The following is a 144,179-nucleotide window of genomic DNA, read 5'->3' on the forward strand; positions in this document are numbered from 1 at the left end:
CAAGGAGCTGAGGGGAGGGGCAGGGGAAACATTAAGAAATAAGGGAGGGAGGAAGGTGGCTAGTTTTAAATATGAACAGGAAAAACTGCCTTAAAAGGGGGACAGTTGGGGGAAGGGGACATTCAGGGTACATTTAATTAACTCCTAGTCATTTTTCTTGGCACTTCTAAGTGCTTTTCACAAGTGGCTCACAGCGTGAAGGTTTTAATACTCACCAAATCCTCTGAAGCACGAGCTTGGGCTCTTCGGAAAAGGTCCAAATCATACTCGCTTGTCAGGTTTTCCAAGAGAGGTTCCCGAGTGTTCCCGTAGGTCTGCCTGTGTTCCTAGGAAAATATCCAGAGGGTGATAACTCTCCACTTCTAAGACTTCACCTAGTTCACACCAGTCCATGCCAACTAGAGGTCTGAGCACAATCCTAAACAATTTAGGGCTTGCTAACAGGCTTTACAGATTGAGTAAAAGACACAGTTTTTATCAGGTAAGTGTCAGAGACACTCACTATCTAGTTCCACTGAACCTAAAGCAGAAATGCTCCCATAACTTCTCAAAGAACTTCTGTTTCTCTATCCCTAAACGGGTATCCCAAGATCAGTGCTGTAAGACTCAACTTCCCTTCCTGGAAACGTGTGAAAGTACAACACATCCAGAGGCCCAAGGAATTCTTTGAATTCTGAGCTCTGGAAAAAATGTTGGAAGATACTCTTTTAAAAATACAGAATTTCTACGCCTTAGAGGCAGGTTACAGATTGAAAACCTCCCTTAGAGGCAGGTTACAGATTGAAAACCTCCAGGTAGGTAGGGACAGGTGGCACAGGCAATTTTTGATGAACTTGCATTAAAACTGCTTTGGCCACCATCACACTGCTGGCCTGTTACAACCTCACTTTAAGTTCAAGTGCACAAGAAAAACAAGCTAGCTTTTAAAAAAACATTTTCACTAAATATTAAGAGGAGGAAAAGTTTACATAAAACTAGAAATTTAAAAACAGTATCATTTTTAAACACGTTTCAAATCTTACCATGACCAGCAGTCACTCCAAGAACCTTATTCCAGAAGGGGAAAAACATCCCTTTTAAGCCTTAGAGTCTAGCCCTTCCCACTTAGTTCCAGACTACACCTTCCAATCAGAGAATGTGAGATAAATGGCTGTTAAGTGCAGTGGATGGCTCATCCCAGGAAGAACATTACAGATTTCACACATATATTAGCATGTGAAGAAACCATCACCAGCACCATTCACATGCGCCATTAGGGATTGAATTATTTTTAAATTAGGGCTCCCAGCAAGATCTGGGCTCTTGGTATGGGTTCTTTGTATCTTATTCTTTCTAGTTTCTGAAAACTTTAAAAGGTGTGATGCAGCATTATTCTTTTTACAGGAAGTTAAAAGTTACATTTAGTAGGTTACTATATAATCTGCCCCATATAACTGGAAAGTAGCTGTAAATTAAAAATATCAGGGGCTTTCACTCAGACACTTGTTTATGTCTCTAAGACTCAGATTTCCCATCTATAAGGCAGGTATAAATAAATATACCATTTATCATATGGAGTTTTTTTCTAAAAGGTGACAGTATATTTTGCACACTCAAAACCATCAGTACACAAGATTTCAATCAACAGTTATGACCAAATTATTGTATTATTACATTCTACCCAACTTAGAGATAAAAACATTAAATCAAATAGGGCAAACTACACAACTTTTCCCAGTACTTGTATTTACATTTATATCGTAATAATCAAACTCAACAAAATCTGGTGCGGGTTTTAGCTACACATTTACCTTACCCGTCCCAACATCCTTATCTCTTTTACACACACAGTTATATCATGAAGACTATCATATCAAAGATAATGGCAACTGACAAGAGTTAGCACAGTTTGGCATACTTTTATTTCAGTGAAACTAAGCTTTAAGTACCACAGACCATACATTTCATACCTAATGTCTAATGAGCAAACACTGCAATTCTACAGGACGTAGTGAGGAAATCACATCAAAAAAGACTGGCAAAACACAATACAAAATGTTACTAGTGATTTATACGTACAGGACAATTTTGCTAACTCCAATGGTAAGTTATTCATTAATATATTTAAGAAAACTAATCTCTAGCCAAGAAATGTCATTTCATGCAAAAAAATATTAACAACCCACGATACGGAAATAAAGCTACTTTACAAAAAAGAAAAGACTTTAGGCAAAAGGAGAGAATTTTAAGATATTTAAGATCCAAATCATATAAATAAAGTATTTATGTACATGTTATTGTTGTTATGTGCCATCGAGTTGCACAGCGACCCTTTGTACAGGAGCCCTAAATGGCGCTCTATTCTGTGCCAACCTCGCCATCTCAAACACTCATTCCCACCACTCCACTCACAGAATCAATCTATCTCAACAAGGGTCTTTCTCATATAAAAAGCTAAAAGAATTAATGCCAAAACTGTGGCATAAATTATTCCTGCTACCTCTGGTTATCTTTAGGTGGTAGAATTATTTTTACTGTATACTTTTTAACAACTGTTCTAGATTTTCAATTAGAAACATACAGTACTTTTATGATCAGAAAGAAATACTTTAAAAAAATCTAATAATCTAGGATATCACCTAATTCATGCTTTTATCATGCAGGAATTTTCTTTCCCCATTATAATACAAACCTACTGCTTGATGTGAATGTTTCTTTCCTTATGCAGAAGTCTCTTTTGTCATGGAATTTGTTCGACTGGGCAAATTTAACCATTTAAATTTATACTAAGGTTTACAAACAAGGGTTGTCTCCCCTCTCCCCAATTGAAATGAATTGCAATTTCTTTTTCAAAGACATCTGTTTTCTCACTTAACATCCTAGTTTAGGTGGGGATTACTGTTAAACTACTATTTAAACATTTCAACTTTAACCGCCAGAAAATTCTTGCATTTTGCAAGAGAGAGCATTGATATGACATGCAACAACATATGCAGATACATAAGTACATGTCATGAAAACTGAAGAATAAAAATACACTTCCATAATTACTTCCTGAGTTATTCTCTTTAGCGTGCTACACTGCTAACAGAAAAACCTCAGGTCTCTCCATCAGCTGTTCCATGGGAGAAAGATGGGTAGTTGCTTCCCTTTAAGACTAACAGGCTTGGAAATCCAGTGGAAGTTGATATGAGTCAGAAACAGATTGATGACTCTGTGTGTGTGTGTACAAAAAAAAATTAGCAAAGACTAAGCGTTAAAACCCTTCTCTCTCTTAAAAAAAAACAAAACAAAACTTCTCTCCTTCTCTGCTTTAGACTATATCATGACATTGGTATAACTATTAAAGTTATTGATTTTTTGTAAAAAAAAAAGAGCATTGGTAAATTCAAGTTAATTACCTATTTTTACTTTGACTCACCATGTATTTCTCTTTCTGTTCCTTGCTTAGCCCAGAATTTCTTTTCTTCCTGAGTTCAGCCACTTTTTCTTTGTATCGTAGTTGTCTCTCTGTTGGTGCCTTTTTTTTAAAAAAAAAACAAAAAACAAAAACACAACAAAGTAGAAAACTAACTGTAAAGTCAAGATTCAAGATACACACACACAGAACAATAAAGGAAAATAAAAATCAGGAGAAAAATGTCAGTCCATACCAGATTTGTTAAGAACCACCCTCTGAGTATTATGACAATTTAAAAATTTCAAATTTAATTCAAATTCATTATCCAGAATATTCACCTTACTGAAAGTTAATATGGGTTTGGGAACAAACTTATTTTGAAACTAACCTAAACAGACATAAATTATTAAGGATGGAAGTCTCCACTAAAGCAACAATAAAATTAAGCCTAACTACAAAAATAGCCACATAAGTGCATATGTGACAAGGATTAAACTAAGATTTTTAGCAAATTACAATGGGAATACAAGGGGGAAAAATACATCAATGATGGGAAAAGATTTGGGAAAGCATTCTTAAAAGAGTTGAGAGGCGCACAATGCCTTGATAAGGATAAATAGAATTGCTTCTTTTTGAAGTGAGAGAGTTCTAAGCAGAAAAGATTAAAGACAACAGGCACAGAAGGAAAAATAAGGAATTAAGTGCAATCAATGCAGCAGAGAATGTCCAAAGAGGTAGAGGGAGGATAAAGACCAAGGGTCATCCTGGAAACCAAGTGAAGATGAAAGCAGAAGAGAAGTGGCAGAGTCCACAAGTGACAAATGCTCAAGTCACAGGTAAGCCTGGGAATATGCCAAAAGAGTGAAGCATCTGAGGTCAAACTATAATAAGTTAAAAAAGACAAATGCAAAACGAGGAAACAGAGCACAAGTAGAATCTTTCGTATAATCGAGAATATTTTAGTATTATTAATGGCAGCATTAATTCCTTCATTTATTAAGTAGAGACACGTGTTTGTCTCGTGAAAATTTACTATCTGAAAAGTAAGAATGATTCAGAGTTTATGACTGCAAGGTCAGCTATTGAGCCAGACCACAGGAAACAATAGGCATGGATATGCCTAAAGACAGTGAGGAAGCAAAGAAGAGTCAAGTCTGGGGTCTCAAGCTGAATGGCCAGCACTTTAACAAGGCCCATACCTGGTGCCTGGTTGCATGCCTGTTGTTGTCATCTTGCCTGTGGGACAGCATCCTTTCTTCTATCTGCTTATCCCGGCTCTGTGCTCTCACCTGCAACCATCAACAACGTCAATAAATCCACCTTCTTCTAAGACTACATTTATTTAAAGCATAGGAACACAACAAGCCTCTGAATGTTTGTACTTTCACTTTCAAAGGGTTTTCAAGATTATCAAAATCTCTGTATTAAAAAGAAAGATATGCCAAGTTTTATAGTCTGTTTTCTCTGAGAACCAGAGACATGAAACGATTACAAATGACGCTAAAGCTAAAATTTTAAGTAAATCTGATAACTAAACCTAGACGCTGTCCCCAGGATTAAGAACGGGAGAAAGTGCAGAAAGAGAATTGAAGAAGTGCAAAGAAAAGGTTAGAAAACCAGAATTCATATCTATATGGACACTAATTCCGTGAATCTTAGACAAATCATATTCGCTCTCCAAAGTTTCAATTTGGTCATCTATGAAGGACTGATAAATCCAATGGCTTATCCAACTTCTCCAGTAAGACTAGGTGATCATTTCTCCACAAATCTACTTTGTCACAGACCTTGCCTGTACCCATAGCAGCAATACTACCTATAGTGAGTCAAGTAAAAAAAACCACCACAATCTCATCCCTCATTCTCTTTTCTTCCTATACCTCTGCTCAAATCCAACAGTGAATTTAGTAGGCTACATCTCCTACAAAACACAGCCTGAATTCTTAAATCCACTGATAAACTCCGAATCCATGCCACCCTCTCTGAGGAACTTTCCATCTAGTCTACCCTAGGTCAACTCCTGCAGCGAATTAAGAAAAAGCCAACCCTGTAAGGTCCTTCATGGACACTCAGGGCCTTTATCTACTTAGCTCTCTCTTCCCTTAGATCTTGACACAACTGCTGTCCATCATCATCATCATCCATATCCCATATCAAATCCTCAGGAAAGTCTTCTATCAGCAGAAAGCACGGCTGCACTCCCCTCTAGGAACACTCTTTAGGCCTCTACTTTTTCAGCTCCTGCTCCTCATACCATTTATCACTAAATGAAGTTTTTACTTATTCACTCCTATTTTTCTAAGTTTTTCACCCCTACAAGAAAGTATGCTCCTTGAAGGCAGTCTTTATATCTTAATCACTTTATGTTCACATAGCTGTTTGCCGTGTTCCACACGGACATACACAGGAATCAAATGGATCACCTATTAAATATCACCAATCTCAAAGTTTTACTGAGCAGCTCAGAGTAAGCAGGTATATGCAAGCACTTTTTTTAGCATGAAGGACTTTGTCTAATATTTGATTTGAGGTTCTCAATTTAATAAAAATAAATCTTTTTTCATAAATTTTTCAGTTCCTACAAGTGTAAATTCCAGTATTAAAGATAGCTTATATTGAGGCTGGTTCCCCTTGCAAAGAAGAGGGAAGAAAAAAAGAGGAGGGGAAAAAAATATCTAGGATCCAAATGTTCTTCCTTCAGAATTTCCTTCTAAACAAATAAAAAAACCAAAACAACCCTAGGTAACATATTCATATTGCCATAAGCTATGATTTTTAAGTTAAATACCTTAGGAAGATGTTTCTGTAAAACCATCTACAGCATGAGATATTTCTATCTGAAGACAAATGGCAGAAGAGAGCTTGGGGGAAAAAAAGGATGTTGGGATATACAGAGGAAGGGGCATCTAAAGCCTCACACGCCTGTGACACAGCTACTCCTGTTCTGACTTGGTTCCAAAATAGACAGATAATGGGAAGAGTCACTACTTATGGGAAGAGCCACTACTTATTCTTACACAGTACAAGGCATTGCTTTGCTTATATAAAAAGACTTGAAATAAAGAAAAATAGCAGTTCTTGACCTTAAAATCTATACCAGATAGACAGTATACTACTTTCCTCGAAGACTGAACACAATAAAGAAGTTTTCTTCCTGGTGTTCCAGTTGTAAATAAGACAACAAATTGCTGAATCAGAGAGATTAATGTTAGCTATTGTGTGCCATCTAGCCAATTCCAATTCACACCCTTTAGGATAAACCAGAATGGCACCACAGCGTTTCTTGGACTGTAATCTTTATAGGAAGCAATCTTTTCTACACCACAGTGCCACTGGTGGGATCAAATGCTGACCTTTCAGTCAGCAAGCAGCCTGGCATTTAAAATAACTGCACCACACATTCTCCCTCATTGCTGTTGAGCTGAAAGTGACTCCCAGTTGACCCCTGTTGGGTTTCTGAGACTGTAAATCACAGAAGGAGTCTGCCCAACTTTCTCCCTTGGAGCCACTTGTGGATTCCAATTGCCACAGTGTCACAGTCTTTGAGTTAGTATTGCAACTCCCAGTAGACAACAGCCCTAGTGGTTTAGGACTACAGAGAAATCGAATTTTCTCAGAATGGAACTGGCTCAGACAGATATAATCCCATGATTCTGAAGTCATTACCAAAACAACACGAAAGCAGCTTGGATAACCTGCCCATATCCAAGCAATCTATTGAATCCCTTTTCCTGTTTCTTCATAATTTGTTCTTTGCTCTGATCCTTGACAGGCACAGCAATCCAAACACCATGTTAAATAAAGGGTCTTAAACTCTACTCCTAAGTATTTTATCCCAAAACCCCAAACACAATTTTAGGAGCAGCATTTTCAAGAATTCCAAAGAAGAATTAGTCAAGAGTAGGTATGACTGAAAATAACAAGGGAAAAAGGGCTCAGGAGATATAGGCAGAAAAGAAGAAAAATTAGTAAGCAGCAATAGGACTTCAGAGATGGAGAAGAAGAGAACTCTGCACACAAATACTGAGATCACATATTTATGTGTATTACTCAGTAGATGAAGCGCCAACAATTTTTGAAGTCAATGAAAAATCATAATGCACCAGAGGTTAAAGTTCTGCATGTTCTACAATTAATCTTGTCAATTTTTTGAAAGCATTCATTACTTAAGTCTTTAACTTGTTTAATGTTTTATGTTTTAAAAAAATTTCTTCCACTAAAATGTAAGTGTAAAGATCTTGCCCATTTTGTCTCTCCAGTGTCTGGCACAGTTAGCACAGTGTCTGGTATATGGTAAGCACTCAGAAAGTGTTTGTTGAGTAAATGAGAAGAACCAGAATTACCTTGCACTCATCAGCTGAGAGATTATGATACAGTGGACATCCTGAGATGGAGAAATGTCTCTCATGTTTCCCTGTAAGGTGTCCTGTTAAAAAATGAAAACAGAATGAATCTCAAACTATCTGACAGTATAACAATCAACTCATAGCTGACCCTGTTGATTTTCTGAGGCTGTAATCTCTTGAAAATAGAATGACCATCTTTTTCCCAAGGAGCAACTAGTGGATTTGAACCAATGTCCTTTTGGTTAGCAGAACAACATGCAACATACCATGAGATCAAAACAGGGGCATTCTGTTTTATTGGAATTACATTCTGTTTTGCTAAATTATTTAATGAGCCATATATACACCAACATGTGTATTATCTACCAAGCAATGCTATCCATTCCAAAAATTTCTTTCAAGGATCAACAGAAACTTCTGAAAGAAGAAAATTATCTTTTTACTGTAAAAGTAAATTATTTTGAACTAGATTAAACATAAATGTTTTTGGAAGGAAAACTTGATTTAGGTTTCCTTTACTACAGAATTTTTAACCAAGTTATTAGCACAATTTTCCCTGAAAATATAAAAATATTAAGAATGACAATACTGTTAAATGTAGTAGAGTTGATAACCAACTTCATGGTGAATCCAAGTGTGTCAGTGTAAACTGTGTTACAGAAGGTTTTCAAGGCCTTTTAGAAAGACATCACCAGGTGTGTCTTTTGAGGCACCTCTCAGGTAAATTCAATCTGCCAATCCAACTGTCAGCTAGGAGTTAAAAACCAATTTGACAGGATTGAGTTTGACATCCAATTATGTTTCTTTTGTACTAATGATAGTTTTCAAGTTAAAAAATGTCATAAAACTGTACATTTATAATTAAGTTACAAAATTAAAAACCAAAAACAAAACCCACTGCCACAGAGCCAATTATAGCAACCCAATGTCAGGTTTCTGAAGCTGTGCTAGTTTCCTTCTAGCAGTGAGGCTCTTAACCATTTGCACCACCTTGGGGGTCCAAGGAATTGCGTAACACTTTCCTATGTGCTGTGGAATTTTTTTGAAAGAACACAGAGAAAAAAGAATGTTTACATATTTACAAACAAGGAGTTTACAAAATTTCCAAACTGAGAGAGATGGTGGACAATGTGTCTGTCTATAAGATAAAAGAGAGCTCAGCGTAATGCAAATCTACAAAAGTTGCTCTTTACCTTCTTTCACAGAAAGATGACAGAAAGGAAATACTGGGATTTAAAAATTTAAACAACATGGTTTCAGTGAAAGCTTCAAAGAGCAAAACCCAAGTATTAGGAAAACGTTAATAAGAACACACAGATAACTTTTTTATATAAGACAGCATTATCCAAAATGCCATTTTTAGCAGTTCATGTAATTTATCTTCGATATAAAAAACTATCACCAAAACACTAGTTTCATCATGTATAAAATATAAAGTGTCATTGAGACAGTGAGTCTTACTTTTAAAGCTACTATTTACTATTTGTATCCGCAACTTTGGAATAAATGATTCATTTTTTTTTAAAAATGACATTGTTTTGTCTAAGGTAAGAAATGGAACAGGATCAAGAACAAATGTGAAAATTCCTGTTTTCTAAACTTTGCCAAGACATTAAAACCAAAAGTCAAAAGAAAATTTTTCTTTGATGCAACAGATATCTATTTTCCTTATGGTCTACTCAGTCAAGGAGCTAAATTCTGGGCATAAATAACACATAAACAGGCACCTATTCTGATCTAATCTCTTTCTATTCACCATAAGTCACTGCTCGAAGCACGCTGGCCCCCCTACTGCTTTCCACACTTGTCATTTGCCCGCTCCAGTTTTGTACTTGCCCTTCCTTCTACCATAATGCTGGCCCGCCTACCTTCTCAAATCACTGTTTCAGGTCTTACTCAAATGACACAATAGAGTGGCTTTCCCTAAAATTAAGAAATTTCCTAACGTCTCAGCATCTCTGCTTCATTTCCTTTTACAGTATTTATCTCCGGTTGATCTTGATATTCACTTGTGTGTATGTGTGTGTGTATATATATACATATATACACACACAAATATATATACACACACAGATACAGAGGTGTAGGGAGGTATGGAGGGGTGTGTGTGTGTGTGTGTGTGTGTGTGTGTGTATTTTAGTTGTTGGTGTTATATACTGTTGAGGCACCAGCAGATTTTAAGAGGCAATAAATCTCAAGGGAAGAAATCGCCTATATTTCTCCCACAGAGTAGCTGATGAATTTGAACCACCTGCCTTTGGGATGGCAGTGCAACTCCTTACTACTAAACTACCAGAGCTCCCTCACACTCATTCACACACTCTCTCTCTCTCACACCCCCCCATTACACACACATACACACACCTCACACACATGTTTAAAAGAAATATTAGGTATTATCTCCATGACAACAGTCCATAATAAGAGGTGCACAGCAAAGTGGACTGGGGGAAGGGGAACTGCAAAAATGAAATAATTTTTTTAAAAAGAAAAACAAACTGGAGGAGGGGGTAGGGTGGAAAACGTGCAACAGTAAACAAATAGAAATAAAAAAAGCTTACTAGCTACCTCTTTACTATCGTATATGATTATTATCTAGTCTTGGTTTTTAACTTTTACACCTCTGTAGGTTAATTTAGGCCCAAAATAATTGTTTTCTAAGAGTTATGATCACTGGATGTCAGGAGAACTTCTTTGCCATAAGATGTGCTTTTTTTTAAACGACAAGGATAACCAGTTTATTCCACTTACCGTCACACGTTGCGACACTCTGAAAGGCACTGCTCTAAATGCTTCCATCCTCACACCACCTTCTGACAGACCACTGTTATTATCTCCCCCCACCCCGCTACAACAGTGGAAACTGAGGCACAGAGAGGTTGCCCAATACTGAAGTTCTGACAACTTCTGCCACCAGAACGCCTTCTGCTTGTTTAGAGTCAACTTTTTTTTTTACCATCTTTTTCTTGTTATGTACCGTTGAAGAATCAGATCTGACTGGCACAGGAGGAGATTGTCCCTCATTCTCCAGCAGAGCACCTGGTGGATTAGAACCGTGCCTTCGGGACTGCAGCACAGCTTCTTTGCCACTAGAGCTCCCTAAGCTGCACTTTGATAGAATGAAAATACCTGAGAAAGTGCTGCCAGGAAAGTATTCAAATCAATACAACACTAGGGAAAACACAGTGCTGACCTGCCAACAAACAATTTCGTCTAGCTATTTCTGAACTTGATGGCCACACTCAAAGGTTGAATCTGAAAGGTAAACTCAGCAATATGAAATGATCATCTTCCAATCCTAGACACAGTGTTAAGGCCAAGATTTGCCATTTCAGCCCACCAAATCATTGCAAGTAAGTTTCGCTCCATTACAAGAGTTCCTATTCATTAACTGTCAAATATCTGAAAACTACTTATTTTATTTATACTACGCACACAAAGCCACAAGAACAAAAACTACTTAAGTTAGGGAAGGCAAAGATCTCACCTTTACCCAATAATTTCAGTCTTTTAACAAATTATTTTAAAAAAACACCCAAACCCAAAGCACCAAAAACTTGTTTTTATTGTTCAGAATATACACTGCCAAGACCAACAATTTCTCCAGATAAAATTCAGTGACAGTGCAGTTTCACAGTCTCTTAATAAGCAATCTGGTTTTCTCACTTGTCTCAACAGCTATGACCATGCAAACCCCAATGTGAGCTAGCTTGTGTCCTCCTCTCACTCACTACTGATGTTGAGTCAGTTTATAATTCTATGCCTTAGTTAGAAATATACAGTTTTATGACATTTTGGAGTTTGAAAAATGCATCATCAGTACAAAAAAACAAAACTGGAAGTCATACTCAAACTCACTGCTTTCCAGGTGGCACCAGCTCATAACTGCCCCTCCTTCTTTTGATTTGAACCACAAGACAGGTACCACTTCTGGGTCACTAGAGCAACTCCCATCAGACTACATCACCAGAGCACCTCTATTAGCTTACGCTGCTTGCCATATAATGGGGTGTAGAGTGATAACCAATCTTCTGTTGTTCCTACTGAGAAAAGGACTTTTTTACAAATAATATCTGTCAGTAAATCAAATAATTCATTGTTAGTATATTCCTTATAGCTTGATCACCAATGGGCTATTATTATAACAAGTTAAGAAGCAGATCTGCATTTATTCAAATAGGCAACCTCTTGTGACTCTAAGCATGTAACCATTTAAGAATCTAAGAAGCCAGAGAACTTTTCTGGGAGATTCCAGTTTAAAGGGAAAGTAAGCCACAGAATTCAAGGAGTCAGGAAGCTGGGGCACACTTACCTAGAGAGTTACAGCCCGGTGTAGGACACTTCATATTGAAATTATAGCTTTCATGGAAGCGTCGGCGTTTAGGGCGATGGGAGAGGTCACTGCCTGAGTCCTTCAGAGACATGTCCTTGGCAATGCTCTCATCATGAGACACGTTGGGGCTGGAGATGTCAATGTCAGACTCTGAAGAAGGAGCATTTCCAGTTGGAGTTCGAGGTGGAGATTCATCATGATCAGCTGTATTTTTAGTTTCTAAAGCAAAAACAATTGGTAAAACTCATAAATGAGACTCATTTAAGTTTATTTTTCAGAAGAGTTTCTGCTTATTTAAATTTTTCAGTAGAGTTTCTAGGCTTTCCAGAGCCTGTTTCTGATTTAACAGTAAGTCTCAGCTACTTATCTGCAATAAATTCTAACTGAAATGAGATTTTATGTTTACCTAATACAGCAAATGCTTGAATCTGGATAAAGAGGCAATCTGTCAGATATGGAAAACTCAAATATTTTCCGTTAAAATAAGTGAAAAACGGGGGGAGGGCTGGGCAGGGAGAGAAGTGCAGCAATGAATGAATGGAAATCCAAAATCTCTGTAAATGTTCATTAAAATTATTAAAATAAATAAAATTTTAAAAAAGTGAAAAAGTGTTAAGACTCTACTATCAAAGGCTGGAAACGTTCCAGATCCAAGACCCCAGAGCTCTAGCTCTTGTAGGTGTACATTGCATTTATTCTCTCTAGTCCTCCAATCATAGGAAAAGAAAGTAGTCTGGAAATATTTTTATTCATTAGTACTATACCTTCCTTCCAGGAAATGCACAAAATAGAAAATAAATTAAGATAATGCACAACCAACCATCTAATATCGAAAGAGCAGAATTTTCCCAGAAGGAATGGCGGGGTAGGAGGATTAATGGAAATGAAAATTGTAAGTAAAAAGTGATATTACATCATAAGTATTACACTCAATGTTATAAAAGAAAACATACATGAATGGTTGAATTAAAAACAAATTTGTTTTGTACCCTTACACTCAAATCACATGCAAAAAAGGTGTCTGTCAGCTGTATGACACTCAAGAGGTTTGGTGGCAGTGAGTGAATAGGACTTTGATTCTGAATTAGCACACTATTAATCTAACAATTCAATGCTAAAACTGCAGATCCTAAGTCAGGGTTTGAAAGACCAAATGTCCGTGGGAGGTAGGTGAGTAACACAACCTATAGGAATTAGGCAGACCAGGTTGTGGCTGTGGTCAGGAGGAGAGCTCATTCTCCATCTAATGGGGACATGGTTAATTCTTCTAGTTAATTCTGCTGTGAAAGAAAAACCAAACAATGTTCTCTATTGTCATTTTGGGTTCTTCCATCATTTCTTTAAAATACAAACACAAGTTTTTATGCAAAATGTCTTTCTTTTCACAAACTGGCAAAAAAATTGGCAAGAAAAATGAACAGTGTACAAGCAAACATAATCCAGCAAATCAATTGTCTCTGTTAGCATGCCAGAACCAGCTTAAAAGTCTGCAGTCTCTGGTCTAAGGCCTCTGATTTGGGCTGAATTGGGATCTCAATACCTAAACCACCCCCAAGAGGCAAGGGCACTACTAATCAGAAATTCAGAAAGACAGGAACTGATAAGCATAACTAAAAAAAAAAAGAAAAAAAAAAAACCAAGCAGCCAGTTCAAGTCTTCTTCATCTTGAATGAAAGAGCCCTAGTCACTTCCTAGTATAAGTCCAAGCTAATGTAATATCCCAACCCCAACCTCTTTGGACCTCCAGAGAGAACAAGCCAGAGCTAAACTGTCCTCAGCAAGATATAAGAACAGAAGCAGAGAAACCTATTTGAAGTCAAACCTTCTTAGGATTAGGCATCTGTATATGTAGTTATGCATGTCCTCTGTAATAAGAGTCTATCAACCAGGTCTTTTATAATGGGTCCAAATCAAACCACACTCACCTCGATCAGAAAAATCAACCACTTGCTCAGTTTCTGAGCCAGACGAACGAGTCTGCCGAAGGGGATATTTTTTTGGAGTCACTGGAGTGGGCTGTTGCTGACTACGGGTCACTCTCCTGGTAGAATACGCAGGTTCCTCAGTGCCAAAAGACTGCAAATTTCGAACAGGGCTGGAATCTGATTATAATTTTAAAAGATAATATGAAAATAATTAAAAGAAAATCAAAGAATGCTTGTTTTACTACATCTGATTTATGAACATGCAGATTTTCATATACATTATTTCACAAAATGCAACAAAGTCTTGAATCTAAGTTTATGAAACAAAATATAGGCAAAGCGCCTAGTTTAAGTGTTGATGTTGTTATGTGCTGTCAAGTCAGAACTAAGTCATAGCTGAGGCTTCAGGAGCTTTTCAGAGTCAGCAAATCACACAGAAGTAATACGCTCATCTTTCTCCCGTGGAACCTAGTGGATTCAAACTGGTTGCCTTTGGGCTGTTAGTACAACTCTGTATGGTGTAGGACACCAGAGCTCTTAGGTGTAGAGACACCATGTAAAGTAACATTAACAGTTTACATTCTAGAATCAAGAATAAATTTAATTCAACTCCGCCCCACTATATATTTAACTGTGGTATCATGGACTAGTTAATCTCACTAAACCTGCTCCCCAATCTGTAAAATTGGTAAAATCAGTTAACACATTCCTCATAAGGTTTCTGTGATAAGTGAAGAGAATATACATAACAGATTACTCAACATGATCACTGGTACTGAGAGTGGATTCTGTCACTATTAGCCATGTCCTTTCTTTCACTACTCTAACCCAGTAATAGATGTTCTATTACTAATGGTTTACCAATAAACAGACATTTCCATAAAGTAGAACTTTTATTTCTTCTTGATTATCCTATTTGATATGCTTATAGACAGTAATGCAAAAAGAAAGTTTTTTTAAAAAAAACAGTTTTAAAAACTCATAGACGGAGAGTAATGTTACAGAGCGGAGAGAGTGAGGAGGCTGCGTCTGGCTCCCGCTCTCACAGCCATGGCAGTACATTGAGCTCCATAGAGACAGCGCCGGGCAGAGCCGGACGATACTGGGCGACTCTGTGCCTCGCGGACGAGAAATAACTAACCATGGGCAAAGGAGATCCTAAGAGGCCGAGAGGCAAAATGTCATCGTATGCATTTTTCGTGCAAACCTGCTGAGAGGAGCACAAGAAGAAGCACCCAGATGCTTCTGTCAACTTCTCAGAATTTTCTAAGAAGTGTTCAGAGAGGTGGAAGACCATGTCTGCTAAAGAGAAAGGTAAATTTGAAGACATGGCAAAGGCAGACAAGGCCCGTTATGAGAGAGAGATGAAAACCTATATCCCTCCTAAGGGCGAAACAAAAAAGAAGTTCAAAGATCCCAACGAGCCCAAGAGGCCTCCTTTGGCTTTTTTCTTATTTTGTTCTGAGTATCGCCCCAAAATCAAAGGCGAGCACCCTGGCCTTTCCATTGGTGATGTTGCGAAGAAGCTGGGAGAGATGTGGAATAATACTGCTGCCGATGACAAGCAGCCCTATGAGAAGAAGGCTGCTAAGCTGAAGGAGAAATACGAGAAGGATATTGCTGCATACAGGGCTAAAGGCAAGCCTGATGCCGCCAAAAAGGGAGTTGTCAAGGCCGAGAAGAGCAAGAAGAAGGAAGAGGAGGAAGATGAAGAAGATGAGGAGGACGAAGAAGAGGAGGAAGATGAAGAAGATGAGGATGAAGAGGATGATGATGATAAGTTGGTTGGAGCACAGTTTTTTTTCTTGTCTATAAAGCATTTAACCCCCCTGTACACAACTCACTCCTTTTAAAGAAAAAAAACTGACCTACCTGTAAGGCTGTGTAAGATTTGTTTTTAAAGTGTACAGTGTCTTTTTTTGTATAGTTAACACACTACCGAATGTGTCTTTAGATAGCCCTGTCCTGGTGTTTTCAATAGCCACTAACCTTGCCTGGTACAGTATGGGGGTTGTAAATTGACATGGAAATTTAAAGCAGATTCTTGTTGGTGCACAGCACCAATTAGTTATATATGGGGATGGTAGGTTTTGTTTTGTTTTGTTTTTCCATCTTCAGTTGTCTGATGTAGCTTATACAAAATAATTGTTGTTAACTGAATACCACTCTGTAATTGTAAAAAAAGAAAGAAAAAAAAGTTGCAGCCGTTTTGTTGACATTCTGAATGCTTCTAAGTAAATACAATTTTTTTATTAGTAAAAAAAAAACAAACTCGTAGATGGCAAAATCTATTCTGAAGTACTCAGCAGTCTTTACATCTTCAACATAATGATGCTTTTTAAGAAAGAAGTTCAAAATGGAAATTAAAACAAATTTTAAATACAATTTTTAAAAACGTTAAGATTATAGAAACCTGCTGGAAGGTCAGCAATGAGCCAATTCCGACTCAATGGTACTTAGGGACAACTCTCATGAAATATAGTCGCTAGAAAGACACCAGGAAAACAAAGTAACTAGAAAGACATCTAGAAAACAAAAATCAAACCAGTTACCATTGAGTTGACTCTGAATTATAGCAACATGACAGAAGCAGAAATGCCTGCAGGCTTTCTAAGGCTATAATCTTTACAGCAGCAGACAGCCACCTCTTTCTCTCAGGGAACAGTTGGTAGATTTAAACACTGATCTTTCAGTTAACAGCCAAATGCTTCCTAATTGTCCTATGAGGGCTCCCTAAGACACCCAGAGCTCAGGCATTTTCAAGCTATTTCAGATGTCCTGAGCATGGTCAATGATCATTTCTAATACTATGCCCCATTTTTTTGCATATGATCTGGCATTTCCTCAGTTACTCATGCTGCATTTCACCAGATCCACATTAACAGAACAAAAATGTGCTGACCAATCAACTGTGAATAATCAAGAAGAATGAAGCCTTTTTACCTTGAGAACTCTGGCTCAGCCTGGCTGAGGAGCGGGTGACTCTGGCAGACCGTCGCGAAGTGCCATCGCTCTCCGAACTGTCAGTGTGCTCGAGATCTGTAGAAAAATCGGAATCTTCGGTTCCATCTGAACTACTGCCTGCATTCCTCTGTAACACCATAGATCCAGACATTAGTACACAAGTAGTTATGGGTTGGTACTAATAGTGGAAATAAAATGTACTATGATGCTAAAAATACCAAGTTCAAACCTCAGAAAGAATTCCACAGATAAGCCCCTCCTGTTTGAGTCAATTTGCCCCGATTTAGGACATTTATATGGAACAACCTATAAGTAACATGATATTGTTAAATAAATGGAGGAAGAAAAATAACACTGTAATACAATTCTGAAGCATGACCCTTCGGAGATCAGAAGTTAAAATGTCCAAATAAAAATGGTATGACTGACACCCCATGATGCACTTACAAAAAGTCCAAAGAAGTGAGAAAAAGGTTGGTGCTGAGCCCCATTTGACTTAAGGGAGCTTCTGTTCAAAGTCTCCATGAATAACTATCATCTTTTTAAAAATCCGTATTAATTCAAAACAGCATGGTCCAAAGCTCTGATCTCAAAGGAATGGATGAAGATATAAACTCTTCCTATGTCTATCCTTGACATTTCTCCTCATTAAGATCTAAAAAAGCTTGCAAAAGACTAGAAGGTATTGAAACACTGAAATGATCTGGCACCTTTTCATAAATAATCATTTATCAACTACTGGTCTCCTAAAACTGATCAGTTATAGAGATAATTTTACCAGTAAGTATTACCATTATGGTGGTATTGTGTACTTCTGAGTCGGAACCAACCCATTGCTGATGCCCCAGTGGATTTTCAGAGGCAGTAAATTTTATAGGAGGAAACTGTCCGTCCACATTCTACAAAACCAGAGAGGAAAAAAGCATATGCTAAACACAAGTGCTGGATCCCTTCTCAAAATCCTTGAGGGCAGCTGTGTTTAGAATTCATAACTGTTTGGATTATCGGAAAGGAAATATGTTTTTGCACGTATTTTTAGAAAGAATTCTTTTTTGCAAAAACTCCACAAATGTTCTACAAGTAACAGGTTAATATTTCTGTAGCAAAATATATACATAAGCACACATAAAAACAGCCTCATGAGAGTTTAGAACAGACTGGGCCCCCAAACAAATGATAAAAAAAAGTACTCTCTGTACTTGAGGACTGTGGAAACGGAACTGTGGACCTATTGCACGGCATTGACATTATTTACTGCATTTGATATACTTAGGTGGTTTTTCACCATGAAAAAATACAGAGGCATTCAAATGTTTATAATGATTGTCTTTCTAAAGCATTTACTCCTAAGGAGTCTGAGCTGACTTGAAATGCAACAAATGGGTTTAGGGAGAGAATGGGACACTCTAGAGGTGTCGCGGTTAAGGCATATGGACACTAACAAAAAAAGGTAATTTGCTTGAAGCCACCAGTCACTCTGGGAGAGCATGAGGCACTCAGCCCTTAAGATTTACAGTCTGGCAACTATACGGGTTTACTAGGAATTGGAATCTGCTCAGTGAAAGTGGGCTGCGTTTGGGGTTTTTTATGAGAAGAAAAATTTCTGCAGAAACAAGCAACTTCAAGGTGAATCAGTCCAGAAATGAACTGAGGCCACCGGAAACACAGAAAACCAGGGGAATGGCTCTGGCATCTCAATCAAGTCCAATTACTCAGGTACTTTAGGCTCTGGTCACCACTGGTTTCTATGACCGTTACCCATGAGACTCTGTCCTTCTCCTCCAAAGCAGTCTTTTTTTTTTTCTATATTTTATTAATTTTCATAAACATTTACAGAGATTTTGGGTTTCCATTCATTCATTGTTGCACTATTCTCTCTACCCTCTTCCCAGTTTGTTCTTGTCCAAATGCCACAGTGCTTGTCAAAGCCAATTCTGATTAATCTTCTTTGTCAGTGTGTCCTTTGCCATTCCCTATCACTCCTCCCTGAGAGAGACTTCACCCTGAGTCATAAGGAAAAGGGGATGGCGTATTCTCTTAGCTACTTCCTGCTGAAAAGGGACGCTGTGGGTTTCAGGGTGAAGATCTTCTCTCACTACTCTAAAGGGCCCCTTTGGCAGTAGGAAACACAAAGACAATTATGGAGATTGATTTTGGGATTTAGGTGCACTCTTATTGATTGTGCTTGGCCGTACATGTTCATATCCTTGAAGATGTATCATGGGGGTGTTGCAACCTAGAAGACACAAATTTGACTAACAAGTTATAAGTACATGAGTCCAAAAATTATGGAAAAGTAAAAGAAAAGATTCTTTCATTGTTTTACAAACCCTCCCCCAGGTCCCCTCCACCATGTAGCCCTCGCTCTAGTCTCCTGTGATGACAGAAATACCTAGTTATATATCTCTTTTAAACAGTTTTCTCCCTCCTCTGTTTCAGTGCAGTATACATTATTGAACCCATCTTACTCAGTCTCTCCCCAACCCCAAGGACAGTCCCATTCTACAACAGTGGCATCATGTAATATTTGTCCTTTTGTGACTGGGATATTTCACTCAGCATAATGTTCTCCAGAGTCAAAAAAAAAAAAAAAAAAAAAAATGTTCTCCAGAGTCAACCATTTTGAATAATATTGCATGAGTTCCTTGTTTTTTAATGCAGCATAGTATTCCATTGTGCGAATATACCACAGCTTCTCTAGCCATTCGTTTGTTGATGGGCACTTAGGTTGTTTCCAACTCCTTGCTATTGTGAACAAAGCTGCAATAAACATGGGTGTGCATATATCTGCTTGGATGTCAGCTATGGTCTCTTCAGGGTATATTCCCAGTAGTGGAATTGCTGGGTCAAATGGTATCTCTATTTGCAACTTTTTGAGAAAGCGCCATACTGCTTTCCACAGGGGTTGCACCATTTTACACTCCCACCAACACTGAATCAGGGTTCCAGTTTCTCCACAACCTCGCCAGCATTTGTTGCTTGCTGTTCTGTTAAATTTTGCTATTTTGACTGGGGTGAAATGGTATCTCATAGTTGTTTTAATTTGCATCTCTCTTAGGGCTAGGGATTTTGAGCATTTCTTCATGTGTTTGTTAGCCATCTGAATGTCGTCTTCGGTGAAATGCCTGTTCATATCCTGTGCCCATTTTTCTATTGGATTATTTACCTTTATCTTGTTGTGGTGCTCAAGTATTTCATAAATTCTGGATATAAGTCCCTTATCTGATATGATATTACCGAATACTTTTTCCCAGTCAGTGGCTTCCCTTTTTACCCTATTGGAGAAGTTTTTGGATGTGCATAGGGATTTGAGTCTTAGAAGGTCCCATTCATCTATGTTATCTGCTCCTGGTTGTAGGTTTTCCAGGATACTGGGAAGACTGTTTATGTTGTGGATTAGGACTTCTAGTGTTGTTCCTAGCTTTTCTGTAATGAATTTTATAGTCCTTGGTTTTAGTCCTAGGTCCATGATCCACCTTGAGTTGGTTTTTGTGTATGGAGTGAGGTGTGGGTCTTGCTTGAGTTCCAAAGCAGTCTTAACTGCTCCCACTTCCTTCCCACATCACACTGTATGTACCTTTAAGTAGAAGATACGTTAAATCCTTTTACAGCGATTTGTAGGTCTGGTTTCCCTATCAGCCTGTAATTTCATTAAGCCAAGAATCATGTCTAATTGGGTTTTTAATACCCTGCAACAAGCACACAGCAAGCTGTCAATAAACATTTGTTGAATTAGACTCGATGACGTGTGTTTCTGATTCTGCTACTGCAAAGCTTGGCAACACCACCAGACTTTCGTTTGCTTAGAGGTAAAAAAAGTGAGGGTAGGCGGCATCCCTAGTTAGTCTTTTAACTCTCTTCTAGTTCTAGAAAGTTCTCTATGTTTGAAATCCCACCAACTGCATTCTCTAGGTGCTACCGAGCAGAGCGACCATGGAGAAATTACAACTTGGACTGCACAGAGGTTCCCAAGAGAACCTGGGAGAGGCCCTGTTCCCTCTGACCCAGTCCTCCCTCAGCTTTGTTGTGTCCACCAGAAAAAAAGGAAACCACCAGCGAAAACCCCGCCTCTACGCCGATTAGCATCACCACCCGGAAAGGAGGAGATTCATGCTACCCAATAGAAGTGCTGTTAAACCGCACCCCCAAAGGACCCATTGCCAAGCCCAGCCAATGAAGAAAAGGGGGATCGTTCTCTACAACCAGAGCGAGCGCGGTAGGGCCCAGAACAGGCTCCGCCCCCGCTCGCGGGGAGGTGACCGTTGAGCCCAAACAGGCGGTGTCACCAACCAATCAATATGTTTCTTGACGTCTCAGTGACCAATTAACGGTAAGAACGCCTCCGCTCTAGCCAAGCAGAGGGCGGGAATAATTGCAAGCATAGGCCGAGGCCAGGGTCGGGCCCGCATTTTTCTGTTGGGTTTGGACAGAAAACAGGGCTGCTGCGCTAAGTTCGAGGCGGCAGGAAGTTGAAATACAGCCGCTGTGAGGCGTGGCCAACTGCGTCACGTTCTTCAATTAAATGGCCTTAGAAACGGGCCGCCCCTCCACTCCCCATTTCTCTCACCTTCCTTCGTGGCATTGCCGGCGGCTGCGGCCCGATAGTTCCGACTCGGGCAGCGGCAGCAGCAGCAGTAGGAACGGTGGCTCCGGCGGGCTCCGTGGCGGCCTCTGTAGCAGTCTCAATACTGCGGACGATCCCAAGTGCCTCCTGCTTCACAGCGTCTAAAACCCTCTGCGCAGGCGCCGCGGGCTGAGGCGCTTTTTCCTTCACTTCCGGCTGAGGCTCGCGTCACCTGACGTTATGGATTATAGAGAATACTGGGAGGTGGGCGTGGTGTTCACCGCTTCTGGTGAGGCTAGTGTGCGCCATTTTGGAGTTGGGCAGAAAGTGGCCGAGCTGGACGGAAAGGGGGGGCGGGGAGGGTCGGTCCTTTTGGTTAGCTTAATGGCGGCCTTTGTGGGTGTGGGTAGCCATTCTTGTATCAGAAGAAGCCTAACAGTAGGGTTTAACAGTATTCATCTTTATCCTGGGCAAAGATTTCTTTGAGTCGTTTTAATTTAATGGAGACAAGGAAGGAAACCCCCAGAATCCATCAGGTTGCTGAAATGTAACCCCTTCGATGCCTAATCGGCTTAACGACGTCTCCGTTTATCATATAAACCAAGTTGAGAAGGGATCTTTTGCATGGGAAACTTTGTGTTTTAAGTCATTCCATATGTCAAAGAGATAGAAATGGGGGCTTTTAAAAGGAAAGAAGTGTGGTCTCCGTCATCAGGAAGTTTCCTGTCTGTTAGAGGAGATATTGATTGTCCTTGCCCTTGGCGAGCAGCAAGTAAGTCAGTCGTTCATGTCGCGGGAGGAGATAAAACACTTGATCAGTTCTTTGTAACTCCCGAGAAACCCCCATTTTGCCTCTTCATTGAGCGCCCATCTCTCTTCTCCACTCAATGGCTGGGAGAATTAGGCGACTAGGGGTGAAAAATAAGGCACGCCATACCAGATCATCAAACCTCTGGAAATTCTGCCTGGACTGGAGGTTGGGGGAAGGGTGAGAAGGGGAAGAATGTTGGTTTTGGAAGCTGGAGCTCAAAAAAGCCATGGGTAGGTAGTTAAATGCTTTGGAGAGGGCCTCGGAAGGAGTTAGTCAAGGATATAAAGCTGGAAGAAGAACCAAGTGAAAATAACTGGGAAGTGGAGAAAGGAGAGCTTGGAAAGAACCAAGGCTTGGTTGGCTTAAGGGCGGCTGGGTGGAGTCCAGGCAGGCAAGCTCAGTCATTAAGTTAGAATCCTGCATCCCAGTTTCAACCCTAAGAGGTCGAGGAAGATGGAGAGTCCCCCGCCCCCGTAGGAGCAGAGCTGAAGAACAAAGCTAGGAAAGGTAAACATCGCATTGATGTGCTAAACGGAAGGCTCTAAAGAGTTAAAATTCCAGCCCCTTACTAGCCAGCATTTTCTTTAAACATATCCTGGGCTGTTGTTGACACTGGCAGCTTTTAGTATTTAGAATTTTAGTTTTTAGTGTTTAGTATAAATACTCCTGAATAACCAACTTAGGTGGAACTTGTTTGAAAATAGCTCGTATTTCTTCTTCCTTTGTATCCCCTCAACTTGCATTCAATTTCACGCCATTACTCTTATTTTTCACTTAACCGGTGTGTTCCTGAGGTCACGTTTTATGTCTGGCTCAATCAACTAGTGGTAAGGAACTCTTGTGTCAAGAACATGTCTCATTTATTTACCAACCCCTCTAATAGTGACTAAACTGTGCATACCCCCATTAAATGCTTTCTAGTCACAGTATTAGGATTTTACAGTCTCAGAATGCAATGTTCAAAGATGGTGAGGTATGCTCTTCTTAGAAATTTGTATTTAAAATGAGATCTTACCCGACATAGCCATTCATAATACAAGTACCAGTATTACAAATGTTGAACGTTAGTGAAGCTCTTACAGTAGATTTTCTAACCTTGAAGCTGACACTCAAGAATTTATCGTTTCATTTAGACATAGTTCTTATCCTTGGAAAATGTATACTCCAGCAGAAAAATGGGAGGAAAACCAACACCAATTATTGTTAAGGGCTGTCAAATCAAAATTGCCTCATACATAGCTGACCTTCCAGTAGTCATAAAAAGATCTTCCTAAGGAAAAGAAAAATGCATGCTTAAGACAAGAACTGTTGTTAGGTGCAAGCGAGTAACCTCTAACTCCTGGTGACCTTACAACCGAAAGTTTCCTTTGCCTGCGCCATCCTCATTGTCTCCACCATGCTCAAGCCCATTGCTGCAGTCCCTATGTCAGTCCAACTGAATGAGGGTCTTCCTCATGTTCGCCAACCTTCCTAGTATAATCTCTTTTTCTCCAAGGACTGACCCCTCTTGACGACATATCCAAGTATGTAAGATGAAGTTTCACCATCTTTGCCTCCAGGGAGCACCCTGATTGCATTTCCTCCAAAAGAGATCTTGTTTGGGTTTTTTTAACAGTCCATAGCATGGTCTTTGCAATTACTTGCTGTGTATCAGAGAGCTGGGCTAAGGATGATAGAAGAAGAACTGATGATTTTGAGCTGTGGTGCTGGAGAAGAGTATTGAATATACCATGGACTGCTAGGAGAACAAACAGGTTCGTTCTGGTGAGGGTGAAACCAGGCTGCTCCTTGGAGGCAAGGATTCTGAAGCTTCGTCTGACATACTTTGGACATTTTGCAAGGAGGGACCAGACCTTGGAGAGGGACAGCCCAAGAGAGGAGGACCTTGGATGAGATGGATTGACTCAGTGACAGAGGTAATGAGGGGAGGTGTGTCAGAGACAAAAAGGTTGGCTCAAGATAGAGCAGGATTCAGAACTGTTGTGCATATAAGGTCACTGTGAGTCACAAGCAACTCAATAGCACATAACAACATAGTGTACTCTTAACACCACTACTTAGAGGTATTGATTCTTCTTCAGTCTTCCTTATTCATCATCTAACTCCCCAATACATGTGAAGCAATTGAAAATACTATGGCTTAGATTAGATACACCTTAGTCATTAAACTGACATCCTTGCTTTTTACCATTTTGGACCTGTCCTTGACAGAATTTTCCCTGTACAAGAGTTATTGTTGTTATGTACCAGTGAGTCAAAATCAGCTCATTGCTGGCCTTTCAGTGAGTTTTCACAGGAAGTAAATCACACAGGAGGAGACTACCCATCTTTCTCCTGTCGAGCAGCTGGTGGATTTGAACCACATGTCTTTGAACTGGCAGTGCAATGTAAACCAGCTATATTAAGAATGGAGAACCAAACTCACTGCTATTGAGTTGATTCCTACCTACTTCTAGCAACTCTGTAAGACAAAGTGGAACTACCTTTAGCATTTCTAAGGCTGTAAATCTTTATAAAAGCAAACTGCTACAAATTTCTCTTGATGGGTTCAAACTATTGACCTTTCAGTTAGTGGTCCAGTCTCTTAACCAGTGCACCATTCTTTCTCAAAATGGAAGGGAGAGGATATTAGAAACTTTATTTTTCAGCCAGATATCATCTTTACTTCCAGGTGTCACTTTTCTTTATGGTGCAGTTAGCACTCAAAGCAGGAATTGATGTTGGTTTCAAAGGTTTAAACCCCTTGCCTCCTGCCCATCCTCATCCACAGACTTCACAGATCCATTGTTCTTCCTGCCTTTGTAGCTTCACAGTCTTTCTTCTGCCAGGATACCCAAACCTCTTTAAAGTGTACTTTCTTCAGAAATTTTTTTCCCTGATTTGTTCTTTCAAAAAGAGCCCTGGTGGCTTAGAATGTCAGTGGCTCAGTGGTTCAAGGGTCAGTGGTTCATATCTACCACCTTCTCAGAAAAATGAGTCAGTCTGTTTCTGTTGAGATTTATAGCTGCAGAAACCCTGTGGAGGGTGGCCATGAGGCCAAATCTATATGAGGGCAGCAGCTTCTGGGTATGGATTCTTTCTAAGGCGGATGTTGTTGTTAAGTACTATCGAGTAGACTACATCTCTGAGTGACCTTATGAACAATAGAACTGAATTTTGCTCTGTCATGCACCATTCTCACAATCTCTGATGTGCTCAAACCCTTTGTTACAGTCACTATATCAATCTATCTTGTTGGGGATTGTTGTTGTTATGTGTTTTGAGTCACCTGCGACTCATAATACAATAGCCCTAAACCCTGCTCTATCCTATGCTGTATCCACACACTTACCTCCATTACCCCAGTCACTGAACCAATCCATCTCATTAAGGGTCTTCCTCTCCTGCGCTGTCCCTCCACCCTCCCAAGCAGACGTCCCTCTCCAAGGACTGGCCCCTCCTTGCAGCATGTCCAAAGTATGTCAGATGAAGCTTCAGAATCCTTGCCTCTAAGGAGCAGCCTGATCTCATCCTCTCTAGGACGAATCTATTTGTTCTGTTGGGGGTAGGGTATAGTAATACATATTTTTTTACTTCCTATTATATTTATAATATTTCTTGTACAGTTTGGTAGATATTCCCCATCCCCCTGCTTAAACAGACACAAAACTGTGCTGCAGTCCCGAAGGCACACAGTTTGAGGCCCCCACCTGCTCCATAGGAGAAAGATGGGCAATCTCCTCCTGTGCAGTTAACTGCCTCTGAAAACCTGGCAGGAGGCCAGCTATCAGTTGGTTCTGACTGTACAGTACACAACAACAGCATTACTGTTTAGTAACAGGGACCAGTCTTTGGAGGAGGACATTATGCTTAGAAGGAAAGAGGAACAGCACAGAAGAGGAAGACCCTGGATAAGATATATTGACACAGAAACGGGTAATGGAGGTACATGTATTGGAGACAGTGTGATTGACTCAGGGTAGAGCAAGGTTCAGAGCTGTTGTACATAGGACCTCTATGAGTCCCAATTGACTTGAGGGCACATAACAACAACATTACTATCCAGGACTTTAATGTCAGATTTGGATTTGAACTTTGGCACTGCTCCTTCCTATTTGCATTGCTTATGGACAAGTGTTTAAATTGATCTATGCCTCAATTTTCCCACCTATGACAAATGGCCTCCGTGATTTCACAGAGCTATTGTGAAGATTAAAGGAGATAATTGTAAAGCACATTTCCTGACAGAGTAAAATACTCAATAAGTGGCTGTTATATTGATATTTGTGATTTCAAGTCACCCTAGTCATATCATCTGAACATTTGTGACTGTATAATTATAGGATCTCAATGACTAGGGTTTTGGGGGTTTTTTGGTCTGTTCAACCTTGATTCAATCCAGCAAACACAGAGTAATTACTGTGACATTACAAAGCATTGAGTCATAACAGGATGGAAATAGCATTCTTTCCCTCGAAGTCTTTGAGTCCAGTAGGGAAGACTGACCAGTAAGTGCATAGTTTGAAAATACTATATTTTGTTTTATACTGTCAAGTCAGAACCTATCCATAGCTGACCCTCCAGTGGGTTTTCAGAGGCAGTAAATTGCATGGGAAGAGTTTGCGCATCTTTTACCTGTGAAGCAGCTGGTAGATTTGAACCATGTACCTATGTGTTTGCAGCACAATATCTTACCACTAAGCCACCAGGGCTCCCTTCGGATATTACATAGGATAACAGAAGGCTGATTCAGAAGGGAAGAAAATGGAAGTTTCATCTGGAAGGTTTAGGAAAGGATTCGTGGAACAGGTGAAACAAGTAGAATTTCATAGAACAAATACATTTTTGAGTGGACAAGGGATATAAGGTTTTCCCTGGAAAAGAACAACATGTATAAAAGTGCAGACAGGGAGCAGGTGTGTGTGTGTGTGTGTGTGTGTGTGTGTGTGTGTGTGTGTGTGTGAGAGAGAGAGAGAGAGAGAGAGAGAGAGAGAGAGAGAATGGCAAGAGGGGGTTGTTACCAAAGAAGAGGTGGGAATGGCTTTGGAAATTCGCTCATGAGGAAACTCAGATGCCTTGCTAAGGAACCTGGACTGTGCTGGAGGTGATGGAAACCTCTAAGGAACTTTTAAGCAGAGGAGTCACATGATCAGTCTTGCATTTTAAAGATCTTTTCTGGCAGCTGTGACGAAGAATAATCAGAATGTCAGGGAGACTGGTTAGAGCAGTGCCAGAGATGAGGAGATAGGCTGTTTTTTATGTCTGTCTGCCTTGTGTATTTTCTTACTCATCTTATCACCTCAGTTACATTCATAAGTTCTCTTAACCTTGCCACCCCCAAAGAGGAAAAACATAAGTCCAGTTGCTGCAGAGTGGGTTCTAGTTCATAGTGTTTCCATGTGTCAAGGCAAAGCTGTGCTCTGTAGGGTTTTTAAGGGCTGTGTTTTCAGGAATAGATCATCAGGGTTATTTATCTTCTGAGTTGCCTGTCTGTGAGCAGACTCAAGTCAACAGTTTTAGTTAGCAACTGAGCACTTACACTTTGGCACCACTCAGGGACTCTTAAGTTCCCAAAAGATCCTTCAGTGTCCCTTAGAACGTTACCTTTGTAAAAAGACAAGTAAAAATTATTTGCCATCAACTCGATTCCAACCCATGTGTTTCAGAGTAAAACTCCATTGGGTTTTCATGGCTACAACCTTTCGGAAGCAGATCTTCAAGGGCATCTCTGAGCATATCTTTCAGTTAGTGGCCCAGCATGCAGTCATTTTCCACCCAGGGATAACTAAAAAGACAGGTAACATTCCTATTACAAAGTGTAGTTGTGTGGGGTTTGCCTCAAAGGCTTGAAAGCTTCTCAGGAGCCATGGCTGGCTGGCCACTACCATCTCCAGCTTCTCCCTTGCTGCCCTGGCACCGAAAAGGGCTCAGTGAGTGAAGTGGCACTGACTGAAATGTCCTGACCACACTGGGATTGGCTCAGCTTGCAAAGACTTGTACACAAACAGCCATCTTATTCCCTTAGCCTCTTTTGACCAATGATGAGAGATTAGGGGGCTACAGTTTCTTCTGTGTGAAGACAACTGGCCTATCATGTGAGGAAAGCATGCCTTAACCTTTTTAGAACAAGCCCAGTGTCACCCCGATCCTCTGAGTAAAAGTATTGGCCTCGTCTGTCCCTTTGTGGGAATCTCGTCAATTGCTGGTCTGACAGTAATTCATAGGATAATCATGTACAAAGTGCCTTAAAAGTAGAGTCATCCCAGCTACTGATGAACCTTCCCTTTCTTACTCGTGCCGGACGTGGCCACTTGTTCGTTTGGTTCTCATGTCACCCTGTACCCGTCGCCCCCAATCCCACCCCGGGGAGGGTATTGGACATATCTCAGCAGGCTCAGGCACAGCTCCTGCCTCTGCAGCTGGGGTTATAAATAACCACCAAAGCTAAACAGTCAAATAACTGCATTTTGAAAATTGCTCGGAAAATCACTCTGATCCTGACTCAATAGCTGTGCTTCTCCCACCTCTGCCCTCCCTTCCCCTTCTCCCTACTTATCTGCTTCCTTTCCTGATCCAGGCTCCCCAGGGAGGTTGAGCTGAGCACAAAGCCATCTTATGATGAAGACCTCCTTTTTTATACTTGACGGGGCCAGAACCCTCCAGGGCTGTAGTTATAGTTACACGATGTTGTTATGGCAGCCGAGGCCTCAGGGCAACATATGTTCCTCTGTGGTAATTGGGTTTGCTTTAACAGACTGTCTCGCCCTGGGTTCTCTTTGCCCAAATTCACTTACCAAAAAGGCCAGGGAATTGCCATTATGGATGAGCCTTCATTTTTTTTTTTAAAGTTTTATTCCAGTAAAACCCAATTCCTCTTTATTCCCCAAGACTGAATATATCCAGTGACCATGAGCTGAGACTTTTTAGCCTGCAGGCATTTTCATTCATTCATTCATTCAACAGGTATTTACTGGGTATCTGATTTGGGCTAGGAATTGGGCTGGAAGCTGAGTAGACACTGGAATAAAAAGATGAGGTCTTTCTCCTGGAACTGATAATAGAGGCAGCTCAGTTCTGTCACATGGGGTCACTATGATTAAAAAAGTCAGTGGCATGAAGTAGGAGAGTGAATGTCACTTTCTGCTGTCCCTTTACCATGTTAAGAACTATCAACCTCTTGTAGTTAGGGCGCTCTGGTGGGGTAGTCTGAAGGCTGGAAGGGGGCACCTCTCTGGTGGTTGGAATCCTCCAGCAGTTCCACAGGAGAAGGATGGCAATCTCCTTCATTGAGATTTGTTGTTCTTGTTTGTTGTTAGGTGCTGTCAGGTTGAGTATGACTCATAGCGACTCTGTGGGAAACAGACCTGAATCCTGTCCTATCCTGTGCCATCTTCACTGTCTCTTACACACAGGAACCCATCACAGCAGTCACTGCTGCCATGGAGTACAACTCAGAGCAGCCCTCTGAACAAGACTTGAACCCTGTCTTATCCTGTGCCATCCTCATCGTCTCTGACACTCTTGAACCCATTGCTACAGTTACTGTGTCAATCCATCTTGTTGAGAGTCTTCTTCTTTCACTAAACTTCCACCTTTCCAAGCATGATGTCCCTTTCCAAGAAATAGCCCTTTCCTAACAACATGCTCAAAGTATGAGAGACAAAGATTCACTGTCCTTGCCTCCAAGGAGCATTCTGGCTGCACTTATCCCAAAACATATCTGTTTATTCTTTTGTCAACCTATCGAAAAATTCAGTAGTATTTTCCAACAGCACAATTCAAAGGCATCAGTTCTTCTTCAGTCATACTTATTCATTCTCCTGCTCTCAGATGCAGATGCATAGCAAGTGATTGAAAAGACCATAGCCTGAATTAGGCTCACATTAATCTTTAAACTGGCATCATGCTTTTTAACTATTCTGGAGAGGTCCCTGACAGTAGACTTGTTCAATGCAATACATCTCCTGGTCTCCTGACTTCTAGTACCAAAGGTGTTGATTATTGATTCAAGTAAATTGAAATCATTGACAGCTTCAAACCTTTCTCCATCTCTCATGATGCTCTCTGTTGGCCCAATGGTGAGGACCTTTGTTTTCTTGATGTTGAGATATAATCCGTACTGGAAACTGTAGTCCTTAATCTTCTATGGCAAACATATCAAGTCCTCCTCACTTTCAGCAAGGAGAACCTCTGAAAACCCACTGGAGGGTCAGCTGTCAGTCACTTTCAACTCAGTGGTAATGAGTTGAGTTGTTGAATAATACTAAGTAGGTTTTTGAAATAAGTTTTCCTACTGTCACCAAATTATTATTTTTTATATTACCTTCCAAGTTTTCTCCACATGTATACATTTTATAATGTGCATACATTTTTATATAGGTGAACTCATTGTTTACATCCAGTTTTATATTTGTACATATTCTCAGTATCTTCCATGTTTCTCTTTGTTGTGTTGTTTGCTGTTGAGTCAAGCATGACTCGTAGCGGCCCTATGAACAAAAGACCTGAAACCTTTCTATAACTATTGTTATTTCTCAAAGTCCAGAGTTTCCAGAAGCACATTGTTTAGGAAGTGGATGCCACTCCTGCTTTCAGATATTTCTCTTTGTTCTTCATAATTGTGATTCTAATTGCCATATGATGTTACATTACAAGTACTATGACATATGCATTTCCCTATTAAGCTGTGGTTGAGGATCTTTTATGCCATGTAAGGCTATATGTTTACATGTATCTATAGCTTGTTCCTACTGAATTCTATTTCTATTATTTTTGTCACATTTTCTTTCTCCCAAAGTTGGCACAATATACAGTGTTACTAGTCTTATGTAAGGGCGTCAGTTTTAACATATTCTACCTAGAACTGAGTATTAACCACTTTCAAAAAATCTTACAGTTCTAGTAAAAATTTAAAACTGCACTTCAAATATGTTTTTTATTTTCTTTCCAGTAAGGATGCACTTTAATCTACCATGTGTTGATTCATTAACTCTATTTCCTCTTGTATGAAATACTACCATTACTCATTTCTCTCCTGGAATCCTGATGGTTTTCTTTTATTTGAATAGATAGATGCTCTGTCAGAGCTTCTTCCAGTTACTAAGTTAGTGTTATTAAGTAGGAAGAAAATTTGGCTTACTGCTAGCATTTTCTTTCTCTTCTTCCTCTTTCACTCCTGCCTCCCAAAAAAACCTACTGGCACATATTACTTGCCACTAGGGAGTGTGAAATTGTGAGCAGAAAGTGTTAACGCTGTGAACAAAAGCAGTGAGGACACAGCTTGTGCCTTACCTCAGCAAATGTGGGGAGGCCATTTCAAAAGCCATAGTTATCCTGGCCTACTATAGGAACCATGAAGATAATTCTTTTTGCTGTATTATTTGGTTCTGTCCAGTCACTTCTATACACAACAGAACAAATCACTCCCCAGTCCTGTGTCATACTCAAAATTGTTCTTCTGAGTCTATCATGTCTGTCTATTGGGTAGCCAGTCACTGTGTCTGTCTGTCTCATTGAGGGGCTCTTCCTCTTTTTCACTGTTTGCTTGCCCAAACTTGACATTTTTCTAGGAGCTGTTCCTTCCTCATAACAGATGCAAAATACATGAGACTAAGCCTCAACATCCTTAATTCTAAGGAGCATTGTGGCTGTACTTCTACCAAGACAGATTGCTTTGCTCTTCTAGAAGTCCATAGCATAGTCAGTATTCTTTCCCAATACCATAATTCAAAGCCATTAATAGTTCTTTGGTCTTCCTTATTCATTGTCCAACTTTCACATGCTCATGAGATGATTGGAAATAGCCATGGTTTAGATCAGGCATACCTTAGTCCTCAAAGGGACATAGCTTTGCTTTTGAATACTTGATATATGTATTTTGCAGCAGATCTGCCCAATAAAATTTGCTGTTTGAGTTCTTAAATTTGGTGTGTTGATTGTGGATCTAAATAAAATGAAATCCTTGAACTACAATCTCTTACCTGTTTATTAGGATGTTGCTTATTGGTCCAGTTTGAGAAATTTTGTTTTCTTTATGTTGAGATGTAATTCATACTGAAGATTGTAGTCTTTAATCTTCGTCAGTAAGTGTTTCAAGTCCTCTTTGTTTTCAGTTAGCAAGGGTATATGTTCTGCAAATTACAAATCGTTAATGAGCCTTCCTTCCTGGTACTGGGTTTTTCTTCCTGAAGTCCAGGTTCTCCAGTTATTTGCTCAGCACACAGGGTGAATAAATGTGAAAGGATACAATCCTGACACTTACCTGTTCTTTATTTTAAATCATACACTCTCTCTTTGTTCTCTTCAGTGATTTCCTATTGTTCTACATACGTATTCTTCATGAGCACGAGTAAATATTCTGGACTTATCTAGAATTTGTTAGGATTCACACAACACACTCAAATGCCTTATATAGTCAATAAAACACAGATATAATTTTCAGTATTCTATACTTTTATTTTTATACCATCTGGCATCAGCAGTGGTAGTCTTCATTCCACATCCTCTTCTGAATACTTCTTGATTTTGTGACAATTCTTTGTCACTGTACTACTGCAACAACTTTGAATTATCTTCAGCAGAATTGTACATCTTCAGCATGTGATAGGAACGCTATAGTTTGATGAGGTTCACATTCTTCTGGATCATTGTTCTTTGAAATGGATCGTTGTTATGCTCATCTAGATAATAACATAATTATGATAAAAACGAAAGGGGGGAAATATGGGAAGCCAAGCTGTTCTCCTAGGCAGTCCATGGTATATTCAACACTCTTCTCCAGCACCACAGCTCGAAGGCATCATTTCTCTTTCTATCACCCCTAGTCATTGTACAGCTCTCTGACACATAGCATGCACTTACGAAGACTATGGCCCAGATCAGGCACACCTTAGTCTCCAGCCTGACATTGTTGCTCTTCAGTACTTTGGAGAGGTCTCTGACTTTCACAATGCAATTCATCTCTTGATTTCCTGGCTGCTGGTACCAAGAGTGTTGACTGTGGAGTCAAGCAAACTAAAACTGTTAACTATTTCAATCTCTTCACCATCCATAATGATGCTGCCAATTGGCCCAGTGGTGGGTATCTTTGTTTTCTTGATGTTGTGCTTCAGTTCTTGAAATGGGTACAAATATTAATTATCTCCATTTGGTTGGCCAGATAGCTGTTTTCCAAATTTCTTGACACAGAGAAGTGAGCACGTCTAGTATTGCATCATTTGCTGAGACAGCTCAATTAGGATTCCATGAATTTTTGGAGCCTTGTTTTTCCACACTGCCTCTGGTACAACTTGTGCTTTTCCTTTCGGTACCGCCAATTTTTTTTTTTTTTTTATGTGTACCGTCAAATTGGATCTGACTGGTACAGGAGGAGATTGCCCCTCCTTCTCCAGCAGAGCATCTGGTGGATGGTACCACCAATTCTTGATCATATGCTCCCTTCTAAAACCATTTAACACCAACTATTTCTGGTATGGGGACTCTGTGTGTGCTTCCCATAGTCTTTTGCTACTTCATCCTTCAGCATTGAAACTTGAAGTTCAGGGTTTTTTCCTTGAGTTATTTCAGCTTGAGAAATGCCAAATGTGTTCTTCCCTTTGGTTTTCTAACTCCCAAGTCTGTGTACATTTCATTAAGATACTTTTCCTTCTTAGACAGCCCTTTGAAATATGTTCAGCCTTTTAACCTTGTTATTCCTTTTACTTTACTTAGTCTACAATCAAATGCAAGTTTCAAAATGTGTCCTGACATCCATTTTGGTCTTTTCCTTCTTTTTTGTCTTTAATGACTTTTGCTTTCTTCATAACTTTCATGCCATCCCACAGCTTATCTGATGTTCATTCATAAGGGTTCACTATGTCAATTCTGTATTCTTGAGATGGGCTTTAAATTCAGATGGGATATATTCAAGGTCATATTTTGGCTTTTGTGGTCTTACAGTTTCTTAAGCTTCAACTTGAACTTGCTTATGAGACCCTGGTCTTGTTCTAATAATTTTTAATTTGTCCGTTATATCTTTCTACTGCCATGCTGTCAATCATGCTGTCAGTTTAATTCCTGTGTATTCCATCTGGCAAGGTCCACGTCTACAGCTACCATTTATTTTGTTGAAAAGGTATTTGCAACTAATAAGTCGTTAGTCTTACAAAATTCTCTCATTTGATCTCTGGAGTTGTCTGTGTCACCAGTCCTATTTTCAAACTGTTACTCCTCCCACTTTGTTTCCAGCTTTCATTTTCCAGTCACCATTAATTATTGATGTATATTTGCTGCATGTTTGTTTGACCAATTACAGATTGCAAAAGTTGATAAAAACCTTCCGTTTCTTTATCTTTAGCCTTAGTGTTTGATGTGTAAATACGAATAGTAGTTCTAATAATAACAAGAGAACATTATCTGATACAATGCTGAAAGATGAACCTCTTAGGTTAGAAAACATTCAAAATACAACAGGAGAAGAGCTGCCTCCTCAAAGAAACATCATCCTTTCTCTATGACTGGAAAGAGTAAAGCTTTCAGGATCTTCATTTGCTGATGTGGCATGGCTTGAAATGAGAAGAAACAGCAGCAAACAATTATTAATAGGAAAGTGGAATGTACCAAGTGTGAATGTGGGAAAACTGGAAGTTGTCATGAATGAAACAGAGAGAGTTAGAGATCCATATTCTAGGCCTTCCATGAAATGAACTGATACTGACCATTTGAATCAGACAGTCTTATGGTCTGCTACTCCAGCAATGGTGTCTCTCTGGAGACTAAGGTGCGTCTGATACAGGCCATGGTCTTTGCAATCACTTGTTATGCATCAGAGAGTTGGACAATGACTAGGGAGGATAGAAGGAGAATTGATGCCTTTGAGCTGTCATGCTGGAGAAGAGTGTTGAGGGTACCACGGACTGCTAGGAAAACAAACAGATTCATCCTGGAGAGGGTTAAACCGGGCGGCTCCTTGGAGGCAAGGATTCTGAGGCTTCATCTAACATACTTTGGACGTGTTGTAAGGAGGGACTGGTCCTTGGAGAGGGACATCATGCTTGGGAGGGTGGAAGGACAGCGCAGGAGAGGAAGGCCCTCTATAAGGTGGATTGATTCAGTGACTGGGGTAATCGGGATGGATGTGTCAGAGACAGTGTGATTGGCACAGGATAGAGCAGGGTTTAGGGCTGTTGTACATAGGGTCGCTATGAGTCACAAGCAACTCGACGGCACATAACAACAACAACAACTCCAGAAGTGGCAAGTTGAAGAAGCATGACATTGCATTCATCATCAAAAAGAGCATTTCAGGGTCTACCCTGGAGTATGACACTGTCAATGATACAATGGTATAATACCCATACATTTACAAGAAAGGTTGGTTACTATGACTAGCATTCAAGTTTGTGCACCAACCACTAAGGCCAAAGATGAAGATTCTGCAGGTAGATAATGTGTTCCTGGTAACCTGGGAGAAACTAAATTCCAGAGGAAAAGACTTCCTGAAGAAACCAACCTTGTTGATAAAAACTGACCCTTCATTCTACTGTGTGAACACAGATCATCCTCTGTGTGGTAAGATGCTTTTCTGGGGATGAGGGATAGGAATGGGTACCTCGGAGTAATTTATACTAAGGGAACTCTGTTGACCTAGTGGTAAGGAATTGTGCTGCATCCCAAAGGCATGCAATTAGAATCCACTAGCTGCTCCATGGGAGAAAGATGGGTAGTTCCCATGAGATTTACTGCCTCTGAAAACCTGCTAGATGCTCAGCTATAAGCTACTTCTGACTTGATACCACACAGCAACAACCCAATTTCCTTTGTGACTAAACGGACCCAGTGTAAACCCCTTGCTGAAGTGAAGGATGCATGCTACAACAAGGAAAAAAATTTTCTCTGTATAAAGTAAATTTGCCTATACATGGCCTAAACCCATAATCTTGGACTTCTTATCACTTGCTCTAACTGACAGAAGTTACTGATCCCAACTGGGCATAATGGTAATTTTCTTGCTAGGCTATAAATGACACAAGGATAAGCTGACAACTGGTCGTTTCCTTACCTGCCTAGCTTTGCCAGCAGATGTCACTACACCAAACCACATTCTCCAAGGATATGACTGGAAGAAAAGAGGGCTTTGGAAGGCCAAGGCCAACCTTCATCTGACCCTCCTCAATGGTTTCCATTAATACCTCTGGAATATAATCAAAGATCTTTGTATATACAATTCCAGATAGTACCCAAGTCTGAAGTGCCTGTGGTTGTAGACAGTCAACATTCTTATCCATGATACCCTCTCCAGATTGGGTGGGGGAGCACAGCTGTTATAGGACGGGGTGGCAGGGTGAACAGACCATTTAAATGGGGGTATACGAGATAGAGTTATCTTGAAACAAGAGCCACAGTCTTGGGACTCTTCCAAATGTCACTGTGGAACTGATACCTCAGGCAAAGCACTCCACCCACCCTCCACCCCTGCCCTACTGTCCACACTGGCAGGGACCATCCTCCACTTCAAGGCTATCAGGAGGCTGAGTCTAGCCAATCAGTTTTAGCCTTTGAAATGCCAGCCAGACTTGGCCGTACCATGCTGGGACACTGGGAAAATTCCTAGCAGTTCAAACCATTGTTGCTCTTTTCCTTAAAGACAAGTAGAAGGAGTCTGAGTGATTTTTAAAAAAGAGCTGTTGTCAGTTCTTCTGTGAAGACTTCATCCATGGGCTGCTATGGAATAAAGGCTAAAGTCCTTACCTGGTCTACAATGTCCTGCATGGTGTCCTCTGGCTCACTCCTCAGCCTTGTCCCATATACTCTACCTCATTCTCTGTGCTGTATCCTTGGCTTTCCTGTCCTTCCTCAAAAGTACTCTGGTTCTTTCCACCTCAGGGCCTTTGTACATGCTTTTTACTCCAAGAAGAAAAAGGAGAGAATGTTCTTTTCTACTACTGTTCTTTACTTTCTTTCACTAATATTTCAGATCTTAAACATTTCCTCAGGGGAAACCTTCACTGAATTAGATCAAGGTCCCCACTTGTAAATTCAAAGCACCACTTGTATTATCTTGTAATTATCTTCTTATTTGTGTGACTACTTGAATTATTTGCCTTCTATCTCCCAGACACCCACTCCAGAGGATAGATTCTAGGAGGGCAAAGTCCTTCTTAGCATTTCATCCTCCATTCCTAGCAGAGTACATTTGGTACTCAGTAACTGATAGATGTATGAACGAATGGTGACTAGAGAAATGAAAAGCAATATTCACATATGAACTGTTGTTATATGCTGTTGAGTAAGAACTGAGTCATTGCTGATTCTCAAGTGGGTTTTCTTTTTTTTTAATTATTTTTATTTATTTATTTATTTTGTGTGTGTATGTGAGTGTACCGTCAGATCAGATCTGACTGGTACAGGAGGAGATTGTTCCTCCTTTTCCCAGCAGAGCATCTGGTGGATTCGAACCGTGTGCCTCTGGGATTGTAGTTACCGCTCCTTGCCACTAGGCCACCAGAGCGCCCCTCTTTTTTTTTTTAAATAACATTCAGTTTATTACAAATATTTAGTATTGGCTTCCCATATTTCCCCCCTTTTGTTTTTATCATAATTATGTTGTCTATATGAGTTTCCAAGTGGGTTTTCAAAGGCTGCAAATTGCACGGGAGGAGATTGCCCATCTTTCTCCCACAGAGCGGCTGGTGGATTCAACTACCTGTCTTTGGGTGACAGGGTGACTCCTTATCCACTAGGCCACCAGGGTTCCCCCATATATGAAATAATAGTACCTAATTCCAGTGTGTTGGTGAGCGTGATGTTGGAGGAGCCAGTTCTTGGAGAAGGACATCAAGCTTGGGAAGGTGGAGGGTCAGAGTAAAAGAGGAAGACCCTCAACAAGATGGATTGACACGGTAACTGTAGCAATGGGATCAAGTGTGTAGGAGATAGAATGGCACAGGATAGGGAAGGTTTCAGACCTTTTGTTCATAAGGGTTGATATTAGTCACGGTCAACAACATATAACAATTCCAGTGCTAAAGAGCAAGGATATCAGTTTAAAGACGAAGGTTTGCCAGATCCAAGCCATGGTATTTTCAGTTGCTACTTAAGCGGCACTTAACAACAATCACACCAACACAGAGATCAATTGGCCTAGCGGAGAGAAAGTGATGCTACCAAGCCGTAGATGGGTGACTTCTAATCTGTGGCCCTCGGGCCTGTTTTTCATTGTTTCTGTTCAAACATTCTTCTAGGTGGTACAACCCTGTGTGTCCAGTTGCCGTACAGAGGTAACTTGTGGTCACTGTAAAGCTGAACACTGTGACACTGATGTGTCATATGCATTAATGGTTACTCATGGTGGACAGTGTTTGATGGAACTCCCAATTAAAGCAAGCCTGGAAGCAGGGTGGCATCCACTTCCATAATAGCTTGCCTCCCGGAAACCCTATGAGCCTGGAGAGAGGATGAAAGTCACAAATGTTGAGGACTTTCATTCATAGGGTCGCTATGAGTTGCCTACGACTCGACAGCACTTAACAACAACAACTTATACATGGGGAAGACAATGAATAGGGAAGACTGAAAAAGATCTGATGCCCTTGAACTCTGTCGCTGATGAAGAGTATTTAATATACTCATGGACTGTCAAAAATCAAATGTGTCTTTGAACAAGTCCAGCTGAGTGCTCCTTCAAAGTGAAGATGGTAAACCTTGGCCTCATGTGCTTTGGGCATGTACCAAGCTGGGAAAGGTAGAGAGGGGCAGCAAAAGCAAATAGAACCCTCACGAGATGGATTGACACAGTGACTGTAACAGTGGGTTTGAGCATAGTGAAGATCAGAGATTGTGAAGACAGTGCTAAATAGGGCAGGCTTCCAGTTAGTTATTCACCGAGTCACCCTGAGTCGTAGGCAACTCGAAGGCACCCGACAACAATTCCAGTCACTGATACCTTCAAAGAAGACATCAGTATCTAGAGAATGTCATCTAAATTGAGCAAGAGAAAAGTGGATGTTACCTACCACGTGACACGATTAAAACGACCGTACAAAGATGGAGGCTGAGGATATGACTCACACATACGATTAACAAAGGGGGTAGAAATAGATGCAGTGTAGTTTGATGAATCCAAAATATTAGCTCTAAGGGAAAACTTTTCACAGCCATACTGTGACCTCCCCAGAGAGGTGCTTCTTTATCCTCAGTGTGTAACAGAATGCCAGGTACGCAGTGGGGCTCAAAAAATATGTATTGAACTCTTTTATTATTGAAGCTTAAAGGAGATAGACTTGGGTTTAGAGTAGGTAGTGTGCAATTATTCACTTGGGAAACCTCGGAGGCTGGAAAAAAAGAAGTCTGAATAGGGTCAAGAAGGGTTCCTTTACATGTGTGGACAATAGCCACACAATGAACTGTTTCAGGGACATTAGGGCTATTCAAGGCCCATTCCTTGACCTTTTGAGATCATCCTTATGAAGGGCAATTACCATGCACTCTCACAAAGTGCATCTTCTTTCCACCAGTAGGAATCGAATTCCCAACTGTAGAAAGCATTGATCTCACCCTACTTCGCATTGTTATCTCTTTCAGTGCCCTTCAGGCTCTTGGACACATGCCCTGTTGGTCTCCTGGGTATATTCCACTCCGTTTCCCACCAGAGAAGGGGGAAAATCCCAGAAGGTGGTGCCCTTCAAGCAGAAGTAAAAATGGCTGCATCTCTAAGGGCAACGAGTGCCTGGGCTTGGTATTCCTGCACCCTCAGCAGGGAGGCCATTAGCCCAGGTTCCAAGAATCCCTACAACCAGTATCCCTGGCATTTTGCCTTCCATCCTTGGCACTTAACCCTCTGGACCCATAAACAGGGACATTTCAAATAGTTTTTCTTGGAGTCATGGAGGGTTTAAACGAATTCTTACACATTAAAAAAAAATTTTTCTCTGCAAACAGCTATAGAGTTGTTCAACCTCACTCGCTGCTTCCCTCTCCTAATATAGTGGAGCTTAAAGAAAAGGTTGACGACTTGGACACGTATGTCCATCGGCCTCCTTTCACCCAGCTTCACTGGTCTCACAAAAGATGGTAGCAAAGTCTCTGGTTGTGGGGCTGAGGATGCAGAGAGTGGTAAGGGTTGCGTCTTGTTCTAAATCTGGGGCTGAAGGCACAAGAAAATGGAGACTTTGACTTTTGTCCCTGATCTGGTGGTGCTTCAGGGAAACTAGCCCCAGGGGCTTTCCCTCATTGCTTCCCACCCCTTCCCTTCTAGAGAGCTTCTATAAATCACTTGAGTATCAAGTACTGTCTGGAGGACCCTGCTCTCTACTTCAGGGCTCCCTGCCAGGCAGAAGGCTGCACACTAAACAGGGAGAACAGAGAGAATAGGCAGCTTGCAGGGGTACTCATCATTTATCAGCCCAGCACAGCGCCCAGTCACTCTTTCCAGCAGGGCTCTGGCAGGCTGGGCAGGGAGGCCGCCAGGGTTTTCTGGCAGTCGCGAGCACAGTCCAGCAAAAAAGTTCCCCTGTTTGCCTGCCCCACCCCCAGAGGTGGAGAGACAGAGTCAAGGGGTAAGTCCCTTCTGTCTTGATTTTGATGGTTTAAGAACGAAACCAGTTTTTGGTCCTGAGCGAATTCTTAACCTCCTCTCTCACTTTCTTCTGCCTACTCTCCCCTCGGGCCTCATCCTGTAGCTTCTCTTCTGACCCCACAAAGAGCTTTCTCACTTTACCTGGCACACTGCAGACGTTTCTTAAGAGTCCTGAGTCCTGAGCTCTGGCAGGCTTTCTTAAAGGGCATCACCACCCTTCTACCTCCTTTCATTTTTCACTTGTTTCTCTTTCATGGAAATCCCCCAGTTTCCCCTTTCTCTCCCTCTTCCCCCAAGGTAGGAAACTTCGAAGAGGGTTATGCCTTTGAGCCTAGGCTGATCTCCTGGAGACAGAGACATAACAGTAAGGGTTTTGCTGAAGGGTTGCAAGACATGTTCATCAGGAGCAACTAGAACCCACCAGACTCATCTCTAGAATGAATATTGTACTTTCCTCCAGTATAAGCACGATCTCAGTTCTTGGGGAGTTTAAGGCTGGGGAAGGTGACAGGGAGGTGGAGCACAGGGTTTGGCTGCCCTGGCCTGGTATTGTTAACACTGCCCTTTAACCTCTGGATCAGGACTGGGCCTCTAATAAGTCTGGATCCCTCTGTCTCAGTGCACTGAGCCCTTTGTAGTGGTTATGTACAATTTGAAAACAGATGGAACTGTCACTTAGTTATTTAATCTGCAACATGTTTCCTAACATCCATGAGCCTCAGTTTTGTCACCTGTGAAATGGGGATGACTGTATTGTAAGGGAGCTTGGTAGTAAAGAATTGTGCTGTCAGCGCAATTTGAATTCTCCAGCTGCTCTGTTGGAGGAAGAGGGACAGTCTCCTCCTGTGTGGTTTACAGCCTCTGAAAATCTGCTGGAGAGTGGGCTCAGTTAGGTTCCAACTCATCAACACGTAACAACCAATAGCTATTGTGTAGGAAGTGGCTGCTCTTGTGTACCATGCAGCAGCTGATGGATACAAACCATGCATCTTTGAGGCAGTCATCAGAATAGAGCAAAGAAATACTATTACGTGGTTCAAAATCAGGAAAGACATGCTCAGGGATGTGTCTTGTCTCAGTTTGTATATGGAACAGATCATTCAAGAGACTGGACTTTATGAGGAAGAATGTGGCATCAGGATTGGAGGAAGACTCATCAACAACCTGCCTTATGCAGATGACACAGCCTTGCTTGCCAAAACGAAGGAGGACCTGAAGTGCTTGCTGCAGAAGGTCAAGGACTGTAGTCTTTAATATGGATTGGAGTTCAACAGAAAGAAGACAAAGATTCTCACCACGGGCCAACTTATGAATGAAGAAGAGATTAACAATTACAACTTGCTCAGATCCACAATCAACACTCTGGGAACCAAGAGTCAGAAAATCAAAAGGTGAATTGCACTGGGGAAGTCTGATGTCAGAGACCTTTCCAAAGTGCTAAAGAGTGATGATGTCATTCTAGAGACTGAGGTGCGCCTAATCCAGGTCTTCCCAATTACTTGCTATGCATCAGAGAGCTGGACAGTGACTAAGGATGACAGAAGAGGAATCAATGCCTTTGAGTTGTGTTGGAGAAGAGGGCGAAACTGAGTTTCTCCTTGGAGGCAAGGATTTTGAAGTTCCATCTCATACACTTTGTGCACATGCCCAGGAGGGACCCATCCATGGAGAGGGACATCATGTTTGGAGGAGTGGAGGGACAGTGCAGGAGAGGACCCTGAATGAGATGTATTCACATGCTAACTGGGACAATGGGGTTAGGTGTGTGAGAGTCCATGAGACAGGCTCAGGATAAGAAAGTGTTCAGAGCTATCATCCATGAGATAGCTATGAGTTGGGGGAGACTCAATGGCACATAACAACAACAATCACCACTTTTGGGTTGCCAGCACAACTCCTTACCAGTGGGTCCCCACAGTTCCCTGTAAGATTGTTGTTATGTGTAAGGTAGTCATGAGGATTAAATGAGTGTACTAATGGCTGAGCCTGTCCTAAACATCCAATTTACAGAATGTTCTTTCATGCTCTGTAACAGAGGCAAGGCATGTGTAACATCAGGGTTATGTTTTTCTTCCTGGAACCCTAGTATTATTGTCCCCACAGGTAATAGGAATTCTTGGTTATTCTGGTTCAGGGAACCCAAGACTTTGTTTTGAGAAGAATTCAGAATATAGCCAAGAAGTTGACAAGGTTGATATCTAAACAGTGACTAGACATCTGGGCAAATGTCCAGGAGGCCAGAGAATTGGATGGAGCTTCTGGGTGGGACTTCCAGGGAAGGTGCCAACTTGTGTGATATGATCAATGTGGCATGGAAGATGCAAGACCAAGCTGCTTCCTATCCCACCAGAATACAAGCTGTTCTGTAGACTACCAGGCTTTTGCCCAAGTTGTATGGAAGCAGGGGTCATAGAGGTCACTTGTGGAATGTGCTGGAACATTCCAGGCCCTTCCGCTGTACAACAGAAATCTCTGAGGCATTGAGCCATCAGGAGCTTGCAGAAGTGGGTACAAGGCCCTCATCCTCTACCATTCACAGTAGGAGAAACCAGCTGCTCTGAAAGGAGCACTATTTGAAGTGCTACCAAGTTCCGAATTGAGGGGCATGTCAATCCAGCCCTCAGGGATGATTTTTTTTTCATGAGAGAGACTTGGCTGCAAGGCCATTTTGTTGAGCTGGAACCATTTTGTGGAGTAGATATGCTGGATACAGGAAATCCTCAGGAAAAACCAGGAATAAACACCCAAGTCAGGCAGGGCAGGTGAGCTGGAGGAGATGTGGTAGGCATTCATTCCTTCAGGAAGTGCGTGACCTGTGTCAGAACCCCTCACCTGGACAGTCCCTCTTCTAAGGCTTTACACCCTGTGTTTGTCATTTTTTTCTAGATAAATTATATGCTAATTTAGTAATTTATATGCTAAATTAAATTCCTGATGATCATTAGGCTTGATAACCTGATGATACTAATATTTTTTAAATTAATTTAAGAATCCAATATTAATAAAATACCAGGAACATTTTTAAAAGGCTGAATTGGTACTCTTGATTTTTCTTCTCTAGGCTGTGTTTTACTGTGGCTCAAGTGAGTACTGTGAATGCCCTTAACGTTTTCACCCTTACACACAATGCTGGTAGTTGATTAACAGCAGCTCCTTCCTAGTGTTTGGCTCTCTGGTACAGGTCTCTTTTCATTGGTATAAAGGGGACAGGAGCTTAGCAGCCTCTCAGAAGGCAGTACAGGTCTCAACACCCTGCGGAATTATAGTTGACTGACCAGCGCTTCCACTATGGAAGGAAGAGCCCTTTCCTCCCTCTTCAGCCCAGCTGCTGTCTGCAGTTCTCAGATCTCTGTGTCTGTTTACTCCTTGTTCAGTGGGTCATTTGCTAGAGGATAAGTAGGAACCACTGTTCACTTTGTCATATTGATCCACCCCACTGTGTTTATAGTTTCTAACCCTCAACTGATTTCACATCAGGCTCACAAAACCTTCTCCACTTTCAGTCAGCTGGGCTTTTAGTCTCAGGTCTCAGGAGTGGTCTGAAGTAGTTGAGGAAACAGTCAATGTTGATTAAGTATAAATAATCAACTTAGAGTCAGCATTGATGGATGCAGTGGCTTGAGCTAAATGCTGAGAAGAGAGTAAAAGGTTCCTTCAAGAGTTGGGAAGAAAAAAAAATTAAAAAAAAAAAAGAGTTGGGAAGAAAGGGCAGACGTGTGACATAGACACTATAATGCTACCTGTACACTTGTTGTTATGTACCGTCAAATGAGAACCAATTGCTAGCTGACCCTCCAGCAGGTTTTCAAAAGCTGTGAATTGCACAGAAGGAGATTGCCCATCTTTAGCAGCTGGTAAATTCAAACTGCGTGCCTTTGGGTTGGCAGTGCAGCTTTTTACCACTAGGCCATCATTGCTTCCTGCCTATAAGCTAGTACAGTGTAATGGGCTACAAATGGAACACCCAAGTCCTGGGGGCATCACTAGCATCTGACAAGGTCAGGGAATGTTTGGAGGAAATGAGGTTTAAGGGAAGTTTGAGCAGGGTAAGAAAAGTTGCAGGGAAGGTAAGAAGTGCATTTACCAAGGCACACGTAATAAAATTGAGTTGGAATCTGTGATGCTACTTTACCGTTCTCTCATGAAATTATCAATATTTTGATCTTTGACAGTATTCTGACTCTGAAAAATAAGCTCTGGAGCATATGGCCAAAATCTGAAGATCAGACTACAGAGCAGCTTTCAAATGACTTATTCCTCTCTGCTGGAGGAGGGGAGCAATCTCCCCCTGTGCCAGTTGGATCTGATTTTCACGGTACAGAGCAAGAAAAATTACTGTTCCCGTATTTTTAATACCCCTGAATTAGATTTTCATGATACTCGATGCTTGATTTGGTTCTTGGTGTGAAAGGAAAGAAGGAAAGTTGGGTATGGGATCAGATGGGGATGTTAAGGATATTATGACTCATTTGCCCCAGGCCAACTATATTTTTGAGGCAGCCTGGAAAAAGGTAAGTGAGAACAACAGTGGGGAACAGAGAAGTTAAGTGCCCTTCTGTCTGCTCATAGCAAACCTATAGGACAGAGTAGAACTGCCTGTAAGCCCATAGTGTTTCCAAGACTGTACACTTTACAGAAGCAGACTGTCACTTTCTCTCTCACGTGGAGGAGCTGGTGAGTTAGCACCACCAACCTCGTAGCAGCTTAATGCTTTGACCACTGTGCCACTAAGGCTCCTTAGAGAAATGAGGTGAAACAAAGAGCCCTGTGGTTTACAGAGTCACCTAGAAGTGTACTTAACCACTAGCTTCTCTTTCATCTCTAGGGGAGCTAGGACATTAGGGTGTAGGGAGTACAAGCTGTTTCCATGAAGGCTCTGGAAACCAGCTGCTTCCCCTAGGTACCCACAATCATGACACAGGATCTAGATAGTAGAAATGAAGTGCACTTGAATTTGTTGTGCAGCACCATCTGCATGCCAGTCACGGTGCTCACTGTTACAGAAAGTAGAGAGAAGATCAAGACACACTCGATCCCCTTGTTAGTAGCTGTTAAACTGTCTTGTGACTAATAGCACTCTCATAATCACATGCATAAAGGGACCAGAGCTCTGAGATTCATTGAGTCTTCATTGGCTCGTTTTGTAGAAGTCAGTCACCAGACCTTTCTTCCTAATCTGCCTTAGTCTGGAAGCTCAGATGAAATCTTTTCAGTATCTTAGCAATATACAGACCCCCAATGCTAGACTGTTTTTGAGGTGCATTAGTTAAGAATCAAACCCAGGAATCCCCTTAGAAGCCAGAATACTACCGTTGAATCCCCACTGTCCCTGTTCTCCTTTAAAACTTTGATATTTTAGTGTGAGAGGACAATTTATAAAATGAGAAGTGCCATCTTGGCTGTTTCACAGTTCAAATGATTATATCTAGTGTGCCTCACAATGATCCTTCAGAAATATCATGAGAGTACCAGACTAGAGACTAAGGTGTGCCTGATCCATTCCATGGTCTTTGCAGTTACTTGCTATGCCTCAGAGAGCTGGATAATGACTAAGGGTGATAGAAGAAAAACTTAAGGTTTTGAGTCGTGTTGCTGGAGGAGAGTTTTCAACATACCAAGGACCGCCGAGAAAACAAATAAGACTGCCTTGGAGAGAGTGAGACCAAGTTTCTCTTTTGCCGCTAGGATTTTTAAACTCCATCTTACATACTTTGGGCATGTGGCCTGGAGAAGGACATCATGCTCGGAAGGATGAAGGGACAGTTCAGGAAAGGAAAACTGTGGGTGAGACAGACTGATACGATGACTAAGACAACGGGGGTTGGAGTGTCAGTCAGTGAAACTGGCTCAGGACAGGGCAGGCTTCAGAGCTATTGTACATAGAGTCGCTATGAGTCACAGGCAACTCAATAGCACATAACAACAATAACATCTATTTATTTCCTGAAACACTCCCTTAAAAAATTAGCTATCTCCTATATGTAATGGATTAGGAATATCTTCATACATAAATTTACCTAAATCTATTTTTGTTAATTTGTTTTTGTGCGTGTGTGTGTGTACTGTCAAATTGGATCTGACTGATACAGGAGGTGATTGTTTCTCCTTCTCCAGCAGAGTTTTTGTGTTTTATTAACTATGGACAGTGACTAGGGATGATAGAAAGAGAACTGATGCCTTTGACCTGTGGTGCTGGAGAAGAGTGTTGAATATACCATGGACTGCTAGGAGAACAAACAGGTTTGTCTTGGAGAGGGTGAAGCCAGAATGCTCCTTGGAGTCAAGGATTCTGAAGCTTCGTCTGACATAATTTGGGCATGTTGCAAGGAAGGATTAGTCCTTAGAGAGCGACATTATGCTTGGGAGTGTGGAGAGATGGCGTAGGAGAGGAAGACCCTCAAAGAGATGAATCGATTCTGTGATTGGGGTGCTGGGGGTGAGTGTGTCAGAGACGACGAGGTTGGCACAGGATAGAGCAGGGTTTAGGGCTCTTGGACATGGTCGCTATGAGTCGCAAGCAACTCAACGGCACATAACAACAAAAACAAAAGCATTTGATTGTGTGAATAATAACAAACTATGGCTAATGATGAAGAAAATGGGAATTCCAGAACACTTAATTGTATTTGTATGAAATCAATACCTAGATCAAGAAGCTGCTGTTAAAACAGAACAAGGGAATACTGAATGGTTTAAAATCAAGAAAAGTGTGCATCAGGACTAAAAAAAAAATTAAAAAACCAGCAAATATCCTCACTACTGAGTGAGGCAGTGTCATGAGAGAGATAAGATTAAGTTGTCAGTGATTTACTATTCCTTCAATCCACAATCAACAGCATAGGTACCAGCAGTCAAGAAATCAAAAGACATATCCCACTGGGGAAGTCTACTGTCAGGTATCTTCCCAAAGTACTGAAGAGCAATGCTATCAGCTTAAAGACTAAGGTGTTTCTGTTTCAAATCATGGTCTTTTTAATCATCTGCAATGCATCTGAGAGCAGGATAATGAATAAAGTTGACAGAAAATAGATCGATGCCTGTGAGCTGTGGTGTTGGAGAAAAGTACTAAGTATCCCATAGACACCACAGCTCAAAGGCATCATTTCTCCTTCTATCATCCCTACTCATTGTCCAGCTCTCTGACGCATTGCAAGTGATTGCAAAGACCATAGCCTGTATCGGGCGCACCTTAGTATCTGGATTGACATTGTTATTCTTCAGTTCTTTGGAGACTTTCCCATCGCAGTACATCTTTTCATTTCCTAGCTGCTGGTGCCAAGAGTGTTGATTGTGAAGCCAAGCAGACTAAAACTGTGAACAATCTCAGTCTCTTCACCATCTATCATGATGCTGCCTATCGGCCCAGTGATGAGAATCTTTGTTTTCTTGATATTGAGCTTCAATCCATACTGAAGGCTGCAATCCTTGACCTTCTGCAGCAAGTGCTTCAGGTCCTCCTCAGTTCAGCAAACAGGATTGTGTCATATGCATAATGCAAACTGTTGATGAGTCTTCCTCCAATCCTGATGCTACATTTCTCCTCATAGAGCCCAGCTTCCCAGATAATATATTCTGCATATAGATGGAAAAGGTATGAAGGTAGGACACATCCCTGGCATACACCCTTCCCAATCTTGGATCATGCAATGTTTCCTTGCTCTGGTCTGATAACTGCCTCCTGGTCAAAGTATAGGTTTAGCATTAGCACAATCAAGTGTTCTGGTATTCCCATTCTTCTCAGAGTCAGCCAGTTTGTTGTGATCCACACAGTCAAATGCCTTTGCATAATCAATGAAACACAAATAGATATTCCTCTGGTATTCCTTGCTTTCAGCAAAGATCTATCTAACATTAGCTACAATATCCCTAGTACCACTACCCCTTCTAAACCCAGCCTGCATTTCTGGAAGTTCTCTGTTGATGTGCTGTTCCAGTTGTTGCTCTTGTGTTAGAAAAGAGTATTGAATATACCATGGACTGCTAAGAGAATGAGCAGGTTCATCCTGGAGAGAGTTAAACCAGGCTGCTCTTTGGAGGCAAGGATACTGAAGCTCCATCTGACATACTTTGGACATGTTTCAATGAGGGACCAGTCCTTGTAGAGGGACGTCATGCTTGGGAGGGTAGAGGGACAGCTCAGGAGAAGACTCTCGATAAGATGGATTGATTCAGTGACAGGGTTAATGGGGGTAGGTGTGTCAGAGACAGTGAGATTGGCACAAGATAGAGCAGGGTTTAGGGGTGTTGTACACAGGGTTGCTATAAGTTGCAGGCTACTCGATGGCACATAGCAACAACAACAACATCCCATAGACTGTCAAAATAACAAACATGTCTTGGACAAAGTGCAGCCAGGGTGCTCCTTGGAGGCAAGGTAGCGAAGCTTCATCTCACATATTTTGGGCATGTTTCTGGGAGAGGTTATTCCTTTGAAAAGGACATCATACTTGGAAAGGCACAGGGTTCAGTGAAAGAGAGGAACACTCACAACAGGATGAATTGCTAGTGTTAGCTGCAGCTATGGGTTCCAGTATATTAGAGATGTATATAAGGATGGCACAGGGTAGGGCAAGGTTCACGTCTCTTTTCATTGGGTCCCTATGGGTCACACTCCTTTTTATCACACTTAATAACAGCAAGAAGAAACTGATGAAATACCATTTGACATATTCCAAAAAACAGATACACTCTGGTTGTTTTCATCAGACCATGCCAAGAAATCTGGAATGCTAACTAGAAGAGATCTCTATTTATTTCTATTCCCATTCCCAGAAAAGATGTTACATCAGAATATAGAAATTACTGAACAATATAATTAATATCACATGCAAGCAAAATATTGCTGAAGAGTATTCAGAAATGGCTAGGACAGTACATCAGCAAAGAACTGCCAGAAATTTAGCCAGGATTTAGGAGAGGCCTTGCACCAGGGATATCATTGTTGTTGTTAAATATATCTTGCCAGAAAGCAGGCAGTACTAGAAGAATATTTATGTTTTATTGACTATGTAGATCACAACACATTATAGCAAACATTGAGAAAAATGAGAATCCCAGAACACTTAATTGTGCTCACGTGAAGCCTATACCTAGATTAAGAGGGTGTCATGTGAACAGATCAAGGGGACATCACATGGTTTAAAATCAGGAAAGATGTGCATCAGGGCTGCATCCTTTCTCCAGTCATATTCAGTCTGTATGCTGAGTAAATAATTTGAGAAGCTGGACCTTATGAAGAAGAATGTAGTATAAAGGTCAGGGGAAGATCCATCAACAACTTCAGCTATACAGATAACACAACCTTGCTTATTGAGATAGAAGAGGACTTGAGATGCTTGCTGCAGAAGATCAATGACTACAGCCTCCAATATGTATTACATCTCAACATCAAGAAAAAAAGTCCTCACCACTGGACCAATAGGCAACACCATGATAGATGGAGAAGAAATTCACGTTGTCAGTGATTCATCATGCTTGAATCTATAATCAACACCCACAGTCCCATCAGTGAAGAAATCACAAAACAAGTTGCATTGGGAAAATCTGCTGTCAGGGACCTCTCTAGAGTACTAAAGAGCAATGATGTGAGCTTTAAAGACTAGGGTACACTTCAAACAAGCCATGGTCTTCTCAGTTGCTTGCTATGCATCTGAAAGTTGGACAGTGGACTAAGGATGACAGAAGAATAGATGCCTTTGAGTCGTGTTGTTAGAAAAGAGTACTTAATATCACATCAACTGCCAAGAGAACAAACAAGCCTGTCTTGGAGAAAGTGAAACCAGGGTGCTCCTTGGAAGCAATGATGGTGTAACTTCATCTCACATACTTTGGGCGTGTTATTAGGAGGGATCAGTCCTTAGAGAGTGAAATCATACTTGGAAAGGTGCATCAGCATAAGAGAGGAAGACTCTGGACAAGATGGATCAATAAACACAATGACTGTAGCAATGGGCGCAAGTGTGTCAGAGGTGGTGAGGATTCAGAAGATAGAACGGGGTTCAGACCTGTTGGTCATAGGGTCCCTATGAATGACATTCAACTCAAGGCACCTAACAACCACAAGAACAAAAGAATTGTTAAGGAGGGAATGCTGTTAGGGATGAATGAAAGATAACAAGGAACTAAGAAAGAAGACAGACTGTGGTGGGCTGCAGTAAGGGAACATAGATGTCAAGAGAAAGAGCCAAAGGTCAAAATCTAGGTTACCTGGTTATTGTGAGAGCAAGAGGCAAGGAATATAGTGACCCTGGAGGAAGAGCAGGAAGGAAGGCAGACCAGAGCTAGTAGAGGTAGTGAGGGATAGGACCCTCCTCCCTACCCTGTTCCCATAACCTCATTCATTTCCTCAGTGCTCCTTCCCAATCCCTCTCAGCCTGTTCTACTCCTTCAGTTCTGACCCCATTTCCTTAGGATCTCATTCCCTGAGGAGCCAAGCCTGACATTTCAGACAGAGACAGAGTAAAGGAGGTAGGTCGGAAAGAGACACTCTGTGTCTGCGTCATCTTATTTTCGATTTTATTCTTTTGGACCTGGGAGGCCAAAGACGCAAGCATTGCGACATTTGCCAGGAAGTTCAGAGCTAGTCCCCCAGGTACCAAGAAATATCAAGATTCTCTCTTCTCTGCTGAGCAATTGCTATGGGCTGTGATACTGACAGAAGGGGGAAAAAATTTAAAAAAAAAAGGTGATTCAGAACTCCCACTCATGTAGCTCATTGTGGTACAAACAGGTATCATGGTGCCCTGGGAAGCTTCTCTTGGTTATGACAACCCCAGTTTTCTCTCTTTTTCATAATTTTATTTTTGTTCCTTACACAAAATAAATATACACAGTAGAAAACAACACCAATGCAATAGTTTCTCCACCTACAGTTCAGTGACACTGATTATATTCTTCGTGTTGTGCAGCCATTTTTCACCCTCCTTTTCTGAGTTACTCCTCCCTTGCTAACAAACTTACAGCCCATCTAATCTTTTGAGTTGCCGTTGTTGGTTTGACCCCATATACATAGATCTTAACAGAGCATGGTGCCCAAGGCAGATAGTCTTTCCTAGTTAAACTAAACTATTGCTTTTTATTAAAAAAAAAAAAAAGACTTCAGGGAATATTTTTTCTTTTTTATTTAAGGTTCATATATTATCTCAGGGCATCACCTCCAGCCTCACTGGTTCCAGAAAATATGGAGTCCATAAAAATTTGAAATTCTATTCTGCATTTCCCCATTTTTGATCAGAATTTTTCTTTCCCAGCTTTCTTTTGAGTCATTAGCCAACAAGATAAGCCCTGTCTCCTGAGCCTCTGATCTGCCAAAATTCCCCACAGCCTCCTTATGTCCTTAGTATTTCCTCAGACTCCTACAGTGTTTAAGAGCTAAACATTACAGGAAGAAGCCATACCTTTGACTCTTACAGAAAAATACATCCCTTTTCCTGAGACTTCATTTAGTCTTTGATTGACTAAGATCAAGTGGTTGAGTATTTGCTATTAAGTGTCCGTAAGGCAAATTTCCTACTGATTAAAAAGAATTTCTTGATATACTTTGTGCATAAAGCCTTCCATCTCTGATGTTTCCTAGTCCAGGCCTCATATCTGAAGATGTTTCATGGATGTTAGACAGTCAGAACCAGGTCATGTCTCTCAATCTGAATAACATCTACCACAGTGCACAGTGCCTTCTGCATATGGGGTCGAAGGTCTGCTAGGCTGTGAACTCCGGAGCAGAGAACATGTCTCTGAACATTGTTGTTACGTAGCTCAGTGTCTGGCATATAGTGATCATTTCGGTACATTTGTAATCAATGAATTATTTAGTGACAATGTTGTAGATGACAATGGGAACAGTGATAGAGGTTTGATTGCAACCCAAGAAGATGTTTTGCAGCAGATGGCACCTCCCCCTAGCAGCATACAACCTCTCCCAAAACTTCTTTCATTGGAGGTAAGAGACAGAGGTTGATCTTCAGATGAGGTTCTATGAGGTTCTTATCCTCCCATCATGTCTATGCCAGAGAAGCTATCGGTGATAGCGAAGGAGGAAGAAGAGACAGCTGGTTGGACTTGATACCTGGTAGGGATAGGACCAATTTCTCCCTTAGATGCCTGCCTTCTCACTTTCTCAACAAGGACCAACTTTGGTGTCTTTTGCCAGCAACTATTTATCAGAAAAGACCATGACTCTCTGGACTAAGAAGATCAATTTCTTCAACTGTACCACCTTTACTAGTTTTTACTCCCCTATCCAAGTCCTCAACTTTGGCACTTTGTCTTTGGAATAGAAGGCTTAAACTCCATATCCTTTGGGTAAGTTACATTACTCCTCTCCTCATAGGAAGAATACATCTGGACCATATTAATTTTACCTGTAGAATGACTCCGTGAGATAAGTAGAACAGGAGTGATTCTGACACAGAGAGATGAAGCTACTCGCCCAGCGTTTAAAGATCCTTCCTCTAATATATACCATGCGACTTAATTAATATAATTCGCTCATCTTCTCTTAGGACTGTCTAAGACTTTGCATACCATTGCTGTGGAATCAATTCCACCTCACAGCAACCCAAGTGTTAATATATGAATACATATGGATATGTGTGGGTTGTTGTTTTTTAAATCATTTCATCATTTTTGCTCACCCCTAGCTGCAGCAATGGATCAAGTGTATCAGAGATGATAAGGATGACAGAAGATATGGGTTTCGATCTGTTGTTCATAAGGTCATTATGAGTTGTACTTGATTTGATGACGCGTAACAACATTTGCCTTTAATAATATTGTCTTCTTCATGGAAAAAGGAGTTCAGCATTTTCTTAGAATATATTTCAAATGTCATATTTTGCATTAAATTCTTCAAATATACAATACTGCACTCTTTGCAAAGGACACCTTTCTTCAGTAGATTCCATTGCCTCGGTTTGTTCTGGGTATGTAGGCTGATTGTAATATTCAGCTAAGTATTTGAATTTCCACTTTGTGTATTATCCGCTTTCAATATTTAATCCCAGAATGACCTCTCCTTGCCTCACAGCACGCTGCTCGCAGATTACCTTCTTTTCTCTGATTAGTATGTCTTTAGAGAATACCTTCGTTTTAACATCAAACTGGGCAAAATCCAGAAATAGAACAATAAATCTTAGCAAGATGAAAAATAGAGTTCATAACCACCTATAAATCTGGAGGGAATTATCCAATTATTTGAATGGTCCCTTAACACACACAATCCAGACCTGATTGTCTTTGCTTTTTCCATATAAAGACAAAATATTTGATAAATACTAAGCTTAAGGATGTCTAATAGCGCCTAAATATCGTTTCCCTCAGCGCCTTCCTATATTCTTACAACTGCATGCTTTCCATGTCATTTTAACTTAACAGGTCAGAGAGCACTGAACTGGGAAGACCAGGATTTGCTAATGGAGTCACTGTACAAACTTGGCCACTTTTTTCAATCACTTTGTTTCTTCTACTCTGCTGAGTTAGAGACTTGGAATTTGGAATATAAAATTGAAGGGAAATTCACTGTGCCTTTTCAGAATCCCAATTTAATTTGCAGGCTAGCAGGTATTTTTTTCATGTTGGCCCAACATCAAATAGGTACTTGGAAACGTAGAGAAAGACAAACGTTTGTGTCACATGAGTATAGGAGCCCTTAAATGCACGAATATTATGCAAATAAAATGCAAATTTTGCATGACTTTGTAGACTCAGTTTAGTGGTTGCACGCAGCACTGAAATCGTACGAATATTCGGAGTTGATGTCTTTAGGTTAAAATATTGTAATGTTTTCTGAAGTTAATGCTTTCTCTGTGCTGAAAGTTTGACATACCCCCTATAATGATTCCAGTGCCCGATTCCTACTCCTGGCCCCGCCCCCTACTCAGCCTAATGTCACGTGGCATTATTTGCATACTACCTGGGGCAGGGTGTGACGCTCCCCTTTTCGGTGTCTTTTCATTGGAGGCTCTGGAGAACCAGCCCTCTTTCCATCCGACCAATCAATGGGCCCTCGGACATCGGAAAGACGGCAGGAGGCGTGGGCAAGGGTGGAGTCTTGGATTGGATCGCTAGTCCGGTGGACCAATAATCCTTGGTAAAGGGAAAATCAAGCAGTGGGTTGGTCAGAAGGGAGCTCTGTGCCTCTGTAGGCCAATGGGAGCTCTGGGCTGAGGTGGCTGGTGTCCGCCCCATAGGGCAGATAAGCAGCGGCAGCCGGGGACGGGGGGCTGTGTGTGGCTCGCTGTGGGGCCGAGGCAGGCAGGCTGTCGGGCGGGCGATGGCGGGGGCCGCAGCAGGCGGCAGAGGCGGAGGTACCTGGGGGCCAGGGCGCGGAGGGGCCGGGGGGCTCCGGCGGGGCTGCTCTCCTCCAGCCTCCACCGGCTCCCCCCGGGCTGGGCTGCAGCCGCTCAGGGCCACGGTCCCCTTCCAGCTGCAACAGCCGCACCAGCGCCGGGACGGGGGTGGCCGCGCAGGTGAGCTGGGCCTGGAACGGGTGCTGAGGGAGGAGCCATTGGGGGAGGGGGGCGCGTGGTGCAGGGGGAGGGCTACGGGAGAAGTGTGAAGGGGAAATGGATGGGGGCGTAGAAGAAAAGGGGCGCAGAGTTTGCGGCAGTGAAGTTAGAGGAGCCCTGAACTGTGGGGTGCACCATGGGACACTAAGGGCCGGGAGGTGAGGTGAGGGACCTGGCTGATGGGAGTCGGCTCTTGGGGGCGTAACCGAAAAGTGGGCAAAGTGTTTGTGGGGGTGAGTAGAAGATGCAGAGAGTGGGAGCTGTGTGTGAGGGGGCGGGGAGTGGCTTGTGACGGGGGTGCCCTGCGGGGAGGGCTAGCCCTGGGAACAAGGTGCGGGTGGGCGCTGGACGCCTGCACGGGGGAGGGGGAGGGGCATGGAGGAGCGCCCCGTGGAGCCATGTGTTAGTTCTCCAACTTGAGTTTGGCCCCCGCATCCCTCATTATGGCACCGGAGTTTCTTTCCCCACCACTTCACGTGTGCTCCCTTTTATGCCATCTCCTGGAGCTTATTTCATCCGTTGGAATAAGTTAGTTTAACGGCTTTTCCTGTCTACAAACGCTCTGCTCCCGATTCCACACACTCCTCCCTGTGTGGCCCAGAAGTTGTATGTGCCCAGTTCGTTGACCTGCTTAATATGGCTGTCTCATTCCAGCCATCTCGTGTGTATTGGGGGGGGGCGCCTGGGCGGCTCATTGCCTCCCCCCAACTCCCACCCCTGCCCCTGTTTGTCCCCTTTTCCAGCTTTCTTCCTCCAACCAAAGCTGTTTTGGGTTTTACCAGCCAACGTGGCAGTGGGGTGAGGGCTACAATCAGTGCACTGTGGCCATTACCCCCCACTTTCTGAACAGCTCCACAACCGTGTCTTAAGCAGCTTGATGTGGTGGGTGTGGGGAAGCAAGGGAGGAGCAAGTTTAACCTTGTTGTAACACTCCAAGTTGTTAGGAAAGGGAAAAGAAACCTACTTGCATGTGGAGGTTGGCAGTAAGTTGAAAGTGAGGCTTGCATTTGATTCACACCAGATGTGAAAAGATCACTGCACACTTGCAAAGCCTCCGCTTCTGTACCACATGTACAAAAGTCACGGTCCCTGCCATCTAACGGCTAATGGCATTCTCCTACCCAGAGTCTCTGGAGATTTTTGTGACTACTAAGCACATCCCACTCTCGAAACTAGAGCTGCTGTGGTGCCTTGCGAGGTAGGAATGGGACTTAGAGGGTCGTGGAGGGGGAAAGTCCCCAAGTGAGTCCCTCTGGACCTCACTACAGATGTTAGCATCACATCTTGGAACGCAGAAACTTGGTCGAATCTGGTAGCAAGATGGTGACCAAGTAGTAAAAATATGTGTAGAATCCGGCAGTGTAGAACAAGACAATGCCCAAACTCATGCCGATCATGAACTGTAAAGCAAACCACAAGACTACAAACCTGTTGGTTTTGTTTGGGCTTCCTCTGAGCCCAGGGAAGTTTAGGAGGACAGCACTCACCAGACCACTTAGTCGCTTTTAGTAGAAATTCACTGAAAATGTGCATATGTGGTTGCCAGATATCTATTAAGAATCCTAATTTAAGAGCCATTAGTTCTGTTCACTCGCTGGCGTGTCAGGTATGAATTGACTCCGTCTCTATGGTACATAACTTCATGGAACTATGGTAATGTGGAAGGGTAAATAAACACTGATGGCTGCTGTGGAAAAGGAAAGAATGCAGTAGATAAGGGTGCTTCAGCTCTTCACATGGTCTGCTCCTTTCACAGGGCCCAGTAATACTGGTAAAAACATGGGAAGCTAGATTGATGCTTAACTTGACAGGTGATTTAGGGCAAGGTGGGTGGTCTAACTTATGGATTGGATTCATTGATTGCTTCTCTACTTATTACTGTCCCAGAGGCATTAAAAATGGTACTTTGCTGCTGGTTAGTGGGATTATGTATGGCTTTTCAGTGAAGCAGGAAAGAAGAAAGGTCAGAGAAGGCAAGAGGCTGAGCCTGTGCACTTTTTTATGGCTTTTGTGGCTGTCCATTAGGGATATCCATACCCATTCTTTGGCCTTGAAAAGTGGCAGGAGTGTTTTGTAGAATATAGGTATAGGAGGGGTGGGTATAGGAAACCTATACCTGCCTTTCCAGGTTTCAGATTCAGAGTTCTGTCATTTTACTAACTCTTGGCCTTGAGAATGTTCCTTCTGTGCGTCAGTTTCCCCTTCTGTAATGGCATAGTCCATACAAAGTTGTGCTGCTAACCCCAAGGCAGTGCCTCTCTGGCAGTTTGAATCTACCACCAGCTCCAAGGGAGAAAGATGTCTCTTCCCATGCACTTTACAACCTCCGAAAACCTGCTGGCGGGTCCACTATGAGTCAGTTCTGACTCCATGGCAATAAGAAGAATAAAATGAGTTGTTAGACGTCAAGTGCTTCGAACAGTGTCCGGCACATTGAAGGTGCTATAAAAGTATTTGCTGCGGCTTATATTGTTGTTATTATTCCCTCCCCCTAGCCAAGATGAGAGCACTGTTGGCCAGAGCCCATTGCCTTTTCAGGCTTCAAAGAGCAAACCCAGATTGGTTTGAAACCAGTACTGCAGGTTTCAGAATTTCAGGGCCTCCTCTTGCACTTTTATTCCCTCATCTTTTAAAATGAGCTTTCTAAACTGGGCTCTGAAACCCAACTGTTTAAAAAGGCATGTGAGCTGGGACTGACTGGGTTTCAGGAACAATTCAGTGTCATCACTGTTTCTGTTTCCCATCTCAAAATGATGTAACACTCAGGGTTGGGCAGTTATCTTCCCACCACACACCCTGTTGTGTTCTTGACAAGATATATTAGACCTTGTGAAAAGGGTTATGGCGAGAAGAGCCAGGTTTACCTTCGGTGGCCATTTAGCCATAAGGGATGTCTTCATAGAGTGACGAATGGCTTCATTTTTATGAGCCTGGGTTTGGGACGAAGACAATGTGAAAAATGAAGGTCAACTTTTAAGAAAGCAGAGAGTCGTTAGTGGGCAGTAGAAACCCAGGATAAATGGCTTACTACATTCCTCTCTTAAATTCCCTCCTGTATTTTATGTCAGTTGGAGGCTACTAACGTTTCTGTACTTCCAGGACTAATGATAGAAAAAGGGTCTAGGAGGAAGTTATTCTAAGTTTATATCTTTAATATGTGTTGTTGTTGTTACTGTATGACATCAAATCGATTGACCCACAACAGTCCCACGTCACAAAGTAGAACTGCTCCATAAGATCATCCAGGTTATAGCCTTTGTTGTTCAGAATATACACAGCAAGACACACCAACTCAACACTTTCTCCATGTGCCATTTAATGACATTGTTTATTCCTTCAGCTTTATAACCATCATCCCCCTCTTTTCTGAGTTGTGCCTCTCCCATTAACATGAATTTGCTCCCTCCTAAGTTTCCTTTCTATTGAGTTGTTATGTCTTCTGATTCCATACAGATAGTTCTTTAAAAAGCAGAATGCTAAAGGCAGAGACATATTTTTACTAGTAAAGCTGAACTGTTGTTTGGCTTTAAGAAGCCTCCAGGGGATATTTTTGGTTTAAGGTTTAAAGATTATTTTAGTGCAGTATTTTCATCCAGGCTGCAAGAGCTCATCTAGTCTTCAAGGCTCAATGAAGTTTGAAACCCGTAAGAATTTGAAATTGTGTTCTGCCTTTCCCCCTTGTTAAGATTTCTTCTATAGAATCTTTGGTGAAGACATTTCATAACGATGGCCTGGCATCATCCAGTTCTTCTGGTCCCATAGCAAAGGAGACTGTTGTTCATGGAAACAACTACCTACACATTCAAGCCCTCTTTCTATTCCTTATTTTCCTTGTAGCTCTGGGTAAATAAAGACCACTTGCAAGGTTTTAAGACATCTGGCACTAAGTTGACAAACTAGGAGCTAGAACAGAATCACTAAATATGTTATTAAGTCAATTAACTGGGATATTCCATGAAATCATGATCCAAGCAAACCCAACTCTGAGGTTTTGGTTGTACATAAATCTAGGTTGTAATCTTTATGGGAGCATCTCTCTAGGTCTTGAAGGTTCAAACCATCAGTCTTTTGCTTAGTAACCAAGCGCTTAACTGTGGTACAATCAAGGCTTCTTTTCCTAGAATATGGCCCTCATCCAGTCCCATTTTGCAAATTCTTTCCCCAGTGGACTAGTTCCTTTCGTATCATATCTGTCCACTAATGCGTTCTTAAGCCAGGAAGGAGTTTGCAATTAAGGCCTACAGGACAAATGTCACTCTCTGCCTGGTTTTGTAAAAAATGTGTGTATTGAAAACACAGCTCTATGCCTTCATCTGGGTATTATCTGTGGCTGTTTTCATGCTAAAAAGGTAGATGAGTAGCTATAATAGAAGCACTATGGCCCACAAAGCCTAAAATAGTGACTCTGACATTTTACTGAAAAAAGCTCGCCAAGACTTGGCTTAAGCAATTTACCTGTTCGTAATTCCTTTAAAAGATCAGTTTCAGAGATATGTCATATATATTCACCCTCATAAAACCTGCAGAGATCAAGAAAATGAAATAGCCTGTATACTCATTCAAATTTTAGAGGTCAGAAAGGTCACCCCATCTAGTCAATTCTCAATCTTTGTAGAAGGTCAGCATGTGCAAATCCAGGCTCTCCCCGCCCCCACCTCCACCATAGTCAGATGACACGTTTCCAGTGAATATATATCAAAGTTGGGTAAATTTGCTCTTCTATTTTATCTCTAGTTTTGGATTTTCTTTGTTATCTTTCCTTATTTTATTTTTCAGAACAGATCATTGAGCACTGACAGTAGCTATGCCCTAAAATGCTGACTAACCCAAAGGGACATAGGAAGGGTAGTTTATATTAAAAGTTGATTAGGTTCCTCAGAATTCCATTTGAGTGAATATAAGGCAGTGTTCTTATTACTAGTGTTATTGGTAATTAATTATTAAGCTCCTTGCCTTGCAATGCTTTGAAAACCCAGTTGCTGGAGGATGGGTGTTTAAATTCATATGAATCATATAAAGGCAGTTACTTATTAGAAACCTTGAGAGAAAGGTCCCCACTAAACCATTATCTTTGTGGTCCCTGGTGCCAGAAACAGCCCAAGATTAGAATAAAGACTGACCTTTCTAGGCCAAAGAGACTACTTTGCTATAATGTGGCTTGGGGGTGCAGTTAAAATCCTTTAAAAGCTACAATTGTCTCTCAGAACCTGTGATTGAGGCAGCTTTTGTTTGGGAAGCATTAAAAACAAGGCACTTCCCATCCTGACACTGTGAACTGTTGCTTTTGACATTGGGTACATGGTTGAAAAATGTGGAAGTATCTGACTCCTCAATGTTGCATCACTAGTGATGACACCCGAGGAATTGAAGGCCTCATTGCCTAACTACTTTTATCTCTTTGATACCCAAAGGAAGTGGGACTGTGTGTTCTTTAGTATTTTAGGTGACGAAGGATTGCATTGTATGAGGATTTTTTCCCCCCTGGCATAACAAAGAGATTGGATATTTTAAACCAGTTGTGGACAGTAAAGGAAGAGGTCAGTGAACAGCAATAGTGGTGTGATGGTAAGGAAACTCTGTTCTCTTTGGTTCCAAATGGAGCTCTCTAGATTTGAGGCAGGATTGTTAAAACTTTACCAGTAAGCATGGTAGCTTGAATATTGCTGAGGGTGGTTGGTGTTTTAGATAACATTTCTCTGCATTTTCTGCTAGTTTATATTGAATGGTGTCATGATCACCAAAGCCATGTATAATCCTTCATTTTAGTGGAACAGCTGGAAACCAAAATGACCTCCTCCATTTGAAATCTCATATAGAGCCTCTCTGCCAACGGATTCAGACAAGGCACGGTGGGACATGTTCTGGGGCAGGTCTGATTCCTCTTGACACTATCACATTTGTCAAATAATGTCAAGTGTTTGGCTCAACTTATGTGTACTCACTTACTACACCAGCAACTTGGAGCCCTTTTAAGGGGCTAGAAGGGAAAGCCTTGTGTTTCCTTCCTCATTCATAGTGAAGGTGGGTGCTGGGTGCTCACCAGCAAGTCCATTTAGTGAGAATGGGCAATCTCTTTGTGGGTTAAAAAGTTCTGGTCCCCTCTGAGCTGTTTATTACCCGCCCCCATCTTAGAGGGAGCAGAGGAATTGAAGCGGGAGTGGAAGAGGGGGAAACCGTGTGCATTTCCCACCTCTGTTTGAGTTGAATCTTCACAGATGGCTCCAGGATTTGATTTGCACAGTTATGAATTAACCCAGAATTAGCCAAATTATTCACCTCTCTGGAGTTCTTGAGTGGCCCTAATAGTCAGTGAAACTCAGCTGCCAGTAAAATGTTGAAAGTTAGCACTCATCTAGAGGCACCTCAGAAGAAAACCCTGTTGATGTACTAACCCAGAAAATCACCTGTGGAGCACAGTTCTTCTCTGACATGTGTGGGCCCCCATGATTTGGAATCCCTTCCACGACAACTTGATAGTCAAGTGGTGGGTCAAAACCAAATGCTGACCCCAGAGACAGAAAAGTTTTGAGTTGGATTTGGAGTTTATAAAATGACCTGTGCTCCAGTTCTTCTCCACTGATGTGGAGCTTGTGAAGCAGCTGTTGTTCCCGGGAACAGCTGTCTGGTGGGAGGTTCTCTACAGCTGGCTGCCAACTCTAAGGCCTCCAGCTCCAGGTCCCCACAGAACCTCCTAGTTTTCAAAACCATCCTGGCGCTTTGTTTTCTGCTCCACGTTTTTCTTCAAGGTCTCTACAAAGCTGAATGTCCAACTTTAGAAGTATTTAAATATTTATCCTCAGGCCCAAATAAGCCTCAATTGACTTTTGCTGTGTGGGAGCAGCACAGCCAGTCAAGGATAGCTTTAACGAACTTGAAAGAATGCTACCAAGTATTTCATAATAGGAAAACTTAACTCCAGCCCCTGGGGAACCTGGAACTGAAGTCCAGGCCGTGTACAGACACTTACCCTGCCTTGCTCAGGCACACAGGTTTAGAGTTTGCTCACGAGCCCCAGACAGCTGACACCGGGGGTGGGTGGAATGCCTTTGGCCCAGCCCTGCCTGCAGTTAGCAGCTCATGCTTCCAATTCCCTAGTAAAATGGGTGGAGGAGAGAGATGCAGAGATCTCCTCCGAGGGCCTTGGTTGATCTAAAGCAGCAAGCCTGTCCTCCGGGGTTGCGTAGTCAAGTCTGGCTGCATGTTCCTTAGAGAGTGGACAGAAAGGGCTTGGTGCGAGATGCCTGTTCTCTGACCCTGAACAGTCCTGCAAACAGTGTGAGTGGCTCTTCCAGAAAAACCATACCTGTATCGTCTTATTTAAATGAAGATTTGTCGCCAAGCACTGAGAATGCCACCTCCTTAAGTGGTGCAACTCAAACCCAAACTCACAACTGTCGAGTTGATTCCAACTCCTAGCAACCCTGTAAAAGAACTGCCCCAGAGGGTTTGCACAGTGGTAAATTTATGGAGGGAAGCTGCTGTGTCATTTGCCAGCGAAGCAGCTAATGGATTCCAGCCACCACTGTTTTGTTAGAAGCCAAGGGCTTTAGCAACTGACCCACTAACATGCCTTAAGTGGCGTGCCCACGGCCATCAAGTCCCTTCAGACCCAGAATGACTCTCCACCAAGTTTCCAAGCTTGGAAACTCTTTCTTAATAGGAGACTACCCTTCTTTCTCCCTCAGAACAGCTTGTGAGTTTGAACTGCCAACCTTTTGGTTAGAAACACAACAACTACACACTCTTTGTGGGAGTAAATATGTAGCATTAAATGATACAACTAATAAAGGTAAAAGGAACTCTGGTGGCCTAGTGGTAAGAAGCTGTACTGCAATCTCAAATGTTCGTAGTTCAGATCCGCCAGCTGCTCCGCAGGAGGAGGGGCAGTCTCCTGTGAGATTTACTACCTCTGAACACCCACTCGAGGGTCAGCTATGGGTTGGTTCTGACTCGACGGTACACAGCAACAATAAAGGTAAATGGCTAACACATGCACAAGTGAAGAAAATAGAAATTTAACCTAAAAGAGTCATGGATTAAAGGAATACTTGGTGGTTGGTGGGGTTAAATGAGTGGGATGATGCTTTGAATATTTGAACATTTTTTTTTTTTTTTAAATCACCACCATATTGAGCATCAGCAATGAGTTGCACTGTCAACCCAGGTTAGTTCAGACCACCAGCTGCTTCAAGACAGAAAGATGTGCAATCTCCTGTGTGATTTACAGCCTCTAAAAACCTGCTGAGGGTCAGCTATGAATGGGTTCTGATTCAAGGGCACATAACAAGAACAACATAAGGATTAAATTAGTTATTTTCTCTTCTTTCCCTTTAAAAGTGTAGCCATATTTGGTCAGCCATCCTCCTTAACTTTCTCAGATCTCTTTAGTTGCCTCTCAGCTCCATCCTGGAAATGGTGTGCCTGCCTTTTTAAGAGGTAGGCACCTCATGTTTCAAGTTCAAGTGCAATGGAACTCACCCTGCAGCTTGAACAGATTTGAGTGTTTTTGCAGAGGGAGGGCCAGGACAGATGGGGAGTGTCATGCTCAATAAATACTTCTTGGATTGAGTTGTTGGAAAGGCTGCAGGGGTGGAGAGAGTGAGCCACACCTCCTCCCAGCCTCACTTGTAATGGTCTTTCCCATTTCTGGTGTCTGCACACTGTATCCCCTTTACAGTACCTCTCTTCAGCCACTTAAAGGCATCTCCCCTCCAAAAAAAAGTGTTAGCGTTCTCTCACATTCTAAATCATTGCTCTCCTATTCATCTTGGCCTTTGGGCTTGAAGCCCAGCTGGTGGCAAAGACATAGCATTTCCATGGATGTCATTGCTAGGCCTGTAGATTCTCTTAAAGCCAAAGGGGAAGCTTGGGTTGTTCCCAGGTTAATCCATTTAGGATTTTGTTACGATTTTGTGAAAAAGCTAAACTACCTGGCTCTCAGCTTAGAAGTGGTTATGAGGAAGAGGCCAAGGAGAGCTGGATGAATGTTGGGTGCCCTTTCATTCTAGATGGATTTGTGCCAAAGTCCTAGTGGTGCTGTACCCCATGGCCAAGGAGGGCAGGACAACAAAATCAGTGGCTTTTCTAGTTTCACTCGCATCACATCAGAACCAACCTCTAGCCGACTGACCCTTCATTGGGTTTCCAAGGCTGTAAACTGCATGGAGAGAGATTGCCCATTTTTCTCCTATAGTCATTGGTGGATTTGAACCACTAGATAGACAGAGCCATTGGGTTAGTGGTGCAACTCCTCACCTAGGCTATGCCACTAGAACTCCCTTTTCTAGACTAGGGAACAGAATTAGCTATTGGTTCAAGGGTGGCTTTGGAGATGTGATCAGACTAGAAGCCAGCCTCTTCCAAGCCAGGAACCATCCCATGTTCCTCCTCCTCTTTGTCCATCGAGATGGGAAAATGCTGGATTGAGGTCCTCAGCGTCATTCCCAAGCCTTGGGCACCTCCTATTACCCACAGAGTTCTGTGCTCTTCTGCCTTTAAGATTGTCAGCCATGAGCCAGGGCCTTGGCCCCAGTGTTTTTATAAACCTGCATGGCTGGGTGTAACTTTGAACAGAGTGAAAATGTGATTTGGGGGAGAGGCAGTTTCTGCTCCCCTCCGCCTCTTCCTACCCCACACACTCCCTTTGCTTTAAGAGATTTCTCACTCTCTGCATGTTTGATCGCCCACACAACTCTGACAGAACCACCGCTGATAATATGTGAGCTCCCTGCCCCACAGCTGCAGACTGGCTGCAAACCCGATGCACATTTGGGGGTTGTCTTTTTTAACTCCTGCCCATCAGATATGACATACAAGCTGGGGCTGAAGGAGAAAGGGTGGGTAACATTTGGCATGATAGAGGGGCTGCAACCCGAGGGCATTCATAATGTTACATCGTCTGAGTTTAGAACTTGGAGAGAGCTGATTGTCTGTGAGCTGCACACATAAGGAACAGGAACATTTGTGATGCTGAGAGCAGTGCCTGGGCTCTTACAAGAACTGAAATCTTGAGTGGTTTTGTGTTCCTGGGAGAACACAAAAAGGGTCTGAGTACCAACTCTCTGAGGACCCCAACACTCACCAGCATCTTTGAGAAAAACATGCTGCTTTTGTTTGGTTTTGTTCTTGATTCTCATCACCAGGACTCTCCAGTGTTTCTAATTCATCCTCATATAATAGTCCTGCAGGTGAGGGTGACCTTTACTTGGTTTTGCAGATAAGAAAACTGAAGCCCAGAAAGGAAGTGACTTGCCCAAGGCTATGAGACAACCCTTTTGCTCCTGGCCCAGGGCTCTTCCCATCTATGCACAGGAGGCTGTTGGTAATGTCATCCCAGGCTGGCATCCCCTCTTGCCTGCCCCCACACTCTCAGCCTTTGTTTCCTCTCTGTATGCCTGCATTTCAAGAATGACATTTAGTCACTAAATTGACCTAAAGAGGACTGGAAAGGAAAATGGGATGCAGAGAAGTCTGTCCTTCCTCCAGTATCTCCTCAGTGCCTAGCTGTACCATAGCTTCATAACCTGATGTAAATTATCGAGGGTGATGCTTATTATCTGTGTAATGTAATGGTGGCTCTATGGATATTTCCAACTGACTTGAAAGAAACGTTTTCCATGTGGAATGAGCAGTTAACTAGGGACAGATAAGGCCTAGGATGCTAGTAGGGTGTTCCCTCGTTCTGTGGATCATGAGCTTAGGGCCATGTCATAGACACTAAGACTGAGCTTGAAGGCAAATAATGGCTTGATAAAGTGTGATTTTGTGGAACCTCAAAAAAGCACATGGAAATAAATGTGGGTGATGTGTTTCTTTGGTGATGGGAAGGGGTGCAAGTGGCTTTGCTTCATAATGATGACAAGTGAACCTACTGTGTGGGCCTCGGGTACAACCCCTTCCTAATTGCACTTGCACTCCTGGCGGCAAAGGGGCCTGTTGGGCGTGTGATCTTTGAGTGTATCCCTGAGGAGTAGGGTAATTGTGACATGAGCTAATGCTCCTCCTGAGAAGGCTCTGACCTGAGTAATAGGGGTAGCAGGGACTTGAACACCAGGAGAGAGCCCCATCTAAGAGACTTGGCATTATGAATAATTTCTGGCTTCATAGAGGTAATCTAACCCCTCTGAGAGAAGTGTCATGGACAGCTCTTACCTCCAAAGCTGATTTTGTAGGACAAACTTTGAATGTTCAAATAACCATATGCTTATGTAGAACTTTACCCCGCAGTTACTTCCAGCTTCCTAAGATAAAATCCCATTTCTACAAATTTTATGAAAGTGATACTGTATAATAAAGTTGTTTCAATGGTTCCTATAAATGCTTTGTTGGTTTTTTTTTTGTGGTTTTTGTTGTTGGGGGTGGGGGAGGCTAAGAAATAAGCCAACTGTCTCACATAACAAGTACTTTTTCTGCTCCCTGTCCATATAATAGTTGATCTCTAAACAGGATGCTCTTGAATGTTTGCTCTTTGCATTGTAGGTAAGGAGAAGGGAGCTGAGCTGTGGAGCCGCCACTCAGCAGCACCATTCCCTTTGTTTTCTCTTCACCTCGCACCTCCCACCCTCGGAAACTTCTCTGTTCTTTTCAAACCGAACACCACACAAAACCACAGCAAAGAAGCGTATGTGAGTACGTACGTGTGGACTTGAATGGGAATCTGTGTGCATTTGAGTGTGAGCACACAGATGTCTGGAGTGTGACTGTGGGAGAGCTTGTATGTGAGTATATGTGTGAGAAAAAAAGTGCCCATGAGAGAATACAGGTGCTAAAGCAAGTGGAGCAAACGCTAACACTAGGCAAAGGGGTGGGGGTAAAAGTTATGTGGGTCTTCTGTGTCCTGGTCTTAGACTTGCATCTAGAAGCTTGAAATTAAGTCCAAATAAAAAGGTTTTGAAAGTAACTATATACATGGTAGATTAATATGATTCTGTCAGGAGCTCTTTTAGGATGGAATTTTTCTTCTTTTTAATAAGTATAATAAATACCTCTTGCTCTTCTCGTTTAACAGATGAAATAATTGAAACCCAGGGAAGTAAGTAACTCTTCTGAGTTCAGGCAGAGGCAGGAATTCTGTCCAGGAATATACCATTATAGGTGGCCACCTCTCAGAAGACCTAGCTTGCCCTTACTCTCCAACATGGAACAAGTGTGGCATCAGATTCTGAGAATTGGTTGGGTGTCTGCTGCCATGGGGCCCAGCCCAAGCCACGCCCCTCATTGACCCAGCAAAAGGGTCAGCAGAAGCATGACTTTCTACTAAGAGGCACTGGGGATACTCAGGATGGTCAGATACCATTTAAAGAAAGGGGCTTCCTTATTCTATGAAACACTCTTACTTACTGTGCTGCTTCATTTAGTTTTCTTTATTTCTTAAAATACTTGAAATTGGAAGCTGCATATGTAGAGATCTGAGAGGGAAAGAAGTGATGCCAGGTTCTTGGGCCTGGGCCAGTCAGCTTTCTTTTGCTGTGGACCAGTTACTTCATTCTGCCAGACTGCCTTGTGAGGAGGGCAGTTGAATAGGTTAGTGAAGCCTCTTACCAAGTAAATCAGATTTACACAAATTTATACACAAAAGGATGGTTCATTTTTTTGATTGTTATTCAGTGCCCTCAAGTGTGACTCATAACAATCCTTTGTGCAGCAAATAGAAGGAAACATTGCCCAGCCTTGCACCATCCAGTCGTTGCTGTATTTGGGACCATTGTTAACAGCAGCCGTTGTGTTAATGTATCTCCTTTGGAGTTGTCTCTTGTTTTCACTGACCCCCTTCTTTACTTTAGATGATGTCTTTCTCCAGAGACTAGCTCCTCCTGATAACCTGTCCACATTTCACATCTGTGGAGCTTTCTGCCTGTACTTCCTCTAAGACCAATTTGTTCATTCAATCCATGGTATATAGTTCATATTCTTCACCAACACCCTAATTCAAAATCACCAATTATTTCATTTTCTTTAGTCATTGTCCAGTTTTCTCTTGTCTAGGAGGTAATGGGAAATACCAAGACTTGGGTCAGATACACTTTAGTCTCTAAAATGACATCCTTGCCCTTTAACATTTTAAAGAGGGCCCTGGCGGCAAATATGCCCCATGCAGTACATCATTTAGTTCCTTGGCTACTGCTTCCATTGGCGTTGATTATGGATCCAAGTGAAATGAGGTCCTTGGCAGCATCAGTGATTTCTCCATTTATCATGATGTCGATTGGTTCAATTTGAGGTTTTGGTGTTTTTTTTAATATTGGAGTATGATTCATATTGAAGTCTTTGGTCTTCTTCAATAAATTCATCACTTTGAGCAAACAAGGATGTGTCATCTGCACACGTTAAGTTGTTAATGAGCTGTACACCAATCCTGGTGCCACATTCTTCAAATAGTCTTATATCTCATAATTTTCTCAACTTATAGATTGAATATATATGGCTAAAATACACAACCCTGATATACACCATTCCTGATTTTACACACTTGATTAGTTTGAACAGCTGCTTCTTGGTCAGGTTCCATTGGAACATGTTCTGAAATTTCCTATTCTTTACAATGTTTTACCTAATTTTTTATAATCTACATAATCAAATGCCTTTGCATAGTCAGTAAAACACAAGCAAACATTGTTCTGACATTTGTTGCTTTCACCCAAGACTATCTGACATGAGCAATGATATCCTTTGTCCTATGCCTTCTGAACCTAGCATGAATTTTTTGCCGTACCCTGTCAATGTACCACACATTTTTTCATTATCTTCAGCAAAATTTTACTTGCCTGTGATAGTACTAGTATTATTTGATAATATCTATGTTCTTTTGTATCAGTTTTCTTTGGGATGGACCCAAATATGAATCTTTTCCATTCTATTGACCAAATAGCTATCTTCCAAATGTCTTGGCACAAAAATTTAGTGCTTCCAGCATTTCATTCATTTCTTGAAACACTCCAGGTAGTATTCTGTCCTGGACCTTGTTTTTACCAGAGCCTTCAGGGTAGTTGGACTTTGTCCTTCAATACTATTTTTTCTTGATCAGATGCTAAATCCCAAGGTAATTGAATGCTGACCGATTCCTTTTGGTATAGTGACTGTATTCCTTCCATCTTTTCATGTCCTGAGTCATTCAGTATCTTGGTCATAGAATCTTTCACTATTACAACTTAAAGCTTGATTTCCCCTACCCTCTAGTTCTTTCAGCTTGAGAAATGGTAAGCATCTTCTTCCCTTTTGTTTTCTTTATTTTTTTAATTATTATTATTTATTTTAATGAAAATTTACAGAGATTTTGGATTTCCATTCATTCATTGTTGCACTTTTCTTCCTGCCCACCCCTCCCCTCCAGTTCATTCTTCTCTTTGAAAAGTAAAAGAAAAATTATTTCATTGTTATTCAGTCCCTCCCCCCAAGTCCACTCCACTATGCACCCTTTGTTCTGGACTCCTGTTATGACAATAATACCTAATCATATATCCCTTTTAAACAGTTCTCTCTCTCATCTGTTTCAATGCAGTATTTATCCCATCTTTCTCAGTCTCTCCCCCACTCCAACCCCTATGTCAGTCCGATTTTACAACAGTGGCACCATGCAGTATTTGTGCCTTTGTGACTGAGATAGTTCATTCAGCATAATGTCCTCCAGGGTCACCTATTTTGAATAATATTGCATGAGTTCCTTGTTTTTCAATGCAGTGTAGTATTCCATTGTGTGAATATACCACTGCTTCTCTATCCATTCATTTGTTGATGGACATTTGGGTTGTTTCCAACTCTTTGCTATTGTGAACAAAGCCATGATAAATATGGGTGTGCATCCTTTTGTTTTCTAACTTAAGGACTTTACATTTTTAATCAATGAAAGCCCTCCATTAACCACAGGGCCCAAGGAAGGGTGAGTCCCACTGCTAAGCCAGGTTAGTGTTTCAAACACTGTCATTGTTTTTCCCCAGCCACTTTTCTCTCATTCCAAACCACATGCAATGCATCTCTCTTAGCTTCTTGAAGGCATTTGTATTATTCTTGGCCATTTTTGGTTACTGATACTCCCCTCCCACCCCAGCTGATGTAATATCGATGACTCCTACTCTGTTTTTTAACATAGATTTGTTGTTGTTGTTGTTTAATGCCATCGAGTTGTAGACGACTCATAGCGACCCTATGAATGAACAGCCTGAGCACTGTTCGTACATAGAGTTTCCGGAGGCAAGCCATTTCGGAAGTGGATGCCGCTCCTGCTTCCAGGCTTGATTTAGTCAGGAAGCTCCAGCCAACACTGTCCACCATGGGTGCCCATTACCACGATTGGCACATCACTGTCACAGTCTTCAGCATCACAGCAACCACTAGTTACCTCTGTACAGCAATGCACAGACCAGTGCTATACCACCTAGAAGAATGTTTGACAGGAAGACAATTTGAACCTGGCTGAGGGCCACAGATTAACATAGAAGTAAATGAAAATTCTGAAATGCCCTTGTGGAGTTACCCTCTCTTGAATGGTTAAGTTGGTATCAAAGGATTTTGTTCTGGGCTCCAACCAGTTGTATGAAATAGACAGGAGCATTTGTTTACTGTACTTTTTACCCCTGTTTACATATAATGGAAACTGGTATAGTCTATAGGATGTTGCTGTTAACCCAAAGGCTAAGCCTCTCTAAAGGTTTGATGCTACCAGCGGCTTAGAGAAATGAACAATCTGCGATGAGATTTCCTCCTGTGCCATTTACAGACTCGGAAATCCACTGGAGGGTGAGCTATGAGTCAGTTCCGACTCAACAGCAATGAGTAAGTTTTATATATTTAGTTTGGTTGCTCTTAGAGATGGTCAAGTAATATAGTCTGTCCCTCTGATTCTTTTTTCCAGGATGTTGGCACCTTCTCATTCCAAAGTAAGTGAAAAATGTATGACAACCAGAAATGGGGACAAGTTGCAGAAGCGTGACAAAAAGTTACCCCCACGGTCCTGCAGTGGTGTCTGCAACTATGGAGTTTATATTGGAACTGCTGTACAAGTAGCCAAAGCTGTCTGCATCAGATTCATGCTCCTTTTGCTACGGAAGGGTCAGGTTGTTACTGTTAGGTGCTGTCGAGTACAGCTCGTAGCAACTCCATGATCTGAACCCCACCCTATCTTGTGCCATCCTCATCATCTCTGACCACTTGAGCCTATTGGAGCAATCACTGTATCAGTCCACCTGCTTGAGGATCCTCCTATCTTTTGCCAACCCTCCACTTTTTCAGGCATAATGTCCCTCTTCAAGGAATAGCCTCTTGTAACAACATGCCCAGAGTTTGTGAGACGAAACTTTATCATCTTTGCCTCCAAGGAGCACTCAGGCTTTACCTTCTCCTAGACATATCTGTTCGTTCTTTTGGCAGTCTCTTGGCTATTCAGTATTCTTCAATTCCACAACTCAAAGGCATCAATTTTACTTCTTATTCATTGTCTAGCTTTCGGAGTCATAGTAAGTGATTAAAAAGACTAGGACTTGAATCAGGTCTTCAAAATGAAAGGTCCCTGACAGCAGACTTTCCCAACACAATACATATTTTGATTTCTTGACTGCTGGTACCAAAGGTGCTGATTGTGAATCCAGCAGTCATTGACATTTTTTGTCTTCATCTAACATGAATGTTGCCTGTCGGCCCATTGGTGAGGATTTTTTTGTTTTCTTCTTGTTGAAATATAGTCTATACTGAAAGCTGTAGTCTTTAATCTCTTGCAGTTAATGTTTCAAGTCCTCTTCACTTTCAGCAGGCAAAGTTGTGTCATCATTATTACAGGTTGTTGGTGAGTCTTTCTCCTATCCTGACGTCACATTTTTACTCATAGAGTCTGGGTTTTCTTGGCCTGACTTATGAAACAAGACGAAGTTACTGTTAAACAGGTCTTGGCTGAATAGTAGATACGAAGACCATCCTACACAAGGGATGGTGTCACCTGGCTTCCAGCACTGTGTAGGCCCTCCTGTGCCCTGTGAGCATTGTGAAGAGAGAACATGACAAGCTTGCTTCCACCAGGAAGCCAGCAGTTGTCTCAGGCAGACACTCAGAGTAAAAAAATGTCTTCCAGTGTTACACCTTCCAAGTCTCTTTGGAAATGCCATTAAATCTGGCTTTTCTGACTAGGTTTAACCTAGAGGTACTCTGTAACCTTTGTACCTCCCTTGGGAAATCTGAACAACCATCAGGAACAAGGCATCAGAGCAGGGGCTGCCCTGGAATGTTGCCTAGCATCATTTGGGGTTTTTCCACAGCCAGGGCACAGCATGGGAATTTGCCAGTAATTTGAGGTCAGGTTGGGTCTGTTCCAGAACACCAATGGCCTGGTAGAGCACCACAGGACGGGAAGTAGTGATCTAGGTTGTTCCCCTTTGAAGTTGGGAACATGGGGTAACCCTTAAGTATGGAGATGGTGATAATCAGAGAAGACGTCCTGCAAGTGGGGCAAGGTGGTTAATTTAAGTTTTAAAGGAGGTAAAAGTCTGGCAGAACAACTCACAGCGTTTTAGACTCCAAAGTAGGCTTTTAAATGGATTTTTCTCATTTCAGTCTGGAAGGTAAAAAATGCCAAAACTGACCTGAGTTTGTAAAATTTGGCGTACCAGAGTGATACCCAGAATGAGAAAAATTATATATTGGTACCTTGTTGGAAGCTTAATCCCCCTTTTAGGAAACACCCACAGTGTAGGTGCACTGCACATTATCCAGAACTCCTTAGTGACAGAGTCAGAACCAACAGTGCCCTACTCAAAGATGGTGGCCAGCCTGTACACTTCTTTCTCTTACTTCAAGTTGCTGAAAGGCCTTGCTGTACCTCCTCTGTACATCTTTTCTTAACATCTCCCATTCCCTGGCCCTTAATTTTTCCTGTTCTTAGTACCATTCCAGTCCTCATACCCATATTTGACAAATCCAGATCTGTTCCAATTTTACCATGTTGACCATGACTGAACCTGTTCAAAGTGATTGGAAATCCTGATTCAAAGGCAAAACAAATACTGTGACTGTAACCTTCCTGACCCTAAACTGAGCAGTTGCTCCTTAACCCTCCCCCCCACAACCCTGGCCCAAAGCAAAAGGTATCAGAGTCAAGGTTAAGTGCAGAGATTGCAAACCAGTGAGTGAGCAAACCTGCTCTCTGAGCTCTGATGGTTATTCCCAGCCTGTTCAGTCATGTGACCAGATCTTCTGCTGTGGCTTGCCACAGGTAAATTGAGCACTATTTATACTCTGGTGGTGTCCATAGCAACTTGCACTGTTAACCCAAAGGCTGGGCATCTCTGGTAGTTCAACTTCACCAGCCACCCCTCAAGAAAAAGATGGGCAGTCTCCTGCTAATACTTAGAGCCTCAGAAACCCAGTGGAGGGTCACTATGAATCAGAACCGACTCCCCATGGTGAGTTGAGTTGAGTCGTGAGGGTGAAGAAATCCTACCTGCTAAGCTGAAGGTCAGTTGTTAAGCACCATTGAGTCGGAACCGATGCATATAACTGTCCCGCCAACGGGTCTTCAGAGGCAGGAAATCTCAGAGCAGATTACTCGTCTTTCTCCTGTGAAGCAGCTGGTGGGTTTGAACTGCATGCCTTTGGGTTGGCAGTGTAGATCCTTACCACTAAGCCACCAGAACTCAGCAGTCAGTTATTTGAACCATTTAGCCACTCCATGGGAGAACGATGTGGCACTCTGCTTCCATCAAGTTTTATAGCTGTGAATATCTTACAGGGCAGTTCTCTGCTCTTTAGGGTTGCTAGTAGTTGGAATCAATTTGATGGCAGTGGATTTAGTTTCGGTGTATCTTGTCCTAGATGATACCATGGATTCTCCACTTTCAATTTAGTAGAATTGGTCAGTACCAGCCAAAACCAAACACATTGCCGTCTAGTGGTTTGTGACTCCTAGTGACTCTTTAGATATAGTAGAGTTATCCTGTCACTTTTCTAAAGTTACAAATACTTATGGAAGCATGTTGCTATGTCATTTTCTCAGAGTTCAAACTGATGACCTTTCCAGCCAGCTATTTTAACCACTGCCCCTAGGGCTCCTGAACTAGTCAGTCGCCATCTCTTGCTACCCTTTAGTAGCTGGAGAATTCTAGGATTAGGGGAGTTTGCGCTCATGTGGTGCAGCCTCCTGCTTGAGGCTGGATTGTTGAGACCAAGGACATGCAAATGTCTCGTCCTGGAGCTCATCAAGGGCAGACTCCACAAGTTCCACTCAGTAAGTTCTAAAACATGTTCTTCCATGTATGTAATCAGATTCTCTCCTTTTCTAACAAGACCTGTTTACTATCCATTTTCACAACATACAGGGAAAACAGCTGATCCTACTGCTGTCTTGGTGCCATTTCTCTAGTCCCTGTTACTTCTTTTCCTGGCTTTCTCAGATTTCTGTATTACTTTTGAAGAATCAAATCTCTAGTGAAACTCATTGCCATTAAGGCAATTCTGATCCATAACAACTCTGTAGGACAGAGTACAAGTGCCAGATGGGCTTCTCAAGCTGTAATCTTTATGAAGCTGACTAGTACATCTTTCCCCTGTAGAGTAACCAAACCTTTCCGTTGTCAGCCAACCACTTTTACCATTGCACCGCCAGAGCTTGTTTGAAGGACAGTAATGGCAAATGGATGCTTGGTGTTACTTGCCCCAGTATAACTGTAAAGTTACACCCAACTCCATCATACTTCTGGATTTAGGTTGCTATTATTTGATACTGTTGAGTTGACTACATAGCAGCTCATAGCAGCCCTTTGATCAACGGTGCTGAGCCTTGCCCTGCCCTCTGCCATCCTCAGGATCTCTGATATGTCCAAGCCCAGTTTTACATTCACTGTGTCAGTGAGGGTTTTCCTCTCTTACTGACCCTCTGACTTTCCCAGCATGATATCCTTTTCCAGGTCTGGCCCCTCCTGACAAAATGCTCAAAGTATGTGAGACGAAGTGTCAACATCCTTGTCTCTTAACAGGCATTCTGGCTGCACTTTCTCAAAGACAGACTTGTTTGTTCTTTTGGCAGTCCGTGGCATATTCAGTACTCTCCTCCAACACCACAATTCAAAGACCTTGGTTCTTCTGCCATTCTTGTCCAACTTGGAGATGCACAGAAAGCAATTGAAAAAAGCCCCTATGGCTTGAATCAGACACAGCTTAGTTTTTAAACTGACATCCTTGCTCTTCAGCACTTTGAGAGATCCTTGATAGTAGATTTTCCCAATGCGATACATCTTTTGATTTCTTGACTGCCAAGTCATGAAATAGTTGACAACTTCAATTTTTTTCTCGCTCAATCATGATGTTAATGATAAGGAATTATGCCGCCAGTGCAAAGGTGTGCAGTTTGAATCCACCAGCTGCTCCACAGAAAAATGATGAGCAGTTGCCTCTTGTGCAATTTACTGCCTCTGAAAACCTGCTCTACTGTCAGCTATGGGTTGGTTTACTTGACAACAACAGCACATTGTTAAATATTGGTCTGTGGTGAAGATTTTTGTTTTCTTGATATTGAAATGTAATCCATATTGAAGGCTGTAGTCTTAGACCTTTTGCAGTAAGTGTTTTAAATCCTTTTTACTTTCTGCAAGCAAGGTTTTGCCATTTGTGTAACACATAATCTGCATTTATGTTGTGTTGTATGCTCTTGAGTTGCTTATGACTCGTAGTGACTCTGTGAGCAATGACTCTGAAACTTGCCCTATTCTGAGCCAATCTCACCATTTTCTCCAGTATAACCCGACTTCATTGCCAGAGTCATTGTGTCAGTCTGTCTCATCCAGGGTTTTCCTCTCTTGTGCTATCCTTCTACCCTTCCAAGCATAATATCCTTTTCCAAGGACTAACTTTTCCTGACAACATGCCTGAAGTATGAGAGACAGTGTTTGAAAATCCTTGCCTCCAGTGAGCAACTTGATTTCACCCTCTCCAGAATAGACATGTTTGTTCTCTTGGTGATTCATATAGTGTATGGTCAATATTATCCCATAGAACCAGAGTGCAAAGACATTGATTATTCTGTCACCCTTAATCATTGTCTAGCTCTCAGATGCATAGCAAGCACTTGAGAAGACCATGGCTTGGAACTGACAGAACTTAGTCTTTCTAAATCTGCATTTATAGGAACCCTTTAATTCTTGCTGCATTGTTGACCTTCCCCTTGGGATGATATAACAGTTCTTAATTTGGTTTAAGGTGTGCTTCATGTAGTGTCTTTATCTTACATTGTACTGATTTACATCATCTTGTGAGAGTTTCAATTCCTTGCCTCAGATTAAGCCTCGTTTCATTTCTTCTTACCCACCTTCTCCTTTCCCAAATTAGCAATCCAGTGTAGCAACCCTGTGCAGTGAGATAGAATTTGACTATTGTTACAAAGGTCCAAATGCTAAAGGGTTTGAGTTCTTTCTGAGAAGTGAATGGAACTTCTGTATTCCCAGCTTAAGCCCATTCTTTTTGTTCTCTCAACTTTTTATTTTGGAAAAATGTCAAGCCTACAGAAAAGTTTCAATAACAGATGCTGCCCTGGACGTGCTCACCTTGTTATGTCAAGAAATCTGGAGGACAACTACCTGGCCAATTAACTGGAACAGGTCCATAATTATTCCCATTCTAAAAAAAAGATGACCCAACAGAATGTGGAAATTATCAAGCAATATCCCTGATATCACATGCAAACAAAATCCTGCTGAAGATTATCCAAAAACAGTTGGAACAGTACATTGACAGAGAACTACCAGAAATATAAGCCAGGTTTACAAGAGGCTGTGGCACTAGAGATATTATCATAAATGTCAGGTGGATCTTCGTTGAAAGCAGAGAGTACCAGAGGAATGTCTACATGTTTCATTGACTGCAAAGACATTTGACTGTGTGGATCACAACAAATTGTGGCTAACATTGAGAAGAATGGGAAGTCCCGGAACACTTGATAGTGGTCATGCAAAACCTATACTTGGATTAGGAAGCAGACCTCAGAACAGCAACAAAACACTGTATGGTTCAAAATCAAGAAAGGAGTATGTCAGGGATGCTTCCTTTCTCCATAACTTTTCAATCTGTATGTGGAACAGATCATTCAGGAGGCTGGACTTTATGAGGAGGAATGTGGCATCAGATTTTGAGGAAGATTCATCAACAACCTGCATTATGCAGATGAAACAGCCTTGCTTGTTGAAACTGAGGAGGACCTGAAGTGTTTGCTGCAGAAGGTTAAGGATTTCAATATGGATTGAAGCTCAACATCAAGAAGACAAAGAATCTCACCACTGGGCCAATTGGCAGCACCATTATAAACGGAGAAGAGATTGAGATTGTTAACAATTTCAACTTGCTTGGTTCTACAGTCAACACTCTTGGCACCATTAATAAGGAAATCAAAAGACAAAGTGCACCAGGGAAGTCTGCTATCACAGACTTCTCCAAACTGCTAAAGTGCAATGATGTCTCAAGACTAAAGAGTACCTGATCCAGGCCATGATTTTTGCAGTTACTTACTATGCTTCAGAGAGCTGGACCGTGACTAAGGATAACAGAAGAAGAATTGTTGTCTATGAGTTGTGGTGCTGGAGAAGAGCATTGAATATACCATGGACTGCTAAGAAAACAAACAAGTCTGTCTTGGAGAGGGTAAAACCAAGTTTTTCCTTGGAGGCAAGAATTTTGAAGCTCTATATTACATACTTTGGCATTTGGCTGGGAGGGACTAGTCCTTCGAGAAAGTCATCATGCCTAGAAGGGTGGAGGAATGGCACAGGAGAGGAAGCCCCTCAATGATATGGATTGACACAGTAATTGGGGTGATGGGATAGGTGTCAGAATCAGTGGGACTGGCACTGGCAAGGTTCAGAGCTGTTGCACATAGAGTCGCAGGTAACTCGATGGCATTTAGCAACAAAAGGAAAATTATAGATAGTAGATAGAGCAAATATCTTTTACCTAGACTCATTTTAATTGCTAACTTTTGGTCCCAACCACTTTTTCTTTCTCCCTGTGTATATGCACATATATACACATCTGTGCATCTGCACTTGTGTATCCCTGTATACTTTTTTATTGTTAACGATTTATGAGTAAGCTGCAGATACCATAACATTTCACCCCTCACTACTTTAGTGGCCTCTCCTGAGAATAAGAACATTTTTCTACATGATCACACACTCTCGCTCAACATCATTGCTCTCAAGTCAGAACTGACTAACCCTCTAGTGGGCTTCTCAGACCATAAATCACAAGGGAGGAGATTGCCCATCTTTCTCCCATTACATCATCACATATAATTACATCTAAGGAAATTCTGTATCATTTAATATCCAGTACATATTTAAATCTTCCTTTGATAGCTCTTCCCTCCCCCTTACCAACTGACAGTCCAGTCACGGTTCTGACTTTACATTTGGTTATGTCTTTTTAGTTCTTGATCTAGAATTATTTTCCCCACCCTGTTTCCTCCCCGTGATTGACTTTTTTGAAGAATGCATCAGATGTTTTAGCTCTGGACTTTTCTGTTTTATCATGGTGCCACTTACCTTCTTCCTTTTTCCTCATTTTTCCTACAAATAGGTTTGCTGTCTGATTAGATTTAGGTTAGATGGTTTTTTGTAAGAACTTTTCAAGGTCGAAAAATGAGTAGTTCATATTGTATTGCTTGAGGAGACACATAATACCAAGATATCCATTACTACATTTGATCACTTGAGGGGGTAACCAGCAGATTTCCATTATAAATGTACTTTATTTTCTCAGTAAGTAAGTTTATAGAATAATGAAATATTTTGTTCCCTGATAACATTTAGCCTGAAAGCTTTGGCATCATACATTGATGACTCTTCCTGATGGAAGTATTATTTTGAGGTTGGATAAGGCCAGTTCTAAATTAACTTGGATGGTGGTGAGTACTGACTTGAGCAGCTCCAAAGAAACAGTTTTTCCTGGGGTTTTGGAATCATCAGAGAAAAGGCAACAAAATAAGGTCATCAACTTTTATGAAAATTTGTAGATACTCTTGAGTCACTTAGTTGGCTCTTAAATTATTATTTGCTTAAATATATACTATCTGACCATCTGATTGAGGTCAGACTGGATGGTAGGTAAGTCATGGTTTGTTTATAAAACAGACATTATTATGATTATTTGAAAGAGAATCTGTAATGCTCTTTTTCTTTTGAACACTTACTTTTTCATTTCCTCGCTAAGTAAGGAGTCCCTTATTGTTCCATGTCCTCTTTCTCACCTTGACTCAGCCAGCATGCCTGATGGCTAAAACAGAAAATAGGGTCCTTCCAACCCACAGAGATGTTTTACAATCTATCAGGCTGTCATGACACAGTTGACCTGGCAATGAACACAAGGATTGGAAACATCTCTCAACAAATCATCAGTTTGGAGGAAAAAAAGGCCTCGTCTCAATTTTCTGGGCGATCCTGGAGAAGTCAGTTATCTCTTGATGTGGGGATGTGTCTTGGACCCCCTTCCGTTGGGAAGTTCTATTTTCTCTTCTGTAGGACAGTGTGTGAGGTGCACATATTCAGAATAGAAGTCAGAATTATTGTCACAATTTCTCTTCCAGGTCTTCATTGTAGGTCGACCTCCACGGCTTCTGGTTCTTCTCTCTACCTCACTTGTTTTTTAAGAGACCATCTGAGAGTGGGCTGGATGTTGTGATTTCTTTGCTTGACAAGAATTAGTTTTTTGTGGGAAGTGAAGACTTAGCCCTATCCTCTGAGTGTATAGGCCAAGGCGGGGGTTGCATCAATGGAGGGAGGGTTGTTTGTTTGAATGTTTTGGAGAATGGGGAGTTGGATTATGTGCTATTTATGCTTTTCTTATAAAAGCCAAGTAGATCCCAACGGAAACATACTCCAATCAGTAGCTGGTAATGTTTGGGGAGAGTTGTTTTGGTTTTAAGAATGTTGAAGTCCTACACACTCTTGTCTCCAGAGAATTCAGATAAAAGTTGAAAAGTTCACACAACTTCCTTCTCTCCTAACTGTAGCTTCTTGAGAATTGGGAATGAGTAACTGCTCCATACTCTTTTACACAGGTACGCATACTCTGTAGTCATCCTTTTCTTCCTGACTGTTAGAAAGAATTAGCATATTCCTTCACCCCCTCCTCCCAATGACATCTCCAGATGGGTAGCCCCTGGCCCTCCTCTCCAGCTGCCGACAGATGTGTATGCTTCCTGGAGAGTCAAACATGAAGCCAGAAATGCCCTCATTGATTCTCTTAGCCTGAGCTACATACACTTTAATATGGAGTTAATAATTAGCTGAGGTCCTGCTTGAGAAGTTTTTCATGTGTATACAAATGTCAGTGTTGTTTTCTCTTTAGTTAAGCCTTTCTGGTAGGGAAAATTGGTTATTAATCGCCCCTTCCTCCCTTTTGAATCTCACTTCTTTAGGTCTCCCTGGTCCTGTCCAAATCAGCTATTGCTTCGTGTTTAAAGAAGTGCTCAGAGTCCGAGGTTTGATTTCCCACTCCCGTTCCCCGGCCCTGGTTGGAATGGATGTAGTCTCATCGGGCTTTCCAACGAGGGCTTCTCACTCTTGTACAGTCACTTTATGGATTTCAGTTTGACCCACAACTTCCCTCCAGAACCCACGTGTTCCTGAGGTAAGCAGTTAAGCAGTGCTGGACCACAGAGAGCTCAGAAGGCTGCCTGCACGGTTTAATCCCAATACACATACTGAAATAGAAAAATAATCCTGAGAAGCTGCTCGGAGGAACTTCCTCTTCTTACTGCAAATCTGTTAGGGGGTGAAATGTTTAGAAACTCCAAATCCCTTTTTGACTTTGCTCTGCTCCAGATTAATATTTGCTCCTAACAAAATTGCTGCATCACAGCTAGAGGAGAGTGACGAGCAGGGCCTGGTGTCCAATCACGATGCCTCCTGGGCTCCCCTGCCCTTCATATCTCTACTTTCTGGAGCAGCTGATCCTGATGGCTTCTCCTGGGATCTTGGTTCCTGTCTCAACCACATCTCTGAACGAGAGGGCCAAATCCTTATAAAAAGGAAACAAGGCTGTAAACAGGAAGCAAACTTTTCTCTCTGGCTCTACTGTTTCATCCCCTTTTGCTTTGCACGTGAGAAGTAGTTAGGGTACAGATGTGTGTGTACGTGTGTGTGCGTATTTCTGACATGGATTTTTTTTTAAAGACAAAAAAGAACAACTAGAGGTGAAGAGCAAATGCTGAAGGTAGGCTGTTCTGCAAGACAACCAACCAGTCAGCTCTTGTCAAGTGAGTTATAAAAGAGCAAGACAAAGTTCAAAGGTGTAAAGAGGTAACCAGTTGTCATGCATGATGGAAAAATTGTGTAGGAAAGGATACTGTGAGACATTAGAGGAAATTTGTGTGCAGGTTGGGTATTTGATGAGAGGAAACTTCACTAAAAAGGAAATGTGAAAAGCATTGGTGTAAAAAAGCAGATAACTAAAAAAATCATAATATGAGCTCATTTTACCCCAAATAATATGCATGTGTGCATGGAGAGATCAGGGAAGGTGTGCACAGTGGTGACCTCTGAGTGGGGGAATGCATTTTATTTTCACTTTTGCTCATCTGTGTTTTCTTATTTCCTCCTACATACATACAGCTTCTGTTCTAAACGAGTTCTTGTCAGGAGGGAAGATGAGAAACTAGTGCTAATAATGCTCCAAAAGCCTGACAACATGAGAAATTTACTCACAGGTTGCTTGTTGGACCAGGTAGTTATTGAGTTTTGACCATGTATAAGAAGACCCCATGAATATCCTTCTTTCTTCTGGAGTCCTTGGGTATTTTGGGATCACTAGGCCTCATGGTAAGAAGCTGTGCTGCAATCCCAAAGGCATGTGGTTCAAATCCACCAGCTGCTCCACTTTGTAGGAGACGAATGGGCAGTCTTCCTCCCATGTGATTTACTGCCTATGAAAATTTTCTGGATGGTCGGCTATGGGTCGATTCTGACTTGACAACACACAGCAACAACAAGGCCTCGTGCTAATGGAGGATGACTGGATAGGGTCTTTGTCCTTATATCCCAGGCCTGCGCCTCTCTCTCTCTCTCTCTCTCTCTCTGCCACACTGTTCCAAAGAGAGTAAAATAAGATGAAATGCAACTTAGAATGCCTCGCTGGAATCCATTGGTCCAGGGCTGACTTCTTTATACAGGCAAACGGCCATGTCTGCACTTCATTGTTTCTCTCTGGCCAAACTGAGAAGAGCAGCCACAAAGTGCTTCACTTCCTGCCTCCTCTGCCGCCTTCCTCCCTCCCCTGACTCCCTGCCAGCCCTTACTCTAAGAGCTGCCCCCCTTCTCCTTTGGTTGCCTGTGCTGGGATATGCTGCTTTGGTCAGGCCTGAGCTGGATTTCCAGCACAGACATTGATGGTCCCATGAAAAGGCATTTGCTGGGAGGTAGCCCCAGGGCTCTGGCTGGCAGCCTGGTGCATAGGGATTGCATCAACTCACCCCTTCAACCTCAGCAGCAGCTTCTTGTCTTACTCCTCTTTGTATCACTATTGCTTGTCACAGAAGCTGCCTCATGGTTGATAGAGGCATCAATCTGCAAATCCTGATCAATATTCTCTCTGCTTTCCAAATCTCCTGATGAGCCCCCCGCAGACACACAACCTCTGACCCTCTCCCCAGAGCCATCCAAGTCAGCAGTTGGGAGACAGTACCAAGTGGCTTAGGAAGATAGGACCTAAAGTTTCTTATCTCCGGTGTGTTTTTCTTTTTTTTCTTTCCCCTTCCTTCTTCATTTGCCATCACCCAAGAACCAAAGCATCCGCCGCTGCTCAGCTGCATGGTGAAGTGGCCTGGCCCCTTGCCAGTTCACTTGGCCAGGTGGTTGGCCTGCAGAGGCTGCTGTGTGTGATGCGCTGATAATATTCCTCACTGCTGTAAACAGGACACTCCACCCTCACACAGTCAGTGCCCCACAGCCCGCTGCTTTGTCGCAGCCTGTCACTGTGTGGGCTCCTCTTCCTTGACAGGGGAGCTGATTGTGCCATCACTACCCCTCACCCCAAATCTGAGAGGAGTACTTTCCAGAAATGAAACCAGTTCATCTTCCAACTGCAAGTAACCAAGGTGACTTCTCAAAGCTGCTTCTCCTTTGACCATAATCATATACTTGCAGGGCAGGACACAGTCTCTGGACCTTTCCAGTAAGCCCATGAAGAATACGGGGACCAGCACAACCCCTTCTTTAATTATACTCACTCATGAGGTTTCTTGGGGGAAGTTTTCAGTTGAGTTAGGTCTCGTTGGAAATGCTGACCTGCAGCTGCAGATGTCCATACCTACAAACAGCTTTATTTCTCCCTGAGCCATTCACTCAAGGTGATATCCAGACTGGATTAGGCTGTCACTAGCAAAGGAAGGTACTTTGACATTCAGTTACATATGTAACACCTCCAGTGTGCGGTGCTTCTTCCTAGGGGACAAGGCGAGTGAGTGCTTGTAGCTACAGCGGCTATAGAAGCTGCCCCGAATATCTTTCTGAGTGCTCACTTTCTATTTAGGTTCTCTTGTCCCTGCTGTCACCTCTAAAGGATTGTGATAGGGGAGGAATTAAGTGACATAAATTGGTTTGAGGTACTTGTTCCAGTGTTATAAGGTATAATTGTATTTTATCATCTGTTCTTTCCAGCATCCCTAAGAGGCAAGTGAGGCACCAGGCTCGTGTTCCTGTGTGCTAGATAGGATGGAGCAGAGCTAGGGGGAATGTGGGGTTGCAGCTGTTGTACCACAGTGAGGGCAGAGCTGCAGTCAGAACTGGATATTAGTATCGCAGCCCCTGCAAGGTGTCTGCCCCACTTTCCCTGGCTGGTCCAGCCTGCAGCACCTTCAACATGTAAATATCTGATCTTGGCTTTGACTTGTGTTGTCTTTGGGGGGAACTTGACACCTTGCTTTTAGTCCTTAATCAGTTTTGGGATCCAAATTAGCAGGTGCTCGCTGAACTAAAGGGGAGAATTTAAAAAAAAAGAAAAAAGGTGGATTTTTTTTTCTTCCCTTCCAAAATCTAATGTTTTCGTTTTTGTAGGTTTCCCCTCCCTAATTTCCTGGGCATGATGGGAACGTGACATTTTAGTCTCAGAGGGGCCAGGATGTGCCAAGATCTCGTGGGTGTGGGAGGGAAGGTAGAGAACTGCTGAAAGACAGAAGGTAATTCTGTCATCTGCGGCTAGCTAGGAGCTTTGCCAGCACCCATGCTAGGATGTGGTTACCGTCATAAGGTTGAGACCAGCTGTCTCGTTTAAGGAAAAGAAACTGAGGTACATCTTACTGTGTGACTTAGCTACAGTGAGATCCTGGCATGCTCATCTGGGACCACTGATTCTGGATGGGGATTATTACGGATTCTCCTTAACTTTTCTTTCCCTCTTTGTGTTATTTTATTTATTTATTGGAGAAGTAATTAAAACCCATGAAATCTTTTTAGTCACTTTGGCCAGAGGTGTCTGGACAGATTGTGGAATTGACCAAATTCCAGGATTTTGTGAGTCCTGGGAGTGAAATGCCAGATAGGGGTGCTGCCCTGAGATTGGATTTATAGTAGTTGAATGTTAGGTGAAGAGTAATGAGAACTAATGTAAAATTAGCATGACTTTAATCATCCCTAGGAGACAGTAGGATCCTTGCCTCCCACAAGATTTTTTCAAAGGGGAGAAAAAAGTAATCATTACATAATGCCAAGTCCACTCAGTACAGGGCACCAGGGAATCAAGCCAACCATTTCTTCTCTCCTCCTTCCCTGGAAAGGAGCTGAAAGAGAGCTGTCCATCCTCCAGGTATCTAGGCAGAGTCCTAGCAAGCTAAGGGGCATTTTTCATGTAAGAGGAAGAGGAGCCACGGTGAGATCGTTGGGAGAAGGTTCATGTAGGAGAAGGAGGCATGGCTTAAGATGCAGAACTGTCAGGTGCATAGCAAAGTGGACTGGGAGGAGGGAGGAAATTGTGCAACAATGAAAAAATCTTTTTAGAGAGAAAAGCAAACTAGGGGAGTATAGGGAGGAAAACATTCAACAATGAATGAATGGAAATTCAAGTTTTCTGTAAACTTTCACTGAAATATTAAAAAAAAAAAGATGTAGGATTGCCAGTGACTTACTGGGCCACAGACTCCAGTCAGAGACTGAACTCCTTTGTGCCTTCATTTTCTTGCCTGAACAACATTCTTTCCCTAGAGTGAAAAGAGATTGTACACGTGAAAGTACTTCTTGGGGTTGGGACAAATTTGAAAGCACATATAAACACACCAAACCCAAACCAACTTCTATCTACTTGATGCTGACCCATGGCAACCCTCTCTAGGGTTCAAGATGAAATCCTATAAAAGGAGACTGTCCATATTCCTCCCGTGGAGCATCTGGTGGATTCAAATCATTGACAGCCCAGCAAATAATGCACTGTACCATCAAGTTGCTACCCTGTGTGTATCAGAGTAGAACTGTGTGACCATCCGGATTTCAATGGCTAGTTTTTCAGTAGATCACTAGACCTTTCTCTGTAAGTATCTGTGGGTGAACTTGAACCATCAACATTTTGATTAGCATGTTAACTGCTGGTACCACCTAGAAACAACAGCATAGTACTCTAAGGGAAGGGGATGGGTAATAGAAAGGAGATTTTGTGTTGTGGCTTCTGCTGAGATAGTGGTAGAGGTGGTGCCAAGAAACCTTTCTTCCTCTCGCTAATTTCTCATTGATGGATGATGACTGGAGTCATAGTCATCTTCCTCCTAAACAGTGACAAAGTGTCCTACTATAAGAGCATGCATGGTGTTTTATTCTGTATCCCATTCTCGCTATCTACGTTCTATTGCCCTCTTGGTGATCTGCCATGTGATTTGGTAAGTTTGCTTTCCAGGGCCCCTGTTTCATCTGTGGACTTTTTTTTTTTAATTTTTTATGTGTGTACCGTCAAATTGGATCTGACTGGTACAGGAGGCGATTGTTCCTCCCTCTTCAGCAGAGCATCTGGTGGATTTGAACCGTGTACCTCAGGGATTGCAGTGCAGTTTCCTGCCACTAGGCCACCAGAGCTCACCCATCTGTGGACTCTTATATTTTCAACACTTTTGGAGAACTATATGGTGCCTGCCATGAATGTTGATGTGGGTCCCAGAAATATCCAGATTGCTATCTTTTGATCCTACACCTAGGAGAGGAAAAAGTAATGGTTGAAATGCTAGTATAAAAGATAAAATTGGGCCTTGATCTCAGCATGCTATCCTCCAAAGTACTGGGCAAAAAAGAGTAAGGAGAGTAAAGAAAGGCTTTCCTGAGACTCAGAGAAGAGAAAAAAAGACTGAGAGGAAAAAAAAAAACGGGCTCTTTAACCTAGGAGGATGAGTAGAGCACGGATGATTGGACAACCTCAGAATATAAAACATAACTAAGACTTCTCTAGCACAGTTTTTCAGTTGTATTCAAATATTTGGTTGCTCGCCAATTGTGACACTGTGGGAGACAAAGATAAATCAAAGATAGTCCTTGGCCTCAGGTTGTTTATTGTCTAGGAGTTACAAATATCTGTAATCCAAGAGAGAGAGTTGTAAATCCTAGCAGAGTACAAAGTACTGAGGAAATTCTGAGACATTCCTGCCTGGGCTCCAGAAGGCTTCATGGAAGCAAAGGCGGATAGGGTGGCTTTGAGAGATGGGTTAGCCATCTCACTAGGCACATGTGCAGAACTTCAGATGTGAGGAAGGTCGAAGGCATGGATGGGAATGGATATCTCATTTGTCCAGGATGTAGAGACCTTGAGGAGTAAAGTATAAAGTGAAGGTAGATCTTGAGGATATCTATGAGGCCTTCAGCCACCATCTTTGAAAGAGAGCCTTCAAAGAGTTTGAATGTAGGAATGTCAAGATTCTTGAATGGGTTTTAGGTCAGTATATTTTGGTTGGGAAAGATGTTTATTGATACAAAGTTAGGACATTGCAAAGAAATCTATTTTGTATGATCCTGTTTTATTTTAAAACCCAGATATGCATTTTTAAACCAGGTAAGACCTCCAAGGAGATAATAGAATATGCATATGGATATTATAATATCAGTGATGATACATACCTATTCCTCATTTCTTGTGTACGTTTTGTTAGCTGGCATTTTGCATTTACAATGATAATAAAATTACTATCCAGCTATTTTGCACACTAACAACATACATCTGACAATGATGAATGCTGAGATGCGAGATGAAAATAAAACTAGCTATGATGGCTAAGGGGTTGTATCATCATAGCTACACCATGATTATCAGTTATTTGGAAGTTAATGATCTCCATTTGGAGATCTTCCAGTTTCACATAATGTAAATTTTCATATAATGATCTGGTCTTTGGAACTTAACTGTGTGTGTTTATGTGTGTGTGTTGTTGATCACTGTCAAGTCAAGCGTGACTCCTAGCAGCTCTATGATCAAGTCTTATTTTCTATCCATAATTATCATCATTTCTTCAAGATCCCAGAGTTCCCAGAGGCATGTGGTTTAGGAAGTGGATGCCATTCCTTCCGAGTGTGTGTGTGTGTGTGTGTGTGTGTGTGTGTGTGTGTGTGTGTTGTACTGACATTGTAAAGGTACATGGTTTAAATCACCAGCTGCTCTGTGGAAGAAAGATGGGCAGTCTTTCCCCATGCATTTAATTGCCTCTGAAAACCCTTTGGAGGGTCAGCTAAGGGTCAGATCCAAATTAATGATACACAACAACTATATATATTTATAAAATAGTTTTAATAAAGTTTTTCTCTGGATGTTGAGATTTATAAAGTTTTATTTATTTCTATTTTCTAACATTTTTATAATTCATACTTACTGTTTTTGTAAATAGAAAACATTTTTACTGTGTAAAATTTTAAACATTTTAAATCATATGCTGGCTGAGGGTAATGACCTACAAAGATGTTAGCGATTGGATAATATTGTGAATAGAAGTTGGCCATGGGAAGATATTTATGATATTCAAATGAAGGCAACAGAAGAAACCTCCCAAATACCCCAACAATATGGGCATTGCTAAGCAAACCACTGTGTATTAGTGTGGTGGGATATCATGTAGTTGCTAAAAATGACAAAAATATAGATTGTTGATACCTGGAAATGAGGCTAGGAGATGGGAAAACCCCAGAACATAATATGGTATATTTGTATATAGTATATTCATGAATTTACTAATTGCCACTATGTCAAAATGTATGAGAATTCAGATAGTGCTATTAGTGTTCTTTTTCATATAAAGCTCATCAATTTTATTTATATCTACAATTCCCAGCCATTTTTGCTGTGCTTAATTACACATGAAATATCAAGAAATTTACTAAAGGTGAAAACATTTTCTTCTATTTAAAGATAAAACGGTCTGTAGATCATAAGGTGATGGAGTGTTTTGAATATGATAATGGAAAATAGGATCAACATATATGATTGAAACTTATATAGATTCAATTATAAGCTTTTACATTTTATCAGCAACTCCAGCTTTGACCTTCTTCTCCCAGAAAGCTTTAACTAAGAGAAAACTAAAATGAATGGAATTAGGAAACTAAAATAAATGGAATTATAATTACTTTGTTTTTACTGCATTTGGATAAGAACCAGAGACAAGAAGAAAACCAAAAGACTTGGATAGATATTTTTTCTATATTGGACATTTCAGTCCTGGATAATTGAAAGTACTTATTCTCTTGAAGAGCTCTAGTATTTTAGTGGTAAGGAATTGTGCTGTCAACCCCAAGGTGAGCAGTTCAAATCTGTCAACTGCTCCAAGGGAGGTAGAAGGGCAGTCTCCCCTTATGCAGTTTACTGCCTCTGAAAACATTTTGGAGGGTCAGCTATGAGTTGGTTCCAACTTGACAGAACATAACAACATAACATCTTGTTCTCTTAGTCTGGACAGCCTAGGTTTCTAGAACCATCCAGTCCAGACGGAAATGTAAGCATCCTTTAGTTTTCTGCTTTGGATTTGTATCGTGTACGGAAGGGCTGCAATGGGTTCTAGGGGAGGAGAGAAGGTCAGGAGATAAAAGATGGAAGGAAACGTGACCTTTGTCTGCTCCAAGTTTCCTCTTTAATAATAGGAAACAGTCCTGCTCTCAGGAAATTCAACATGGAGAACTAGAAGTTCACAGTTCACAGCCCATTAGGAACAGGAAAAGCTAGAGGACATTTATAAAGTTATACCTAAGTCCAAAGTAAAATGTGCCAATTGTTTCCAATGATAGAAGCCAGCTAGTTAACGGAAAGCTGCCAGACCACATGTGCTTTTATGAGCCTCTTCAGAGTCTCTTAGAAGGGAGGTGGCTACAAATGAATAAGTGACTTCTTCCTAGAAGAGAGAAGCTTGACTCTCGCATCTCCCTCCATCATGCTGATGTCAAGGTGTGCGGGCTGTGCTCTTTTCCAGCCAGTGTCCCGTGCTCGGTGGCCCCAGAAAAGTCAGTGTGTAGGCCTCAGCCACCCCAGGTCCGGCGTACATTCTCTCTGGACACCATCCTGAGCTCCTACCTTCTGGGTCAGTGGCCACGTGATGCTGATGGGGCCTTCACCTGCTGTACCAATGACAAGGCCACGCAGGTAACAAAGCTCTCTGCTGTGGGGCTAAGGGAAAAGGATAGGGTGGGAGGGCGACCTGGGGAGGCCTTTGATTTACTTACCAACTCTCCGTCATTGAAGTTATTTGTCCTAGAAAATACCCCATAGCCTTTTATCACTTAATATTTACTAGCATGCTTCTCTTAGTAAAGTTACATTTAGATAGAAATGAGTTTGATTCACACTATGGGAGAGAGAAGTCAATCTGGGTTTCCAACTTGCCTTTGAATGTTCGTATTTGGGTAATTGAAGGTTGGCTGGAATTGATTCTAGGTTTTTAAAACTGAGATTTATCTAAAATTAAACTGGGGCCAGAATGCAATTGTGTGTGCAGTCCCTGGACACCTGGAAATGGCCCCAAACTGTGCAGAGCCAGGATAGAGTCCTATTAGAGCAACAAGAGTGACAGATTATCAGATAGCGGTGTGTTGACCGCCAGCATCTAGCCCTCAGTGATGCTTGTCGGATTTCAGCAGACATGTGTGCCTTGCAGAGTTCAAGTTCCTCTCCTTTAGTGTTTTTCTTCCACTAAGGCTTTTCATTATTTAGGGTGCTAAATATGGGAGTTCTGGTGACTTAATGGTAAGGAGTTACACTGCCCACCCAAAGGCATGTGGTTCGAATCCACCAGCTGCACCTCAGGAGAAAGATGGGTAATCGCCTCTCGTGCAATTTATAGCCTTTGACAACCCACTGGAGAATCAGCTATGAGTTGGTCCTGACCTTATGGCACCCAACAACAACAACAGCAACAAGTCTTTTAAGAATTCTGGACTTGGAAGGAATCTACACATCTAGCCCATTTGCCGGTTTTGGGGTAAGATCACATTGATCAAGCAAGAAGTCATCTCATGCATACATCCAATCATGTAAAGATACTTAATCTGATCTGGGACTGCGACATTTTTAGCAGTTTTTAGGAAGCAATTCATCTCTTTTTTTGCCACAGTTTAAACTTACTTCTGTTTAACTCAAGTATGAATGAGTCATCCCCACTGCTTTCCCAGACAAGAGGAAAACAAATGTGGAAAGAACACAGGTTCAAAGCCAGACCTTTATTCTGAGGGATAGCCTTTCCTTTACCAAGCAGGTAGAGTGCACCTGCTCTGCCTGCTGGCAAGTGTCATGGTGACCAAATGACGTCACATGTGGAAAAGGACCTTTCACCTGGGTTTTGAGCCAGTTCTTCCTGGTAACGACAGCTAGAGGGAAACCAAGATGGACCCGCATATTTGTAACATGGAAGAGTACCTGGGATTGGATAAACGAATGGGCCAATGCTAGAAATGTCATTTCTCTTTAAGAAAATGAGAAGAGTGTGTCATTGTAACAGCCAAATCTCTTGATCAGTGCCTTGCTCAAGATGGCAGCCCACCATGCCACTTTGAATGTGTTACTTTCCATAACCCTGTCCATCACCCACTCTCCTGTTTGAGGCTCCTCAAAAGGCTCACTGTCCCTCTTCTTTGTCTCCCATTCCAGAACATCAGTTCATCATTTTTCCCATTCTGATTATCATTCCAATCCACCCACATTTTACACGTTTGGGTCTGTTCCTCTTTCCTGCATTAGCCATGACTGAACTGGTTCAGACTGGTTTGAAACCCTCCTCTGCACGGCTCACTTGGCTCAACCTTCTCTTGGGGCCAATCCTGTTGGTTCCTTTCTTCCTTTTTTTATGAGATTATTTTCAAATGTTATTACTAAATGTTTGAATGCCTAGTACTGTTCTTGGCATTACTGGAGTGAAGAATAAGGAAATGAGGACAGACTTTGGCCTCTGTGAGCCAGTTCCAGTTCCATGAAGGCCACTGAACACACAGCCAGGGGATCAGATGGGGCCAGAAGTCTGGCACATTTGGGAGGAGGAGCATTCTCTTGGGAATACCCCACCTAGAACCAACACGAATTGTCTGCCATTAAAATCGCTGGCCCTCTTTAGATCTTTGAACAGAAGGTGAAGGGAGATTATGCTTCAGGTTGCAGACAGAATGGGCCTACTTTCAGTTGGCCCAGGGCACTGGGATTCCCTGCAGCCTTTGAAAAGGGCAAGTAGGATAGAGTCTACTTCCCTTCACTGGCCTGGAGTACACCTTTTTTTTTTTTTTGAGAGATATGCTTAGTCCAAACAAGAAAGACTTCCTGGAGGAGCAGGACTTGAGAATGCTTTGCTTGTGGAAGCTCATGACTGCCTTCTCCCTTTGTCAGGTTTGCATGTCTCTGGCATTTCCTGAGACCAGCTTTCTAGGAAGCCTTCAACCCCTTCCTCAGCTAACTCTTTCTCTTTTCAACTCCATGCAGAGCTGGCCTCTGAGGCTCCCTGGCTAAGTTTAAAGGCATGGACTCCAGGCTGTGTGTTTTTGCTCAGGCGCCAGTTGCAGGCCAGATCTTTTATATAACAAGTCTGGGCTTCTTGCCATAGCAAGACAGAGGTCAGTGATGCTCCTCCATGGGTCTGGCAAGGCCGAGCCATACAGCTTTCCTTTTTCCCTGGGATGGGCTCCAACCCTCGAGGAACTCTTAGCAACCTGTCAATATTGTGGCTGCAGTTGGGAGGTGGGAGAATTCTGATCAACGTAGGCATCCAAACCAAAATATGCACTCTGCCCATCTTCCAGTCCTAGCCTTCTGGGAATTTCCTGCTTCTAGGTTTTGGGCCCCATTCAGATTCCTCCTCAAACCCCCTGTGCTGGATCAAACTACTTTCTTTTGCACTGTTATTACACCATGAATGCCTGAGGCTCTCCCTAAGTAATTGCACCAGTAATGCATGTTGGTCTGTCACTCAGAAAGCAATGGAGACAAGGGACAGGTTTTATTGGGGAGTGTGGGATACAAGAGCAGAGGGAAGACAGGGAGGTAGAATCCACCAAAGTTGTTGGAAACTTTAAGTTATTAAATAGGTTGATGTCAGAAGCTTTCCTCAGTTAATTTGAATTAGAGTGAGACTGTTCTGTCCCTCCTCCTACTTCTGTCCTTTCTCTTCTAGCTTCGCCAGCGTAATAGTTTTCTTTTCTGCCATATATATCAGAACTGGCAGCACCCTCACTTGTGCCCTCTTAGTCTCCTCAGTTCTGGCAGAAGCAGCCAGATCGTATATTTGGAGGCCATGTCAGCCCTGGATCCTTGGAGGGCATGCCTTGTAGTGAGAGCAACCATGGTTGTGATTTAGGTTGAATGGCTTCCCTCTTGGAACCTTCTAGAACAGGCAAGATCCCTGCCTACCCCAAGCAAGTTACAACCTAGGCTGCAAGCACTGCTTGAACACCTGCCATTGGGCATGCCACACATGCTCTGTTCTCAAGGCTTTCTCACAGGACAGAGGATGGAGCTAAAAGCTCTCAGTTCTTAAGTGTGTCAGGTTGTCATTCAGCCGAGTGTTTTCGTTATCTCTTGTTACGTGCCATCAAATTAGAACCAACTCATAGCTGACCCTCCAGCAGGTTTTCAGAGCCTGTGAATTGCATAGAAGGAGATGGTTCATCTTTCTCTCATAGAGCCACTGGTGGATTCAAACTATGTGCCTTTCTGTAGCACACAACTCCTTATCACTGGGCCACCTGAGCTCCCTTAGTTCTCTAGTGCTACTGTAACAAGAGACTTTCTTAAGTAGGTGGCTTTAATGAATAGAATAGTTTTTCTGGTTTAGGAGGCTAGAAGTCCAAATGCAGAATGCCAGCTCCAGGGGAAGACTTTCTCTCTGTCTGTGCTGGAGGAAGGTGCTTGTCTCCTCTCAGCATGTGTGGACCCAGAGTTCCTTGGAGTTCTTCATGGTTCCTGAGAGATCTACATGCATCTTAGCAGCCGTCTTCCCCTCAGTCTGGGTTTTCAGTGTAGGGACCTCAAGTCCAAAGGACACACTCCACGTCTACCTCTTGGTGACTGGACCCTCCTCCTTCTCTGCTCACTTCTCTCTCCTTTTACCTCTTATGAAATGAAGAATGATTCAGGTAATACCCTAGAGAAGTTCCTTTCACATTGGCTTAGGGAGGTGACCTGAGAAAAAGGGTTTCATCCCTTCCTAGCCCCCTTACTTACAATGACTGGTTGATCAGATCTGATTACATCATTATATAACTGCCCGACTACTGAGAATCGTGGCTGAGCCAAGTTGTACATATTCATTGTCCAACTTTTAGATGCATTGAAGCAACTGAAAATACCATGGTTTGCATCTGGCGTGCCTTACTCATTATAGGAATATCCTTGTTTTGAAAGATTAGTCACAGACTTTGTTAGTCTCATGTACTTTGGAGAGGTCCATGACACATTTTCCCAAAGCATCACATCTTTTCATTTATTTATTTTTTTTTTAAACTGCTCTCTCCATGGGTAAGGGAGCTCTGGTAGCCTAATGAGTAAGGAGCTGCAAAGCCCACTCAAAGACAAATGATTCCAATCCACCAGCAGCTCCATGAAAGAAAGATGGTCAGTCTCCTCTTGTGTGATTTCTAGCCTCTGCAAACCTGCTGAAGGGTCAACTGTGAGTCAGTTCCAACTCAATGGCAATGAGTTAAATTGAGTTGTTTGCAGCCATGGGTGTTGATTGTGAACCCAAGCAAATGAAGTCATTGACAACTTTAGTCTTTTCTCCATCTATCATGATGTTGCCTATGGGTCCAGTGGTGAGGAATTTTGTTTTCTAGATGTTGAGATGAAACCCGTATTGAAGGCTGTAGTCTTTGATCTGCAGCAAGGACTTCAAGTCCTCTTCACTATTATCATTTCAAGTCTTCCTCACTTTAAGCAAGCAAGGTTGTGTCATCTGCCTAATGCAAGTTGTTCTGAGTTTTCCTCCAATCCTAATGCCAGATTCTTTTTCATGAAGTGCAGCTTCTTGAATTATTTGCTCAGCGTACAGATTGAATAGGTTTGGAGAAAAGATACAACAAGTACTTTATAGTCTGACAAAGAAAACTGAGTTTGCCCTCATATTTGGGGCAAGGAAAGGAAAGAGGGGTGGGTGGATCTTATTTGAAAGATTGGCTGAGCTAGCCTAAGAAATGACCTTGATTGTTCTGGAAAGGAGAGGGAATTATAAACATGGTCATTGGAGAAGTGCTTTGGAGATGGCATTGTTCTGGACTAGGATTAGCAATAGGAGAGGAAGAGCCAGTATCTTTCAGAGATCAGCTTGTTTTGCTTAGAGCTTGTGTGCAGCAAAAGCTCAATTGGGAGGAGAGTCCAACACCACCATCATCTGGAGGCGGTTTCTTTGTGTCTTGGGGAACTTTCTCAAGCTTCTTCTCCAGGCCAATCTGCATGTTTTCCCATTTCTGGATCACTCTTTTCCTGAGGTCAGTTGATCAAACAGAGCTGCCCACCCAGTGCTCTGGTCTGGGGCTGGCCAGGGTGGGTGGTAGCAGCACATGCCAGCGGTTGTGGCCACCCCCTCCTTCTTGCTGTGCAAAGCATTTGTGTCGTCTTGCTGTCTTCTGGAGGGAGGAAGTGGCCTTTTCACCACAGATGAAGTAACTGTTTGAGCAAAGATCTCCTGCAGCCAGATGGGGCCCTGGGTACCTGCCTGCCAGCTTTGTTTCCTCTATAATAGGGAGTCCTCTGTGATAGACTTTCCTTCTTTAGGCCTGATTTACAATTTGGGCAGGGAGTATGGGGGAGAAATTGCTTAAGTTCTTAACAAACTTTATAGAGTATCTTGAAGGCTAGAGGTGGAGGTGAGACTGTTTTGCTTCTGAAGACTTCCTTCTCTGTCTTTCCTCTATCTGTGTGGTATCTTTGCCCCAAGTCAGTGGATCATGTAGTGTTGGTATATCATTCAGCCTGACCATCATGGGCCTTTTAAAAATATTTCTTTGTGGTTGTTGGGACCTGGGCACAGGACCAGTTTTCCAAATTGGACATCAGGACTAGTTGTTCAGCATATGATTTGACAACAACAGACTGAAAATGGAACATGGTGGGAAAATCGGAGGGTTGTATAGTCACTGTACAGTCAGAGATGGTGACCTTAGCCACCTGGAGCCGGAGTTCTCAGTGCTGGCCAGCAGACCACCCTTAGTGCCTCTTCCTGCTTTTCTGTTTGTCCAGAGTCCCGAGGGGCTGATTCCCTGCTGGATTTGAATTCCACACGTAGTTCCTAGCCATTTGCAGCATGCCAGGCACCATGCTGCTCTCTGCTTCTGTGCAGGTTCTGTACCCAATGCCCTGCCTGGATTTGGGGTGCAGCCTCCTCTCTTGTCAAGGCCCCTGATACAAACTGAACTGGGTTGGGGGCTGAGAAAAGGTTTCAGATTTGAGAGTTTCCCAGTGCTCCATTCTGCCTCCTTCTCCTTGGGAAGCTGCACTTCTTCCACCTGATTGTCCTTCCACAGGTCACTCTGAACTCTCAGAGTCCCAGGCAAGGGTCCCATGTTTAACTCATAGCCAGTTTTACATTATCCAAACATCATTTGTACAGTTGACTGAGTCTTCTCATGGTTAGTAACCAGCTTCTCCCTCAGCCGTTCCCCTGGGGCTGGAGGTTAAAAATAAGTCTGTTCCAGTGCATGAGTCCCCCTTATAAACATGGCTATTCCGTGTCCTGAGCTCGCGCTTGACCCTGCTTACAGGGGGTCATTTGGAATGATTACTTACATGCTGTCAGGCAACATGGCTTGACCCTTGTTGCCCAAAGGATAGCTCTTTGAAAGCAGCCTTCCTTAGCTATGACTTTTTGAGTTGCCGGGATACCTTGGTCCAGCCCTCTGAGGGGAGGCACTGGAAATAAGGCATAGACCATAGTCCTTTTGAGTCTCCTGGTTCAATTGGAGAGAACAGAAACCCACACTCGTACATGCCTGCCTTCAGAGTGCTCATGCAGGACAAACTGTATTAGGTTCCCAAGGCTGCTATAACAATCTTCAACTTAGTGGCTTAAGACAATAGTTGTTGTTAGGTGCCATAAAGTTGAGTACGACTTAAACAGCCCCATGAAGAAAAGGTGTGAAACCAGTCCCATCCTGTGCCATCCTCACTCGTCCTGACACACAAGAGCCCATTGCAGCAGCAACCTTGTCAATCCAGCTGGTTGAGGATCTTCCTCTCCTTCAGTGACCCTCCACCCTTCCCAACATCATGTCCTTCTCCAAGGAATAGCACCTCCTAGCAATATGTCCAAAGTATGTTAGGTGAAGCATCATCATTCTTGCCTCCAAAGAGCACTCTGGCTGCACCCTCTCCAAGACATACCCATTTTCTTGGCTGTCCATGGAGTGTTCAGTTCTCTTCTCCAACACCACACCTCAAAGGCATCAATTACTTTTCTGTCATCCTTATTCATTGTCCAGGACACGGATGCATAGCAGGTAACTGAAAGACCTTAGTCTGAATCAGATGCACATTAGTCCTCAAATTGACATTACTGCTCCTCAATAATTTGGAAAGGTCCCTAACTGCAGATTATATTTTTATTGTCTTTATTTTTAAAGACAATAGAAATGTATTATTTTAGAGTTCTGGAGCTGAATTCCATCTCACTGGTCTGAGATCAAGGTACCAGTGCAGCCTCACTCATTTGAGAGGTTCTAGAAGAGAATCTGTTCTTTGCCTGTCCTGGCTTCTGGTGGCTGCTGGCTGCATTCCTTGTCTTGTGGTCATACCACTCCCATCTCTGCCTCTGTGGTCACTGTGCCTTCTCCTATGTGCAACTTATCTCCCTAGATATCTCTCTAAACAGGGTACTTATGGTAGTGTTTGGAGGGTTCTTCACCTCAAGAGCCTTAGTCACATCTGCAAAAGCTTTACCATGTAAGGTAACATTTATAAAAGTTCCTAAGATTAGGCCCTGATATCTTTGGAGTCGTGACCTCTTCTTCTACGACTCTGCCCCCCATTCCCTCGGCTTCCACCTTATCAATGTGAAGCACTTTGGGTTTTCTCTGGCTTCAAGGCCTTTTCACTTGCTCTTCCCCTTGGTCTGTACTGCTCTTGGTCAGAAATACACATCATTTACTCCCTCGTTTTCATTTAGATGTTACATTTTCAAGGAGTTCTTCCTGATAAGTATCCTTAAAACTATAACATGCCACCACCCAGCCATTCCGATTTGCCCCTTAGCGCTAATCACTGTATAAACTCTCCCCTAACCAGAACATAAGGCCAGAGACAACAGGGAATTTATTTTTAATATTTTATTTTGGTTTGGGACAAAGTTTACAGGGCAAATTAGTTTCCAACTCAACAAGTTAGACACATTTTGTCTCATGACATTAGCTGCACTCCTGTATCAGTGCTGTTCTCGGGGCCTCACTTAGCCCCCTCTCTTAGAGAGGGAGGAATGGTGCCCTTCAAGGCTCAGGTGGTTGATTGTTCCAAAGAGCATGTTCCTCATGGGTGTTATTGTTCACTTTAGAAGCCTCTCTATTGCTTGACTGAAAAGTGCTCTCTCACAGTGAGTTCAGTTCCAGGGTTGATATCTAAAAGCCGTAATCTTGGGGGTTCTACCGATCTTATCAGAACATTTTTATGATTTTGAATTTTGCTCTGCGTTTTTCTTGCCCTCATCTAAGGAGCTTGTATTGTGATCTCAGCCAGAGCAATTGGTTTTCTTGCTCTTCTGGTCTCAGGCTAGTGGAGGCTGTGCTTGGTGTAGACGGTTTCCTTAAGTCTTTGATTTCCATCACTCTTTGCTCGGATGGGAAGAGACCAATAACTATTATCTAGATGGATATGGAGCATTGTCTGCCATTTGACCTAGATAGGAACAGGGAATTTTCCTGCTTTGTACCATTGTATTCCTAGCACCTAGTGCAGTTCTTGATGCACAGCATGCATTCAGTAGCTATCCTTCAAATTCATTAATGAGCCACATCCTTCTGTACAGAGAAGACACAGCCAGGTCTAGGTAGACAAGATAGGGAAGACTCCTCAGTGGAAAGTACCGGTGGGCTGGGCATCATCGACGTACAGACCAGCCTGCTGCTTAAAAGTCGGGGATTAAGGTAAGAAAATAGAGATTGGTTTGCAGTCAAGTGTGGGAAGCTTGTGAGATGAAAGGTAACAAGGTGGCATCTATGGTCAGAGGGTGTTGAGACGGAGAAGAGATGCACATTTGACACAGTGGCCAATGTTGCTGAACAGAGAGATGCAGCATGGAATGAATGAGGAGGGGCAGTGATCCTAGTCACCATGTCATGGTTTCCTGTGCTTGCCTGCATCGCTTTTTTACCATCTCGCCACATGTCCCAGAAGAAAGAAGTAGAGGAGTTAGCAAGAAATATTCGTCGAGCCAGGTGTAGTCTGAATGTGGTTATTTTCCCCACCTCTCACCTCCCACCTATGCAGACTGTACCTTTTGGGAGGAGGGGAAATGGACATCGTCACCTTAGCCTTTCCCATCCCTCTGTTTAGGCTCTGCCACCTTTGCAGACAGCAGGCTTGTGTAGGATTCAGAACTTCAATTAGCTTTGGAACCCTTGAAGAGGAGGACCATTTGAGATGGGGCAACATGGCTGTGGGCGAGAGGGACTTCCTCCTCACTTTCCAGGCCATGTAACAGCCTTTTCTGAGGCTCTATATGTTAACAACCTGACTTCTAGGGACAAAATTTTTAAAATGTTCCCAATTTGGAGAACCCATACAATGCTTGGTTTCCATAGACTCTCAGAGCTGGATTCATCTGGAGGGCTTTGAAGTATGTTTTCCAGAAATGATTAAATCATGTAGTGTCTGCCACCTTCCTACAGGAAGGAGCGGTGGGAGAATGGCTCTGTGATGCCAATATCAGGTCACAGAAGTCAGAGCAGTGTCTCCCCTGGCTACCACGGAGGCCAGGAAAAGTCTTGATCAGTGGGTGCCCGGGAGAAGGAAGAGCCAGCCGGGAGGCTTGGGCCCCTTGCAGCCCGTCCACTGCCAGCTGTCTCACGTGGCAGTCTCTTCTCACAGTCCTGCCCAGGCTGCCCCCCGTCAGGCCCCAAACAGCTGTTGGGTGGTGAGTTGCTGCTGTTGGTGCTTTTCTTTCCCTTGTCCTCCCCTTTGCTGTTTGCAGCAACCTCTTGGGGGAGGTCAGCAGATCTGTTGGAGGAGGTGGTTCCCAGGCCCTCATGATTTTTGGCAGCTCACACAAAGAAGTTAAAGACAAACTAGAGCTTCCACTGGAGCGTTCCCTCATGGGTCCCTCCCTAGGAGTGGAAGAAGGGACATTGGTGGTGGGGAGGAATCTGGTCCTCCTCGGCTTCGTGCCTGGAGCCAACAGCTTCTCTGCTTGGGTGGATCTATTATTCCCCCATCTCCTGCTTGGGCCCTTTGCCTTCCATTCAGCAAGCAGAGGAGGATGGTGCTCTCATGGAGATACAGAGGGATGGATGTTCTCATGAGGAGCTGAGTAGGGCCCAAGAAATTCAAGAGGGGTCAGCAATTGGAGCTGGGTCCAGAAACTTGACTCCCTCTTTTCTGAAAACATTCTTGCTGCTGCTGCTTGTTCAGGAAACATACTCTGTAAATTGTGAAAATCAAGGAATAAGCCCAAGACATTGTCATATACAGAAAGCTGCCTATTTGGGGCAAGGATTTAGGGGAGGAAACCTGTCTTCCCCTCCCCCCATTTTACCAATTAATGATGATTCATTAATGGAGTCTTATCTCTTAACTTATTTCTGCAGGACTCCCAGGCACCAGGTCTCTTTTAGACACATAGAGAATAAAGAGCTGTAGCAGTTCCTGAGCCTGTGCTCTTTAAGAACCGGTTGGAATACAGGAAGGATTTCTGAGTGGCCAAATACATATGCTCTCAACCACAAACCAAAAAGCTGGCCATTCAAACCTACCTGGAGAAGCCTTGGAGAGGTGGGGTGAGGGTGGGGGAAGGCCTGATGATTTGCTTCTAAAAACCACAGCCTTGAATGCTGTATGGAGTCAAATTCTAGCCTGAAATATGAGGTTATCAAGAGTTAAAATAGACTTGACAACAACTGGGGGCAACAACTGGGGGCAAGAGTTGTGTGTAGGGAAAAGATGAAGAGGCACAGCCCTTGTCCTCACTATTGGGGAAACTGGTACGTAACTGGGACTGTAGAACACATATAAAAGTGATGAGAGAGTAAAGAGGAGGGGAGCCTTACTGGTCACAAGGGAAGGTTTCCTGGAGGACATGGTTGTTGGAAGCCTGAAAGAAGGAAGGAGGATGTGTTCAGGGAGTAGTGGACGAGCAGGTCAGAGAGGAGCCGCCACAGACCCACCACCTCTGCCCAGGAAGCTGTGTGTCTATCCTCCAGTACCTGCCTGGGAAGCTGCTGTGTCTCACCGTGCTTCTTTCCCTGCAGACCCCCCTGTCTTGGCAAGAGTTGGAAGGTGAGCAGGCCAGCTCCTGTACACACAAGCGCTCAGCATCCTGGGGCAGCACAGACCACCGAAGAGAGGTGACCACCCCTTCTGACTCCCTGGCTAGCATCACCACTTCTTCTTTAAGCCCCACCCATCACCACACAATACTCTGCTCCAAAGCAGAATTACATTTTCCTTCCCTGCTGCAACCTGGCTTTGTCCTGTAAGATGGCTTTTTGGTGTCAGTCTTAGCCTCCTGGTGGCCAGACCTCAGGACCCTGGACCCTTGTGCCAGAGGGTTTCCGCCAGTGTCCTCCAGCAGCCAGCCCCCAGGGCTGTTCTTGCTGTACTCTGATGTCAGATCCTTACAGGTGCTTCAGAGCCTAGAGAGTAGGGAGTGAATCCCTGGGAATGGAAGCCCAACTTTATTTCTATTGAACCATTCATCCAGCCTTCTTTCTAAAAGAGGAAGAAGAAAAGAGTTTTGTTCCCAAGTCTTTTTCCTGACTCTCCCTCTCCCTCAGGAGTGCTTGAGTAGAGATGGCCATAAGCTGGATCCGGGGCCCCCACCTCAGCTCCACCCTGATGTGCTGCTTATTGATGGCTGTAGAGGGTCAGCTTGCTAGGACTCATCTCTCCCTTTACGAGGGAGAGTGATTTCTGCCCTCCTTGCTACTGAAAACCCTAATCAGTGTGAAAATTCTATGCATTTGATTAGTGGGACGTATGAAATATTTGACGTTTCAATGATCCGAGGAGGGGTGTTATCCATACTTAGGGGTAGGATCATGTATGAGTGATTCAAAATAGCCAAACTGACAGTACTTTCTTCTTAGTTGTAGTCATAAATTATATGGCCAAATTAAAAAGGGACCTAAATTAAATGGAATTCAGCAGCAGACCTGGATTCTGTTTAATTTAGGCCTAATTATTTAAATAGCTCTGCACCCCAGGTATTCTCCTTTGTCAGCTGAGGGCATGTAGGTGCAGAAGTAAAAATGTGATGGGGATATTTAAAATTGTTACTGCTGACCCATAATTGTCACAGGAGATAGAAGCCAGTCTCTCTGGGTGGTACGAACAGTTAACACATTCACGCTTCAGCTAACTGAAGAGTTGGAGGTTCCCTTCCAGCCCAAGGCACCTCAGAAGAAAGGTCTAGCGAACTGCTTTAGCAGGTCATTGAAAACCCTGTGGGACACAGTTCTCCTCTGTCAGGCATGAGCTTGCTTTGATTTGAAACTGACTTGCTAACAGAAGATTTTTGAGTGGTTGGGCTTTTTTTTAAATAGTAGTGCAATATCTGATACTCCTTGAGAGCCTGCCCCTGGTTCAGTGTAATCCACTTGAAAATAGGGGAAAATATTTCCCTCCTTACTGGTTATGGGGGCTTTGAGGTAGTTGTGAATATAGTTTGAGAAGTAAATAGCTGTTAATATCCAAAAATAATCATTTTCCATTTCTGTAAATAGGGTCATATTCCATACTTTTGGGATCAGTGAAAGGCAAGATACCTTCAGTGTTGCATATTTTTTAAATGTTGGAAATTGATACAAAGATGGAACACATGATGATTTCAGAAATCAAACATCCCAGTTAGCAAGGTAGCCGGCTTGTCTTTACCCACAACAACGAGCTATTTTGAAATGGAAAATTAGCCTCTGTTGCCTTTTTGCAAGCTTCACGGGCCTTTCACTTTGCTTCACCTGTCTCTCCTCTCCCCGCTCTGGGGTGCCAGATCACCAAGTTGAAGCAGCAGCTGCAGAGGACAAAGCTGAGCCGCAATGGGAAAGAGAAGGAGCGGGGCTCCCCACTCCAAGGAGACCATGCTGTGCGAGGAGCTCTGAGGGTATGTCCCCCACCCCCACCCCGACCCCGACTCTCCTACTCTAGTCCCTCTCTTGCTCTCCTTCCTTATCAGGCTGTGAGCAGAGTTCTCTCAGGTCTTGCAGTTACCCAGCCCTCCCCCATTCCGTGTTTCATGGACACCCAGGCGAGGTTTTGGTAAAAACTGGAGCTTATTGAACGGCACCAGAAGGACTTTTTTGCTTTTCTGAATTTCTCACCCCCATAAAATCTAGATAATGATGTTCGTGAAGACTAAAAGCGCACTCCAGATCTCAAACCTCTAACTTCTGTAGAAAATGCGACTTACTAGACTTGCTGCAATCAGTAATTGCCATCAACTCCTCCTTTATTCAGTTGGTTCTGCTGAGTAGACATGACCCTCACTGATTACTCCTGACCTGAATCATTAACTCGTTGTTGTTGTTAGGTGTCATTGAGTTAGTTCCATCTCATAGCAACCTTTTGTATAACAGAACTGTCCAATTCTCAGTCATCCTCCCAGCCAATGCTATGTTTGAATTGTGGTGTTTTTGTTAAGAGTATTGAATATCCCATGGACTGCCAAAAGAACAACTAAATCTGTCTCAGAAGAAGTACAACCAGGATTTTTCTGAGAGGCACGTTTGGTGAAACTTCGTCTCATACAGGACAAGTGAGAGTCCAGTCTTTGGAAAAGCACATCGTGCTTGGAAAAGAGTTGGTCAAAGATCCTCAGTGAGATGGTGTGGCACGATGACTGACGATGGGCTGGAGCACGGTGGAGGCTGGAAGCCGGCCCGTGATAGGGCAGGGCTTTGGTCTGTTGCTCATAGAGGTGCCATGAGTCATGTTGACTTGATGACATCTAATAACAATTAATTGTTCAGTTTTTTCATACATAAGAGGCCGTTAAAAAGAATACTGTCTTGGGGCAGGTGCACCTAGGGCCATAAAGTGACATTTTTTTTAATACTTAATAAGACATCTTTTGTGGCAGATTTATCCAATGAAATATGTCATTTGATTTCTTTACTGCTGCTTCCATGGATGCCAGGTATAGATCAAGTAAAATGAAACCCAAGGGAGCTCTGATGGTATAATCCATAGCGAACTCCAAGTAAAAGGAAATCCTTGACAGCTTCAGTCTTTGCACCATTTATCATCATATTTTCTCTGTCCCTGTTTTGAAGAGTTTTTATGTTGAGGTGTAAGCCATCTGAAGGCTGTTTGTCATCTTTGATCTTCAGTGAGTACTTCAAGTCCTCTTTACTTTCAGTTAGCAGATCTGTGTCATCTGCATTTCATAGGTACTTACTGGTGATTGGAATGCTAAAGTTGGAAACAAAAAAGAAAGATCAGTAGTTGGAAGGTACGGCCTTGGTGACAGAAGGATGCCAGAGATCATGTGACAGAATTTTGTAAGACCTGTGACTTATTTTTTGGAGATAAGTTTTTTCAACAACATATATAGAAACTCTTCTTGTGGACCCCACAAGATGGAACACACAGGGATCTAATCAATTACTTTTAGTAAGAAGTGATAGAGAAACCCAATATCACCAATCAGATTAAGGCCAGAGCACACTGCAGAACAGACCATCAGTTTCTCATACGAGTTCACATTGAAGCTAAAGAAGTTGAAAATAAGTCCTTAAGTGCCTTTCTACTGTCTTACACCCTTGAGGATATCCCACCTACATTTAAAGACCATCTCAAGAGCAGATTCGATGCATTGAACACTAATGACCAAAGACCAGATGAGTTGTGGGATAACATCATAAGTGAAGAAAGCAAAAGATCATTAACAGAACAGAAAAGACTAAAATGGCTGTCAGAGAGGTTCTGAAATGTGCTCTTGATAGAGTTGCTAACGTGAATGGAGGGATCTCCGGTGGCCTGCTTAGTGGGAAGCTGTTCTACCAATGCAAAGTCACAGCAGGTCCAAGGTGAGCATTCTCCTCTCATGTGATTTAGAGCTTCTGAAAACCTGCTAAAGGATCAGCTATGAGTTGGTGAGTTTGTTATTCTTCAAAGTGAATGGAAGAACTGATAAAAGTACTGAATAGGTTTCAAAAGGTGGTTTGAGAAGACACAGTATTATAATGAGGTATAAAAAGACCTGGAGTTAGAAGAGACAAACACACTTGGCATCTCTAAAGCTGTAAACACGCTCTGGTGGCCTACTGAGTAAGGAGTTGTGTGGCCAACCCAAAGGTATGTGGTTCAAATCCACTAGTGGTATCTCAGGAGAAAGATGGGCAGTCTCCTTCTGTGTAATTACAGTGTTTGGAAAAAACCCACTGGAAGGTCAACAGTGTTCCAACTCCTGAGAATGTAACAGGATTAAAAAAGAAAAAATTTAAGAAAAAAAAAGAACATAAATGATTAAAAAATTCAAGCCTCACATTGCAAATTTTATTTTTCAAGTTAGGAAATGATAGTTCATTGCAGCATGCTATAGAAAAGGAACAAGATAGCTAGATAAGAGTGAAAAGATTGGACAACCAGCAAAGGCCAGCTAAATCAGAAAACTCCTCCACATTACAATATTGAAGAATCCTATGGTCAAAATATTGAACAATGCAGAAATCATGGGGGGAAAAAATACTCAAGGAACATACAAAGTCATTGTACCAAAAAGAATTAGTGTTCAGCCATTTCAAGAAGCAGCTTCTGATTAAGAACTGATGATATTAAAGGAAGAAGGCTGATGCAGTAAAAGAACTAATGAAAAACAAGACTCTAGGAGTTAACTGAATACTGTCTGAGATGTTTCAACAAATGGATGGCAAAATATTTGAAGACAACTGTACGACCAACCAACTAGGAGAGATCCATAGTTTTGCCCATTCCGAAGAAAGGTAAACCAACAAAATCTGAAAGTGCTAGGACAGTATCATTAATATCACATGCAAGGAAAAATTTTTTAATAATTTTAATGAACATTTACAGAAATATTGGATTTCTATTCATTCATTGTTGCCCAGCCCTCCCCCACTCCCCTGCAAGGAAAATTTTGTTGAAGATGATTCTCAAACAGTTGGAGCAGTAAGTCAACAGAAAACTGCCAGATCTGGGGAAAGGAACAGGGATACTGTTGCTGATATCAGATGTAGCTTGGCTGAGAGCAGAGACTACCAAAAAGAAACTTCCCTGTGTTTTGTTGACTGTGTAAAGGCATCCACTTGTGGACACCATAACAAATCAAGATAGCATTGCAAATAATGGGAATTCCAGACACTTAATTTGAGCGATCATGCAGAACCTGAAGGTAAATCAAGAGGCAATCATTCTACAAAACAAAGAGATACTGTGTTGTTTGAAATCCGGAAAGGATACAGCAGGATTATATCCTTTTACCATTCTATGCTGAACATTCCAGAAAACTCAACTATGTGGAACTATAAGAAGAAAAATTAGGCATCAGGGTTGAGGGCGACTCTTTAACCAGTGATATGCAGATGACACACCTTGCTTGCTGATAACTGCATATAGGTGGAGACTAAGGGGGTTGCTCCTTTTGTCTCCCCTAGGCATCCCCTCCTGGCTTGCCCTCTGGTTCCACTGTCCTGCGACTTAGTCCTTGCCTGCATAGAAGCCTAGAAGGGCTCAACCAAGAGCTGGAAGAGGTGTTTGTGAAGGAGCAGGGTGAGGAGGAGCTGCTAAGGGTGAGTGTGATTGCACCCTGATGGCACTATTTGTGCTGAGCCTCAGCTGAAGTGGGGATGAGAGGCTTGCTCTCTGGGGTTTCACAGGCTGTGGATATGTAAATGGAGCAATATGCAAATAGGAGCCTACAAATGGGATACAAATTGATTTTATTAATCCCAGAAGGACTTAACTACAGAGACAGTAGAGCTAAGTGGGTACAAATGCGAAAGGCTTTATGGTATGAGTAGAAAAAGACAGAGGAAGGATTGGCAGAGATGGGAGAGTCCTCAGCTGAGAAAAACAGGCTAGGCATTATGGTTCAATCAAACCAGCAGCTTGCTGTTCCCTGCGTGCTTGGAACTGTTACCCACCTGCATTTTAGTTCATGCTGCCCCCATTGCCTGTGTTACCCTCCACCCTCCAGCTCCACCTGGTGAAATGCGTTCATCCCTCACTGCCAGTGGCTCTGTGCAGCCTCCTACCCTGCCCTGCTCCCAGGCAGAATTATTTGCTACCATTTCTGCAGTCTCAAAGCACATTTTTTTACTGACCCAGTAGAACTGGGGAATGCCAGTGGGGCAGAATTAATGTAGTTCTAATAGCCACACTCCCAAGTTTATAATTTACTCTTAAGGTAAATGTAGGATTTTATACACATCCAAACACATGAACACAATTTGGTGTACATGGGTACAAATATCATTGAATGTTTAAAAAGCAGGGTGGGAGTAATTAATTGATGAATACATGAGAATAATCTGAATACTTGTTCTGCAATGGCTTTTAACACTTAGAGGCTACACAGTCTGTCTCACAAGCATGCAGGCACCCTATGTCATTTGTCTCTGTGTTTTCCAGAGTTGAGCACACAGACAATTTCTGTTTTCATGAGGCTGATAACCTAATGGGATGTGTGTGTTAGTGGTGTGTATATGTGTGTGTTGTGTGTATGTGTTTGTGTGTGAGAGAGAAAGACTAATCAACTCATACAAGTAAGTATGTAATTACAAATTGGATGTGAGTGCTGCGAAGGAAAAGAACAGGCTGCTGTGGAAAGAGGAGCGCATTCCAGATTGGGGGGTAGACAGGGAAGTACGTGAGAGGGGAACTGTATTCTGGCATTCTCATGTGTTACGGAAGATCAGAATGACGGCACAGAGAGGCCCATCACACCACAGCACTGAAACGTGCCCCTGAGCAGGTTCAGGACTGAGGTTTTCTCCACCTTCTTCCCCGTCAGATCCTCGATATCCCCGATGGGCACCGCGCCCCCGCCCCTCCCCAGAGCAGCAGCTGCGATCATTCCCTCCTTCCCCTGGAACCTAGCAACCTGGCCAGCTCTCCCTCCATGTCCCTGGCATCTCCCCAGCCTCCTGGCCTGGCCAGCCTCGAGGAGCACCGTGGTGCCGTCGAGGAGCTGGCATCCATCCCTGGTGACAAAGGTAAGCAGGGCAGGCCCGGCTGTAGGAGGGTCTCCACTGCCTTTTCCACTCCGACCACTTTGAAGCCAAGTGTTTTCATGTACTAACCAACTAAAATATTATTATGAGTCCTCTCTCTTCTGCATGTGGTAGCAACAGTAACAATAATAATTGTCTTTTACATTATTTTCTGATCTCTGTACCTATTTTTATTTAACCCTCACTGTCATCCGAAGATGCAGCTCTTCACAACCGCATTTTCTGGCCGCATTTTCAACGTTTGTTCTTGTTAGTTGCTGTGGTGTCGCTTCAACTCATGGTGAACCCCACCCAGTTTTTCAGTGACTGACTTCCCAAAGTAGATCGCCATTGTGTTGTGGTCGGTCGTCTACACAGGCTTCCACTCCACCCTGTGACTTGTAGTAGACTTCCAAGTGGCTGTGAAGTATGTGAGAGCATGTTGTCTCTTGGTAGGGCCACACAGGCTCTCCCTCCAGAACTCTACTGTTTGACTTCACCAGGAGAGCAAGATGTGATTCCTATCCGCTAGTGATAAAGATGACAAAGTGGCATCTCTCATACTTGTTGTTAGGAGAAGCTAATCCTTGGAAAGAAGTTTGCTTGGAAAGGTGGAGGGTCAACTAAAGAGAGGAAAACCTTCAGCCACAGGGACTGCAGCAGTGGGCTTGAGTATGTCGGAAAGGATGAGGATCCAACAGGGTTCACATTTGTTCATAGCGTCGCTATGAGTCGTACTCAGCAGCACCTGACAAAAAACAAGAAGTGATAAAGAGCTTGACCTTGCGAAGCACTGTTGCCTGCATTATCTATGGTGATCCTTAGAGTAACCCTATATGGTGGGCTGGTCAAGGGCATGATCTGACAATGCACATAGGTAAACAACATAGAGTAATAAAGGAATAAATAGGAGATAAATTCAGATAAAGTCAATATTTGCAGCTTAGGCAAAGCACACTCATAATGGAAAGTGAAAAGAATTTTATCCTACAAGTGGGGCTGAGTAAAGATTGCTTCTCTGAGTCAGTACGAGAGCTCTTCCTGGAAGAACAGATAGATTTTCACGGCCACAGAAAGGAAGAAGCAATGGTATGTCGACAGGCAGGATGGTTCAGTCTTAGAAGAAAACAGGGCCTCTTTATGTTTGAGATTTGATTTCCAATATCAACCAACCTGGGAATTTAGAACTGATATTATATCCTCCCGCCCCCATCAATTTAACTATATTTGTTTTATCCTGTTGTTCTTATATGCTGTCAAGTCAGAACTAATTCATAGCTGACTCTCCAGTAGGTTTTCATAGGCTATAAATCACAGGAGGTGATTACCCATCTTTCTCCCAAAGAGTCCAAGCTGGTAGATTCAAACTGTCAGCCTTTGGGTTGGAAACATAACTCCTTACCCCCACAATGCCACTAATATTCTGTGTATTTCTGTGTGCTGCCTCAAAGTTCTTTGTTTTTTAAGATGGAGTAGTGCTTCATTCAGGGAACTCAACCTTCAGTAGGGAGCTCTGGTGGCCAAGTGGTAAGAAACTGTACTGCAATCATGAAGGCACATGGTTTGAACCCACCAGACGCTGCACAGGAGAAAGATGGACAATTTCCTCTTGTGCAATTTAATGCCTCTCAAAACCTGTTGGAGGGTCAGCTGTGGGACATTTTTTTTTTTTGGGTTTCCATTCATTCATTGTTGCACTATTCTCTCTACCCTCCTCCCAGTTTGTTCTTGTCCAAATGCCACAGTGCTTGTCAAAGCCAGTTCTGGTTAATCTTCTTTGTCAGTGTGTCCTTTGCCATTCCCTATCACTCCTCCCTGAGAGAGACTTCACCCTGAGTCATAAGGAAAAGGGGATGGTGTATTCTCTTAGCTACTTCCTGCTGAAAAGGGACGCTGTGGGTTTCAGGGTGAAGATCTTCTCTCACTACTCTAAAGGGCCCCTTTGGCAGTAGGAAACACATAGACTATTATGGAGATTGATTTTGGAATTTAGATGCACTCTTATTGATTGTGCTTGGCCGTACATGTTCATATCCTTGAAGATGTATCATGGGGGTGTTGCAACCTAGAAGACACAAATTTGACTAACAAGTTATAAGTACATGAGTCCAAAAATTATGGAAAAGTAAAAGAAAAGATTCTTTCATTGTTTTACAAACCCTCCCCCAGGTCCCCTCCACCATGTAGCCCTCGCTCTAGTCTCCTGTGATGACAGAAATACCTAGTTATATATCTCTTTTAAACAGTTTTCTCCCTCCTCTGTTTCAGTGCAGTATACATTATTGAACCCATCTTACTCAGTCTCTCCCCAACCCCAAGGACAGTCCCATTCTACAACAGTGGCATCATGTAATATTTGTCCTTTTGTGACTGGGATATTTCACTCAGCATAATGTTCTCCAGAGTCAACCATTTTGAATAATATTGCATGAGTTCCTTGTTTTTTAATGCAGCATAGTATTCCATTGTGCGAATATACCACAGCTTCTCTTAGCCATTCGTTTGTTGATGGAGCTGTGGGACATTTCTGACTCAGCAGTACACAAAACAACAACAGAGTTTCATTGGAGTCACTGGGTGGTACAAACAGTTATCATACTTAGCTACTAGCCAAAAGGTTGGAGATTCAAGTTTACTCCATGATTGCCTTGAAAACAGGCCTGGTGATCTACTTCTAAGTTAGAAGCCATAAAAATTGTTCAGAGCCTAGTTCTACTCTGATAGACTTTGGGTTGCCACGAGGAGTCCAAATTGGATGGCAAATGGTTTCGTTTAGAGTATAAAGAAACAATAAAGTGGATTAGCATAACTACTGTGGCCTCCCTTCCTGGCTTGCCTGCCTTACCCACTCACAAAAGGCCTGAGTTGAGCAAAGTGGAGCTCCTTCCTCAGCTCCCCTGGAATCAGCCTTGCTCTGTTTACAGCCTCCTCTCCAGGTCACCCGGCCTTCCTGGAAGAAGGCAGCCCATCTCCAGTCCTTGCCTTTGCCGCCTCCCCTCGGCCCAACCACAGCTATGTCTTCAAACGGGAGCCCCCAGAAGGCTGTGAGAAAGTGCGGGTGTTTGAAGAAGCTTCGTGAGTACCTCAGTCTTACAGGGAGTGGGAGGAGGGAAGGTCAGCCCCACGTTCCCCACCTGACAGGCCAGCCCTTCTCCAGTCTTCAACAGTCTCCACTCTTAGAGGTATTGTCAACTTGAGGTTATCAATATTGTGGTTTTTCTGTGTTCAAACTTGTTGACATTACCTACTCTGAGCACTTAAATCTTTGCTTATCATTATCTCCATAGAAACCTGCTCTCTGCCCACATGCCAGACACAGTGCAGCAGGAGCTGGGAAGGAAAGGAAAGCTATCTGAAACCTAAGCTCTTTGTTTCTTCTATTCCCCCCTCTCCCCATCCCCAGGGAAGATGTGAGAATTTGCTAGACTATAATGAGAGGAAAAAAGTGTGAGAGAAATATTGAAAGAGAGATTGAGAAAAGAGACAGAATGCTAGCCATTCTCCTCAGGCAGAGAAGCGTTGCAGGCTTCTGAGGTGGAACTGGGCAGTGGTAGAGCCAAGACAGCTTTCTAATTGCTTCTGAGTCAAGTCTGTGGCTGTAATGGTTCAAGTAGCTTGAACTCCTAGACAGAAATTTCCAGTCCTTGCAAGTAAGGACTCTGGAATATTCCCAAGCCAGACTGGAGAATTCAGAAGCCATTTTTATTACTTTTTTACTACAATTCCCTTTCATTAGCAGGGAGAACTGAGAGCTGACCTTTCCAAATGCCCCAGACAATCCAGCTTAGCAGGCACTGTACGAGCTGATTTCATTTCCCCTGCCAACCTAATGTCCACTGGGGCAGATTCACACTGAAAGTTGTGGTTTTAATGGCAGGCAGGAAGTTTAGTCATGGTGTGCAAATAAAGGTTTAGCTGGGATAGGGTTTTGGTTCTTGAGGGTACCATTTGGATCACAAAAAAAGGAGGGGAGGAGAGTGCCCATGAGGATTGCAGAAAGCACATTATAATCAGAGTAAGGAGTTAAGGAGAAAGCCATTGCCTACAGGGGTTTTGCTACCATCTTCTCTATTTCCCAGTATAAGTGTAAGACTTGAATCTTATGTGGTGTTGTGGAAGGGAAAAGCCAAATTTTGTAGCTTAAGGAGATAGATGCTAGATCCTTATGTTGTTGTCGTTATTATGTGCCATCAGGTTGCCTGTTTCACTGTCTCCATCACACCTACCCACATTACCCCAGTTACCGTGTCAGTCCATCTCAACCAGGGTCTTCCTCTCCTGCGCTGTCCCTCCACCCTTCCAAGCATATCCTCCCCTAAATCCACTTTAGGAATTAGGCTGTTGTTGATTTCCTAGAGTTATGTCCTCTAGCTTTCGACCTCTGGCAACCATTTTAGAAAGGAAGAAATCATCCATTTCTTCCTAAGATACGCTGGGATAGAAATGCTGAAACTCGTTGGAGTTTCTTCATCTTATCAGTTCTCCTCTTGGGCAGTTCTTGTGTTTAGCTATTCATCTGCTACATTTCCCCCTTTCCTTGCTGGTATACCTTTGAAGATCACCTGAATTTGGATTTTCCGTGGAAGGATTCAAGCCATTCAGGGTCATCCTGGTTATGTTCTTATCCTTTAAGTGCTACTGAGTCTTCTCGTTTGAGTATGCAACCGGGGGATTTATCCCTTGCCCTCCCTACTACCCTGATCCCTATTCCTTAAAGTGGATTCTTGTACAGTTTTCCTGACAAGGAGATATCTTGCATCTTCTAGAACCCCCTAGGCCATCCCACACACATCTAGCAGAGGAGCCTTTTGCTTCAATCTACCTTTTCTCACTACTTTGCTGGTCTCTGTTTTCCTCTCACCATGCTCTTCTTCTAAAATTCAAATGGTAATCAATTTATTAAGATGTATATTTTCCCATATGTAAATTACTATTAATAATAATTTTAATAGTCGTTCATGTACATAAAGTATTATAAAAGTAATAATTTTAATAAATAAGAGGTCATAGACATCACCATCTTCCTATATATTTCGCACCAGAAGGGCCGCCCCCACCAGCTTGCAGTGTTATTTGACTCTCTAAGCATGGCCAGTCACCTTTCTTCTTTTTCTTCCTATCAAACCCATTAACCTGTTGCCATTAAGTTTATTCTATCTTGTCATGACCTTATTAAACTCAGCTGCCACCACAGAGTTTGTAAAGTTGTAATCTTTGTGGGAAAGGACTGCCACATCTTTTGCTGTGCAGTTAATGGTGGGTTTGAACTGCTGACTCTTTGGTCACTAGAGTTGCTAGAATTCTCGGGTATGGCCTCATTTCACCCTACTGCTTTCTGTAAGTGGTCAGAATAGTAAGAATGATTCTTTCTACAACACAGGTGAGACTGATAAGGCTGAAACCTACTCGGAATCCAGAGCTCCCTTCCCCCAGCTGTTGCAATTCTTCCCTCCCAACACAAATTTTGAAAGTCACACCTTCCCAAGGTGCTCAAGAAATGTATTGTTCAGGCTAGTGGTTCAACAGGGAACAGTTTTGCCCTCAGGAGACATTTTGCAATGTCTGCACACATTTTTGGTTGTTAGAACTGGAGAGTGGAAAAGGGTGCTACTGATAGCTCATGTCCAAGGAGCAGAGATGTTTAAACACCACCCCCCTACCCCAAAGCAAGTCAGGATCCAGCCCAAAATGTCAGAATGCTGAAATTGAGACACCCTGCTTTAGGCTATGAAGAGTTACCCTGTCCTGGTTGCTGCTTTCAGGTAAGAGGTCTGCTTCCAAAATAACCCTCACCGAAGAAATCTCTCAAAAAACCTCCTTTGGTGTATTTTAGAGTCACATTGTCAGGAAGTTTTCCTTCCTTTTTAGCTTCAATCCCTCCTGCTTCTAACAAGTATATTTCCCATTGTTCAGCAGTACTTCTGAAAAATGGAGAACTAAGGGGCTTCTATGACTATTGATTGCCCAGTAGCCTTTCATGTTTTGGTAATTGCCATCTCATTTGTACAAGGCCCTGGCTCCCTACTCATAACACTGCAGAGTCACTCAGCCTTTCTCACTGGCTGTTCCTATGTGTTTCTCTCTTCCCGTCCTCCAGGTCCCCAGGTCCTGACCTGACCTTCCTGACCTCCTGTCCTGACAAGAACAAAGTCCATTTCAACCCGACTGGCTCAGCCTTCTGCCCTGTCAACTTGATGAAGCCTCTCTTCCCCAGCATGGGCTTCATCTTCCGTAACTGCCCCTCAAGTCCGGGGTCACCTCTCCCTCCGACCAGCCCCAGGCCACCTGCTCGGAAGGATCCTGAGGCCCCTAAGACCTCTCCGCTGCCATCTGAACCATGGCAGCGCACCCCACCATCAGATGAGCCTGTGCTTTTCCAGAGCTCCCTGGTGGTCTGAGGGACGCACCCCCACCACTGTACCATGGTGACCAGTGCCTTGGTGGCAGGCTCCTCCTTAGCCCCTCTGAGATGGGGGTGGAGAAACCCTTCCTTCTCGGCCTTTGAGCACTTTCATTTATTGTGTCAAAGCCCTGGGTCCTTTTTTTGGCAAACACTTGCCCCTCCTAATGTGAGGGGGCCTGCCTTCTCCACTAGCAGCTGGACAGCTCATCACAGCTACACCGGTGTCCCTGCCACCACCCTCATCTGGGTGGAGAACTAACCTGGAAGGTCTTGGGTCTCCCCTCCTAAATGTGAGTCCAAAGGACTGTATACGAGGCCCCAACCCTTGTCATAGAGCAAGCTGGCCGTGACTGAAGGAGAGAGATGCCATAGACCTCCTTCTCTCTCCTTGTTCACACACAGAGGAGATGAGAAGGTAACTACCCGTCCTGAGCCCCATCTCCATGGCTCCCTCTCAGTGGAGATGCTGACCAAAGCAGCCCTAAAGGGCCCTAACACTTGACCAATTCAGCTGCTGGGCGTGGGGGGGACCAAGAGTTTTCCCAAGTCGCATTTTCATCTCGCTTTCACCCTGACTAAAGATTGTCTTAAGCAGCAGCCCGACCTGCCCAGCCCCAGGTGGGTAGTGGGGAAGAGGGAGAGCTGGCGCTCCTTCAGGTGGCAAGTGGCGACTCGACACTCTCCACCTGCCCCAGGTCTGGGGAGGATTAGAAAAATGCCTATTTTTCTTGTTATCGATGTAGAAACTATTTTCTCCCAAAGACACTATTTTTGCAGCTGTTTGAAGTTTGTATATTTTCCGTACTGCAGAGCTTACACAAAAATTGAAGAAGAATGTTAATGTTCAAGTTTTCTTATCCTGTGTTTAGAGGTTGTTTTTTTGCAGATCTTGGTGTTAATAGACCAAATAAATAAGTATTCCCAGCAGCTTGAGATTCCGTCAACTTTTTTTGGGGGGGCAGGGGTTGAAGGTAGGCAAGGGTAATGGAGGCTGAAGATAACTGTATTAATCACTTTATCTTTGCTTCTAAGGAAAGAGTCATAACACATAATTCTGTGGATGTGAGTATTGGCTGAGCAGGCATGGACTGAAGTCCTGTCTTCAGGCCAAAAGGCCTGGATTCTTTCTTTACATGAATATCGTAGACCCATGAGAAAACACCTGGAAGGTAGAGTGAGGAAGTCAGTGGGGAAGGCTTATGTTCTTGGTTGAATCTGGAAAAGCTCAGTGTGGAAATGGGTATCAGAGAGGAAATGTGGGTGAACAGGGCAGACAGTCTGGAACTGTGGACATTCCTTGCACCAGCAAAGGGAATGAGACCAGGGAATGGCATTCAGCTTGAATTGTTTCACACAGTTTTAGGCTGAGTTTTAGCTCCTTTTGAATATTCAGTTCATATTTTCCTAGCCTCAATGGGTACCTTTGTTCTGCAGCCTCTAAGACGTCTTGGGCTTTGAAGGGAAAATGAGAATGGCATCCCAACCTTCCGATGGCACCTTGGAATTTTCAAAGCATTTTTGCCAAAGACTCATTAACTCCAGTGTATAGGTAAAAAAGTTGACTGCCTCAAGAACAGACATAATAACTTTAATTATATAGTACAATTATAAATGAAAAAATAAATCATTGTATAGTATTCCATAGTTTCCAAAGCATTTGCACACATCTCTCATCAGACCTCACAACAGACCCCCTAAACCAGGATATTCCAACTACCAGTCATTGACTTGGTATGTACCAGAGGCTGTGATGAGTGTTTTGCATCTAAAACGTTACTGAAATATCACAATGGCCCAGTGAAAGAAACGTGATATGTCCCGAAGAGCAGAAAGACTGAATAACTTTCTCCAGGAGACACGCATATGAAATGGAGGAGCTGGGACTGGGAACCAGATAATTTTAATCAAGTGTTCATGCATTTAACTACAACACTCCCCTCTTTGCCCATAATATTTGTTAAACTACTGTATTTTCATTTATAACATGTAACACATCTGTAATGCACAGAGGAACATAATGCATGGGGGTTGTGCAGTCTGGACACACAAAGTGCACGTATTTGCATGAAAATACAGCAGGTGTCTGCCCTTCAGCCCGCTGCTGCTCAGTGCGCTGCTGCTCAGTGTGTTGGAATCAGGCTGATTCGGTGAAGTAAATCACTGAATGAGAGCAAACATGGAGATCTCCCCCGTAAGTATAAAGGAGCCAGTGGAATGAGGGCAGGCCTATCTATCTTCCAACTCTTTCCCTTTCCGGTGAAACAGAAGTCTGGCTTGCCCCCAAAGCCTTAGTGATTCAGGCCTAGAGTGATGGGTGTGGTGCTGTCCACTGTTTCCTTCCTTTGCCGGAGACTACGCCAAGGGAACCAGCTCCTAAAAGGGAGCGAACCTCTACTCAGCCAAGTGGCTTGGTTTTATTTGGGCCAATTATTAAGGGGTAAGGAACTCTCATGACCTAGAGTTAAGCTGAGCTACAATCCCAAAGTCACGTGGTTCAAATCCACCAGCAGCTCCTTGGGAGACGTACTGACAATCTTCTGCCCTGCGATTTACTGCTTCTGAAAACATGCTGGGGGGTCAGCTGTGAGAGGGAGTAGAGGGATTTTCGGGGCGAGTATTAGTGGCCTGAGGTCAGCTGCGTTCCAGCTCAATGCCGGTAGGTGGAGACACAACACTTGGATGAGGACGGTATCCAACAAAGACCTCATTACATCTGGGAAGAAGCTGACAGACAACCAGCTACCTTTGTGAATTCACGTTTGTAAGACCTTGAGAGAGAATTCGCTTCAATAAGCTGCCATTTCCACCTCGAGGATGTGAGGAAATAAAATCAGAGCTGAGAAATAGCAATGACTAAATTATACCTTCAACTGACACTTTACAGTTTCTAAAACACTTTCACAAACCTCAGCTCATTTGATCCTAAAAGTGAAAGGGCAGCCAGAATAGCTATTACTAATGATTCCTGGGAACTCTGGTGGCCTAGTGGCAAGAGGCTGCGGTGCAATCTCAAAGGCACGCGGTTCGAAGGAGAAGGATGAGCAGCCTCCTCCCATGTGATTTAACTGCGTCTGAAAAACCGCTGGAGGGTCGGTCCGACTCTGGTACAACGATTTCTAGCTTATACGATAGAGAAACTGTGGCTCAGAAGAGAAGGGCACGTGGAGATTACCCTGCTTTTAAGTGGCAGAGCCCTAATCTAGCGGAGGGTCGCTGAACTGGTCTGCTCCTTGGGAACCCAGAGATGTGTCCGGGAAGGAGGAACGGTTCCCAAAACCTTGAACTCGAGCTCTTCTTACAGGTAGTTGAAGTGCTAGAGTCGCTGACGCTGGGCAGCAGCTAGAGGGCGTTGAGGGACCATTAGTATAGTTTGTGTCTTGGAGTTTTAAGGCCCAGCAGAAGGCTGATCATAGGCACAGAAAAATCCTCTAATTTGCTCTGCCAGCTGTACCTCCTCCTCTCCGCCCACCTGTATGCCTTCACCCAACGTCGCCAATTGGCGACCTCCACATCTATCTCTATACGTCATCACTCCACGCCCGGCCTCCTCCTGGGCCACCCCATGGGACTTGGTTCGCAGCTGTCCTCGTAGTTGCCTGATTGGAAAAATTAGAGGGCGAACCATTAACCTCTTGGAAATGGATTCCTCAGGAAACGGGAGATGAGGCCAAAGCCTCAGGGAAGATCTCCTTTCCTTGAAAGACGCTCCTGGGTCACAAGGAGTTACTTTTTTGGCCACCGTGATCAGGCAGTTCTGGCGGCAGCTTCTGGGCCTTGTGATGTGCCAGTCGCATGCAGCTTCTATGAGGCCCTTGCCGCCGGTCGGCGATGTCCGACTGGAGCTGTCGCTGCCGCCGCTGCCGGCTATAAGCGGAGCTCCAGTCGGCTCGTCCGGGCGTCTCATGGCCGCTAGCAGCTCCTTGGTGCCCGACCGGCTGCGCCTGCCGCTCTGCTTCCTGGGCGTCTTTGTCTGCTATTTCTATTATGGGATACTGCAGGAAAAGATGTGAGCAGATCCCCGGGGTTAAAAGACAGCCCTCTCATCCCAATCCCGTCGCCCCCTCTCCAGCCTGTGGGCCCCATTCACAGGCTTCTAGCCCCGGACTTTAGGCTTTCCTGCTTGTCAGCCCTTAGTAGCCCGCTGCTTCTGCAGCCTGGACTGAGCCGTCCGGGAATTCCAGAACGTGAGGATTGGTCTCTGGATTCTCAAGACCTGCTTTCTTTCTCTTCCCTTGCCGTCCCCACCCCCAAACCGGTTAGGCGTTAAGAACCTAGATTTCACAGACTTATTTCTACATCCAGAGAGTCTGTGATCTAGGCCAGTTTCTTTTTGTAAGCTCCAACTGCTTGTATATTTGATTATTCCTTCCTCGGTCTTGCTGTCTTCACTTGGGTTCCTGGTTTCACCGTAAAATTGTCCACGTTTGTCTATCACTATTCATCATGGACATTTATATTTCTAAGTTAGGGGACAGGGAGCTCTGGTGGCTTAGTGGTAAGGAGTTGTGTTGACCGTCCAGAAGGTTCGAATACACCTGCTGCTCCGTGGGATTGGCAGTCTTCTCATGTGAGGTTTACTGTCTCTGAGAACCCGCTAGAGGGTCAGCTTTGAGTGATTCCTACTTGATGGCACCTAACAACAATAACAGGCTAGAGAATCAGACCGTGGGATGTCTAATTTATAACTTTAAAAAAGCTAAAAAAAAAAAAAAAAAAAAAGCTGACCCTCCAGTGGGTTTTCAGTGACTGTAAATCACATGGGAGGAGATTGCCCACTTTTCTCAACAGAGCCATCAAGGGATTGGAACAGCATGCCTTTGGGTTGGCAGCACAATGTCCTAACCACTAGGCCACTACTAGGCATCTTGTGTAGTTTTTAGATTAAATAAAAATAGGCACCATTTATTGGTGAAAAGAATGATCCTTAACTCTTCCATCCAGAAAGATATATTCAAAGCTCTGGATTTACTAAATTACAGTGAAGGAAAGATATTAATTCCTTAGTTTTATTTTATTCCTCCTTTGTTTTATTAGAACAAGAGGAAAGTATGGAGAGGGACCCAAGCAAGAGACATTCACCTTTGCCTTAACTTTAGTCTTCATCCAGTGTGTGATCAATGCTGTATTTGCCAAGATCTGTGAGTACTTAGATGGGTCCTGATGTGTGTGTGCCCTGCTCCCCTCCACCCTGGGCAGTAGGCGATGTGATGATTCAGCCTTAGGATGTAGCACCATTTTAGTGCTCACCCCGCCTCTCTGTAGTTTATTAAACTCATGGCTTTGAGATGGAGTAAAGCAGTATATTCCTTAAATTAGACTAACTTCTGAGTAAAAAATATGCATAGAATGGGTCTTTTGTGTCCCAGATCCCCGTTGAGAATATGTAAACTTTTTTTTTTTAACCCTTTGGCTTTTTCTTTATGTTTTTGCGTTTCTCTTTTCGCTCCCTGAGGCAGGGCTGGTTAGCCCTTTGGAATGAATGACTGACTCCCTACTCAGCTACCCCAGGTTTGAGTGGGATTCAAGAGTTAAATAATCTTCAGAGATTGATTTCCCAGTCTAAGTGGACTGCAATAGCCTGTGCTGTTTGGGAGTTTCTTATCTTACTGGGAAAATAAGCTTCCTTTCCTGTGTCTTCATCTTTTGCTCACTGGTGCATCCTAGCTCCACCAGGCTTCTCTTGTATGTTTTCTTGTTTTTCTCCCAGTGATCCAGTTTTTTGACACTGCCAGGGTGGATCGTACCCGGAGCTGGCTCTATGCTGCCTGTTCTGTCTCCTATCTGGGTGCCATGGTCTCCAGCAACTCAGCATTACAGTTTGTCAACTACCCAACTCAGGTGAAGCTCAGGGTGGGATGAAGGTTGGCTCAAAAGTTGTTTGAAAAGCACCAAGACTTCTTCCCACAGGTCGGTGACTTCTTTTCAAAGAGAACAGCTCTAGAAGAGCGTGTTTGAGAAATTGAGAGTGTAGAATCGTAGAGCGGGGATCTAGTAATGGTGGGTTAGGCTGTACTAACATTGCTTTCCTAAGCTGAGGTCTCCAGTACAGCGCCCGCATTTACTCATCTTCCTCACTCCAGCACTTAGCACACTACCTGGCACATCACAGTTGCTCAGAAATTATTTCTGAATTTAATTTCAGGTCCTTGGTAAATCCTGCAAGCCAATTCCAGGTAAGCAGAAGACGATCCCATCTTCACTGTCCTCACTCTTTCCATAGCAAACGCTCTCCTCTTCTGTTAAAGCTGTGCCTCCCTCTGGGCTTCATCTCATCAGGACTCCTCCTCCTCCCCCCTTTCCCAGTACTGTCAAATATATCACTTACCTTGTAAAGTGTTAATAGGCTTTTACTCTTTAATGGGAGCTTAAGGTTGACCTAATCTGCTTCAAATGATCAGTTTTTTCTGTGTCTTCATGAGGTTACATTGCATTAAAATATTAAACCTACTGTCCTTGGGTCAGTTCATTGACTCATGGCAACCAAGAAGAGAGTGCCCATCTTTCTTCTGTACAGCAGCTGGTGGATTTGAACAGCTGACTTTTTTTTTTTTTTTCAGAGGAACTCCAAAACCTTTGCTTTTATTAGTATTCAGAAAGAACAGCTGACTTTTTGGTTAGCAGCCCAACACACTGTGCCACCGGGGCTCCTGGTACACTGCGTTAGACACCCTGACCTTTTGCTGCTTTCTCTCAACCGCTCTTTTCCCCACCACTCCTTACTCTTATCCTGCTCCTTGCTGGACTTTTCACCTTTGTTCTCTACTTTTCTCTGTCACACATTCTTTGCTCAGCCTGTTGCACAATCTATGTAGGTGCCAGCCTAACCTTTTGTACTCTAGGCTTCCTGTTTTGGGCATTATTTTCTTCCATGAGTCTCCTTTTGGCTTGTGGAAGATAGTGCCTCATGGATAGTCACCTGTAGGTGCCTGGATTTCTCACTCTGTTTCTTTCCTGTAGTCATGCTCCTTGGGGTGACCCTCTTGAAGAAGAAGTACCCACTAGCCAAGTACTTATGTGTGTTGCTAATTGTCGCTGGAGTGGCCCTTTTCATGTACAAACCCAAGAAGGTAGTTGGAATGGAAGAACACACAATTGGCTATGGAGAGCTGCTCCTGGTATGTGATCCTAACAGGGCCAGCAGACTTTTCCAGCAAAATTTTCTGACAGCTATCTCTACCTGGGCAGTCAGAAAGTCAGTTATATGGTTTCAAGGAGATGCCGCTATTTCTGATCTTTGTGTCTTATGATAGGCTTCCTGGTTTTGCCAAAGGGGATCCTGAAATACTTTGTTACTGCTTCTGGGGAAAATAAGACCCCGAGCCTTATGTTTAAATCCTGGTATGTGGTCACTATGTGAGACTTGAGAACAAAGAGAAATAAGGCACTGTGTCTCCCACTGTCGCATTTCTAGAAACCTGGAAGCTGTCGTTAAACATAATAAAATGGTTACTATATGTTAGGCACTGTTCCAAGTAAAACTTTTAAGGTTTTCAATAGCTTTAGAATGTAGGTATTACTGTGCCCGTTTTTTTTTTGTTTGTTTGTTTTTTGTATTTTTTTTTTGTGTTACTGTGCCCGTTTTAGAGACGAAGCTGAGACACACAGTTTGAGTTACTAGCCCACAGTCACATGGCTATTACGTGGCAGAGTAAGGATTCCAATCTAGGCAGTTTGACCTCAGAATCTGGCCTGGGGAACACTACTCCAAGCCAAAAGGCTGACCTGGTAGGACTAGACTGAAGAATATGTATGACTCACCACAGCCTATTTTAGACTACTGCACGCCGGGCTCTCAAACATTTTATTGGGAAGCAGAGGCTTCCTACCCCTCTATGATTGTACTATAAACGTATGACTCATGTAGCCTCTCATTCCAGTGTCACCCCTACCCCCCACCACTAGCCAAATGGTATTCTGTTGTACTGAGGACTCTTTCTTAAGGCCTTGGCTTTTTGAGGAGCCTGAGAGGGAAGATGATGGGTTAGGGAGGGACCCTAGTGGTCCCTCTCTGCAGGCTGCACCCTTTCTTTTCAGCTCTTGTCTCTGACATTGGATGGACTAACAGGTGTTTCCCAGGATCATATGCGGGCTCATTACCAAACAGGCTCCAACCACATGATGTTGAACATCAACCTTTGGTCGACATTGCTGCTCGGAGCTGGTAAGGAACAGTGCTGCTGTTTTTCCCATGTGTCACCAGAGGGCAGACTACCCTTGTCCTTTTGTTCCTAACTGGCTCCACTGCCATTTGCCAACTTTACCCAGTTCAGGGGCCTGCCTCAGTTCCAAGATGCCTTATGTCCAGGCCCTTGAGTTCTGGAGAAATTTTCACCAATGAGATCTGCTTGTTTCCTGCTGTCACCACCAAAGTGCAGTCCTCTGCTTGATGATATTAGAGGATACAAGGAGCAAAGCACAGGGAGCACCTTGGAAGCTTACCCTCTGGGGACTGGCTTGTTGTTCACAGGAAACAGACTTCACTGTTTGCTGAATGTAGCTCAAATATAAATGCATTTGTTTTTAAATTAGTACTTTGGAATCTTTTTCAAATGTTGTCACGTGTAGAAAGGGTTTTTTGTGCAGCCTTGGGGGTTAAATGGAGGAGGTTGCTCATGATTGGAGGTGACCAGGGGTTGGCTGGAGCTGGGGAAGCACAAATGGCATCTGCACAACAGCTCTGCCATGGTGCTGTGCTATTTTTGTAACACATAACTTTTAAGTGTTTCTTATAAAGTCGAGTCTTTTGTTAGTTACTGTCATGAGAAAAATGCAGGAGAAGCATGCATGATGGGACTGTGTGGACTCAAGCCTTATACTTCTACACATTCAGCCCTCTTTCAGAGTGACCTGACTGCAGGTATATGTTCGAGCTGAGCAAATAAGATGTGGTATTCATCTTTGGACTTTTCTTCTATAGGAATCCTGTTCACTGGGGAGCTCTGGGAGTTCTTGAGCTTTGCTGAGAGGTACCCTGCCATCATCTATAATATCCTGCTCTTCGGCCTGACCAGTGCCCTGGGTCAAGTGAGTGCCTTGATGGGAGATGGCCTGGCTTTCCCACTGTGGTAGTTGGTTTTCCTGAGACAACTCAACCTGGTTGGGAGAAGGGAGATGGGAAGATTTGCCCTGATGCTCTGTTGCTGACAGCCAGTGGAGAAGCAGCCTAATCCCCCGTTTTTCTCTCTCCAGAGTTTTATCTTCATGACAGTTGTGTACTTTGGTCCCCTGACCTGCTCCATCATCACTACAACTCGAAAGTTCTTTACCATTTTAGCTTCTGTGATCCTCTTTGCCAACCCCATCAGCTCCATGCAGTGGGTGGGCACCGTGCTGGTGTTCCTGGGTAGGTTCCCTCCAGAGCAGGCCTCCGCCACACACTGGGGCAGTGAGGTGACCTTCAGACTTTCCCATTTGGTTGAAAGTCTAGGAAGTTTATATAGTTACCTTTTCAAAATACATATATAATTGAGGGAGCTCTGGTGGCCTAGTGGCAAGAAGCTGCGCTGCTATCCCAAAGGCATGCAGTTCAAATCCACCAGGTGCTTCCCTGGAGAAGGAGGTACAATCTGCTCCTGTGCCAGTTGGATCCAATTTGATGGTACACAACAACAACAACAACAAAAAGACTTGTGCTTTGAGGGGCAGAAAATATTTTAGTTATATATAAATAATTGCCAGTATTGGGTGGGATACTTTGTATTTTTAGGGGGTCTTCCTACTTGATTCTGTTCCATTTCCTCTAAGAAAGTTACATAGAACCAGTGTTCTGAAGTTAATTAATATTAAAGCTTCAATTTTGGAGAAGCCCAAGATAACTTCCCCCATCCCTCATCATCGGTGGGTTTCATTTCTCCCTCTAAAGCTGACCTCATTTCCTCTTTCTATAGGTCTCGGTCTTGATGCCAAGTTTGGGAAAGGAGCCAAGAAGACGTCCCACTAGGAAGGGGGACACTACCTCCACTCCAGAAATATTTAACTTATCTCTTGGGGAAATGGACTCAATCAGGACAAGGGACTTGTCCAGCTTTTTTTAAAAAAAGAAAAATAAAATCATATTATTTAAAAAAAAAAAGCCCACCCTTGTGTTTTAACAGGACAGAATTGGTGGTTCCTGTTCCTGATGACCTAGAGCACAGTTGTGCTGAAATAGTGTCCACTTACCCAAGCTGCTTTTCTCAGTGGTTAATGTGCATCATTCTCCACGAACATGGACATTTTAAAGGAGGAACTTTCATTTACAGCTGTGGTCATGGCCTGTGTGCCAGTGGGTGGTGAGGGACAAAATGTGCGAGGACATGTAGCAGCTGTTAGAGCCATAGAAGATAAAAATCCCTTTATCTCTTAAAACTCTAGTAGGTGAGTTTAAAAAGCTAAAGAAAGGTATATTCTTTCCTCAAGAAAATGAACCGTGAGCCTCAGAGTCAGCTGTGTTTTCACACCTCCTGCCATCTCCACCTCAGGTTCAGCTGCAGCTCTAGCTTCTATTTAGAAGAGCTTTGGAAGACCTGGGAATGTACTTTTCCTGACTCCCTCCATTTCTGTTGCCAGTCCACCTTGTTTTTGTTGGGGAGGCTGGACTAATCCTTCCTATTCCCCTGCCCCCTTCAGCTGCTAAAGCATCACAGTCCTCTGCCATCCTGACTGTGCCAAGGTGTTGCTCTGCCAGCTTCTGCCTGTTGAAAGGGTTGCTGGAAGGATGCATGGTGGCTGAGTCCTGGCCCAGAGCCCCTGGCGAGTTTTTGGGTGGCAATAGGGGGAGAAGGCGGAGCATGGAGCACAGCCACCCGCCCACTGCTGCTTTCAGAGTTGGAGATTACAATCCTCCAAGGATCAAACTTTACACATGAAAGTGCATTTCCACCAGCTGCAACTTTCACTCCATCTGTTCAGCAGCCCCAGCCCCTTAGCTCTCCAGATGGGAGCCCAGCCTCCTTCCTGAGCGCCTGCCTCGCACCCCCCACCAAGCCTTTCAAGCCCTGCCTCACTTGCACTCATCTCGCTCTCCTGGGGCCTCCAGTGTCGCTGCAGCTTTGCCCCTAAAGGCCTCCTCTCATTTTGAACTCCTCCTTGAGAGAAGAGATTTTTAAATACATCTGTCTGAGCATCCTTCCTTTCTCCACCCCTTCCCCATTCCTTTTTTTACCCCCCAGCCTGAAGGCTGCATAAATTAACTTTCTTCTCTGTTGGGGCTGATCATTGTCCACAATGTATTTGTTAGGTGCTTAGGGCCATGTTCACAAAAGAGGGCTGGCTGATGAGCATTCCTTATTTGGGCCTGTTTTTCTGACAGGAAGCAATTTCTCCACCTATCAGACCAATTCTCCCATCCCTAACCCCTGTCATCCCAAACTAGCTGGCTTAAATATGCCTAATACTAGTCATCACAAGTGAGATAAGCTTTTAACAGTTAAGTTCACTCACCTGATACTAGAGAAACAGCTCATAAAGCTGGCACGTCTTGGCCATGGTGGGCTGGGAGTTCAGTTCTGATAGATTGATTCATTGAGTCACCTGTTCATTCACCTGCATTTCCTTCCTCTGTGTACATGCTGAGAGTTCAAGGTTGAGTGAGACCAGCCCTTGAGGGGATGCAGAGTCTAACAGGGAGGCAGGCAAATCTTTGTAGCTAGGAGTTTAGGGAGGGTGATTATAGAGTTTAGGGAGTTTAGAGGGGAGATGTCCAGACAAGGCGAAGCTTGAGCTTGAGAGTGTAGGAAGATGAAAGTAAGAGAAAATGGAGCTTTAACTTTGTTGCCAAGTGGAAAATGGGAATTTTAACTGGCTAGCTCTTACCTCTTTCAGCCCATGATCCTGCCTCAGGTCAATTCATGTGGGCAGCAAACAAAATGTCCTTGTGAAGATACTGGAAAATGTAGGTGGACAGTTTATTCAGGGTAGCATACTGTACTGCAGGATCATGGGAACTGAAAATGCCCAATGTTTCTAGAGTTGTAATACTGTTAAGTTATAATTGGGTTGATAACTAAAATACCAGACACGTTCAAACAAAATGTGGTTCATCAGCTAACCCTGGGCAGCCCGATGTTTCAGGTTTCTAAAGATCAAAGGACTTCCATCTGCAGTTAATTCTCAACTATGTACGGAAGGGAGTGAACCAGCACACACATTTCCCCAAACACTTCGGTTTGGGGCCTATTGTACTTCTGTCAACTTTGGCCAAAGCTTTGGGTCTACCTCCTTCAATGTCCATGCTCAGGCAGATGGTAAAGTGATCACGCATTTCCTTAACGCCTCAGCCTAGTGAAAAGGAAATGACCCACAAATGTGATTTAGGGGACAAAAGAAAGGCAATCTTGGCATTAAACATTGAAAGGCACAAATTTTACATTGTTTAAGAAAGAATTAAGTGAAATACCTCAGTCACAAAAGGACAAATATTATATGGTGCCACTGTTGTAGAATGAGGCTGACATTGGGGTGGGGGTAAGACTGAGAAAAACTGGATAAATTATGTTTACTGCACTGAAGCCGATGAGGGAGAAAATAGTTTAAAATTAATATATTTTAGGGCATTATGATTATCATAAGAGTCCGGAATGAGGGGTTGCAGAGTGGAGTATACTTGGGGCAGGAGTGGGGATGTGCGGGGTGTGGGAGGGGATTGTGTACCAATGAAGGAGTTTGTCTTTTGCTTGTCAAGGAAAGGCACTAACTGGGGGTAGGGGTGGGGTGGGTGGGGAGAAAAGTGCAACAATGAATGAATGGAATTCCAAAATCTCTGTAGATGTTCATTGAAATTAATAGTAACAAAAGAATTTTTGATGGCGCAGGAGGGGAAGCCCCTCTATGAGATGGATTGATTCGGTGACTGGGGTAATCGGGATGGGTGTGTCAGAGGCAGTGCGGTTGGCGCAGGATAGAGCAGGGTTTAGGGCTGTTGTGCATAGGGTCGCTATGAGTCGGAAACGACTCGACGGCACATAACAACAATATATGCATTAAAAAAAAAAAGAAAGTTCCAGGTGTTAAACTGTGGACGATCTATAAAGTATGTCCCGAGGTGGCATGAATCTAAAGGTTAGCCGTTCAACCCGCCCCCCCCCCCAGTGGTACTTTGCAAGAGAAGCCTGGCAGTGTGCTTCTGTAAAGGTTAAGGCAAGAAAGCCTTATGGAGTCTTACTCAGATATGTCGAGTCACCAGGAATTTATGTGAAGGCAAAACATTAATCTAGAAAGTAGTGTGTTTAGGAATGGATTATATATTTTTCCACAGTCCTGTAACAATAGCCTGATAAAAAAGAACAGAACCAATTGACCTGTCCCTTTCAGAGAAGGAAAAAATAAAACTGAGAGAAAATCAGGTGACCTGCACTAGGCCTCTGATAGAAGAACTAGAACTTGAGGTTCCAGAATTCCAGTTGTGTCTTGGACCTGTGCCCTCCAAGGGAGGAAAATGAAACTCCTCCGAGGCCCATTGCTTCTGCCATCTGGCCCTGCTTGCCAGGAGAACAGTTTGCACGTTTTATGAGTGGTACTGGTCATTTTCCCCAGATGCCCAGGCAGAGAAATTGTCCTGAGTCTCTGCAGGATCATTCAGCCCTTCCCACTGCAAACACACCAGCTGTCTTCAGGAACAGCAATCTCATATATTTATAGAGCTCTTTCCCCAAAGCTCTTTAACCCAAAGCAAACTCATACATACCATCAAGTCAATTCCAACTAATAGTGACTCTGTAGGAGAGTACAACCACCCGTAAAGGTTTCCGAAATCTTCATAAATCTTTGCTGGAGCAGACTACTGCATATTTCTCCTATGGAGTGTCTGGTGTGTAAAAAACACCGAAGTTTCGGTTAGCAGCTCACTGATTGAACCACTGCACTACTAGAGCACCTTCAAAACTCCTTAGAAGATTTTCTCCTTAGAACACACTCAGGGGAAGGTTGGGCAAGAGACAAGTGATCCCATATTTGGATCGGCAAGCCTGAAACCCACCTAAGTGCACCAGCTGAAGGTCACACACTGCGACTGCGCTAGAGCCAGAGCCGGGCTGAATCTCTGGCTTCCCACAAGGCAGAGGTCAGTCAGCTCTTTAATCTTAAGTGAGCTAAGTCAATAATTCCTAGCCTTTTGGATTTCCTGATCTAGTAGAATTTTGTAATACATTTTTGAGGGTTGGCACAGGTATGCTGGCTTTTCATTTGTTCAAGTTAGGACATTTGAGGGAGGAAAATTAGAGGAGTTCTGGGAAGATGGTTGTGTAAACAAGCGATCATTCCAATTCTCCCCCCAGATACAACAAGGAAACTGTGATGGGCTCTGAGGGAGCAAAGTGAAGCAGCAGAAAGCAGTGCTGAGGAACTGCAGGGATCCACAAATCAGCGAGTCACATAAGGTAGGAAAATGGCTTCTTCTTGTCCCTTCCTAAGCCACCAGCTGCTGTGAACTGGGATGTTTGGCCCCAGAAAAGGAGCCTGTACGAAGAAAGAGGACAGTTTTTGTCCTAAAAGAAGCAAAGTAAACCCCCTCTGGGGTCTGTTTGGAGTCTACCAGCACTTCTCTTACCCAGACACTGCTTGTTGCAAGCTTACTGTGAATTGCTACCGAAGGCCTACAGTGCCTGGCCCCTGTGCACCCCACAACTCAGTCCTCTGACGCCAACAGGACAAATCAGTGTGGGTCTGTCTGTTCCCCTTAGGGTTAGCACTGAAGGACTGTTGACTGGGACTGCTCTGTGCTTTGAGGCAGGCATCCAGAGTGGAGGCTACACTCACCCACAGCCAACACTTTAGGACGAGCTCTCTGGGGGAGGCAACTGTTGGCCTTTGGCCCAACATGAACTACAGAGGGTTCCCTACAGTGGAGTCAGGACAGGAGGTGGATCATTTACATGGAGGCTGCTTCCTCCAACCACCTCAGAACCTCTGGGCCTCTAAAACCAACAAGATCTCTCAGAGATCCTTCTGTGGAGCACCTTCCTCTCTTCCTCCTGAAGCAAACAAAGGTGTCTGTTCGTCTCCTGGATGTCAGTTCAGGTATAAACTCTGGTGGCCTAGTGGTAAGAAGCTGTGCTGCAATCTCAAAATAACACGATTCAAACCCAACACCTCCTCCGTGGGAGAGGGATGGACAATCTCCTCCTGTGCGATTTACTGTGAAAAACCCATTAGAGGGTTAGCGATGGGTTGACAGTACACAACAAGAACCATAGAGCCTAGAAAGAAAGCTTGGGTAAAACCTAGCCCCAAAATGGGCTCACTGAGGATGGGTTCCAACTAAAAATGTGATTTCATAAACAGGTGGAGGGAGGGGGAAACCCTCATTGCCGTTGAGTTGGAAGTGACTCCTAGCTGACCCACCAGCTGGTTTTCACGGACTGTAAATCACACAGGTGATTTGCTTATCTACCTCCCAAGGAGCAATTAAAACCTTGTACCTTTGGGTTTGGCAGCGCCGTCCTTGCCCACTAGACCACCACCAGAGTGCCTTCAGGTGAAGGAAGGCATTAATAAACACAGGGAGGCTACCACACTCCCTAGTGGACAGATTGATAAATACATGACATCTCGCCCTAGTCCTGATGCTCACTGAGAAACAGGCTAACAGCGTGTTCTCTCGTGTATTAGGGGGAGATTTAAAGCTGGAAAAACAACATCTGAGACTTTTGAATCCAAATTTAAAAAAGGGAGGGAGGGAGGGAGGAAGGAAGGAAGGTAGGAAGGAAAAAAAGAAAAGAAACTATCACAAAAATCAGCAGAGCCAAGAGCACCCCAGAAAGACCCACCACCGCCACTCTAGTTACCACGACACCCGGGAGGAGCCTGGGCAGCTGCAGGGAGTGGTAGCTCTCATATGGCTGTGCCTAAAAGTGGAGGGGAATGGGGGTGAGAAGTCCTTCCAATGAAGATGCTGTGAACAGTAAAATGACCCAATAAAAAACTGATATGATTTTATCAACAGGAATGACACCAAGGAAAATGTGTCTGTACACCAGACAGTCATAAAGAAAATATATATATATATATATATACACATACACATACATACATACATATATGGAAATCGGATGCTCTATGGACTTTGATACGTGTCAATAGTTATAGAAAGGTTTCAGGCCTTTTTTTCATAGAGTTGCTGTGAGTTGAGCTCGACTCGAAAGCAACAACATGTATGTGGAAATACATAGATGTATATGGATGTGGAAACATATAAATTTATATATACCTATAGATGTGAAAAAAATACATATGGAAAAAATATATATTAATTTTGGTAAGAAGCTCCACTGCAATCGCAAAATCCCAGTTTAAACCCCTACCAGCTGTTCCACAAGAGAAAGATGGGCAATCTCATCTCCTCCTGTGCTGTTTACTGCGATGGCACACAACAGTAACACACACACACACTTGGCCTAGTGGTAAGAAGCTGCTCTTTCAACTCAAAGACACCAAACTCCAAGATATTTCCAATCCACCAGCTTTTCCAAGGGAGAAAGATAGGCAATCTCCTGCCATGTGATTTACTGTCTCTGAAAACTGTCTGGAGAGTCAGCTAGGAGTTGACTTGGATTCTATGGTACATAACTACACACACACACACACATTCTTTTTTTAAAGAATTTTTTTAATTTTAATTGATTTTAACGAAAGTTTACAGAAAAGTTGGCTTTTCTTTCATTCATTCATTGTTGCACATTTTCTTCCCTCTCACTCTCTTCCCCCCAGTTTACTTTCTTTTTCTCTTGATTATATTCATTCATTGCTGCATAATTACCTCCCCCCGCCCCCCACCTTTCCCTTCCCTAGTCCTCTTTGCCATGTACCTCTTATTCTGGACTGTTGTCATGTGTATAATACCTAATCATATATTCCTTTTAAATAATTCTTTTCTTCATCTGTTCCAATGCAGTCTTTATTATCTATCCACTCTTTTCCTATTATCCTCCCAAACCCCTATGTCAGTCCTGCTTTATAACAGTGGGGCTTGACAGCAGATTGGTCTGGTGTGAGGGCACGATCTCACAGGGGCTCTTTTTGCCTAGGGCAGTCTAGAAAGGACAGTAATGAAACAATAAAGAGGATAAGAGGAATCAAGATGAGATCCAAGGTCAGCATCAGGCACCTCAATGTCACTGCCACCATAAATTCAGTTACCAGCCCAGATGCCCAGAGAGCCCTAAACCACAAATGGCCAAGAGATGTAAACATTCGATCGACCAGCTGAGAATTCATCTGCTCCTGAGGCTGAATAAATGCCGGTTTACTGTCTTTACCACCAACAGTTTAGTCATCCAATAGGAAGAAATGAATATTAAATTCCAGTAATAAGAAATGAACAAAAGATTAGAATTGAAGACCTTAATGATTGCTTTTCCCCCCACTGGTCAGATAACTAGAACTATCTGCATAGCTATGCAGCATGAGTTTTAATGATTTCTTTATGTAAAGATGTCTCTTTTTCTTAAATAAAAACATGGGGTTTTTTTATTTTAAAAGCTTGTTTTTTTCTTAATACATCTTTAAAGTTTTTAAATGGTGAGTCTACAACTTGGGTAGATTTTGGTTTTGGTGTTTTGTTTTCTTAAGTTAAGCAACTGCAAGCACCTGTTAATAAAGGTCATAAGTAATTTTTTTAAAAGAATGGAAGAAACTCTCACAGAGAGGGAAGGGGGAAATGGTAAGCAAAGACCAAGGGCTTTGCCGACTTAAAAGTTTCTTGCAGAAAGTAATCCAAACAAAAATACCAAATACTGAGCAAAAAGTAAAAATGTTAACACCCTTGAACATTCTAATGCTACAACAACAACAAGGCACACAAAGAACAGAGGAAACAACGGCTATGCAAATGAACGTGACAAAAAATGAACGTGACAAAGTGTTCATCTAGGATGAACAATGAAGGGGGAGGGGAAAGGAAGAATATATTATTACTTGTTAGTTAGGTGTCTAGAGTTGTCAACAACTCATAATGACCCTATGAGTGACAGATCTGAACCCTGCCCTATCTTGTGTCGTCCTCATCATCTCTGATACGCTTGAGCCCATTGCTGTAGTCACTGGGTCAGTCCACCCTGTTGAAGTCCTCCTCTTTCTCCTTCACTGACCCTCCATCTTTCCAACCATGATGTCTTTTTCCAAGGACTTGCCCCTCCGATCAACATGCTCAAATTATGTGAGGTGAAGTTTCACCACCTTTGCCTCTAGCTGCACCCTGATTGCACTTTCTCCAAGACAGTCCATGGAATATTGAATACTCTCCTTGAACACCACAACTCAAAGATAGAAATTCTTCTCCTGTCCTCCATATTCATGTTCAACTTCCAGATGTATAGCAAGGAATTGAAATAGGTGGACTTAGTCTCCAAACTGATTTAATACTACTAAGAAAATATATTTTAAAATATTTACAAAAGGAAAGGAGAAGAACACAAAAAAAGGGATTTGGTTCTTGGTTTGGAGGTATAGCAGAATGGTTTTCTGGGACTTCACAACTACTTGGCCTAATAATGGGTTCTACCTTTAGTATGTTGCTTGAGGGTCTTAAAAACTTGCAAGTGGCCTTCTAAGGCACATGAACTGGTCTCCATTCAGCAGGAACAATAAAGGAAGAGTCAGGAATAGGAGGAAGGAATAGGAGAAGTATGTGGTTAATTCACTTCATGAATAGCTGCCTCCTTTGGCAAGGACCAGGCTTTAGTTTGTGACTGGCTACTATTATTGAACATTGTGATCCTAGATTCTGTAGAAGAATCCTGATCAAATAATGGGGCATGTAGAACAGAGTTTAAAATTCCTATTATAAGTGAGACTTTTCTGGAGCAGTAGAGGATAGATGAGCCCCTGAAGCCATTTCCTTGAGATCATCTTTAAACTCTAAACCAAAAATATCCCCTGAAGTAATTTTAAAATAGAAGAATAGTTTAGCTTAAATGGCCAAAAAAGATCTCTTTTAAGGGCTATCTATATTGGATCAAAGGGATAATAGCAACTTGAAAAATTAGATAGGCACTTTAGGGGGCAGAAATTTTATGTTAATGAGGGAGGGAACATCCCAGAGAAAGTGTACACATTGTTGAATCAGTGTATGTTTTGTGAGTACTAAAAGATAAAGTTTAGGAATCAAGCCACTGAAGGGAGGGAATCTGTTATCACCACATGGTTTACAAAAATGCATTTTAACTACTAAAATGTTAGGAAAAACTGGCCACCTCTGAATAAAGGACCTTTCTTTGAAAGAGAATTGGAGATCATACCACCACATCAATAATTTAATGAGGGAAATCCATTTTTCAATTGCAGAAAATGTTCAGTGTCAAGTGTCATTTTACGATAATACATTGTAGGTTCTTTCATTATGATTTTTTCTGCTTGACTTATGTCGGTTAGCTAGGGAGCTATATTCCACAGTGCAATCCAAAAGAGACAGAATGTCATATAAGCAGGCTGACAAAGAGAGAAGCAACCTTGATGAGATTTTACATAATTTAAAACATTCTGAGAAAGAAAGCAACACCCTTCTGACATGGAAGCCTTCTGCCTACTCTCTGCAGGACCAGAAGAAAGGCAGACAGTGGAGACTAGAGGGGTTCCCCAAAAGGACTACAGGGGGAAACGCCAAGTCTACCCCCAGGATGCCAGGCTTCAGCTTTGATCAGGCAGCCGAGCTGAGGATTTATTCTGGAGGATTGCCACCTACTGGTGAAAGCCAGTTTCCAACAGGCAGAGTCTTCAGGCTGTTTGGAAACCAGTGGGCTATGCTTGGCATTGGCAGGAAGGGAAAGATGGAAGTGTTAGAATGAGAAGTGCCTTTCTTCAGTTTCTTCCATTTGGCTGAAGCACAAGCCCACGAAGCTGGTAGGACTTCTGTCTGAATAAGTCACCTCTCTAGCCTTTCTGGGAGAAGTAGGGAATGGAAATGGTTCAAGAAATTTGACAAGGGTCAGAACTGTTTATTTCTTCTATTCTCTTCTACATGTTGCCCTTGTATGTGAGTGGCGAGAATGAACAGAAGTCCCCTGTTTCAATTTAACTTCTCACCAAAGACCGTTACCTGCTACTCAGGACTCCAGAACTGAGACCGTGGCCCAGAGGGGAAAGTGTCACATTTACACGAAGGCTACAAACTCCCTGAAATTTTACATAAAAGTATGTGTGTGGATACGTGTGCGCATGTGCATGTGTACAGCAGCACAAGCATTCACACACTAGAAAGTTCCTTTATCCGTAAAAAAGGTCTGAGCTGTTCAGATTCTCGAAGGGGTCCATTGATAGAGTAGACGAAAATCACGAGGCTCACTTAATCAGAAGTAATCTTCCAATGGATTAGTATAATTGGCCACCCTACGAAGGTTCCAGGTCGTCTAGGATGAAGTGATGAGGTTGAAGTTGCAGAGACACCCAAGGAGAGTAAACACAGCCAACTTTATTTCTGCTTTCCTCCCAACCCCTCCACACACTCTCTCTAGGATTGTCAGGTTTAGTAAATACAAATACAGGACACTCAGCTAAATTTGAGTGTTAGAGAGACAGCATAATTTTTAGTATAAATATACCCATGCGGTATTTGAGACATACCCATACTAAAAATTATTTGTGCAACATTTGGGAGGTACTTAACAGCAAACAATTATTCATTTTTCATCTGAAATTCAAATTTAGCCAGACATCTTCTATTTTGTGTAGCAATTCTGTATGCTGACTTAGTCATTATCACAAATGTTGTCATGACTTCTCTCTTTCTCTCAGCTGTCCTGTCGCTTGTGATTCGGTTCGCAGAGCTTCCAGGAGCTTGGCTCAGGGTAAACTATTTTCTAATTTCCTCTGATAAACCAAAGTTGGTGTAAGCCTAGATGTAGTCAGCAGGGGGCACCATTCTCTTAAAATCTCCAGCAGGGTGTCACGGGCCTCAGGAAGGGACTGAGATGGGGGTGGGGAGGATATGGTATTTAAGTTTCTATTTGCTGCTAGTCTTACCTCTAGGGCGAGCTTCTTGCCTAACATCCTGCCAGTTATCTCTCTGAAACTGATCCTCTCACTGTATTCCTAAATCACTTCTTAATTGTCGTTGTTGTGTACCGTAGAGTCGGAACCGACCTATAGCTGACCCTCTGGTGGGTTTTCAGAGTCAGTTAATCATACAGAAGGAGATTGCCCATCTGACTCCCATGGAGCAGCCGGTGGCCTCGAACCGCCTGTCATCGGGATTGCAGCACAACTTCTTGCCACTAGAGCTCCCTACTTTCTTAATAGTCATTAAAAAAACCCTTTAGGATCCCCCCACTTGCCCCACCAGGGCTCTTCAGGATCCCAGTGGAGGCTCTTTCCCTATGGGAAGCCAAACTTTATACCAAACATTTTATGAAAACCCTTGTTCAGGAAGGAATTATAGATTTATAAGTTAGGATTTCTCTTGTGGCAGATCCCAGAAAATGAGCTGTTTGTTCCTTGCAGACAGGAGACAGCTAGGGCCCCCCTACAGAGGGAGTGTTACTACCTGTGAAATACCTCCTGAGCTAGAGCATTAGGTTGACAATAGAGAAAAATTCGGTTTCATTTACAAGGAATTCCTTTTGTTTGCTTCCCCAGATTCTCAGTAAATACACAGAGAAGCTTGGCTTGGGGTCTTCAGTCGAGAACAGCTGGCCCCCTGTTTTATGCTCTCTGCTCTATATCATTCCTGGCTGTTTGTCTCATTATTAATAATTATAAAATTATTCCATCATTTGGGACCCTTGGTCTGCAACACTTTCCCCTCTTTTAGCTCCTGCTCTGGTGGCCCAGTGGGGTAAGGAGTTCTAATGCCAACCCAAAGGCAGGTTAGTTTTAATCCATCAGTCGCTCTATGGGAGGAAAGATGGACAATTTCCCCTCATGCAATTTGTAGTCTCTGACAATCCACGGAGGGTCAGCTGTGAGTTGGTTCTGTCTTGATGACACTTAACCACAACTTCCACCCTAACTCTGATGACAGGTACCGTGAAAGCCCAAGTGGCTCCTAATCTCTATGCTGCCATGTGATCCCAACCCCTGCACACTTTGGGCACTCCATCATGAACTATTTGCAGTTTCCCTATACCCCACTTAGTAGCATGCCTTTGTGCCCACAGTTCTCTCTGCTTGCAAATTCCTTCCCCGGGCAGTGCCTCTGGTGACTCCAATCACTCAACACATTTCACAAAGGTGTATTGAGACCAACCACATGGGGGGGTGTTATGCTATCATTGGGATGCTGTGGAGGTGGTGGTGGTTGTTGCGTATTGTTGAGTTGGAACCAACTTGTAGCTGGCCCTCCAGCAGGTTTGCAGGGGCTGCAAACTGCATGGTAGGAGATTGCTCATCATCTTCCTATGGAGAAGCTGGTGGATTCAAACCATGTGCCTTTTGGTTGGCAGGGCAACTCCTTACCCATTAGGTCACCAGCTGTGAAGGAAGAGGCAGAACAGAGCCCTTCTCTTTCAATTTGTTATTCATAGGGCAGCTATGATGACACCTAACTACTAAAACAACAACAATTTATTTCTCTTGTAATTGGAGGGAGGGGAATAAATGAGTAAAGTAAACTGGGTACTTAGGTTTAAAGAATGAACAAGCAGAGTTGATCTTTTTTTGTTGGCATCTGATGGCTCTTCATTGTAAAGATCTCAACGTCTGCAGAATCATTGCAAGGAAGGTAGATCAATAATCAGAGTAAGATGGCTGTGTCAGTAGAGGAGGGGCCCTGGGAGTGGTCTGTGGTGAACTGAGAGTGTATATTCCATGTCAGGGAGACAATGGCTTTTCGTCTCCTCCCAGTTATTGGCAGATAGGTTTATCTCAACAGAAGTTGGAAATAAACATTTTTACATAAACTGTCTCATTTTCGAAGAAAGAATCAAATCACAGTAACTTGTAATTTGGGTGAAAGTATATTGAGCAAATAAAAGTTCTTTTCAACGATTCCTGTACATGTTGCTTGGTTCTTGGCATTGATTGTAATCCCCGTCATGCAACAGCACTTTCCCAGCGTCCTCCTGGTGTTTCCTGTCTCCATTCTTCCTCTTTCTCTATCCCTTCCTGCTTTTTGAGCTTTATCCCTCAGCATATGCTTTTTGATCTTGTGTGGCTGACTGTTCTAGGATGTGCACCTCTCTCCAATGTTATTTTTTAACATTATGAGCTGATTATTTGGCTGAAGTTGATTGCGCCATAAGATGACTTAAAGGATTAGAGAGTGACTAAGGGCCATGTGAGGTGAGAAGGGCCATATTTTAGAGGTGTCACCAGTTTCTATCAGACCAACAAGCCTGGTCTTTGTTTCATTCCGCATTTCTCTCCCACTTCTACTAGGACTCCTATTGTCCCATTCATAGAGGTCAGCATTGATGGCTAGATGCCACCTGGTTCTGGTCTCAGTGTCACGGAGCCTGAGGTCCACGTGATCCATTAGTCCTTAGGACTAATTGTTTCCATGCATCTTTGATTTTCTTTACATCTCATTTCTGGTCAACGAGAGATCAATAGCTGCACCTTAGGAGGAACGTGACATCAGGATTGGAGGGAGACTCATCAATAACCTGCGTTTTACAGATGAGACAACCTTACTTGCTAAAAGTGAGGGGCACTTGAAGCACTTGTAGAAGATCAAGGAATGCAGCCTTCAGTATGGATTGCATCTCAATGTCAAGAAAACAAAGATTTGGTCCAATAGTCAGTGTCATGATGGATGGAGAGGAGATTGGAACTGTCAACAGCTTCATCTTGCTTGGATCCACAGTTAACACCCTTGGTAAGAGCAATGGAAAAATTTGCAGTTAGGGACCTTTCCAAATTATTGAGAAGTAGTGATGTCAGTTTGAGGACTAAGGTGTGTCTGATTCAGGCCATGGTCTTTCTGATCACTAGCTATGCATCTGAGACCTGGACAATGAATAAGGATGATAGAAAAATAAATGATACCTTTGAGCTGTGGGGTTGGAGAAGAGCACTGAACATCCCATGGACGGCCAAAAGAACAAATGGATATGTCTTGGAGAGGGTGCAGCCGGAGTGCTCTTTGGTGGCAAGAATGATGAGGCTTCGCCTCACATACTTTGGACATATTTCTAGGAGGTGCTATTCCTTGGAGAGGGACATGATGTTGGGAAGGGTGGAGGGTTGGCAAAGGAGAGGAAGACCCTCAATCAGATGGATTGACAAAGTGATTGCTGCAATGGGGTCTTGTGTGTCAGGAAGTGTGAGGATGGCACAGGAAAGGACTCGGTTCAGATCTTTTGTTCATAGGGTTGCTATGAATCGTACTTGACTCAATAGCACCTAACAACAACAACAACAGGTGGGAACTCACAAGCTTTTAAGACCCCAATTACTACTTCCCAAAGCAGGATGTGGAACATGGTCTTTTGAGGACTATGTTATGCCCAGCCACCCTGATTTGCCCAAGACTATGGTCCTGAGCCTCCAGACCATGCAGCTCTTCCCTGAAAATGTCTGGTTACGGCTAAGAAGTATTAATAACCTTGCCCCGTGTGCTCACCTACACCCATGCACATATTTGCAGTGCATACAAATACATACATGCAGAAATACCTGTGGTCAAACTCATTTATCTTCTTGAGCAAAGTCTCATGTGCCTTCCCGTATCTGTTCAGCTTTTGTATCGATCTATGGACCCACTCGTAAATTATTGTTATTGAACTTTCCCAGCGTTTCAAATTCTTACCAGCTAAACTAAATTTGCCTCCTGGTCGGATTAGTTTGCCACTTAAACATATTGCAACACTTTTATCATTGTTCTGCATTCGGTTAATATTTGGATGCATATTCTCCTTTGAGACAATATATTTGTTATCTGCAGCTCCCAACACGGTGACTGGCATATGGTAGGTGGTCAATGCATGCTTGTGGGAGGGACAGAAAGAGGAAAAGGAAGGAAAAGCAAGGTGGGCACGCACTCAGGGCAGAGCAGTTTGTTGGTAGGGTTTCTTGTTGCTACAGTTTGGGGCATGGGGCAGATGGAATAAGAGAGCCTGCAATGGAACTTATGGGGGGGGGGAGTGTGTGTGTGTGTGTGTGAGAGAGAGAGATTGAGATACCATGTTAGCAGGTGTGACAGCTGGGAAACGTGTCTAAGAACCATCAGCTTCTTGCTTCGTAAAATAAGTCATCTCTCCCCATTCTTGGACCCTGAGGGGGAGGCGGAGAATTCAGAGGCCTATGGTGGACATTCTGGCTTCCTTCCAGGACCTGTGCTCACTGGCACAGAGATCAGAAAGAGCTTATATAGGCTTTTGGCACCAACCAATGCATCCTCAGGGGGAAGGCGTCTGGCAGCTGCTGCCACCCACCGCTTACCCACTGGAGTGCCCACTGAATAACAAGCAGTCATGTGGGTCAGAAGAAAACGCTTTCTCTTTGCGTTTGACCAAAGCAACCCTCAGAGTGACCCTTCACCTGTGCTGGGGGTGGAGGACACTTGGGAACAATCCCAACACTAGTGTTAAGGAGAAGGGTGGAGGTGATTTCGATTCTCTGTCCCACGGGAACAGGCTGCTGATTTCTGCCAATGGTATGATGCTGTTCATTTTATCAGAGGAGATGTTACCTTGCGCCCACACGGAGCAGCCCATAAGAATTTTCACTGCCCCACATAGGAAAGGATTTATTTTTAGAGAATAGACAAATCCAGCTTAGAAAGTATACTTTGATTATGCTGTAGAAGTGACTAGATCATAAGGCATTAGAGCCTCCATCTTGGTCCTGAAATATTGTTGTTGTTATGTGCCATTGAGTTGAATTGTGACTCATAGCGACCCTATGTACAATAGCCCTAAAACCTGCTCTATCCTGTGCCATTCTCACTGACTCTGACACACCCATCCCGATTACCCCAGTCACTGAATCAATCCACCTCATAGAGGGTCTTCCCCTCCTGCACTGTCCCTCCACCCTCCCAAGCATGATGTCCCTCTCCAAGGACCGGTCCCTTCTTACAACATGTCCAAAGTATGTCAGACGAAGCCCCAGAATCCTTGCCTCCTAGGAGTAGCCTGGTTTAACCCTCTCCAGGATGAATCTGTTTGTTTTCTTGGCAGTCCATGGTACATTCAATATTCTTATCCAGTACCACAGCTCAAAGGCATCAGTTCTCCTTCTATCCTTCCTAGTAGTCATTGTCCAACTCTCTGGTGCATAACAAGTGATTGCAAAGACCATGGCCTGTATCAGACGCACCTTAGTCTCCAAAGACACACCATTGCTCTTGAGTACTTTAGAGAGGTCCCTAACAGCAGACTTTCCCATTGCAATAAGTTTTTTGACTTCCTGGCTGCTGATGCCAAGAGTGTTGACCGTGGAGCTGAGCAAACTGAAGCTGTGAACAAGCTCAATCTCTTCGCCATCCATTCTGATGCTGCCAATTGGTCCAGTGGTGAGAATCTTTTGTTTTCTTGACATTGAGGCTCAGTTCATACTGAAGGCTGCAGTCCTTGACCCTCTGCAGTAAGTGCATGAGGTCCTCCTCAGTTTCAACAAGCAGGGTTGTGTCCTCTGCATAACACAGATTGTTAATAGATCTTCCACCAATCCTGATGCCACACTTCTCCTCATAGAGCCCAGCCTCTTGGATAATCTGCTCTGCATACAGGTTGAAAAGGTATGGAGATAGGACACATCCCTGGCATACACCCTTCCCAATTTTGAACCATGCAGTGTTGCCCTGCTCTGTTCTGACGACTGCCTCTTGGTCCAAGTATAGGTTTCGCGTTAGCATGATTAAATGTTCTGGGATTCCCATTCTTCTCAGAGTCAGCCACAGTTTGTTATGATCCAAGCAGTCAAATTATGTCTTTGCATAATCAATGAAACACAGATATACATTCTTCTGGTATTCCCTGCTTTCACCTAAGATCTATCTAACATCAGCTACAATATCCTTAGTACCACGACCCCTTCTAAACCTAGCGCGGACTTCTGGCAGTTCTCTGCTGATGTGCTGTTCCAGTCGTTTTTGGATAATCTTCAGTAGAATCTTGCTTGCATGTGAAATCAATGAAATATTGTATGAGGCCTAAAAATGATGTTATTTTTCCAACTGGGGAGGAGAGGGTATTAGAGTTGCCCAAAGTGGTTTGGAGTCACTCTTTAGGCTGGACCATGGAGATTTCACTTGCCTGCTTCTCTGTTGAGAAAACCAAAGCTATCCCCATCCTCTGTGGTGCTGCATGCCCCAGCCCGAGTCTCTGCTAGGCAGACACTCTGAAGCAAGACTTTCCAGGTAGTAATCTCTGGGTAACAGTGCTGACTCAGGGCAGACTACAAGCTGGACTCAGTTAGGTCCCCAGCCCAGAGTGACTGACACACAGAGGCACAGATGAACGTGCATGATGTAGTGTGGAGTGTTTGGGGGTGGTGGAGGCCAAAACCAGGAAGACATGGACCCTGACTCACATGGGCTTCTACTTAAGAGAAAACAACAGCAGCTTGGGTGTCAACAACACTCTTGCTGATAGCTAGGCCACTGGCGAGACAAGGTCCAGCCTGAGAACTAATCCTTCCAAAACTCCCTGGAGCTGGGGATGGCAGCGGGCAGATCCTTGAAAGTGAAAACATTCCTCAACAGCTTCCCCAGTTCTCTTTTCTAATCTGCCTATCAGATGCGTGCAGCTAAGCCCCTCCCCCAAATTACTCCACTTAGATCAGCATACAATCCGTGCTTTCTCTCCTCTTTTCTCCTTCACAAACTGTGGATGATCCCTTCCCTCTGGGCTGCTGCCTTCTTCCCACCCCACACCCTCCCTTCCTGTGTCCCTCACTATCTTTTTCCTCTCTCCTTTCTCCCTCTCTGTCTCTGGTTCTGACAGCGAATCCTTTCCCTGGCACAGGCGCTCAACTCGCTCGCCAGCCTTCTGGGTTACTTTCCTCCTTTCTGCAGCTTCTGTCCAATTATCTCTCTGGCCAGGCTGGTTGGGAGCCCTCCCCTCTGACCACCCTTGCCTACTTCTTTCAGGCAGCTAGCAGTGCTATCGCCCACGATCGATTTCCTTTTGCGGATGGAGTGAGAAGCGGGCATGAATAAACTGGAAGATGTCTGGCAAATACACTCAGCTCGCCCTGTTCTCTGTGGTCAACTCTGAGGGCCCCAGCAGAGTTATAAGACTCTTAGCAAGGAGGATACCATTCCCTAGATTATTAAGTGCTGCAGATCTGGTTTTAATGAATGTGAGATCAAAAGATGTTGAGGGTCAACCAGTCTTGAGAAACAAGAGCCCAGTGGCGGAGAGGAGTGCAGGCCCTTGCCACAGAAAACAAAGCTGTGACTCAAAAGTATCATGGAGCTGCTTCCTTGCTTATCCACGTTCCTGAGTGTAATGTCTTTGGTTTGGGAATTAACTTTGAGGCTTTTCCAACACAGATAAAAATAGAGCTCATAAATACCATTATGGGCTCTTTCCCAATCATAGATGGCCTATTAAAGGAAGACTAAGCTCCCAACAGAGGGTCAGAAGCCAGGAACCTACTGAGTCACTGGTTAGGGATGTCATAGGCTGCTGATTAGCCAGTCTGTGGCAAAAACAAGGAATGCAAAAGTAGAAGCTGCTGGAGGCTTCTGGGCCTGAAACCTCAGGGCCTAAATAGCTGAAAGGAATGTTCATGTCAGTCATTAACATATATACTCATTCTACAAGTAACTACTTGTAGAAGAATTTGAATACCTATTATATTAAAAAATGTACACTAGAAACATAATGTATTTCAGTATATTGGTATGACAAAAAAGGGAAAATAAAATTCCTGCCCCCAAATAACTTACAGTCTGGTAAGAGATGCAGAGAGGAAATCAGCAGCTACAATGCAAGGTGATAGAGCAGTGGAAGGACAGATTGGGAAGACCTGGCTCAAGGTCATGGGACACTCGTCCAGCTTTCAGGAGGAACAAGTCAAAGCACGAAGAATAAGTAGAGGTTTAACGAGAGAAGAATGTAGAGAAGATTGTTCTAGGAAAGGAGAAGAGTGATACAGGGACAAGAAAAACAAAGAACTTCGTTTACTCAGGAATGAAAAGTGACTCTTTATGTGGCTGGAAATCGGAATGCTAAAGGTAATAGTGAACAAGACACACAAGCAGAAGTCACTGGCAAAGAGCCTCTCAAACCTGCTGAGGGTTTGGACATTATTCTGAGGGCAGTGGGCAGCCAATTGCACATGGTGTACAAAGAAAGGACTTTATCAGACTGACATATTAGAAAGCTCCCTCTAGCTACAGAGCAGAAAAGCACAGAGGCTGGGAGGGTAGCGAGAAGGTTATTGTGAGGAATTGGGAAAGTATAAATAAAGACAGGAGAAAGTAGGAAGATCTTGGGGATAAAGAAGACAGAGAACTACTAGAACTTGATGATGAATGGATGTGGTCTGAGGACTCGGGATTATGGTCCGGTATTCAGATGTGAGCTCAAGATTCAAGATACAGAGAGTACTGGAGGAAGACCAAGTTTTAGACCTATTGAATATCAGATTGGTAGTTAGATGATGTCAGATGGATCTTGGCAGAAAACAGAGAATACTGTTTATCTTTGTTTTATTCACTATTCTAAGATTGTCTGAATCATAACAAATTATGACTAACATCATGAAGAACGGGAACTGAAGAACACTCAATTGTGTTCATGTAGAACCTGAATCTCGACCAAGAAGCAGTTCTTTGAACAAAGTAAGGAGACAGTGTAGTTTAAAATCAGAAAAGCTGTG

At 43.0% G+C, this 144,179-nt stretch overlaps 3 protein-coding genes and 1 pseudogene across 7 annotated transcripts in view; 3 read left to right on the forward strand and 1 right to left on the reverse strand.

The window, feature by feature from the left end:
- The window catches only part of KAT7 (K(lysine) acetyltransferase 7), a 33,744-nt gene extending 12,064 nt beyond the window's left edge, over positions 1 to 21,680 (reverse strand). Inside the window, exons 1-8 of one of the 5 annotated variants that reach the window (XM_006889308.1) lie at positions 21,515 to 21,668; positions 16,927 to 17,074; positions 13,984 to 14,160; positions 12,038 to 12,277; positions 7,723 to 7,805; positions 4,579 to 4,668; positions 3,401 to 3,499; positions 216 to 326 (exon numbers count right to left, since the gene is read on the reverse strand). In XM_006889308.1, coding sequence (XP_006889370.1) covers positions 216 to 326; positions 3,401 to 3,499; positions 4,579 to 4,668; positions 7,723 to 7,805; positions 12,038 to 12,277; positions 13,984 to 14,160; positions 16,927 to 17,074; positions 21,515 to 21,529 — 963 coding nt within the window. In that variant the 5' untranslated portion in view covers positions 21,530 to 21,668. Of the gene's footprint in view, positions 1 to 215; positions 327 to 3,400; positions 3,500 to 4,578; positions 4,669 to 7,722; positions 7,806 to 12,037; positions 12,278 to 13,983; positions 14,161 to 16,926; positions 17,075 to 21,514 lie in introns of all 5 variants that reach the window. The other 4 variants (XM_006889309.1, XM_006889311.1, XM_006889310.1 and 1 more) reach the window with 4 other exon arrangements.
- LOC102855098 lies at positions 15,126 to 15,836 on the forward strand (annotated as a pseudogene).
- A 33,375-nt stretch (positions 21,681 to 55,055) lies between the features above and the next one.
- FAM117A (family with sequence similarity 117, member A) lies at positions 55,056 to 115,433 on the forward strand. The gene is made up of 8 exons (XM_006889313.1): positions 55,056 to 55,319; positions 89,734 to 89,903; positions 101,180 to 101,275; positions 102,919 to 103,029; positions 106,541 to 106,675; positions 107,899 to 108,100; positions 111,022 to 111,172; positions 114,195 to 115,433. Exons 1-8 carry the CDS (start codon positions 55,124 to 55,126, stop codon positions 114,493 to 114,495), a joined length of 1,362 nt encoding a protein of 453 aa, XP_006889375.1. The 5' UTR covers positions 55,056 to 55,123; the 3' UTR covers positions 114,496 to 115,433.
- A 2,870-nt stretch (positions 115,434 to 118,303) lies between these two features.
- SLC35B1 (solute carrier family 35, member B1) lies at positions 118,304 to 124,440 on the forward strand. The gene is made up of 9 exons (XM_006889314.1): positions 118,304 to 118,506; positions 119,535 to 119,638; positions 120,208 to 120,338; positions 120,643 to 120,673; positions 121,458 to 121,615; positions 122,535 to 122,661; positions 123,418 to 123,524; positions 123,690 to 123,843; positions 124,388 to 124,440. Exons 1-9 carry the CDS (start codon positions 118,304 to 118,306, stop codon positions 124,438 to 124,440), a joined length of 1,068 nt encoding a protein of 355 aa, XP_006889376.1.
- The last annotated feature ends 19,739 nt before the right edge of the window (positions 124,441 to 144,179 follow it).

This window comes from Elephantulus edwardii, unplaced genomic scaffold (genome assembly GCF_000299155.1).
Source record: "Elephantulus edwardii isolate Elephantulus edwardi_28Jun2011 unplaced genomic scaffold, EleEdw1.0 scaffold00077, whole genome shotgun sequence".
NCBI classification, from domain to species: Eukaryota; Metazoa; Chordata; class Mammalia; order Macroscelidea; family Macroscelididae; genus Elephantulus; species Elephantulus edwardii.

Excerpts from the sequence above, each read along its gene's own strand:
- FAM117A (XM_006889313.1), top strand. The coding sequence starts at position 55,124 with ATGGCGGGGGCCGCAGCAGGCGGCAGAGGCGGAGGTACCTGGGGGCCA. Across the intron at positions 55,320-89,733 it reads GGACGGGGGTGGCCGCGCAG|CCAGTGTCCCGTGCTCGGTG; the intron begins GTGAGCTGGGCC and ends GCTCTTTTCCAG. Across the intron at positions 101,276-102,918 it reads GCACAGACCACCGAAGAGAG|ATCACCAAGTTGAAGCAGCA; the intron begins GTGACCACCCCT and ends CTGGGGTGCCAG.
- SLC35B1 (XM_006889314.1), top strand. The coding sequence starts at position 118,304 with ATGAGGCCCTTGCCGCCGGTCGGCGATGTCCGACTGGAGCTGTCGCTG. Across the intron at positions 119,639-120,207 it reads TGCTGTATTTGCCAAGATCT|TGATCCAGTTTTTTGACACT; the intron begins GTGAGTACTTAG and ends TTTTTCTCCCAG. Across the intron at positions 120,339-120,642 it reads TTGTCAACTACCCAACTCAG|GTCCTTGGTAAATCCTGCAA; the intron begins GTGAAGCTCAGG and ends ATTTAATTTCAG.